The sequence below is a fragment of the Macaca mulatta genome, chromosome 11, assembly GCF_049350105.2.
Source record: "Macaca mulatta isolate MMU2019108-1 chromosome 11, T2T-MMU8v2.0, whole genome shotgun sequence".
NCBI classification, from domain to species: domain Eukaryota; kingdom Metazoa; phylum Chordata; class Mammalia; order Primates; family Cercopithecidae; genus Macaca; species Macaca mulatta.
This window is the reverse complement of record NC_133416.1, coordinates 134,542,080-134,686,258: the sequence shown is the minus strand read 5'-3', so window position 1 is coordinate 134,686,258 and position 144,179 is coordinate 134,542,080. Positions and strand designations below refer to the sequence as shown.

Here is a 144,179-nt window from a genome sequence, read left to right as displayed (position 1 = left end):
CTTCCTGGCCCCTGTAGACTTGCCCATCCCTGTGCTCACCCTATTAGCAGTCCCTGCCCCATACAACAGGCATCTGCTTACTTTGCCCCTAACCAAAATATGAGCTTTTGAGGGCACTGATGTGAGCCCCATTCTTGTTCTTCTTGGCAGGGTGTATGTTGCACAACTCTGGTCAATAAAGATTTTTAGAATGAATACATGGATGAATGAGTGAGCAAGAATTAGAATAAAATATGCTTTCTTTACTCATTAATATTCCTTCCTGGCCTCTGTAGAAATTTCAGCAGAGGACTCCATCATCTATGGACCAAGGGTCCTGAATGTATTATCTCATCCAGAGGGAAAGCAGGGATATCCCCAATGTTCCCTGAGCACTGGCATTGAGACAGCAACATGGTGGCCACAAGGTCATGCCAAGGTCAATGCTGAGCCTGTCTTGTTCTTACTGCTCTTTTATGTTTGGATGAACTCAGTAAAAGTCTCTTTTGAATGCATTTGCTTTGGATGAGTTTTTGGACGATCATTTGGCCATAGAACACATTTTAAACAGTGGCTGTGTGACTCATTTAGCTTGGTCAAGCTGGTGTGTCCTCAGTCTCAACTCTTCAAAGTTTCCAGTAGAACTGGATTATTTGGACTGAAGTTTTATTTCACAATATTTACTGATGAGTATTAAACAGGAACATAAAATTAAAGTTGTGTGAAAGATTAAAGCTCTTTGGTGCTGAGAGACATCTGTTTATTGCTTTCTTTGTAAATGGGCTTTAGCACAATAGGAAAAATGTGAAAGAAATTTAAATTAACGTAAAAAGACCCAGTGCCAAACGATTCTGCCATGCCCTTGAGAGAATGATCAATCTTGGCCATCTATAGTTAGAATAGCTGTGCTTAGAGAACAGAACGTGCCATGGAATTCCCAGGATAGCCACTGATGAACGTGCTTGAATTTCTACCCTGCAATTACTCATTATCATATTCACCATCTTTCTTGCGCTCATGCATTCCACATGTGTTAATGAGCACCTCCCACGTGCCAGGCTCTGTGCAAGGTACTGAGCACACCTCAGCAAATAGAGGATACCTGGAGTCTCCCTGACCTCGGACAAGGGCAGTAACCCAGGCCTGGCAGATTGGAGCCGATGGCCAAATGCAACTCTAAGTATGCTGAGTCTTCTTTACATAATTTTATCTTTTCTATTGTCTTTTTATTTTATTTTCCTTTATTTTGTCTTCATTCTCTTTTCTTTGGTAAATTGTGGTACCAACATTTAAACTTTACAAGGTACCAGAGTAAAACCTAAATTTTGGGGCTTTCTTGAAGAATGGGAAGATCTGGCCACGGGGATCTCATGGCCACAGAATACATTAGTAGGAGCTGAGGAGGGGCTTCAGCCCTTGCGCTGGCCTCCCACACTGTCTTCCTCCTCGAATTCCCACCTGTCACCACCTGACCCCTGAGTCTGAGCTCCCAGGCTGAGAGAGGGCTCCAGGATTATGAGGAAGTGATTAATTTTTGATCTTGAAAACTTCCAGCTGTGTAACCTAGGCATCGTTCTCCAACCCCTCAAAGCCTTAGCTTCTGATTTACAACGTGGAAAAGTTGTAGCACTATCTCATGGATGTGACCTGGGGAATCCATGAGGTAAAGTAAGTGTGCTTAGCATAGGCTGTGCCCATCATCACTGCCAATTAAACGGTGGGTGTGAAAAGCAGTAATCGGAAGAGGATCCTGGTGTTCCTGAACTCAGCTCAAGGATCGGCTCTAAATAGGGTCTTTAGGAGTTTCGCTAAACTAATGGCCAGGTGGCCTATTTTTTCTTGTCAGTGAGTACAGCTGACAACACACACACACACAAAAACACACACTCAACAAATAATCCACCAAAACCCAACACTATCATCAGCTGTAATTCCATTTTTAAAAAGCACAATATTAAGTTAATTTAGGGGAAGCAGTGGGTAGCTCTGAGGGGAGATACTAGCGACGGCTGACCCTGAGCATCAGAAATGGTTGTGTATGGTGCGTCCACTCACCTGTGTGTGAGGGATATCGATCATGAAGTGCCTGGGACAAATGGAGAGGGAGACTTGGGAAGGAGACCCTCATTAAAATCGGGGAATCCTAGTGGGGGAAGGTAAAACCTATCAGCATTGAAGGCAAAAATTGGAAGTAGTCACGACCTTCTTTGGAAACCTCTCTAATCTCCGACAAAGCCCAGCCCAACCCTCTTCCCATCCAGTGTTGCGGCAAATCACCGTTTCTGTAGCTGAGCTCTAAACACAGAGGAGCGCTGGCATTGAGGGCCTAGTGGTAGCAAAAAAATAAAACTAAAAAATCTCTACCATTGGAGGAGCCTTCACTGACTTCACGCTCACTGACGGGTGTTGGTTGAGTAGAACGGTGGCAGAATTGTTTGCCTATGTAAAGTATTTATCCCACCCTTCTTTCTCTTCTTCCTGAGATACATGCTCAAATTTATGTAATTTCAAACTATTTAGGAAACTTGGAGCTAATAATAGAAAAATAACGTAAACAATACTTATTTGGTGGGTTTCTAGAAATTAGGATTAAAATAATAATATCACAAAAGCTTTCCAAAGCTGGACCAGACTGCCCTGGGAGCTAATGAGCTCTCTGCCAGTGAAAGCAGATTCAGGAAGAGTGAGGCTCCCTGTCCATGTCTCATCCAGGGTTGTCCCATTTGTCACTGTTGTTTGCTTGTTTGATTTTTAATCTAACAGAAACTGGCATAAGATAAAATAAACACAAAATGGAATTGACTCTTAGAATTCACAGAAAAGCAAAGTAAACTATGGCTCAGAGAATTAGCAGGAGCCAACAAGGCCTGTGGAGTTTAGCAATACAACCATAAACTTCACCAGGATAATATGGCTAAGACATGGCTACTGGTGCTGGCACCACTGAACACTCATGTTGACCCCATCTAACCAAGAACCACACATAGACCACCTTTCTATACAATAACTGGCAGGAGACAGGAGGCAGGAGGCACACATGTGACTTTCCGAGTGGGAGGACCATCTAGACACATTTAGTTAGCTTCATACTGCAGCAGTCGACTTACTAGATGCAAGACAGTCCCTGGAAAAATGACAGCAAAACAAATATCCATCGAAGTCAGGAATGTTGTCTATTGCTGACTTGCTGAAGAGAGTGGGTCATGAAACAAGACAATTTTGTAAGTGCCTTTCTTCTTTCTTTTTTTTTAAAATTAATTTATTTTTTATTATACTTTAAGTTCTAGGGTGCATGTGCACAACGTGCGGGTTTGTTACATATGTATACATGTGCCATGTTGGTGTGCTGCACCTATTAACTCGTCATCTACATTGGGTATATCTCCCAATGCTATCCCTCCCTCCTCTCCCCACCCCACGGCAGGCCCCGGTTGTGTGATGTTCCCCTTCCTGTGTCCAAGCGTTCTCATTGTTCAATTCCCACCTATGAGTGAGAACATGCGGTGTTTGGTTTTCTGTTCTTGGGAGAGCTTGCTGAGAATGATAGTTTCCAGCTGCATCCATGTCCCTACAAAGGACACGAATTCATCCTTTTTTATGGCTGCATAGTATTCCATAGTATATATGTGCCACATTTGCTTAATCCAGTCTATCACTGATGGACATTTGGGTTGGTTCCAAGTCTTTGCTATTGTGAATAGTGCCGCAATAAACATACATGTGCATGTGTCTTTATAGCAGCATGATTTATAATCCTTTGGGTATATACCCAGTAATGGGATGGCTGGGTCATATGGTATTTCTAGTTCTAGATCCTTGAGGAAGTGCCACACTGTCTTCCACAATGGTTGAACTAGTTTACAGTCCCACCAACAGTGTAAAAGTGTTCCTATAACTCCACATCCTCTCCAGCACCTGTTGTTTCCTTTCAAAATGTTGTGGGCTACCAAGTTGTTGCAACCCAAGGGAAAATATTTTATTGTACAAATATTCATGAATTTTAAGGAGGAAGTTTTATTATGCAATGGCAAAATCATCATTGCTCTGGCTTTATTTTCATTGACTAGATTTACCTGGTTTTCACCTATTACCTTAGTCCAGGATCTGCGATATTCTTGTTTCAGGTCATTTGTTTACAAGGGACAGGAAATATCTCCAAGTAGTTCAAGCTAAAAGGAATGATTTATTCCAAGAAAGAGATGGAAGGTAGAACCAAGGTGTGGATGTACCTAAGAATCAATGGAGAGCACTTTCTGCCTTCTTTTTCTTCCTTGCTATACAGGCAGACTTTATCTAGGTGACAAACAGAAGAATGTACTTTTGAATTCTCAAGTTCACATCACAAATATGACCAGAGTAGACCTAAGTGTGAGATAGGTCTGTGAGATAGACTGCTGTGGATAGGCTATACCAACCATAATGTATTTTTCCAGCCTTCAGAAAAGGCAATGTCATTGTGAGGAAGGACCTGGCTGCCATTCAGGTACCATATCTAGTACTGAGCCCTTCCTAGGATGTGCTATTTCAGTCTTATCGATGTCACAGATGGTGTCTATTTGCAGATACTAATGGCAACAAATGCATTGTCACAATAATTGAAGAGTCATTCTCTTGTCTCCTGCGAAATTTCTAATAAATTCATTAAAGTCACATAAATGTTGTCTTGTGATGCATAACTGAGCTGACGAGAAGAACAGGGCTTTGTTTCACAACTTGTTGCTCAAATTGTTGTGGTGTTTGGGGTTTTTCCCATTGGAAAGGAAAGAACATCCTGTCTCAAACAATGAGTAAGTTTTGGTGAAGAAATGGAAAATCTAGTGGGGCTACAAATCTCAATTATTCAATTTAAATTATTATTTAAAGCACTGCTTTAGGGATTCCATTGAGGTTAAAACACTTTACAATGCAGCCCGGAAGCACCGCACTTTTGTTTCATTGAATGTTGAACAGGATTGCAGGGTTTGATAAAACTTTTTAGTGACTGTTGTTAATCCAAGCCACAGCATCAGCTTAGTTCTGCTGCGATAGGTAACTGGGATGCTCTACTCACCAAACCCTATGTTCTGGCCTGGGACTGCATCTGCCAAGAGGAACCAGAGCCTGGAGCCAGGAAGGGGCCCAAGGAGCCCTGCTCTGGGGCTGGAGATCAGCAAGACGTGACTCTGACGGCCAGGACACCCTTTGCAGGCTCATGTCCTCTGCCACCTGGTCGCATTTCCCCGCCAGAAAGCCAGCATTCACAGGACATAATTCAAGGTCTGAACTTAAGCATATCTAAAGCAGCAAACTGCATCATTGAGGAAAAGACTGGTATAATGCTTATATACAATGTGGGGAGAAAATATTACAGCTAATATATTTTTTGTTAGTTTCAGAAAATGCAAGAGTGAAAAACAAACTTTCAGCTCTGGGATGATAGAAATCCTCAGATTGGACGGCGTGAAATGGTCAGAAAATGACATCAGCTCAACCTCATGAGGCCTGATCAATAGACTCAACATAATGGCGTTTCTGAAAACAGTGACTTCTGAGGCCTGGGTAAGACCCCAGCTCTGCCCTCATGCCTCACCTACTGCAGATGTTTTAACTTCCTCAAACTTCAGTTCTATATTTGTAGCAGGAATGTCACAGTAGTTCCTAATTACAGAGTTTCCGGAAGACTCTATGGATTGAGCTCTACCATGAAAGTGCAGAGATTTAGACGACTGGCGTAACTGATGTGTGAGACATTATTTTCACTGTAAAATTACTGCATCTTTACTAGTAAGACTCCCAATGTCTCTAAATCTCACCAAGAAGCCTTTAGCCAGGGGTCCCTTCTGACGGCAGCCTACGTGAAGAGGCCACACCAAGCCCGGCACGGGGCGGAAGTACCCCCAGGCCATGATTCTCATCAATTCCCAGTGGTTTACATGCTGCTGTGCAGTGAGGGCTGCCCCTGTTCTGTCCAGTTTAACCCTAAAATGAAATTAAACACCTTCATTACATTACACACAAACACACATATGCAGACACACAAACACACATACCCACACACACACTTATGCACACACATACACAGACACACACACCTATGGACACACAGACATACATTCACGTAACCACACAGACACACACATGCACACATATACTCACACAGACCTGCAAACACACTTATGCACACACAGACACAGATATGCACACGCACAGACACCAGACATAGACACACATACACAAACACACATATACACACACATATGCACACAGATACCCACACAGACATGCAAACACTCTTACACACACACATATGCACACACATACACAGACACACACACACATACACACACAGACACACACAAATACACACACACATATGCAAACACACAGACATATATACACACAATACATACACACAGACACACACAAATACACACACAAACACACATGCACACATATACACAGACACACACACACAAACACACAGATTCACAAACACACATATGCACACACAGGCAGACACACAGACACACATACCCACACACACACTTATGCACACACATACACACACACATATATACACATGCACACACACACAGACACACACATTCACGCATATACTCACACAGACCTGCAAATTATGCACACATATACACAGACACGTACAAACACACATATACACACAGACACACACATACACACAGACACACAGACATAAACACACATACACAAACACACATATATACTCATACATATGCACACACATACCCACACAGACATGCAAACACACACACACAAACACACATATGCACACACATACACAGACACAAACACAAACATACACACAAAGACACACACAAATACACACACACAAATATGCAAACACAGATATATATACACACAATACATACACAGACACACACAAATACGCACACAAATACACATGCACACACATACACAGATACACACAAACACACATACACACGCATATGCACACATACACACACACAAACACACAGATTCACAAACACACATATGCACACACAGGCAGACACACAGACACATACACAAACACTTCTTTACCCCAAGTATTTCATGATTTGGGGAACTTTATCAATCGTTTAGACGGTAACATCTTCGGCTGAGATCCCCCAGAAATAGATGCTGAAACCAGACCTTGAGCATCCAGAGTCCATTTGGGACACAATTTCATGAAACTCCATTAGAGGAAAGGGAACATAAGATGTAGAAGGGAAGGAAAATGACACAAAGTATATTTATGAGCCATTTACTGCTGTGAGCAACTGGGACCCAATCCTGCTGAACGCTTCCACGAGAAGGTGCAGGGTACATCTCTGAACTGTTGCTCCAGGGGTGAGGAAGCAAGGCACAAGTCCTCCCGTTCCTGTTTGTCACTGGCGGAGGGCTGTCCCAAGTGGCGTCGACTGTGCAGTACTGCTCACTCATCTGGGGCCCAGCACATACTTGCTGCCAAGTGAAGCCCTCAAGCTGATCTGGGCCAGTCCTGCCAGCTTCTCCTAAGGGACTTGCCTTGCTGAAGGAATGGCCTTTCCATCTGGCCATGACCCATTTCCTTTATTATTCCTCAGTTCTCTGGAGCAACTGATATTTTTTCTTCTTCTCGTTCAAGCTTTGGAGGCTTAGCATCTGCAGGAAAACTTCCCAAGAGGGGAAATACTGTATGGGTCTTGAAGCATGCATAGGAGTTCACCAGACAGGAAGTAAAACTCTAGCTTGACCCTCCAATCCTCTCAAAGTTAACCTTATAGATATAGACTTTACATCATCACTTCCCAGAAAAGTGCCAAGTTTCAAAGAAGGTCCCTTATTCAAGCTTTGTGGGTTTTTTTTTCCATTTTTTCTTTTTTTTATGGAGTCTTGCTCTGTTGCCCAGGCGGGAGTGCAGTGGTGTGATCTCTGTTCACTGCAACCTCTGTCTCCCCAGTTCAAGTGATTCTCCTGCCTCAGCCTCCTGAGTAGCTGGGATTACAGGCACCTGCCACCATGCCCAGCTAATTTTTTTGTGTTTTTAGTAGAGACGTGTTTCACCATGTTGACCGGTGGCTCATGCCTGTTATCCGTTATCCCAGCACTGTGGGAGGCCGAGGCGGGTGGATGACAAGGTCAAGAGATTGAGACCTTCATTCGAGTTTACCCTTCTTTGGAGAATGGTCTGTGGTCTAGGGGCCTTCCTTCCCATCTGAAATATACAGTAGTCTCTGGAGCACCAATCTGTGCACTTTCACAAGGATCCCTTCATGCCAAGTTGAAACTCCCACACGAGCTGAGCTGCCTACATCAACAGTGCGCTATCACTTCTCTTGGAGTTAATTCAAGTCTTAACACATTATTGCTCGCATTAGACCTTTTTCATTGTAATATTTAGCTGAGGACAAGTTTCACTGATTCTGGTGGGGGGAAACGAGGAGAGTGAATCAAATGGCTGCATCTGCAACATGGTCTCCAAGCTGTAATTAGCAGTTTCAGCACAATATTTGGAGGGAGGCGTGCTCTGGGGAGATAAAGGGACACTCAGAGACACCCACTTGCCCCAACTCCGCAACTTTCTCTTCTGTGAAGAGAAAGGGTGAGTATTAGATGGACTGGATTTACTTCCAACCTCTGGAGCACAGTAAATTTTCAACACATCCAGGTTGAAGGATGCGTTCAAGCAACTTATCTTACAAGGTGTTAAAATGTTCCATGACCGTTTCTACTGACAAATGATACAGAAGCTGCTTGCTTTTAAATTTTGCTTTTAGACTCAAATATAGATTCAGTCCTTTTTGAAGTAATGCAAAGGACAATATTGAACCTTTAATATATGTTAAGTACTTTGCCTAGAACTTTAGATATTTTATTTTGCTGAAACTATTCAATAGCCCTCTGAAGGTAAGCATATTATGGATGATAAACCTGGGTCTTAGACAGGTGAATTAAATCTCTAAGATCACAGAGCAGGTAAGAGGTCAGGTTTTATACTTAAATCCTACAAATCTAGAGGCTGAAATCTTAACCACTAGACTGTGCTAAGGCTGGATATGAATTAAAATAAATTCCTAATGCTACTTCCTCTCCCTACACCCTACGCCCACAAAGAATCAAAGCAGGTTAGAGCTAATCTGATTTGTGATTTTCCAGATTGCAAATAATCCTATTCTTGAAGACATCAGTTTTAATTAATAGGTGCTCTTTTAAGAATTTATCAATCTTTCAAGATACTTCTTTTGGTTTCTGAAATGTGATAATAAATCTAGATAAGAATTGGGAGCATAATTCAATTAGAAATTTCATTCACAGGAAAGAACCAATTATGATGATATTACAACAGCCTTCCTTGGTAGCTGAAGAGGAGAGAAACTCAGTTCTATGGGTTATATTCCTTGAAGCATTGTATTTGAGACTCTTACATATTTGTATCTAGTAGCATTTTAGAGTGAACGTCAGATTTTTTTGCCCTTTATTACCTTAACACAATAAAACAAATGATCCACAAAGAATAAACTATTTTATCTGACATGCAAAGTTTTAAATATGCAAACAGTCCAATACCTAATAGAGAAAGTAATAAATGAAGTTTGGTGTACTTTATAGATTTTTATATGCTTTTGATTTTTACAATGCTTTTGAAGAAAATTTGGTTAGAAACATTGTTTACTATCTAACCAATTACATTCTGGAACCTGCTTTTTTTTTTTTTTAGTGAATCCCAATTCAGAAACATTAACATCATCACAAATGTCACAGTGTCATTATAAAGACTACACACTGTACATTGTTTTGAAGTATAATAGACTGAATTTAGAAGTGATGGAAATTGTTTTTTAAAGGTTTATGGAGTTTTCGTGTTTCTTCAGGGATTGAAGTTTTAATTAAATGGAATTTGTATTGTTCACTTAGGGAGTATCTATCTTTCACCCAGGACTTTTCTGAATTAGTTAAGAAAATGTGAAATACAGGGATAGACAAATCCCCAGATCCCAGGGGCTTAACCCAAAAGGTTAAGGTAGCATCTCATTAGCTGTGGGTTAGAAAGGGAGACGCAACCATCACTCTGCTCCACATAGTCGCTCAGAGACCCAAGTTCCTTCCATCACATGGTTCCACCATCCTGTATGCTGGCGGACCTCAGCTAGGACTTACACATCTGGCCAGTGCATGGGTAAGAGTACAGATGGAGCACAGATTGATCACATGGGAGGATATTATGGCCCAAATCTGGGAGTAATAGACTTGAACCCCCCGACCCAACTTCATTCATCAAACTCCAGTCACAAGGCCCACAGTACTGCATTGGAGGATGGAAAATGCAGTCTCACTGAATACCCAGAACAAAAGAGAATCAGATTTTATGACATATATCAATGTGAGCCACTCATTCACTATATATATTGATAGTACCCCATATTTAAACCCAACGCTGCAACATGGAATAGAAAAACAAATAATCTACATCTCCCAGGCTTCCTCCAATAAGAATATTGTGTTAGAGGTCCTCAAGTCTACTCTTAGGTTTAGTGATTTTCTAGGAGGCATCACAGGACTCAGCATATAAGTTTTACCACTAGCTATGATTTATTATGGATACAAGCAAAGTCAGCAGGAGGAAAAGACCCATGTAGTGAAGTTCAGAGAAAACCAGGCTAAAATTTCGAAGAGTCTTCTCTCCTTGTAGTAAATTCCTCCAGCCTCAAATCCAGCCTTTTAATTCTTCCAGCCTCAAATTGTGACTACAAGACACTCAAGACACTCTTCATTCCTCCAGCCTCAAATCATGACTACACACTTGAAAAATTATCTACCCTCGTTCCATTGGAAATTCAATGCCCAGGGCTTGTACTGGAAGCCAGTTACATAGGAACCCTCTGCCCAGCAGGCAGCAAAATTCCAGACTCCTAGAAGGAAAGCAAGAATTCAGCAAGTGAAGCAGAACATTTTCCCTGACCGTTTCATGGATGGGAACTGGAGTGTGGGAACTGGAGTGTGGGAACTGGAGTGCGGGAACTGGAGTGTGGGCCCCGGAGCTAGCTGGCCACTTTGGTGACGGCAGGGGCACACTTCACTTACTCAAACCCATTGTTTCAACCCCTTATCGGAGGAAGCACGCAGGTGAGTGGGTGCAAGAGGTGGGGTGAGTGTTTTTGGGCACCGGTAGGATCAAAACTTCATGCAGGGCCTGCAGCAGGATCTAGGGGGATACCCGCCACCCTCAAAGCCCCGGAGGGCCTGTGTTATAGTGCTCTTTTTGGCCTTGGTGTACATGGATGGTTTAAGTGTTAAACAGCTCAGTGGACCCTCTGCCTTTTCACATGAAGTGGTTGCTCTCCATCAGCAAGGCCAGAGGGTCACTGTGACAGCCTTTAGCATCCACACCCATGGCACCCAAGCTCTTATTCAGTGTCCAGGAAAAATCAGGTTGCATGAACGAACTGAAGGGTAGTGAACAGGGAGGATTTTATTGCTGATGAAAGTGGCTCTCAGGAAGGAGAGCTGGAAAGGGGATGGAGTGGGAAGGTGTTCTTCCCCCAGACTCTGTTCAGAAGCAACGCCATCAAGCAATCCCTCTGAAGTCAAGCTGCTTCTCTCCATCATCATATGGTAGTCTCCAACATCCGGCTGCATCTCCTCTTCTCTTCCGCTGTCTGCAGATGGAGCCCGGGGTTTTTATGGAACAGGATAGGGAGTGGGGCAGGCCATAGGTGGCTTTGGAAAAGGCACCATTCAAGCAAGAAAACAGGAATCATCTTCTGACTGTGGCCCACAGTTCCAAGCTTGAGGATGGGACCCTTGCCAGAGACCTGCCCTTTTCTTCCCAGAATTTCCCTGCCTAGTGTCTCTATCACAAGGACTACGTTGTTTAGGCAAGATAAGCCCCTTTGTACTAGTTTTGAGAATGTGAGTATCTACCCAAAATCCAGGTTACCAGATGCCAGACAATGGGGAAGCATCTCGAGCAGCTGTTTCTAAGGATAGTGTAAGTACCCAACGGGTTCACCTTGCCTGCCGCCTAGACAGAGCTGATTTATCAAAACAGGGGAATTCCAATAGAGAAAGAGTAATTCACACAGAGCTGGCTGTGTGGGAGACTGGAGTTTTATTATTACTCAAATCAGTCTCCCTGAGCATTCATGGATCAGAGTTTTTAAGGAAAATTTTGTGGGTGGGAGGAAGTCAGTGAGTTGAGAATGCCGATTGGTTTGGTCAGAGATGAAATCATAGGGAGTTGAAGCTGTCCTCTTATGCTGAGTCAGTTCCTGGGTCAGGGTCACAATACCAGATGATCCAGTTTATTGACCTGAGTGGTGCCAGCTGATCCTTCACGTGCAGGGTCTGCAAAATATCTCAAGCACTGGTCTTAGGTTTTACAATAGTGATGTTATCCCCAGGAGCAATTCGGGTAGGGTCAGAATCTTGTAGCCTCTAGCTGTGTGACTCCTAAACCGTAACTTCTCATCTTTTGGCGAATTTGTTAGCCCTAAAAAGGCAGTCTAGGCCCCAGGTAAGAAGGGGGTTTGTTTTGGGAAAGGGCTATTATTGTCTTTGGTTTATACTATAAACTAAAAGTTCCTCCCAGAGTTAGTTCAGCCTGTGCCTAGGAATGAACAAGGACAGCTTGGAGGCTAGAAGCAAGATGGACTTGGTTAGGTCTGATTTCTTTCACTGTCTCAGTTATAATTTTGCAATGGCAGTTTCAATAGCAGTCTTCGGCCTGCTGTGCCTACTTTTTCTTCACAGATTAGCATATAATTTTGAGTGGCAAGTGTGAGAGTTTTTAATATGGAAGCTGAATATATGAGAAAATTGATGGCCATCATCACCTGGGTCAGTCTTTTTTTTTTTTTTTTTTTTTCTGATGAGAGTGGTAGAAACATGGCAAACCTTCTGAGACTAACTGGGGAAGCTTCCCAGGTATGGACGAGTCTATGAAGGTCTCTTCCCTGGAGGATACAGAATCCTTCTCAGAATTGTGCTTGAAAGCTACAGATACTGAGTGAATCTTGTGAATGAATGAGTTTTGTTTCCTGCACAGAGAATTATATTAAATATTACAGCCCCATTGCTTTGGAATAAAACAAAAAAGCATCAAATCACAAACAAGGAATCTCAAGGAATTGCAAATATAAATTACACACCTATAAATATAAACATTTATTTTGCCACTTCTATTTTAACATTGTGGGATTTTATTTCAAAAAACTTTGATACTTGGCTTCTTTTGAAAAATCAGACTGGTTGGCAACTTTAAGGAAAAAAGCAGAGTTTGACAATAAATATGAGAGAATTTATGAGGCATTTTCATTAATCACTGATTATTCATTAACTAAGATAATGAATTGATTATCGAATGCCTGCCATTCCCAGACCGTGGTCTAGGGGCAGTGGTTAAAGTAAAGATAGCAAGAGGAGCGGATGCTTCACTTTCTGATCAGTGTGTTTGGCCACTGGAGATTTCATCAGATAAAATAAGAAAAAGCTACACAGGAGCTTATTCTAGAGCAGGAATACATGGAATTACAAGTATTCTATATATGGAATTACAAGTATATATATACATATGCTCTTTAATCCTCACAAAAACCCACAAAGGTGGACACTAGTGTTAGCTCTTTCTTTTAGCAGAGGAAAATGAAGCATAGAGTTTAGGAAGCTTACCCCAAATTACACAGTGCAGACAGAATGGATGCGTGATTCCAACTCAAGCAGTCCAGTTCTGAAGCCAGAGTCTGCATTATGCATCTCTCTGCCCCTCCGCACGTTTGCCCACAGGCGCTCAAACCCAGGGATTTGTCAGAAGCTCAGTGGGTGGCGGGAGCTTAAAATACCACAGAGGCCTGGTCCTGAGGTTCTAATTCGGTAAGTCTGCTGCGCAGCTGGTGACTGGTGGCACGCACCACCACACCCAGCTAAGTTTTGTATTTTTAGTAGAGACAGGGTTTCTCCATGTTGGCCAGGATGGTCTCAATCTCCTGACCTCGTGATTCATCCGCCTTGGTCTCCCAAAATGCTGGGATTACAGGTGTGAGCCACCGCGCCCGGCCTGGCCCCTCTTTTTAACTCCAAAGCAGTAACATTTCTGCATATCCACCCCCAAAGTATTTTCTGAACATTCTTCCTGATGGCACATATTGGGGAATCCCCTGAGCTAACTTTGTGCCACCAAAAGGAATATTCTTGCTTTGTCTTTAGGTGAGAAACCCTATACTCTATGACACTTTGTGTATCTTTGAAATAAGCCATGAACAGACTTACACATAGAGCAGGTCAGGGGCACAATAGCTCCGAGGGCAGATTCCTCTTGGTCACATTTTGCCACCTAATGCAGACATGAGTTTCACCTCATTTCTGCTAGTGAACAATGCACGGAACACGTCTCGACTAGGGATTTTGGAGCTGCATATCCAGGTGTGTTTCCGCACGGCTGACTGGTTGGAAGAAGAGGAACGCACCTACAACATCTCGGGAAGCATGACCCACCCAAGGCTGGATAGGTAACATCCAACACTGAATGGTCTTTTTGGTGGATGTTTGTCTTTAAAACCACAGGATGGACCCCTGTGGGATTCCTCTTTGACAGTGCGCTTGCTCCTGCCCTTTGGGAAGTTTCTGGGGTTCAGAAGTCTCTACCTTGTGAGTCAACAGGTTATGCAGAGCTCCTGCATCATTGTGGGGGCCTCCTGCTATTCAAAAAGACGTGCTCTGAAGTGAGGAAGGCCTTTAATGCAAACGGAAATGAGCCTTCCCAAGAGTTTCCAGTTCACACAGATACTTAATTCTTGGAGAAATTTGGTCTCTAAAGATGAGCGTATTTGATGTAAATGATTTTAAGATTTAAGATTTTCTTTTCTTTCCTTCTTTTTTTTTTCTTTCTTCCTTTTTTTTTTTTTTTTTTTTTCTTTTTTTTTTGAGATGGAGTCTTGCTCTGTCTCCCAGGCTGGAGTGCAGTGGCACGATCTCGGCTCACTGCAACTTCTGAGTTCAAGCGATTCTCCTGCCTCAGCCTCCCCAGGAGCTGGGAATACAGAAGCAAACCACCACAACTGGCTAATTTTTAAATTATTAATAGAGATAGGGTTTTACCATGTTGGCCAGGCTGCTCTCCAACTGACCTCAGGTGATGCACCCACCTCGGCCTCCCAAAGTGCTGGGATTACAAGCATGAGCCATCACGCCTGGCCAAAATTTTCAGACTCACTGGGGTCATGAAGTTTGACATTTAGCACTGTCACCCAGCAGAATAACTGAATCCCAATCTTGTATATTTATACTGAACTGTTCACAATTTGAAAACCATTTCGTATGCATTATCTCATTTGCTAGAACATTAAGGACACCCTCCTCTTTCTAACAATGACCCCTAATTGTAAAACAGCACCATCATAGTTTTTTGATTATTATTTATACTACTCTCCCTATTCCATTATCTGATTGGAACTTGGGGAGATAATCAGGAAGGGTATAATTACTTCCATTTGAAAATAAGGTAAGCGAGGCTCCAAGAGGCTGGAGCTTGCTCAGGTCATAGAGGACAGCAAGGACTGAAGATGTTTCCTGTCCCTTCGTCAGTGGAACCGCTGTACGACCTTCCTGAACATTCCCAACCTCTACATCGTGTGGACATGACCAAGGATTGATTTTATTTTCTGTTCCTTCCCTCTCACCAGCTGACAAAACACTTCCCTGTGGTGGATATTGCAGGGGGAAGAGGCAGGAAGAACATAATACATTCTTCTGAAAAAAAGACCACAGGATTTAGGGTTTTAAGTTCAAATCCTCACTCCTTCATATACAATGTCAGGTGAGACATTTAATTTCTCTGAGCGTTAGTTTCCTCTCTTGTGCTAACCAGTTGTGATGATCATGCACAAGGCATTGTTGGTGGGGCCCTGAATGCAATTAGAGATAAACGCCACAATTTAAAACACAAGCTGCAACTTCAAAAACACTGAAATAGAAATTACAAAGTATATGGAATGGGCATCTATAAAGCATGAACCTCACAAATGGCCAAAGGACACATTTTTAAAAGTTCAAACTCCCTAGTAATTGATTTAAATGAAAGCAGTAACTAGACATTGCCCAGGTGTGGTGGTGCATCCCTGCAATTCCAGCAGTTTGGGAAGCTTAAGTAGGTGGATTGCTTAAGCCCAGGGGTTCGAGACCAGCCTAGGGGAAGATGACAAAATCCCATCTCTACAAAAAATACCAAAAAATTAGCCAGGCATGGAGGCATACGCCTGTAGTCCCACCTACTCGGGTGACTGAGGTGGGAGGATCACTTGAGCCCAGGAGTTCAAGGCTGCAGTGAGCCGTGATTGTGCCACTGCACTCCAGCCTGGATGACATAACAAGACCCTGTCTTAACAGACAAACAAACAAAAAACTAGATATGAACTTACGCTAACTAGGTTGCCAATAACTTTGCAAAATGTAAAAGTGCATTTCAAATCTTCCTGTTGGAAATGCAAATTTCAGGGAGTTTGGAAACTTTGTGTACTTACAATAGCGCTTGGCTTTTAACCAAATAATTTTGTTTTCTTAGAATTATGTTTAAAAAATAAAGATATGTGTATATTTGTGTGGAGAGGCTATGTGCAGTGCTTCCTTATAACTGCAATGATAAAAATTTCGAAACATCATAAACACCAGAATAGAGGATTAATCAAATATCTGATGGTTACATAATCAAGGAAAGTTACTCTAATAATCATATCTGCATCTTCCAGCTGAGTCACCGATTTTACAAAACTTTACCAGAAGTTCCATAAAACAAGTTGACTTCTATATCCTTGGCCAGATCTCAGCCACATATCTAAACATATCTGTAAGGCAGGCTGGGAAATAAAGTCTATTCCCTTAACACATCTTCCTTCTCACAAATAGCTTTAATTTCCCGTTCAAAGACAGAACAGGAGAATAAGAATGTGTCAATAGCTAGGCACTGGGTTAAGCTTTTGGGGAGTTATGTTTAAATCAATCATTTTGTTAATCAAGTTATGTTTTACAGAAACCCAGAAAGCTTTTGTGGATAAGAATATTTGCCCATATGTCTCTTAATTCAAAGACTAACAAAGTGAATTTTGAAATCCACAGATGCATTTCCCATAGTCCAGTATTTTTAAGAGGATTTTAAACCATGCATCTAACACACACACACACACACACACACTTAAAATAACACAAGCACATTTTGGATCACTTGCTCATCTTTGTGCAGACTCTTCTAATGCCCCGATATCTATATTTCCCTCCTCTGGAGTATGTGGCCAGATCACACTTCCCTGACACTCACTGAAGTCTCATAACTAGTTCTCCCCAGTGGAATGTAAGCAGAGATGATGAGTGACATCTCTTGGCTGGAGGAGTTAGGTCAGACCTGCTGTCTTCACACTCTCTCTGCCCCATCCATTGTCTGATCACAGAAGGATAAGGCCTGAGAACATGACTAGACCCACAAAATGAAAAGAGGAAAAAAAAGAGCCTGGAGCCCTGAATGACTCTATGGAGCAGCAGCCCCCACTGCTCTGCTCTGGACAGTGAAGTGCTGACACCTTTATGGTGTTATGCTCCTGAGATAATACAAACCCCTGAGCCCAAGCACTGACATGTGATTTCAGTACCCAAATTGGCATTTTTGTTTAGGATTCAACTGGTGTCAATGTTATTTTGAAGCAGAGGTTGCACTTGCGAAGTATGTCTAGATGCAATGAGTAGACCCTCTAGATAACAAAATGGTAAAACAAATTTTGAATTAGTAGCCAATAATTAAAAATTAAGAAATGTTACATAAAGTGTAAATGTCCAGTATCTTCTTGTGGTTGGCAGAATGTTATTCTTTCTGATCTTTGCCCTTCATGTCTCACCTTTGAAGATGTCTCCTTAAATGGCAAGAATGACTTTGCGGGTATAATTAGGATTGCTAATTAGGTGATCATGGAACAGGGAGATAACCCTGGCTTATCCAGGTGGGCCCAGTGTAATCACAAAAGCCCTTAAAAGCAGAGCTTTCTCTTGGCTGAGAGAGGATGAGGAAATCAGAGACATTTGAAGCATGAGAAGGATTAAATGTATCTTTGCTGGCTTGAAGATGCAGAGGTCACATGGAAAACATGAGTTTTGCCAACATTAATTTTGCCAACATCCTGAATAAGCTGGGAAGAAGATTCTTCCTCAGGGCCTCCAGTAAGGAACCATGCCAATACCTTGATTTCTGCCTTGCAAGACCCTAGAGGGAGAACCCAGCCTGGCAAGGTTGTTGACCTGGTGAAAACTGTGAGATAATGAAATGAGCATTTTAACCAATGACATATATGGCAATTTCTCAGGCAGGAATGGAAAACTGAAACAATTCTGAAAGCAAGGGCACAATGGGGTCCAGGTGCCTACCTGGAAAGTGTTGAGTGGAGGCAAGTGTAGGTACTGACTTAAAGTGAGTCAGAGTTGCCAGGTTATCCCTTCCCCTGGCCAGCCTCATCATGTCTGCTACCTGCCTGCTCTTTGAGCTTGGAACCTCTGCCCCAATATGCCAAGGAGTAACTATCCATTCAGTGTTTCTAAACTAGCCATCTGAAAAATGATCGCAGGTCCCTCTTTCTTCTCAACTTATAAAAGAGGTCAAAGCATTTCTAGAGTTTGTGAAATTCTTCTTTATTCTCCTCTTTTCCATTCCCATATTCCTTCACATTGCCTCTTTCAAATGCCTGAGATGACTAAATATATGTATTTTCAATTTTCTGAAAGAAGTTTTGCTTTGATAAGGACACAGTTTCCTTTATGTAATTTTGCTCTGTGTGTTCATAAAGAACCAAAATTCGGGGATCTGTGACTAACGAGTGGGTCGTCATGCTGGGATTATAAATATCTTCCACCTGGATCCCATATGAAACCTCCACCAACAGTCTCTTGGTGAATAATATGCAATCCATTTTTAATTGTCTTTAGAAAGAGGTTTCTTTGGTGTATCAGTTTAGAACAATCTTGCTTCTCAAAGCCCACTGATCCAAATAATTCACAAACTAAAATACTTTTTGAAATAATGAGATTTTTAAAGGAGGAGAAATAGTTGCAAAGTACCCATGGGACAGTGTGATCTGGCTCACAGACAGTGCATTTTATTTTACAAGTAGGATCTCTTGGGGCAGAACATGTCACTGTTAGCTTATATCCTTTGTGTTACTTAGGTTGAAGTTCAATTAAAACCTAAATATCACTCCTGATACCCATTCCTTTCTTTTTTCTTTCTTCCCTTCCATCTTTCCTTCCTTTCTTTCTTTAGCAATTTTATTCCAATAACTCCTCATGTTTCAGAGATTAAGATAAATACCTATAAGGTCCTGGATTCTTGAAATTAATCAAGTAACTATCTTTCTTTAGCAAGTAACAAAGAACAAAACACAAAATAAAGCAATTGCATCTAGCTTAAACAAAATGAAACGCTTTTAACTCATACACTGACACATTGGTTGAAGTTTGGCCTTCAGGCATAGCTGTATCCAGGGGCTCATCAGATGGTGTTACTCTTGCTCTGTGTCCCAGGTTTCCCTCTGCTCTGTCAGTTCCATTGTCATTCAGGGTTTTCTTTCATAGTGGCAACGTGGGCTTCTGCAAATCCAGGCTGATCTCTTTCTAGGTCTACATCCGGTCAAACAAAAAACTTCTTTTCAGTAGCATCCATCAAATTCTGGGTTCACTTTCATTGCATCATGGATCAGGACTGCCAGACTCAGTCCTCCTTGGGTCTTTAGTTGATAGTGTCTGTCCATAGTCTAGGAATTATCATTAGTTGCAGATCATCTGGGATGATGTGATATTAATTCATAGTTATATTTCACCCATGGGCCATTTAGCAGGAGGGTATAGGAAGGTAATAAAAAATGGAAACCGAACTTCAGAGTTAGATTCTGACAAGTGGATGGCCAAGGTCAGCTTTCCCAGATGTGTAACCGATAACATTTGAGTTTTACGGTAAGTGGTTGGTGAAATGAGACACTTGGTCAGCCTCCCCACTCAGGATTTTGTAAGAGCTAGCAGGACCTCACCTGGCACAGTCAGAATGTTATTTCTGATTCTAAATGGAATGGAAAAGTCAAATAGCTGCTCAGCAAATACCTTCCAACTTGCTCTCTCCTGAGATAGGTATGCTGTGTTCACTGCAAGAAACTGGAAATGCTTTCGGGTTTGTATGCCAGAGGGCTCATTAGTCCCAAGCCACCAATGCCACCCTCTATGGGATTTCTGTAGTCACATGTTAATCCATGAAGTAATGATGGGGGCTGCTGAGAACCCCCACGGAGATTCTGTGCTCTCGTTTGCTATTCTTGAGTTACACAGTTTGCCCTAAATCCTGAGTGGCATCTCATCTGAAACACCAACTGGAGCGAGGGCTCTTTCCCTAAACATACTTAGGAAGCCATGATTTAAAGGAGGAGGAATGGATATTAGGTATTCAAAACATCACGATATCAAATGAATTGTACTAGCAACATTACAGATGTTATAATGAAAGCATGAATTTCCTTTAGGATTGGGTACACAGAATTTTGTACCCAAAAGTAACTTTGGCAGAGAATGTCACAGAGGCCTCCCAGAGGAGGCCAGGTTGAGATGCATCTCCATGGACACATCTCCGGGGTTGAGATGTAACTCAGAGTGACCAAGTCTATGCGGGATGAAGACTGTGAGAAAGACCTCTGTCCAGGTGAGTTTGCATGAGTTGCATGTAACAGCAGCTCAGTGATTCCTTTATAACCAAGACATGTATTATTTCAGAAGAAATGTAGAGGGAGAGAATCTCCGGGAGCTGTTCAATGGATCAATGATGCCACTGAATAAATGCATGGTCTTTGCATCTTTTCATCCCACTTTGCTTCTGTCAGTCTGATCTTTAGATTAGTCTCCTCATGGTCTCAAGAAGGCTGCTGCAGCTCCAGGCAATGCTTTCTTACCCAACCAGGTCCAAAACAGGAAGGAGGAGGATGAGGAGGAATGTTCTTTTAGGGCGCTTCTTTTTATCTGGGGCAAAATGTTTCAGAATCATTCTTGCAGGTGTCTGCTTAGATTTCCTTGGCTAGGAGTGTGTCACATGCCCATTTTCAACTACAGAAGGGGCTGGAAGAGTGAGTATCTGGCATTTAGAGCCTCATTACAAGGAGGGCTGTGCTTATGAGGAAGTTATGGGGATAGCTTCTGCCACAGCAATTTAGGGAAGAGAGAAAAAAGAACGTGGCCAGGCGTGGTGGCTCACGCCTGTAATCCCAGCACGTTGGGAGGTTGAGGTGGGAAGATCACAAGGTCAAGAGATCAAGACCATCTTGACCAACATGGTGAAATCCTGTATCTACTAAAAACACAAAAATTAACTGGGTGTGGTGGCAGGTGCCTATAGTCCCAGCTACTCGGGAGGCTGAGGCAGGAGAATTGCTTGAACCTGGGAGGCAGAGGTTGCAGTGAGCCAAGATTGTGCCACTGTACTCCAGCCTGGTGACGGAGCAAGACTCTGTTTAAAAAAAAAAAAAAAAAAAAAGGACATGTCCAGGTAAATCTGTTGTTTTTACCTCTTTGGCATTTTTTTTTTTTTCTTTCTGGCTTTGTTTTAAACCAACATAATGCAATTAGGAAAGTCCAGTCAAAGTAGAAGTTATTTTTATTAACTCAAATAATTTAAACAAATATTTATCGAGCACTAGTGATGCACTATTGTAGGAAGAGGTGGGAGTTTGGGAAAAGCTTGGAGTTGAGGAAAGAACCTAGCTTATTTGTTGAATGTTGAGGAGTCTGGTTTGGATGGAACATTTGATACTGGTCTGGGAGAATCAAGAGATACGGCTGGGAAGGCATGTTGGGGACATATTATGAAGGGTCCTTCTGGTTTCCAGGCTGTGGGGCTCATATTTAATTTTTTGTTGCACAGGGAGTGACGACATGACATGACTGAGACATGTCCCCTGGTCCTGTGTGCTGAATTTGCTTATGGTGGTTGTCTAGGAGACACAGCTTTCCTTGAATGTGCATGTGTATGCGTGTGCCTGTCTCTGAATAATGCATATGTGTGTCTATGTGTGCATATATGTGTTGTATGTGTGTGTTTCTGAGTCAGGGAACAGTGGCCTTTAAATTCAGATTAATCCTAAACATGTCTGAGTCCAATGTCCTATCATGATTCATGTACTCTCCTGTTAGCCAGCTGAGCTGCCCATTAATTGCTTTTTGTCTGAATATATATTTACATGTTTAGGTGCTAAGGTTCTGTTCAAATCCTAATGCTCATGTTTTTCAAATGCTTCTCTCTGTGTGTGTGTGTGTGTGTGTGTGTGTTTCTGTGTGTGTGTGCCCACAATGTAGGAAAATTAGATCTTATTAATATTTAAAATTTATCATGTTTTTTCAATGTTCCCAAACTAATCTCAGTTTAACAGTCCCAATTAGCCTTTTACTGAAAACCAGTAATCTTTCTTATTTTCCTGTCTATATTATTTTACAGAATCCCGGATTATAAAATATCACAACCAAATAAATGCAAGGGAGGAATGAAAGTAATCCACATGTCCCCACTTTATGAAATCATACGTGAGTCTAGATACATTTGTATTTTTCAGAAGTGTCCTCATTTTGTGGAATTTTATTATTTTATAAAGGTTTTAAATTAAACACAAGTCTAAATATAATTTTATATCATTCTCAGTATCTTTAGGTGTGTAAATTTATATTAAAGAAAATACTATCTTTCTTGTCTCACGTTTTGGTGTGGTCAACTCATTCATTCTAGCATTTTTGTGCCTGTTTCCTACACATGAAACCAGGTGTCAGGCCGGGTCTCCTGCAACCTGAAATCTGAAAAAAGCTGATTTGAAACATTCTCTTGGTAGAAAGCCCTCCTAAATTGTCTGCAAATTCCTGAGGCTCATGTTCTAGTGGTTGCTGCTGCTCCTGGGTTCTTGCTCTGAAGTTTCCTGTCTCTGGTTTGGGCCACATAAATCAAGGCACGAAGCTCAGCCTTTCTCTTAATTTTCCCAAATGAATGATCACAGAAAGAATACGTGAGTACAGCAGTTCCCACTGGAGACAGGAGGTGTTTGGAAGAGAAAGGAGGATTGTACCCCGGGCCAGCTCAGCCGTTGCCTGAGGTAGGCCTGTCCTTGACGCTATTTAAATAGTCTTTCTGCCATTTAAGGGGGCTTCCTCAGGCCCCTGACCTCCACTGTCTGTTAATATTCCTCTCTCTATAGCAAGCTGCGGGCCTCTAGCAGCAGCTGTACACTGCACCAAGGTGGGTGGATTGGGACAGTGGGACTGGCATCTTGGCCGTGCTGGGCAGACCGAGCTGGGTGTCTTGGCCTGATGCTGTCATTCAGGACAATAGGGTGTCTCCCAGATGCACTGAAAGGGGCCATGTGTGTTGGCTGCAGCCTGCTCCTCCACTGCCCTAATCTGCTCAGCCTTCTCATCTACCAGCTTTTCTCAGGAGCATGTGAAAACCATTGGCTTCATTTACTCAAGAAGCGCAGCTGAGCAGTGTGTTTGGCTGTTTGTCCCGCTGCTAACATCAGCACTCTCAGGCTGTCTCCAAATTTCCTGTTCAGGTTTTTTTTGCTGCAAGGAAAGTTTTCTACCTTAGAGGAGCATGATAGAAATTTCTGTTTCAGATAATAGAATTTTCTGGGTTTGGGGTTAGTTTTGTCGCACTGCTTATTTTTCTTCTCTTCTCTTCCTTCCTTCTTCTTTCTTTGGAGTTGTGTTTCTTTAATTCTTCTTTGTATTCCCCAGTCATTTGTGGGAATTTCAATAGTCTACAAAATAGCAATGATTTTACTTTAGGTCTAATGGCTCATGAGTGCAACTGATGAGTTGGCATCTCTCTGGTAAGAGCCATTACAATCTCATTGAAGTTTGCGTGTCTGTGTCTGCATGTTCATGTATGTTGAAGTTTGCGTGTCTGTGTCTGCATGTTCATGTATGTTGAAGTTTGTGTGTCTGTGTCTGCATGTTCATGTATGTTTATGTGTGTGTGTGCATGTGTTGCTTCTGCTTTGCTCAGGGCTTGCCCCTCATTGTTTCTGAGAAACTTTTGAAGGTTTTTAAGTGCACTTATGTCCATGCTGCTTCTTGATCATGCCAGCTGTGCCCAACCCAGAGCAGGATCCCAATATACTTTCAGCAACACCACCACGGACTGATGGATGCACTTAAAAAACAACACACACGCAAACACAATTCTGGATCTCCAAGCCCTGGCCAGGGTCTCACTAACCATCAGAAAAATGAAATTAACACCACAATGAGGTGTTGTCTTACCCCAGTCAGAAAAACTACTATTAAAAGACAAACAATAGCCCATGTTGACAAGGATATAGAGAAAAGGGAATGCTCCTACACTGCCGGTGGGAATGTAAATTAGTACAACCACTCTAGAAAACAGTGTGGAGATTTTTTGAAGAATGAAAAATAAACATACCATTTGTTCCTGTAATCCCACTACTGGGTGTCCACCCAAAGGAAAAGAAATCATTATATCAAAAAGATACCTGCTCATAACAACAGATATGAAATCAGCCTAAGTGACTATCAATGGAGGACTGGATAAAGAAAATGTGATGTATATACACAATGGAATACTATTCAGCCACAAAAAGGAGTAAAATCATGTCTTCTGCAGCAATACACATGGAACTGGAGGCCATTATTTTAAGTGAGAAAACTCAGAAACAATGAGAAAAATACTGTATGCTCTTATAATTAGGAGGCAAATAATGTTTTCATGTGGCTATAGAGTGTGGAATGGTAGACAACAGAGAGCCTGAAGAATGAGGAGTGGGAAGGACTGGATAAGGAATTACTTAACGGAACAATGGACCTTATTTGGGTGATGGATACACTAAAAGCCCATATTTCACCACTATACAATGTGTCCATGGAACAAAATTATACTTGGACCCCACAAATGTATACAAGTGAAAAAAAAAAAAAAGAAAACAAAAAGAACCCCCACAAAACCCACCTCAGTATAGACACCTCCTTTGAGGCAAACAATTTGACTTACTACTTTTAAATCCGTTGTGGAAAACATCAGACCAGACCGTTTGTAGAAATACCCCTTTTAACGATTTCTCTGCAATTTCTAGACATAAGGCAGGGGAGGTTTCCACTACTTTGTTTATCTTTATACCTCATAATTTTTAGCAAAAAGATATTTAAGTGTTTTGCCACATCCAAATGTCCTACCCAGAATAATTTTCTCTATCCTGGAATGCTTGTGCATGGCTTTTTCGTCAATTCTTTTGAGATCCAGCATTATTAATTTAGGTTCGTGCTCTCAATTTTATATCTTGATATGAAACACTAATATCTTATTACTTGAGATAGTTTTGAAATTGATTTTGTTGTCTAGAGTCCAGGCTACAAAACCATCAACAAATTTTAGGATTCCATTTTGTGATTCGCATTCTCATCTTTGAGGCATCTGTGTGGTGGTAAAGCTTCACTTGCATGAACCAAGAAGGGACAGAGATTATGAGAGCAAGAAGACTTTAATGGCATCACCTGACCCATGCAGGGCGGCCATGGAGAGCTGTTCCTGTTGTGCCCTGGTCAACACTAAGAAGCGAAGCGTCTTCATATTATCGTGTATGTAAATGGCACTTTCTTATCTGAGCAGTGCACAATCTGTACAACTGTATATGGTAACCTTTCCAACACTTCTATTTCAGGCCTTTTGTCATCATGCCCTCATTGTTTCCTCAATTGGAAAACCCTTATGCATCAAATAAACAAGCAAATACTGAGAGCTTACCTCGTAAGAGCCCCTGTGTTGGAATCTAGCAACACAGCCATTAACGCAGCATTGCTTCTGGCTTTAACGTTTCCCAGTCTTCTGGGAGAGGCAGATTCGTCAACAGAAATTTTCCATTAAATATGGGCAACTGAGTGACACATTCGGAGCTTAGACTACGGTACCAAGAAGTGATAGATAACGGATTCCTCAGCTGGCCAGGAGACAGGCCCCATGCACATTTCAAAGGCATTTTCTGGTAACCAGTGAGAGGACTCAGTCTCGTTGAAAGTAAGTAGTAAGTCATAATGGGACAATGCAGGACTGGGAAGGAGGGTTTATTTAGATAGAGTTGGCCTCCAAGTTTCACCCCACCCTAAGCAGAAAGTGTAGGGTATCCATCCCCAAAGCCTCAGCTGGTGAGAGGAGCTGTGCCAGGAATTGCAGGGCTGTACACGTGTCTCTTGCAATGAGGCAGGCACAGAGGACAGGGTCCGACTTACACTGAGAAAGCCAGTGCAGCCTGTGGTGGCTGAGCAGAGGGCTGTATCTGGGAGAGGAGGGGAGAGAATGCGCCCCTCTGTTGTGAGCTAAAGTTGTGCTACTCCTGGGACCCATCATAGATCCCACCTTAGGGGTGGGAATACTGGCCTGGGGACATTTTTGAATGAAATCTTGCCTTAGGGGTACAATGCCTGGGCAAGAGGGGCTCCCTACTTTTCTGGAAACAGAGCTAAGGAGGTTTAGATGAAGTCAGCAGAGGGAAGGCCTTGGCTGATTCAAAAGAATTTGAGTGAGAGGTCTAGAAAGAAAGTCCTGAGACTCTACAGAAGTGTCCCGTAAATAAACATTTGGCTTTGAAGAGCTCCCTGGCCCAGGGGATACGCAGCCATCTCACTGCTACAGCAATGAAGTAAGCATTGGCTTACTGTCTCACCTCGCTTAACAAGCTGGGTCTGGAGGACTGTCCTTAGCAGAGAAAGAAAACAGGTGAAGTGTGTTTGAAGATGTAAAGGCTGACATGGAAAAGACAAGGCCACATGACACAGTAGCTCATAATGGGCTTTGCATGAATGGTGCTGTGACAGATTGCATGTGGGACAAGGCCTTCCATCACGACATCTTACAGGAATGGTTGCCCGGGATGCCACCACCCAGGAGGAGAAGAAGACAAGGGAACTCCCTGGGGAGAGGGGACTAGTGAGGGGGCTGATGTGTCTGAAACACGTTGCTCAGCCACAGGACAGGGAGCCTCTGTGTCAGAGAGGCCTGAAGGACAGCAATGACTTAGGGTCTTTTATAGTGCCAGGGTTTCTTTGATCTACTGTTGGCAGTTACTGAGTGCAGTTTTGTGGGACATGCAGGGCAGGACGTCTCCGAACAGCCAAACAGATGCCCACTTGGACTATATTTAAAGCAATTGGATGTGGGAGGATTTGAGTCTGGTGCTGCTGGTCTTCAGGCTCACGGTCTTAGCCTCCTGTGAGCAACATGGGGATCCACATGTGGGGGCCGTCCTTGTTCATTTGAATGGTATGTTATGAGGTCCAGGCTGTAATCTTCCACAGGGTTCACGGGAGTGGTGTTTGATGATTGCGGGACTGGGAGTGTTTTAGATAATAACTTGACTCTTATGTTTATCAATTAAAATGAGCATAAAGCCTGGCATTCACTGTGAGTGCATTCTTTAGGATAAGGCCTGGCAGTGAATAAACCCAAATGTATTTTTGGGACCAAATGGCTTATTGGAAAGCAGAGGGCAGAGCGGGCCCAGGAGTTAGGTGGTGTGAGGTTGAAAGGGTCCCTGTTAAACTTGGTTATTAAGCAGAGAATAAGTGATCATCTCATCTAGGAAAGGGTTATGCCTTCTAAACCTCCCCTCTGGGAGTCACCCTGCTTCCTCACTTCCAGACGTACCTGATGCCATTTTTTCCTGAGCCTTAGGAGGTGGCATGGGCTAAATTTCTTCTTGGATTGCCTCAATTTTGACATATGATTTAGCCTCCAAAATGTATCTCTCTCCATATCTTCTTCTAATCCTTCTGTTCTTACACATTTGGATCCAAAAGAAAAATACAGTTTATGCACTTTTCCCTCCTTTTAGGGGCATTTTTGGAGGAAGTGAAAAAATCCTGAGTCACTAATTCTTCACATTTTCATCTGAATAATTTTATTATGAAAGTGACATTAAAATAGTGTGCACCATGTAAATGTCTAAATAACAATTAATTCAGTTCGCAGGTATTATCAGACTCTCTTTTCATCATGTCAACATCTCTACATTTTGCTGCTGTCTAATCAGAAAAAGTCAATGTTGTGGGTCTCTGTGACAATAAACATTTTCATGCTCTTTCTCTCTCTTTAATCTACAAAACCACAATTTTAGTGAAAGCCGTGGTTTATACGGAGACAGAAAAAAACCGGGGGTTGGTCGGGGGCTGTGGGAGAAAGAACAAACAAAATAAACTCCAAGTGCTTATTAATTTCCGCCTATACTTTCTAGGCATGTGTTCCCTGTACTCTTTGGTCTGCTGAAGGAATAAGCAAATCCACCACAGACAAGGCACTCTGGAGGCTAAATGACAGAGCAAAGAGCCACCACACGTGCTGTGTATTTTTCTATCTAAAGTCAAGTTTGCTGGGTGAGTTTCTGTGACAAATAATCATAATTAATCCCAAGGTAATGGGAGGTGAAGACAGCTGAGCTTCTGGGTCAGGTGGGGACTTGGAAAACTGTCTAGCTAAAGGATTGTAAATGCACCAATCAGCACTCTGTGTCTAGCTAAAGGATTCTAAAAGCACCAATCAGCACTCTGTAAAATCGCACCAATCAGAACTCTGTGTCTAGCTAAAGAATTGTAAACACACCAATCAGCACTCTGTAAAATGGACCATTCAGCACTCTGTAAAATGGACCAATCAGCAGGATGTGGGCAGGGCCAAATAAGGGAATAAAAACTGGCCACCCGTGCCAGCAGCGGCAACCCAGGTCCCTTCTGACACTGTGAAAACTTTGTTCTTTCCCTCTTCACAATAAATCTTGCTGCTGCTCACTCTTTGGGTCCACACTACCTTTAAGAGCTGTAATACTCACTCCAGAGGTCTGTGGCTTCACTCCTGAATTCAGCGAGATGACGAACCCACCAGAAGGAAGAAACTCTGAACACATCTGAACATCTGAAGGAACAAATTCTGGACACACCATCTTTAAGAGCTGTAACGCTCACCTTGAGAGTCAGCAGCTTCATTCTTGAAGTCAGCAAGACCAAGAACCCACCGGAAGGAATAAATTCCGGACACATTAACTTGCTAACAGCACACAATGATTAATTACTCCATGTTAAGTAACAAATATTTGCATTGTCTATAGAGAGTATAATATAGTCACATAACAGGTAGCTATGAAAGGTAACAGATGTGTTTAATTATTTACCTGTAGTAATAATATCACTATATATATGCACATGAAAACCTCTTATTGTACATCATAAATAAGTAAATGAAAAAATAACTGTATGACTTGTTCAGAGAAGAAACTTCATCTTCCCTTGACAACTCAAATAATTATTTATCTTTGCATCTTTCCTTTTATTATTTATTGTTGTATTTGTTGTCACTTAATTTGTCAAAAATTATACCTGCAAATGTGAAAAAATACTACTGCAAGATAGTTGATTTTGTAAGATTTACAAATTTGACACAAAATTATTTTAATGTAAAGTTTATAGGCTTTTCATTGACAAGATTAAAAGTAAAACATTATAGAAGAGTTATTTCCCACTTCTTCCTTCCCCTTCCCTCCCCTCTCTTTCTCTGCTTTTCTCTCTTTGCATGCACTTTGGGATTTAGTTTCTTTTCTGGAGAAAGTAAAAGCATAGATATAGAAAAGACCCAAGGAACAACAATCGTTATTCTATATAGTTAATTGACCCGTGTGTGTTATAAACCAGCCACCATCTTTAACTTCTGATTTAGTATTTTGATTTCCCAAAGTCACACATTGTTTCACATTGGAGTGAAACTTTATTCTTTGCCTACAACCATTATCTGAAATTTATTTTTCTAAGAGTCACCTTTCTCCTCCCCTGGAAAGTCAAAACTTTCACTAATTCTTGCAGTGATTGCTATCTACTTCCCTAAAGGAAAAAAAAAAAAACTTCTGGGGAATGCTGGTTTGTAAAGAGAAGCTAATGAAATCTCAGAAAAAGAAGGCTACTTGCCACCAGTCTGAGGTGTGGGTAAATGTGAGACAAACCATCCTCCAGAATGCGGTGAGGACCACAATGAGCTGTGTGTCTGGGATGGCAAACATGAGGGTTTTTATACACCCTCATCCCAGGGTTGGTAAAACATAGACCAATCCTGCACATTGGGCTGAAATATGTACATTTCCTATGAAAGCATAGAGTATTTCAGAGATAGGTTTTAGCCCTGCTCGCATTTGTGCTCTAGGGAAGTAGCAGTAAATGTTTCAGAAGTTGAAATGATGTTCCACATATTGCAATGGTGAGGCCCCTGTCTGGCCTACAGCAATCTTACAATTTCAGAACTTTTTGTGGATAACTGAGTTAGTGTTTAGCTCACCTCAGGCTGTAGGTTTGTTCTGAAGTTGCAATTCCTGGATTATTCTACTGTGAGAAATAAATCTAGTGAATTTGACATCTGGATGGAATCTGCCTGCCACACCTGTTTAAATTTCCAAATCTTTTTCAGTTAGAAACCTATACCTGGGAAAGAGCCCTCCCTTCCTAGAATTTGTTTTCCATTTATAAAGTTGCTCTGAAATGCCATTAGATCTTTAGTGCCATCTCAAACATGAGCGAAACAATGCGTGTCCATCTGGCATCCATGTGGACACTCCCACTTTTGCCTCCTTCGCCAGAACTCGAGGTCAACGGCCTTCAGATTGTGGGACTCTTGGACGGCTCTGATTTTCCAGCCCTTGTCTCCTCCATCCTATTATCTTAACCTGGTGAGTCCATTTGGATTTTATTTTTTTCTCCAAAGTCACTGACCTAGTGGTATAGGAAATCGAAAGAGTTCTAACAAAATAGTCATCGACACAGGATGGTGGAACACAGGTTTTCTTTTTAAAATTTCTTTCTAAATTTGCTCTTTTTGTTATGGAAAAGAGAAAACGCTTGTGAGATGATGATTACAAGGAGATAGGAAGAGATTTGTTAAAGGATACGAAATGACAGAGATTTAGGAAGAATAAGTTCTAGTGTTCTATTCCACTATAGGATGACTACAGTTAACGATATTTTATATAGTTTCAAATAGGTAGAAGGAGGATGTTGAATGTTCCCAACACAAAGAAATGATAAATGATGGATATGCTAATTACCCTGATCTGATCACTATATGTATCAAAACATCCCTGATCATATGTACCCACAAATATGAATAATTATTTGTCAATTAAAAATACATTAAAATTTAAAAAGAAAACCTGGGTTCTAGCAATGTTGAAATGGAATAATTCCATAGTACGATAAAAATGTATACTTTTAAATGCAAAAACTTGATCACACCGTGTTTTAATGGAAAGTCTGCCAAAAGCAGCCCTCTTTCTTGTAATCTTAACCCAGAGAGACCCCGGGCTAACTTTCAGGTGTGTGCCAGAGACCCACCTCAGGTGCACTGACTATTTCTCTGTGACCAACGTGGACGGCAGTGACCATTACCGGAGTTATTGGTAACTCTGGCCAGCATGTCCCCTTGTTAAATGGCCCAAAAGTACAAGCTCTTTAAAGTTTCCCTTTTGATTTTATGGTGTTTCTCCCATCTACTGTGTGAAGTTACTTCCTACTCTTTTTTTCCCCGTCTCAGGTGCCATACATTCTCTCTTGTTTCCTGTAAACACCTTTTGCCTGGGAGACCATATAACTTTTAGACTGTAGGCTTCCTGAAGGAAGAGACCTTGTCCATCTTGCTGACCTAGCACCTTGTTAGTACAGCATCAGGGCATTAGTTGTTGAATAAATAACCAAACTTACTGCAATTGCGTTGTAAAATAAGTATCAGTTGGTTCAAGAATTTGAAGAGATTTCCTTTGTTGAAAGTGCAGGGGTTGAAGGGATAAATTCAGTGGACCTACATAGGACTTAAGAAGCTTTAAAATTACCTCTTCAATGTTGCTATTATCTGGAGGGATGCACTACTGTGCCTCATCAACACTAGTACTTTGTCTCACAGATCTGTCTTCCTACTTCTCTTGGGAAATTCCTCATTTTCTTCCTCCGTCTATGCAATTCTCTATAGGACTTTATGTCAATATTCAGAAGATCCCCGAACAGCCATTTTTTTAATGTTTCATTTTGTAGTCAGGCTTTGGAGAAACCCTTAAAGAAATATAATCACCGGGTTCATGATTTTTTGTCTTTTGTTTGTTTGTTTGTTTTACAGAACTTGATGTTAGTAACCATTCTCATATTTTAAAAAGTATTATATTGTGTTAGTGGAAACTAGTTACATCTATTAAAATTTCCCCATATAGTAGAACCCACTTTTTTCTTTCTTGTAACTGAATGAAAAATGTTGAAATTGACAAAAACACAAGAACCTGAGTTGAGACTTCATTGCTCACTTTTTCACAATGTCCATTTTCAACACAAATATTTTTTGTTAAGAACAAGGCCCTAGAGACAATGGGAAAGTTTCAGTCTTGAAAATTGGCATTAAATTCAGTCCGTGTTACTGGGACACATTTAGCTGAAAGTCTGAGCTGAAATAAAAGAGATGTTATTTCATTCCATTCAATAGGTTTGGGTTTTGTAATAAAAGACACAGCCCTGGGAAATTTTCCTTATTTGTCCTTTTGGTTTAGAGTCATTTAACACTGACTCAGCAGTCTTTCCGGGATAATAAGCCAAGTTCCCAATTACTCACTTTAAAAAACTATCCAGACAGCTTCGTTTTGTGTCAAGATCAACTGGTAATTTATTTTAAGCTGTTTATATCTCTCTGGGGAAGCTCCTTTATGCATCTCCATTAAATTCATTCTCAAAGAATGTTTGCTTTTTATGAAATAACCCCCGTTTTCGGGTATATCCTGTGTTTCTTAGACTCTTTGCTCTACCTGGAGTTCAGTCATTCAACTTTCTACCTGCATGGCAAAGTTTAACGTGTCAAGTGCAAACTTTTTTAAAAAAATGAAACATCTCCAGATTTTTTGTTCTAGTTTGCAGTGTATTTTTTTATTTTTTTCTCCTTTCTTTTATAATTCAAGTACCATTTCATGAAAATTGGACTTAATAATGGCTGCTCATTGATATATTTACCTTTAGCATGTTTCAGCTACTCTTTTGCTATTGGAATTGCTTAATACAATAAAATATTTTGTAGACCAGTGAAAAACAAGGCTTGAGAGATTTTGTTTATGCTAAAACAAATTTGATAGGCTATTCAAAAAGTTTCTTCTAAAACCCTATCAAATTAGAGGGATATCACAATAGCACATAGATGTTTTTAGATGATAACAATTTGTTAGTATTCTTCACTCTGATTCTGATTTCTTCCCAGGCATCTGTAGGCTCTTGGTCTGCTTTAAGCTGGAGATTGCAGCAGACGAATGGCAGGAGTGCTGCATGTAAGGAAGATGTTGAGGCTCCTTAGTCAGCAAGCAAAGAGGAAGCTTCAAGCCAGCTTAGTTTGAGTTCCCTCAAAAGCAGAGCCTGAGACAATTACTCGGGGTTATACAGTTTAATTGGGAGCTGACCCCAGAGGATAGAATCAGGAGGGAGGTCAGGAAGGGGGAAGCCAGGAGAGATGTGCACCGTTCACCATGGTGAGCAACTGTTGGCCTCAGTCACGACGCAGAGCTTCGGAGGAACTGTGTGGAGCACTCCCTGGACATTCTCCCCTTAAGGATAGAAGTCTGGGAGATTGGTCCGTGGAATTGTGTTTCCTCTTCATTGAGAGTTACCTCAAAAGTGTTGACTGCTTGTCATAGGCAGAATGGTCCCATCTCCTCCTCAAAGATGTCCGCATCCTAATCTCTGGGACCTGTGGCACATTAACTTACATGGTAAAAGGGATCTGTCTATGTGACTAAAGTTAAGAACGTGGCTCACATCTGTAATCTCAGCACTTTGAGAGGCCAAGGAGGGTGGACCATTTGAGGTAAGGAGTTTGAGACCACTCTGGCCAACACGGTGAAACCCTGTCTCTACTAAAAAAAAAAAAAAAAAAAAAAAAGTTCCAAATATTAGCCAGGCATGGGGGTGGGCACCTGTAATCCAAGCTACTCTGGAGGTTGAGGCCGGAGAATCACTTGAACCCTGGGAGGTGGAGGTTGCAGTGAGCCGAGATTGTGCCACCGCACGTCAGCCTGGGTGACAGCAAGACTCTGTCTCCAAAAACAAACAAACAAATAAACAAAAACAAACAAAACACTTCAAATTGAGAGATTATCCCGGATTTTGTGGGAGGGACTTATCTAATCCTATAAATCCCTAAAACTGGAGAAACTTATCACAATGTAGACAAAGCCGTGACTATGGATGCAAGATACAGGCAGAGGCAGCACTGTTCCCTTAGAAGAGAAAAGAGGGCAATCAGCCAGGGAATGCATGTACCTCTGGAAGCTGAGAAAGGAAAGGAAAACGCGTCCGCCCTGGAGCCTCCAGGAAAGAGCACAACCCTGACGACTCTTTGATTTCAGCTCCATGAGATCCACAGTGGGCTTCCACTCTACAGAACTGCTTCCTTCTCTCTCCTGAGGTGATGCTAACTTCAGGGGACAGTGAAAATCCTGCAGATCCATCTCTCAGGGCAGTTGATTGGGAAGACAGGTGCCCTCTCTTTCCACGGGTAAGCCCGAACCACCTTCACCACTCAACAGCAGATTGGACAGAATTCTGCCTCTCTTGAAGGTATTTTCACATCCCTTGGAAGAAGTTAAAAACTCCACCTGGGGTGGCATATATGGCCTTCCTCATCATTGAGCACATCCCCAAATACGCTACACACCATGCAATGCTCAATTAATAACCTCTTGTGTTGTAAAGAAAGGACTGATGTCTGCATATCCCTATTTATTGCAAACCCTCACCAGAAATTTATGGTACCCAAAATTCCCAGAGCTTTCAATTTACCGAGCCAAATATCTGAAGTAAATTTTAATTTTTGACAAGAAAAGTTATTCTAGGTCACACACCACCAACAATCATAAAATGTAAGGTAACATCTTTTTGCTGAAATAAGCAATGGGAATTCTCCTGTTGCTCAAACTCATATTGTTGTTTCTGTAAACATTGCTTTTCTGTTCCCTAAAATACCATTAAAGAGTTTCTGGCAATGTCTGCCTCTGGAGAACACCTGCTTTTAGAGGAAAGTGTGTGTGTGTGTATGTGTGTGTGTATGTGTGTGTGGTCAACAAACTGCCATTTTACAAAATCAAATACCTGTCACATTTGAAGGAGAGAGTAATTATGAATTATGGATGATTTGCAAGAAGAGATACAAAATTGGCTCCTGGGCCTGCTTCCAAAGTTGGAGTGAATTTATAACTAAATATTGATCGATGATTTATGATGTCTCAAATTTGTCAGCACAGCCTATGAGTGAGGATTTGTTAGGTGAAATAAAGTAAGCTGTAATGAAATAGATTGTGTCTTTATGAAACATTAAAATGCATGATATGGTATTTGTAAGGCAAAATTTGAAATCTCCGCTTTATGAATACTGTATTTCAAATTGTGAATGTAAACATGCCAAACCCCAAAGTTAAAAGGGCTACTAAACATGATTAGCACCAGACTCAAGATGGTGAGTATCTTAAAGCGAGAGGGAGACTAAGGTATCCCAGAGGCTTCAACTGTATTTGCAAGATTTTATTCCTGAAGTCACTCTGCCATACAAGGGTGTTGCTACATTATTCTTGCATTTATAATAAAATATAATAAGAAGCCAAGTTTATGGTTCAACAAAGCAATATTGAGGTTAAGAACCCTAGTTCTTCAATGTGAAATGCTAAACTAACATTGTAAAGTTGGTGACTACAAATATTGAGGCCACAAGAAGAGTGAGGTTCTAAGAGGCTAAGCAGTACGTGAGGATTTCTTTGGAGAAAGATGTTGAAATGTTGTAACCCCCGTTCCTCCCTGAGCTAACAAGACGGGCACTTTACTTTTACCTTACGCTTGGAGTGAGATGGGTTTTTCCTTAATTTGCATTCTTCAAAGTAAAAATCTGAGACAATAATTCAAATACAATTTCTTTATGCAGAAAGTGTGTCCCAGATATATTGGTGGAGACCAGTGAGACAGAAAAGAAAGAGAAGTCAATAAAGGGTGCTTTATTTATTTTTCTTTTTAAATTTGAGATAAAATCCACATATCGTGAAATTCACTATTTAAGGCATACAATACACTTTTTAAAGTATATTCATAGGTTTGTGTAACCATCAACACTATTTAATTCCAGAACATTTCATCACCTTCAAAAGAAACCCTGTACCCAATAACAGCCTCTCTTCCTCCTCACCACCACTCCTGGTACCCACTAATCTGCCTTCCATATCTATGAATGTGCATATTCTGAAAATTTCATATAAACTGAGTCACTTTTGTGACCAGCATCTTTTGCTTACCATAAGCTTTTCAAGTTTCACCAATGTTATTCATTTTTATGGTTGAATCAGGTTCTATTGTATGGACATACAACCATTTTGTTTTCTGTAAGTTGATGGATACTTGGATTGTTTCCAATATTTGGACAATAGGAGTAATGCTACCATGGACATTTGTGTAAAAGTATTTTTTAGACATATATTTTCAATTATCTTGGGTAAATACCTAAGAGTGGATTTCTAAGTCACATGGTAACTCCATGTTTAACTTGTTGTTGAGAATCTTCCATTTTTTCTAACATGGCTGTAGCATTTTGTATTTCCGTCACCAGTTTTTCCACATTCTCACCAATACTTGTTAATTGCCATCTTTTTAATTTATAACCATCCTAACGAATGGGAAATGGTATCTTGTTGTGGTTTTGATTTACGATTCTCTAATGACTAATGTTGTTGATCATCTTTCCATGTGCTCATTGACTATTCAAATAGCTTCTTTAGAGAAATGTCTATTCAAAGGATTTGCCTATTTTGTAACTCAGTCATTTTCTTTGTTTTCTTCAGTTTTCAGAATCATTTATATATTCTGAATACTAGACTCTTATGAACTAAAAATCATTTGCAAATATTTCTCCAATTCTATGAGTTGTCTCGTTACTTTCTGGATAGTGTCCTTTGATGTACCATTTAAAAATTTTTTGGAGGTCTAATTTCTCCTTTTTTTCCTTTTTTGCTTGTACTTTTGATAGCATAGCTAAGAAACTATCAACTAATCCAACACCGGGGAGATTTATGACTATATTGCCTTGTAGAAATTTTATGTCTTGGCCAGGTGTGGTGGCTCACGCCTGTATTCCCAGCACTTTGGGAAGCGGAGGTGGATGGATCACCTGAGGTCATGAGTTCGAGACCAGCCTGACCAACACGGAGAAACCCTGTCTCTACTAGAAATACAAAATTAGCCGGGTGTGGTGGTACATTCCTGTAATCTCAGCTACTCAGGAGGCTGAGGCAGGAGAATCACTTGAACCCGAGAGGTAGAGGTTGAGGTGAGCCAAGATTGTGCCATTGCACTTCAGCCTGGGCAACAAGAGTGGAACTCCGCCATCTCAAAAAAAAAGAAAAGAAAATTTATGTCTTACATTTATGTATTTCATCCATTTTGAGTTAATTTTTGCATGGGTTGTTATGTAAGGTCCAATTTCATTCTTTTGCATTTGGATATCTATTTATGCAACACCACATTTTGAAAAATAAAATTATTTTCTCCACTGACTGGTCTTGATAAAGGGATAAATTCCTCAAGAAAACATTACAATCCTGAGATGTATTCACTCACAATATAGCTGTAAAATATATAAAGCAAAAATTATGAACACAGAAAACAAAAATGGAGAAATTCATAAATGAACTTAGAAGCTTCAACACCTCACTAAATAATAAACAAGTAATTACTATATTAGACAGGAAACCAGCAAGTATAAAGAAATCCAGAAAAACATAACCCAACCTGATCTGAGATTTATAGAACATATCCCTTATCAGCAGAATATACATTATTTTTAGGCACACATAGGACATTTATTAATGTAGACTATATTCTAGGATATAAAACAAACCTTAAAAAACTAAAATAATTTAGATGATATAAGGTATAATTTCTTATTATTAAATAAGCCAATTAAAATCAGTAATAATTTTTGGAAAATCATCAAGCATTTGAAAATTATACAACACACTTCTAAATAACCCATGGATTATAAAAGAAGTCTAATGACATATCCAAAAATATTTTTACTTAAATTAAAATTAAAAGACAACATATCAAAATTCATAGGAAAGAGATAACACCTTGATAGGAGAGAAGTTTATATCACTAAATGTACATATTACAAAAGAAACATTGTTCAAATTAATAATCTCACTTTTCCGCAGAAGAAACCAGAAAAATAAGAACAACTTAAACACATATCTAGGAGAAAAAAGACAATAATAAAGATAGGGACACAAATTAATGAAATTCAAAACAGAACAAAAGAACCAAGTGAACTAGGCAGTTTCCTTAATTGCAGAGCGCTCGAACTGTTAGCTTATTAGATATTTTATATTTATTTTATTTGTAATTTATAGATTATCTAAGGCATTTTATTTGACTTTTTCTTAATTTAAATCAATTTAGTTTCCTAAAGTTAAGGCGTATTTAGTGCATATATGAGGGCATATGTGGGTGTATAGATGTTTATTGAGTCTATTCAACATTGCTGCAGACAATACCAGTGGCTTTATGTTATCTGCTCGTCAGGTCTCTTCCAATAACACATCAGATCAGCTTAGGTATAAAATGTAATTTAGCGCCTCGTGTATTGGAAAGTTCCAGGCAGGCTGGCTCAAACATGGCTTCATCCAGTTTTTTAGCAGTTATGAAGCAAACTAGCAACACTCCAAGGTGAACCACTTTGAAAACGTCATCTTCACAACAAGCAATCTTACAAAAAAGGAAAGTAAAATTCTTTCTCCCAGGATTCAGATCAATAATTGCCATAAACTGAGTTCACTGTGTAAGAGTCCACATGACGACCCTGAACCGCTCCCTGATTCCAGAAAGTGGAGTCATCCAGTGGGCCGGTCTGAGTCACATGTTCATCACACTGTAGGACAGAAGACCAGAGACCTTTGAGTCTAACAATCTGTATGTAAATTCCAGCTCTGTCACTTACTAGCTGTATGATTTTCATTAACACACTACATTTACCCATGCCTCTATTTTCTCACCTCTTAAATGAGGTAAACAATGGAAATCACCACATAAGCTTGTTGTGTTAAATGAATTAATATTTTAAAAGAATTTAGAACCATCCCTGGAAGAAGTAAGAGCTAGGTGGTTTTCACTAATTAAGGGACCCACACATTTCACAGCTGCACCAGAATCACATGGAGTTGGTAGAAGCAGCACCTAAAAGGAAAAGGTGCAGAAAATAATAATTATGCCAACTCTCCTGTTTTATTACTTAAGCATCATGGAAGTTGAATGATGTAAGTGCTTCATTTTAGCAGTTGAAGAATGTGAGTTTCAGCAAGTTTAAGCTATTTGCCCAAAACTACAAATTTAACAAGCAGCAGAGCTTGAACCCAAGTAATAAATAAACCAAAATCTGTGTTTCATCTACACTAAACATCCCTAATGACACCTGTGCCCCACAAGGCTTTCAGCATAATGGGATGAAGACAAAAGCCCTAATTAAAGCAACAGCTTGAAAAGTGACTCAAATGTCAACAGAAATGACTCCCGTCCTCTATAGATACAAGTAAATCGTGCACTACCTGTGAGCACAGATGGATCTTTCCTGTTCACATGGTCCAGGTACAGCACAAATCCACTAAGTCTCTGCAGAAGTTTCACCTTGGAGAAAATCAACCTTCCCTGAAGATAGAGATAAATGAACAGAGTCCCAAGGAGTGAGTCTTCATTTCGTATGTGGTCCAACATTCCTCTCCAGTCCTTTATAAAAACATGGTGGAGGGGAGAATGAGGGTTAATTTTAATAGTTAACATGACCGGATTAAGGAATATAGAGAGAACTGGTCAAGTATCACTGCTGAGTGTGTCTGTGAGGGTGTTTCCAGAGGAGACTGGTGTGTGAGTCAGCGAATCACGTCGGGAAGACCGACCCTCAATGTGGGAGAGCATCATTCAAACAGCTGTGGACCAGGATAAAACAAAAATAGAGAGAAAAGGGTTTCCTCTTGTTCTGTCCTGGAGCTGGGACACTCTTCTCCTCCTGAACTTTGGACATTAGAATTCCAGTCTCCCTGGCCTTGAGACTCCAAGACTAACACAAACAGTCCCCAGGGTTCTGAGGCCTTTGGACTCAGACTGAGATTTACACCATCAGCTTCCCTGGTTCTGAGTCTTTAGAACTTGGACTGAGCCACGCTACTGTCATCCCATGGTCTCCAGCGTACAAGTGTCCTGCCATGGGACTTCTCAGCCTCCATAATCATGTAAGTCAATTTCCTTAATATGTCTCCTCATATATCTTTCTATATCTGTCTATATATCTACCCTATTGGTTCTGTTTCTTCTTACTAACACAGATGGGCACAAAATAGACTAGAAGATTCTTAAAATATCCTCATCTCTATTTTCTGCATTTCCACACAGAGCGTTCTTTTATTATGGAACTATCATGCAAAGTAAAATAATCAGTCAAGGGTCAAAATGCTCTCAATTTATGTAAAGTGTATTTAGAAGTATGCCTTTATCATACTGCTCAAAATGGACTTTCTGTAACCAACTGGTAAAATTCTCTTAGAATGAAATTTGAAATTAGCCACTTCATATTCTAATTTTGAAAAATCTGAAAGAGGATTCCATGCAAAGTATGAAACGTAGAAATATTTGAAAATTGTAATCAAAAAGAGGCGTAGAGGCGGGCAGATCATGAGGTCAGGAGTCTGAGACCAGCCTGGCCATCATGGTGAAACCCCATCTCTACTAAAAATACAAAAATTAGCTGCCCGTGGTGGCAGGTGCCTATAGTCTCAGCTACTCAGGAAGCTGAGGCAGGAGAATCCTTTGAACCCGGGAGGCGGAGGTTGCGGTGAGCCGAGATCACACCACTGCACTCCAGCCTGGGCTACAGGGCGAGACTCCATCTTAAAAAAGAGGGGAAAAAAAGAGTATTATTACTCACGGCTTAATTATCTCTAATTTGGGTTTGTATGGTCCCAGTTGTGCGTGCGCATATATATATATATATGTATATATATACTTTCAAGTTGATAATAGTTGGTTAAGATTTATTATTATTTAGGATAAAGCAGAACCTGAACCCTAAGTCCATACATAAACCAAAACCTGTGTTCCATCTACCACTAAACATCCCTAATGATGCCTGTGGCCCACGAGGTTTTCAGCGTAATGGGATTAAGACAAAAGCCCTAATTAAAGCAGCAGCTTTAAACATGACTCAAATGTCAACAAAAACACCTCCCTTCCTCTATAGCTACCCGTAAATTGTGCACTGCGTGTGAGCACAGGTGGAACTCTCCCATTCACACGGTATGAAGTCAGAACCCGTTCTTCAGACAATTAGTGGTGTTCTGTGTCTTCAACCTTGTATTTGTCAATTTAGTTATTTACCTGGCCCAATAGCCAGACATTGATTACTGAGCTAGCGATGTTTGCTGAGTTCATTTCATGAAAGACCAATGGAAACGCCTTCTTGAATAAAAACAAAAAGGTACCAACTTCTCAATTTTAATGACCAAACTTTATCAGAAATCCTGTCTATATGCTGTCTTATCTGCTTCCCAGAATGCCACGTTTTAACCCGCATCAACAGCTGCCAGGGAAGGTTTAGAGAAGTTCCATGCAGTCAACATGAGGTGTTTTGTCCTGTTCGGCTCACTGTGTGTATGTTCAGAACCAACAGCATGAGCTTCTGCCAATCCTGTCATGCTAGAAATCTTCCTCATTCACCTAAAAAAATTACAAAAGGTAACTCAACTCATGGCAGACATAAAGTCTAACCAGGAGACCTGGCTTCCAAGGTGAGGCAGGGTCTGTGAGTATTTTTCTCAGCTTCTCTATAGCCTGTAGAAAGGAAATGCATTTTTTTTTTTCTCAACTGTCACATTGAAGAAAAGTTGGGCTATTCCACAGCTGGATTGGGACCAAATGCATGTAGATGAAGATATAGTCCTTAACTATAAATAAAACAAGTGCTTCATGATAGGGAAAGTTGAAGCCTTCTGATACGGTTTGGGCTTGTGTCCCTGCCCAAATCTTGTGTTGAACTGTAACCCCAGTGATGGAGGAGGGGTCTGGTGGGAGGTGATGGCATCCTGGGGGTAGATATCCGCCTTTGTTGCTGTTCTTTTCTCACAAGATCTGGTTGTTTAAATGTGTGTAGCACTTTCCCCCACCCTCTCTCTCTCTTCCTCCTGCTCCAGCCATGTAAGATGTGCCTGCTTCCCCTTCACCTTCTGCCATGATTGAAAGTTTCCTGAGGTTTCCCCAGCCATGCTTTCTGTACAGCCTGTGGAATAATGAGCCAACTAAGCCTCTTTCCTTTATAAATTACCCAGTCTCACGTAGTTATTTATAGCAGTGCAAAAACAGGCTAATATATCATCTGTGTGTTATTTCTCCAATTGCAAGGGGTAGGCAAAAGCACCACCTGCTTGTGCAGCAGGGATTGTGGGGAAGAATGAGAGGAGGGAAGATGCTTTATGACCAGCAATATTACTTGAATCTGAGATTTTTACTTGCTACTCAGGAGTTTAAAGCCCTCTTCAACACTGACGGATTATCTCACCGTCTCCTACCGTTAAATCCCCTGCCAGCTAGAATGAAATACGGGTTCTCACAGGAAATGTGCCTTTGTTGGCTTTTAACACTCTATTATCTATCGCTGTCACTGCCCTGTCAGGAATCTCCATTGGTAAATCCGACTTGCCATTCTGATGTCACCAGGAACTGTCTGCGTATTTCAGCCCCTTGACTACCAGCCTCCATAGCTCTCACGAAGGGATAACGATGTTTGTTTCACCTGGTGTGTAAGTGATGGTTGTTTGTACTTATACCTGGAAACGTGAGGCATTCAGGAAGAAATGGTCATAAGAGGGCATTTTCTGTTTTGTCATTTACCCATCCCTAGGATGTTTTTATTATCGAAATGTTTCAAGATGATGCATCTCCACATCCTATGACAGAGAGTGAGAAGCGGGGCATGGAGAAGAGACTATGTTCTTTAAAAAAAAAATAGCTATGGCCCATAAGAGGCACACATTATTTTTCTATATCCTACTTGCCAGAACTTAACCATGGGACTATATTTAGCTGCAAGAGAGGCAGGAAAATGCAGTGTTTATTCTGCATAGCGAGCTCAGATCGAGGATTTTGTTAGTGGAAAAGAGAGAGAATGAAGTTGTGTGTGCTGGGGTGGCAGTTGCAACTAGTGACTGTCACAGTTACAGACCACGGCATAGGTGATTCCTCAATAAATATATGCTGAATGAGATTAATAATAATAATTATTATTATTATTAACATTAATATCTGACTCTGGTAGATAGTCTCTGATCATAAACAAATAGAAAACATTTTTCAAACCACCCGTTATGATTGCTCACATCTGCTATACATGCAAAAGTGAATTTCATTGCTTAAGAAGTTACTTTGTACATACTGAGAAAGCCAGTTTCTGAAATATCTCTTTCAAATACAGCCAAAGGTTTCCAGAGATTAAAGATAGTTTTCCAGATCATAGTTAATAGAATTCAGAAAATCTAACCGTGAGCTTATATGATAGAAATTTCAAAACCGTTTCCAATTGCCCTATTATTTTCATACACTACCAGCATGGGTACCACCATGCCACTCAAGAAAGGATGGAATTTGGAGAACCAGGTGAATAACATTGAACCTCATGATTAGGGATGCTTTTATCAACAGTAAAATTGCTAGAAAGCACAAAGCTGAACACAGGAGATGATGCATAATGGAACAATTGGACCAAATGTGTGCTTTCTTAATGTATGTTTAGATATAAACTCTGTGTCAACTCTCCCATCTTAAAAAAGAACAGGCTGGGTGTGGTGGCTCATGCCTGTAATCTTAGCACTTTGGAAGGCCGAGGCAGGCGGATCACCTGTGGTCAGGAGGTCGAGACCAGCCTGACCAACATGGAGAAACCCTGTCTCTACTAATAATACCAAATTAGCTGAGTGTGGTGGCACATGCCTGTAGTCCCAGCTACTCGAGAGGCTGAGGCAGGAGAATTGCTTGAATCAAGGAGGCAGAGGTTGAGGTGAGCCAAGATCACACCATTGTACTCCAGCCTGGGCAACAAGAGTGAAACTTCGTCTCAAAAAAAAAAAAAAAAAAAAAGAACAAAAATATAAAACCTATGTTAGCCAATATTTATATTCTCCTAGAGAGTCATCCTTTTCTCCTTTGAATATAAATACCAGTTTTAATTTGCGTGCCAAATTAAAATTTATTTTGATACATTTAAGAAATATCATTAAAATTTTTAAAAGATAAATGTAAAGAGGATTTTAACATCATTAAAATGCAGAAATAACTTACTACATAGGAATTACTTCTCTGATAAGCAGATGACTATATTTAAAGTATAAAAATACAAAGTAGCTACTTTGCTTAATCTCATTTACTTTGTAGTTTATCAGATTAATATTTTGATAGTCTGCTTGTTGCTTAAAAGCAAAGCAAACTAATTTGTGTAATTGTTGCCTTGGGGTTGGATTGACAAGTTTTTCCTGTTAGTTATCTAGAAATGTGGCTTTCATATATGAACAACTGTGAATAACATTGATAATCTTGTTAGCATTAAAAATTGGCAGAGAATAAGAAATATTTCATTAACTTCTCAAAATATGCATCACTTGGGAAGTAACAGTGATAACATCAGTGCTATTAACTCTAGAAGTGCCATCATAGTATTCTAAAGTTGAGTTAAAACTTCGTAATACAGTGCTCCTGTTTATCCTGCTGATGGCCCTGACAGGCACTCTCAAGCAATCCTACCAGTGTCTGAGGTAAAATGTGCTCTCAGAATCCCTCTCATTCCCCTCCCCAAGGATACTACAACAAGGAGATAAGACTATGCAGAGGAGCTCACCCTGATACGTGCTTCTGGTCTCAGACAGTCCTGCACAGATGGCTTGCTCTGTCTTAGACAACTCAGTGTGAAAGCTATAAAATCTGGCCAGGCATAGTGCAGAGTTCACTAAGGCCTAGGAGGTCGAGGCTGCAGTGAGCCATGACCATGCCACTGCATTCCAGCCTGGCTGACAGACCCCATCTCTAAGAGATAAAAGAAAAATTTAAAAATTTAAAATTTCCCAAATAGGAGACTCAGGACATGTCAAGATGGAACAGTTCCTTTGGTATAATTTATCTAAAAAGTGCAATAGTAATATATTTTTATTTTAAAATGCCAACAAAAATTATTTGGTGCATTTAATCCCATCATAAACCTACTGCTGCCAGCTTAGTGTCCTTTCTTCGAGTTGGGGTATAGCGGCTGACAAGGGGCAGCTGTCTGCTGCTCTGTAGCTAGTCCTCCTGTGGGAGGGGTCAGCCGTGGCCAAGTAAATACATAAAAAGAATGGTACCAAAGAATATAAACACACACACAAACACACATGCACACACGTACACCAACATATGTGCACACACATTTTTTTAAACTTGCTAACTTTCTATGACGGTTGTAAACTTTTGGTATCTTATTACCTTCAGATACTTTCAGAAGTAAGGGTGAAGAGAACCTGAGTATCTTTCCAAGTGAAGGCTGATTTTAGAAAGTTGTGTGTAAATTTTTCAAGTGCTGGGCTTTCAGCTGGATAAAATTTTTCTTGCTGTTTTCTAATTTATATCCATGGATGAGGAAACGAAGTCTATGGGATGATAGGAGCTCAGGACACATTGGAGAGGGTTCTAGTGATTCTCATTCCAACAACTTCTGTAGTTGATGATGTTGATCAAACAATATAAACATACAAAAAGATGAAAGAGTTTTATAACATATTGTATGAGAGATGTTCAACAGCAACCCAATGCTGTGGAAAAGAAACATAAATATGCAGTTAGAGAAATGTATTTTGAGTAGGGAGTGCAAGTGTGCTATGCTATTCATTGACTGCATCGATCATCTAGGCACCTTATTTAATTTCCATCAGTCATTCTCACCAGCCTTAATTTCCTCAGAGGAAGAGGCTGTCTTGTTCATTTTGTGTCAATCACATCTAAGATAGTGTCTAGTAGGTGGATATGCTACATTAGTAAGGATGGGCTAGGTTATGCCCTTGTAACAAACAGCTCCACAATCTCAGCACCATAAAATATAAACAACATCACAAGAGATTATTTCATGTTTCTGCCATACATCCAACCTGGGATTTTTGCTATTTGGAGGGGAGGCATCCTTACTATAGATACCCACATTGACCAAAGGCTCAATCTCAACTTGAGGTGAAGTGTGTACAGAGTTAGGGAAGAGTAAGGTGGAGAGTCAAGCCCCAGAATTGGTTTATATGTGAGTTAATTCTCACATTTCATTGGCCAGAGACAGTTTCATGGCCATGAGTAAATATAAAGTGTTTTCAGGCAGCCAGCATTTGCCTCCACAAATACATGTGATATCAGCAGCTGCCCTGTTCCAGGAACCATTCTGGGTTCTGGGGAGGAAAGAGTGGGACATGAGCCTTACAAAAGAGAAATTTACAGTAATTTCAGTAGTTAATAGTAATTATTGGGAAAGTACAGTGGCTCATGCCTATAATCCCAGTGCTTTGGGAGACCAAGGAAGGAGGATCACTTGAGCCTAGGAGTTCAACACCAGTCTGGGCAACACAGTGAAACCTCTGCTCTACAAAAAAAATACAAAAATTAAGGATATGGTTTGGCTGTGTCTCCACCCAAATCTCATCTTGATTCCCATAATCGGCACATGTTGTAGGAGGGACCTGGTGGGAGACAATTGAATTATGGGGGTTGGTTTTTTTCCTTGTTGTTCTCATGATAGTGAATAAGTCTCATGAGATCTGATGGTTTTATAAAGAGCAGTTCCCCTACACACTCTCTCTTACTTGCCATCATGTAAGATGTGCCTTCGCTCCTCCTTCACCTTCCACCGTGATAGTGAGGCCTCCCCTGCCATGTGGAACCGTGACTCCATTTGACCTCTTTTTCTTTATAAATTACCCAGTCTTCAGTATGCCTTTATTAGCAATATGAGAATGGACTAATACAATTATCCAGGTGTGGTGGGTGCATCTGCAGTTCCAGTTATTTGGGAGGCTGAGTCAGGAGAATCACTTGAGCCCAGAATTTTGAGGCTGCAGTGAGCTATGTTTGCAACACTGCACTCAAGCCTGGGTGACAGAGCGAGACCCTATCTCTTGAAAAACATAAAAAATAAAACAGTATTTCTGGAGACAAATTACAGTTACTGCAAAACATTCACCATCCCACAAATATTTGTGGGGGTCCACTCTACAAATTAGTCATTGGGAATATAGTTGTGTACAAGGGGCAAGATCTCTGCTGATAAGGAGATGATCTTCTGTGCATGGGTAATGGAAAAAATAAGATGGCTTCAGAGAGTTAAAAAAAAAAAAAAACCAGGAAGACAATAATTGGAGTACTTTACTCCAATTATTTCCATCACTTTACTCCAATTATGAATCATTTTTTACTTCATAACTTCACTTTTAACTTCATAAAGTAAAGTTATGGTGTTGCTTTAATTGAGTCTTCCAAGAAGGCCTCTCTGAAGAATGGACATGTAACAGAAACCAGGAGGATGTGAAAGCCACATGTGCTAACCTAAAGGAAAACTAATTCCAGAAACAGGGAACAGGAAAGGCAAAGGCACTGCCTGGAATGTCTGAGAAAGGTGAAGAAACCCAGTTTTTGGAAGGTGAAAGAGATGAAAATGGATGGAGTAGATTGGAGAGGCTGACTATAGTTGATGGTGTTACATGCATTGAGAAACTCATGGATAGGTTTTTATGCAAGAGAGTGAGGTAATGTAGTTTAAAAAGTCACCGTAAATCCTGTGTGGATAATAGATTGCCAGGACAGGAGTAGACTTGTGGTGAACTTAAGAAGCTACTGCAACAGTCCAAGTATAAGAATAGGTGAGCAAGGAGTAGGGTGGTGGAAATTAGGTGGAGAGAGGAGGGCATTTTAGTGGCTGGAATAATAAAATTTGTTCCAGCATTGGATATAAGGGTAAGGAAACTGCAAGACTGAAGGATGACACACGACATACTAGTAAGTGGCAGAATAAAACTAAAGGGAATTTTCAGATGTGCTGTGGATGCACAGAGGAAGGATTGTGGAGGAATTCCATGCTGCAAAATTCTAAGGACTCCCAGACCTCAGGACTGAAGTTGGAAGAATGGCCAGTAGAACGACTGACAAGCCCATCACAACACAAATGATGCCCCCATTTTGGCCTCAGCAGGTACTAGTCAGAGAAGAGGACAAGGTAGAAAAATCCATGGAGAAAGGATAGAAAGACCTTTGCACCCTTGGCCACATTGTCAGCTCCTCAGAGGTCCCCTGGCAGGCTGCCCTGTCCTCTCCTCTTTGGGCCCCTAGGTCTTCTCGTTCTGCTTAGGATGGCAGCTTGTTTGCAGGCACAAGCTGAGAATCTGCATTAAGATCCTAGGAGAGATTGTGCGATGAGACTTTAGGAAGTAATGAAGCTCACAGGAGAGATATTAGAGCAGAAAAGTAGAACAAGTTCCTAATAAACACCAACGGCCACTAGAGAGGAGACTCAAATTACGTAAGTGAGACAGGTGGAATGACAGGAGTAGCGACTGTGGCATCAGCAGACCAGATCCTTTGGCTGGCTGGAGCAGCTGCACACACAGCTCCAATTGGGAACATGAGCCTGGAGTTAATACATGTTTCTTCTTCTTAGGAGAAGACTGAAATATACCTTTTTTTTTTTTTTTTTTTTTGAGACGGGTCTCGCTCTGTCACCCAGGCTGGAGTGCAATGGCACGATCTCAGCTCACTGCAACCTCTGCCTCTCAGGTTCAAGCCATTCTCCTGCCTCAGTCTCCTGAGTAGCTGGGACTACAGGCGCGTGCCACCACGCTTGGCTAATGTTTTGTATTTTTAGTAGAGACGGGGTTTCACCGTGTTAGCCAGGATGGTCTCAATCTCCTGACCTTGTGCTCCGCCTGCCTCGGCCTCCCAAAGGGCTGGGATTACAGGTGTGAGCCACCATGCCCAGCCTGAAATATACATTTTTAAATGTTAAATGCAGGGGTTTTAAAAAAAATTTCTATTTTTATTTTTTAAACTTTTATTTTAGATTCAGATGGTATATATGCAGGTTTGTTACCTGGGTATATTGTGTGATGTTGAGGTCTAGGGTACAAATTTCACCACTTAGGTAGTGAGCATAGTATCCAATAGTAAGTTTTTCAACCTCTTCCTGTCTCCCTCCCTCACCCCAATGTCTTTTGTTGCATTTTTATGTATGTATGTACCTAATGCTTAGCTCCCACTTATCACTGAGAACATGTGGTATTTGGTTTTCTATTCTTGTGTTAATTTGCTTAGGATCATAGCTTCCAGCTACATCCATGTTGCCACAGGGGACATTATTTCTTTCTTTTTTATGGCTGTGTAGTATCCCATGATGTATATCTACATTTTCTTTATCTAATCCACCAATGATTGGCACATAGATTGATTCCATGTCTTTGCTATTGTGAATAGTGCTGTGATGAATGTACAAATGCATGTGTCTTTTTGATAAAATTATTTATATCAATTTGGGTATATACCCAGTAATGGAATTGCTGAGTTGAATGGTAGTTCAGTTTTTACTTCTTTGAGAAATATCCAAATTGCTTTTCACAGTGGCTGAAGTTATTTACATTCCCACCAACAGTGTATAAGCATTCCCTTTCTTTTCTCTGGAGCCTTATCAGCATCTGTTGTTTTTGACTTTTTAATAATCACCATTTTGATTGGTGTGAGATGGTATCTCATTGTGGTTTTGATTTGCATTTCTCTGATGATTAGTGATGTGGAACATTTTTTCACGTTTGTTATTTACTTGTATATCTTCTTTTGAGAAGTGTCTGTTTGTGTTCTTTGCCCATTTCTAAATGGGGTTATTTGGTTTTGGTTGTTGATTTTTTAAGTGCCCTCCAAATTCTGGGTATTAGACTTTTGTTGGATGTATAGTTTCAAATATCTTCTCTCAGTCTGCAAGTTCTCTGTTTGCTCCCTTGATGGTTTCTTTTGCTGTGCAGGAGGTCTTTAGTTTAATTAGGTTCCAGCTGTCAATTTCTGTTTTTGTTGCTATTGCTTTTGAAGAAGTTAGTCATAAATTCTTTCCGAAGGCCAATGCCCAGAATGTTGTTTCATATGTTTTCTTCTAGGATTCTTATAGCTTCAAGACTTACATCTAAATATTTAATCCATCTTGAGTTAATTTTTGTATATGATGAAGGGTAGGGGTCCAGATTCATTGTTCTGCATATGGCTAGCCAGCTATCCCAGAACTATTTATTGAATAGGGAGTCTTTTCCCCATTGATTATTTTTGTTGACTTTATCAAAGATCAGATGGCTGCAGGTGCACAGGTTTGTTTCTGGGCTCTCTATTCTGTTCTACTGGTCTATGTGTCTATTTTTGTATGAGTACCATGGTGTTTTGATTACTGTAACCTTATAGTATGGTCAGGTAATGTGATGCCTTCAGTTTTGTTCTTTTCTCTTAGAATTGCTTTGACTCTTCAGGCTCTTGTTTGGTTCCATATGGACTTTAGAATACTTTTGTTTAGTTCTGTGAAAAATGATGTTGGTAGTTTGATATTAATAGCATTGAATCTGTACATTGCTTTAAGCAGTATGGGAATTTTAAGGATACTAATTCTTCCCATCCCTGAGCATGGAGGTTTTTCCATTCGTTTGTGTCATCTATAATTTATTTTAGCAGTGTTTGTACTGCTAAAGATTTTTTGCCTTCTTGGTTAGATGTGTTCCTTGGGTTTCTTTCTTTCTCTCTTTTTTTTTTTTTTTGGTGGCTATTGTAAATGAAATTGTGTTGTTGATTTGGCTCTCAGCTTGAGCATTATTGGTGTGTAGAAGTGCTACCAGCTTTTGTACATTGATTTTTGTATACTAAAACTTTACTGAAGTTGTTTATCAGATCCAGGAGGCTTTTGGCAGGATCTCTAGAGTTTCTTTTTTTTTTTTTTTTTTTTTTTTGAGACTGAGTCTCGCTCTGTCGCCCAGGCTGGAGTGCTGTGGCCGGATCTCAGCTCACTGCAAGCTCCGCCTCCCGGGTTCCCGCCATTCTCCTGCCTCAGCCTCCCGAGTAGCTGGGACTACAGGCGCCCACCACCTCGCCCGGCTAGTTTTTTGTATTTTTTAGTAGAGACGGAGTTTCACCGTGTTCGCCAGGATGGTCTCAATCTACTGACCTCGTGATCCGCCCGTCTCGGCCTCCCAAAGTGCTGGGATTACAGGCTTGAGCCACCGCGCCCGGCCAGGATCTCTAGAGCTTCTAAGTGTAGAGTCATATTGTCTACCAAAAGAGATAGTGTTACTTCTTCTTTTCCTGTTTGGATCCATTTTGTTTCTTTTTCTTGCTTGTTGCTTTGGCTAGCACTTCCAGTACTATGTTGAATTGGAATGGTGAGTGTCAGCATCCTTATCTTGTTCCAGTTCTAAAGGGGAATGCTTCCAGTTTTTGTCCATTCAGTATAGTGTTGGTTGTGGGTTTGTCATAGATGACTTTTAATATTTTGAGGTGAATTTTTTCAATGCCTAGTTTCTCAAGAGTTTTTATTACGAGAGGATATTGGGTTATATCAAAAGCTTTTTCTGAATCTATTGAGATGATCATATGGTTTTTGTTTTTAACTCTGTTTATGTGGTGAATCACATTTATTAATTTGCATATATTGAATCAACCTTACCTCCCAGGAATGGAGCTTACTTGATCATGGTGAATTAACTTTTTGATGTGCTGTTGGATTCAGTTTGCAAGTATTTTATTGAGGATTTTTGCATCTGGATTCATCAGGGATATTGACCTGAAGTTTTTTGTTTTTTTTTCTCATTATGTCTTTACTACATTTTAGTATCAAGATGATGCTGACTTCACAGAAAGTTCGGGAGGAGTCCCTCCTCCTCTTTTCTGGAATAATTTCAGAAGATTGGTAGCAGCTCGTTTTCTGTATGTCCAGTAGAATTTGGCTGTGAATCCATCTGTTGTGGGGCTTTCTTTTGGTTGGTAGGGCTTTTTAAAAAAATTACTGCTTCAATATTGAAACTCGATATTGGTCTGTTCAGGGTTTCAATTTTTCCTGATTCAATCTTGGGAGTTTGCATGTTTCCAGGAATTTACCCATTTCCTCTAGATTTTCTATTTTGTGTGCATGGAGATGTTCATAATAGTCTCTGAGGCTCTTTTGTATTTCTGTGGGATTGGTTGTAATTTCACCTTTTTCATTTCTGATTGTGCTTACTTGGATCTTCTCTCCATTTTTCTTTGTCAATTTAGTTAGTGGTCTATCAATCTTGTTTATCCTTTTAAAGAATCAAATTTTGGCTTCCTTGACTCTTTGTAAGGATTTTGGGGTCTCCATTTCATTCAGTTCAACTGATTTTAGTTATTTTGTATTGGTTAAGAACTGGTGAGATCAGTGCTCTTTATGGAGTAGAAAACTTCTATACCTGGAAACTAACCTTCCAGGGTCACTCTTTTTCCCCTCTGCAAAAGGAAATTGGTCCACCTCATTTTAGCACACACACTATTGATATCTGGGAATCCACAGAGTAGTCTCTTTTCTGCAGAAAATGTCATTGTCACCAGGGGATTCTATGGGCTGGCCAATTTGCAATCGCTGTCCTGCTATAGTTATTAACTGTAGCCCTTTCATTTTCAAAGACATCCCAGTTTGAATGATACACTCTGTGGTCATTTTAATTTTAAAGTTCTTTCAGAGTCCACCTTTCTCAATGGATTTAACCTATCACTTGATTAACAGGCTATTCAGACACAGGTAGTCTGATGAATAAGGCTGGGGTGGCTGCCCTTGACTCATGGCCCAGGCTTTGAGCTTGAGCAGGGTTGGGTGTGCAAAAGGAAGAGGCATTAGGGCCAGAATGCCTGAAAGCCCTGGACAGTGGGAGTTTGCTTCTGCAGTGCTCAGAGGGGCTGAACTGCAGGCTTCAGGCTGGACAGGCCACTGGGCTTTAGGTCCAGGAAAGCTATACAAGGGCCAAAACTCACCAAGAGGGTAATGTTTTTAAAAAGAGAACAAAGATCCAGCTTTTCCTTAAAACCTAGCCTGGCCTTCTATTCTCTTGGCAAGGTCATTAGCAGTTTCAGGTATCCAGTGTGTGGTTTCTCCTAAGCGCTTAGCCAAGGGTGCCTTAGCTGAGCTGGAGACAGGGGGAAGGAGGGAAGGAGGGAAGGTGAGGAGAGAGAGAGAGAGAACACACGTGCATGCCCATGGAAGTGCAGGCATGCAAGTGCCGTGAGCTCTTTCCATTACTGGGGGGTAAGAGCAGCCAATCAAAGCCACAAGCCAGAAATGGAAGCATTAAGCCTTTAATTACTTACTGCCAGGGTATAAGCAAAACTCTAAAACCCAAGAAAATGCCTACTCCCTCTGTGTCACTTTCCCCCATGGAACTCCAGAGTAGAGTGCGGGAAGGCTACATATCGCTGTTGAGGGAGCCCCCAACGAAAGGCTCCTGAAGTGTTATGGGCCCTGGGGTCTGGGGTGGAGGAGGAGCTTAGAATAGGAATGGGAAACTGCCAGGCACTGAGTCGGAACGGAAGCATCTCAGCGTTTCCCTCTCTCTCTGACCCTCATAAGGAGGACCAGGCAGAGGCCTCTGAAGAAGACCTGGGACCGGTGCTCAGATCAAGACCTACACATGGAATCACTCAGGCTGGGAATGGAACCATGAAAAGGCATGGCGAGCCAGGGAGGTTTGAGGACTTGAATGCAGCTCCCCGCAGAGTCTGCAATGCACTAGCTGTGTCCTAAAGCTGGTTTGAGGAGAGCAGCTTCCCCCACCCCAGTGAGGCCTAGCAGGGAAAGGTTTTATAATTGTCTTGTAATTGTCTGTGGTCAAGTCTTAACCTACTGTCCCAAGTTGTTGTTGTAAGGTGAGGAATCACAACACCCCTGTTAAAACTCTCAAATGGTAATCTGGTTATCTACAGCAGCAAGTCTCAACCTGAGGCCATTTGCTCCCCAGGGAACATTTGGCAATACTTGGCAACATTTTTTATTGTCCAAGCTTAGGAGAAAGCATGACTGTCATCTAGTTAGTAGGGGTCTTCCTGCTACAAAGAATTATCCAACCCCAAATAGCAATAGTGCCAAGGTTGAGAAACCCCACCTATAAGGTATGGCCTTATTGAAATGATAGGCAGGCATCTCCAGGTGGAAGGAATTGACAGATTAGCTACTTCAGAATCCTGAATACAGAGATGGAGGCACAAGGAGTGGGGTGACCTGCCTAATGCCCTGTAGACACTTGGCGGTGAGCAGGGTTCAGACTGAAAGACAGGAACAGGGAAGTATTGCAGGCAGTAGTTGAGACTCTTCTCCAACAATAGAAGAACAGTGTGGCTAGACACAGCTGAGAGGAAGCACGCTCGGTGAACTATATTCATGCTGGGGTCAGTGCTACCTCTGCAGATGTGCTAGCTTAGGCGGTCAGCTGCGTGAAATCTGAGAAAGGAGTGATGACGGTGTTGGGGTTTTGTAGATATTTTTTCATGCTTCTTCCTTGAAAATATAAGCTGCACAAAGACATCCCACCCGCATGAGGGCAGGGGAGGTGTCCATTCCTGCTGTCCTCAGAAGTATAGGCAAAGCAACTCATTCTGTTCTCATCTTGCCATCACTTTTGCTAACACTAACTTAGGTTCTTCAGTATCTCGGAAAGAGGAGAAGATGTGATAAATTTACTAGGCAATGCGAGATCACATCCTCTTTTCTAATTGTTCAGTGCAAACTATGGATCTAAGTTTCCATTAATTTTTGCATTAGCTACTATCTGCCACCATCTTGCACTGTTTAGAAATTTTGAAATTTCATTTTGGTTTTCAAAAAAAAAAGAATTTTGATTATAATGATAGCTCAGGGCCTGGCAGAAAAAAATTGCACAACACCACAATGTGAAATCATAATCGGTCCTTACTCATAATTTTCCACAAGTGATCTATTTAGATATACATTTAAAAAAAGGAAGTACATTGATTATTTTGCTCATTTGGTTTTTGGTAGATAGTGCTTACATTTTTCATTAAAACTTTCCATGATGAGGGCAGAGAAGGAAATGGACATAGAAGGAAAAAAAAAAAAAACAAGCAGGATAAATACTTGTACATTAGCAGTTTTGTTTAAAAGCTGTCCGTAAGGATTAAAAAAAATAAAAGCAGCCGGGGAAAACCTAAAAAATATAAATTGCAGCCACCTGCTTGCCTATTTCCAAAGGAAATGATTTTGTGAAGTGTAAATCAATTTCTTTGAATAAGCATTGTTGCAGTCTTTGCTGCTCAAGCTTCAACTAGCTTTTCTTACCACTAACCTTGTCCAGCCGTGTTCTGTGTGAACAGCAGGAGGTCACCTGCAAGTGGTCAGGTTTCAGGGTCAAAACATGTGCAGCTGAGACCATTTAAAGTAACAACACCATTGTCCAGATTTAGAGAAACCTGGAGAATCCACTGTGTTAATGGATTATTGATCTCAGTCCGGGGCACATTTATAAGTCGTTGTTTTGGCCTGTGACTAATTACAGAATGGTGTGTAATGCTGAATTAGAGAGGAACAGAGCTACCGTGAGTCCTAAGCTTTAAAGTTGTATCTACAGGGTTGTGGTTGAGCTCACATCAAAGGCATCGGTCTGTAAAGTATACATTTATCACATCAACTCAGGAGTAGGACCAATCAGCAGGAAAGCAGAGAAACCGCATCTGATTATTTTGTATTTTTGATATATTTTGGAAATGCTATTTGTAAAGAACATTATTTCCCTGGATGGTAGAAATTTCATCACTTTCCATTTTTAATCTCATCTATATTTTCTACTTTTTTGTTTAAAAATATCTATGTATTAAAATATTTTCAAAGAAATAAAAATGTTTTGCAAAAGAATAGTGCTCACTAATTTGCAGAGGAGAAGTTGAAGTTCCGCCAGCAAGTAACATAATTGCTCACCTCTGAAACCTCTGGCTTATTGGAACGGAAGCTGATGGAAAAGCCTGCTCTTCACTGCTGTAATTAGTTTGTGTCTGTTTCTATCCATCCTTATTGGCTCATGCCTCACATGACATCATATTTTTTATTCTCCTCAAAGTTGCAAGTGCATGAATCATTGCTGAGCAGCTTCACATAAGCAGCAGCAAAGTCTGAATGACTTTGATTATTATTTCCTGATGTCTCTCATCAGAGATTCAGCTATTAATGTAACCAGAATAAGCTCATCTAGGCTTGATTGCACATGAGCAAATTCCACATCATGTCTGAGTCATCCATGATAAATGAATGCAGTTTTTGCAAAGTTAGTACCACTACAATACATGGGTTTTGCATATCATTGTTAAGGATATATTTGACTTAATTGTGAAATTTTTAATGTGGCTGCACTTCAGTGAACCACCCTGATCTATTTAAATGACTATGAAAAATGATTTGTCACTAAATGATTGATTTATTCTAGAAAACCCAACAGAGATGGTAGTAAAAGTACATTTGCTTTTGCTTTTTATGTTTTCAATGTAAAAGAAAATTTCCTCCTTCTACCTAAAAGTGCCTTCCAGGTTGTTGATTTGCTCAGGGCATCTTGAAAGAATTCTATTTGTCCACACTTTGAAATTAAAGTTTATTTAAAAACATTCTTATCATTTCACTCCTAAAAATCTCCCTTTGGCAGCTAACAGAGCAATGTGGCATTATGGTAACCATGTTTCATACAAATAGCCGATTTTTAGGTTAGATGTGACCAGCAGGTGAATCTCTGGGAAATCTCAAGTTTAGATTAAGAAAGTAGCTAATTTTCAGCTGCATTGCTTTTCTTCTGAAGGGAAAAAGGATAACCACAGTAATTTTAAAAACAATTCAGTGGTGCTCATTAATAGGACCTTTTCATAGTCAAAACTCCCCAACAAGCACTGTCTTCATTATCGCCCACCCAGCAGGAAACGAAACTGTGCCCAAAGCTGTTATCCTCCTTTGGCCACTCTCACTGTCTCCAAGTTTCCCAAACCTGATGTTATCGGGCCAGTCGTGTTCCCAGCCCAGAGGATCTAACAAGACTGGTCTGATCGTTACTGCAGTGCTATTCCCAGTGACTGTGGGGCCACATCTGACTTATTTCTGGACAATGGGGCATAAGTCAGAACTGGTGAGCTCTGGAGGAAAATCCTTCACTTATTATTATTATTTTTTTAATGCACAAGTTATCTTTTTCTCTGTCTCACATTCTGTACTGCTTTGTATGCTGTGTGTGATGATGTGATGCCTGGAGCTGAGGCAACCCATTTGGGACTGTGAGGCATTGAGCATGAAGGAGGAAATGACAAGTTGAGCATGTTAGAGTGAAACAGTGGAAGGAGCCCACATTTCTAATAACATCTTTTAGTTATTACTAAGCCAACCATGAGGTAGCCACTACTGGACATTTCAGTAAGTGAAGAACAAATGTCTTTTTATTTTAAATCACTCTGACTCAGGTTTTCTGTTGTTTATCGTCAAACACAGCAAAGAAGATATACCTTCTCTGTCATAGATGATATTCTACCAATTGCATTTCTCTTTCATCTGAATCCCCAGACAAATGGGTGGCTGCTCCAGGAACTCATGAACCCAACTCAACCTGACGCTCAACCTTCACCTCTCATTTTCTTCTTCCCCTGCTGTGGAAACTATGGGTCCATGGAACACAGTGTGACAACTACTGATGTATAATAAAATGTAACAGGAGCATTGTGGTAAATTCTTCATACTGATGATTGCAGCCTGGGGCCTTACGAGGCTTCACATTTGAATAAAATCGATCCCATAAAACCATTTTTACTATAATGACATTGTCGTCCAGGCATAAAAAGTATCAGAGCAGAAGTTCAACCTGTGTCTGGTTCTCTCAATGTTACCAGCAATGCTTAATAGGATGGTGTGGCATTTTAAAATTCCACACTATTAATAGTTTGTGGTTAGTTTAGTATACATAGTGTTAAATTACATTAAAAGGTAGGTGACCCAAATTAATAAGCTAGTTCCCTTATTATCTCACTTAATCTTTATAAGAAAACTATATTTTTAGGTATTTTAGTTGCCATTTAATGCTAATGCACATGACTTATTTTTAATAATTATGTTTCCCAGATCTGGATATAAAAACTTGTGCCACGGTAATGAATCCCCACCTACCAGTATCCCCTTATTAAATTCGAAATGTACTTGCTATGAGCTAAGATTGACTTTGTGTGAGATACATATTTAATGTACAATAAATACTGACTAGGACCACAACATTAAGTTAAAATGATGGAATGAGATAAAGAACAGAGATAGGTAACCTTCGAAAGAAGGCATATATTCAATGGTTTTCGTGGTCTTACAAAACCCTGTTGGCTATCTAGTCCAGATAACCTTTTCCTTAATATAACTTATAAAAATGTCTTTTATCTTTTTCTTTCATATATACATATGCATGAATGTATTAATGGTGTATATATACATAAGTATAATTAGAAAATACATATGCTTGCATATTTTATGTAATATATGTATAATTAGAAAAAAGGGCACATTTTTCATTATCCTTTTATAATATTTATCAACATATTCTAGAGTATAGATGCATCTCCTTAGATGTTGCATAAAATCAGGGATTATTTACATTTTTTTATTTATTTCTAAAGCTTTTTTAATGTAATCCACTAAAGAGTAATATTAAAGTAAAATATACTCACATGTGTTCTGGTGCTAATTAACTAATGAAACCTATTTTTTTATGTGTAATGGGCACAAGGGGGCACAGTGTGGAATAAGGAAGCTGGTCCCTGCCTCTCTGTGTGCACAGGCTAGGGGAGAGAGAGAGTCCCATAACCATATGGAAAACTGCAGCACCTACAAGTCTATGCAGAAGAGGAACATGAAATGGTGGAATTGACACAATCCAGGATGTTGGGATGGCTTCTGAGGACCTCACATTTGACTTGGAGCCTATGCCGAAGGGGAATATGAAATGGTGGAACTGACACAATCCAGGATGTTGGGATGGCTTCTGAGGACCTCACATTTGACTTGGAGCCTGAAGGATAAGGAAGTGTTAACCAGGTGAAAGCAGGAGGCCAAGGTGCAGAGCAGAAGGAGCAGCCTATGCCAACGTCCTGAGTAAGGAGAGAGCATAGTGAGTATGAAAGACAAGGTTAAGGCCAGCGACGCACAAGGGTGAGTGTGAATGGGAACTTGGGGACCTTAACCAGAGAGAAAAGAGGGAATTGGGCTGTACGGATTTTTGTCAGCTATATCAAAGAGCTTTGTCTTTTTCATAAGTCAGTGGGAAGCCATGGAACCATTGCCTGTTTTGTTCAATGCTGGCTTTTGAAAAAATCTCTCTAGAATTCGCCTGTACATTTTCTGAACTTAATTTACCAAACCCTTGCTAAAGCTGCCAAATACAAGGTTCTGGGTAGGTATGGGAGAGCGAGGTTTAGATCCTGTTTTCAAGAGCTTCCAGAATGCCCTCAGCAACAGATTCATAGACCAGTGACAATAAGGCTACAGGACAGTTGAACACACATTGCCATAGATGCCTTTTCAAATGATCAATACATTAGAAAAGGCCACTGATCACGGAAAGTAAAATCTAGATATAAATCTGAACGTTGTCTTGATGGATAGCAACTAGAATTCATAACACTCATTGGGACAGGATTACAGGAATTGTCCATTAAGTGACTTCATCATTTCATCATTATAACAATCCTAGAAGGATGAAACAGTGTTGATACCCATTTCATAGCTGTCAGGAAAGAGGGCCGAGAGAAGAAGAATGATCTGTCTAGATTCACTAAGCCTGTCACAGGCAGAACAAGCATTCAGTCAAACCCAGGCCACTGCTGCCCCACACTGTCCACCCATGCCCGGTGGAGGTGGTCAAGTGAAACCCCATGATATAATTGGAGTATGGAAGCTGTCATGCAAAAAACAAAACAAAACAAAACAAAAACTGTTAAAGTCCTAAATCCAGTACCCCAGAATGTGACTTTATTTGGAAATAGTCCTTTCACATATAATTGGTTCTGATGTAGTCACACTAGAGTAGGAGGAGGCCCTAATCCAATATGCCTGGTGTCCTTCATAAGAAGACAGTCGTGGGAAGACCCAGGGAGAAGGTCTGGTGAAGATGAAAGCGGAGATTGGAGTGACGCATCTCCAAGTCAAGGAATGTCAAGGGTCTCCAGCACTCACCAGAGGCTAGAACAGGCCTAGAGAAGGTTCCCAGCACAGCATCAGCAGGCACTAACACTGTTGACACCCTGATTTCAGACTTTTGGCCTCAAGAGCTGTGAGAAAATAAAGATCTGTTCTTTTAAACCACTTTATTTGTGGCATGTTGTTAAGGCAGCCCTTGGAGTCTAATGGAAGATGAAAGGGTATGGACCAGGAAGACCAGAGTGAGGCCTTCAGAGGCTCACTGGGGCTCATTTTTGGAGAGCTTTGATTGATTCTCAGGGTCCGAGGAGCAGGCAAGATCTGGAATCAGAGGAGGCAAGTGACAAGCTGTGTTCACTCCGGCAGGCACCACAGAGGAAGCTGGTTCTGTGTGGTGTTTCACGTGCTGCACAGAATTTATGCATCTTGTGTCAGGTGTATTCCTTTCTTACACATATTTTTATGCCATTTGAAATGCTATCCGTTTCTTAATTTTAAATTTGAATTGTCTATTGCTAATAGAAATACAATCGATTTTCAAAATATTGTATCCAGCAACATTTTAAAACTCACTAACGAGTTCCAAGAGATCTTTCGTGAAATAAAGACACATTTTCAAGTCTTTTACTTCTGTTTTCTTGCCTTATTTCTCTGAGTAGAATCTCCTGGACAATGTTGAATAAACTATTAGTCAGAGCTGGCATCATTGACTTCTCACCACCTTAAGGGTCTTTTATCTCTGAGTAAAAACTACTGCTAAGTAAAACTCTGCCTTTTACCTCAAAGGATGATGTTAGCTGGAGTATTTCTGTAAATACTCTTTACCCACTTGGGAAATTATTTATTTCCCATTATAAGTTTACTATTTCTTGTCTGTTTGTTTGTTTGTTTGTTTAACAGAAATAGATGTTGGATTTTGCCAAATGCAATTCCTACTTCTTAAAAAAATAGTTATACTTATTTCTCTTTTTCAGTCTGTTAATAAATTTATCACTGATTGATATTCAGAAGTTATTTAAAAAACCTTGTATTACTGGAGTAAACCATACTAGGCCATGATATATTATATATTGCTTATATATATTATTGAATTACATTTTGTTCAGAACTTTTGCATCTATATTAAGGTATGAATCTACAGCTGTCATTCTTATTTTATCTATGGCAGATTTTGGTGTAAAAATAATGCTGCCCTCAGAGAATTTATTGGCCAGTAAATGTCCTTTCCTCTTCAGTTTTCTAGAAGACATTGAGTAGAATTGCTATTATTTATTTATGTATTTATTTATTCTTAACATATGGTAGAATTCACCAGTGGAGTCATCTGGCTGCTTTATGGGAAGGATTATCTTAAATTTATTTAATAAACTCAGATATTAATTTTATATATTTATTTCTTATTATTATTATCTGAGACAAAGTCTCACTCTGTCGCCCAGGCTGGAGTGCAGTGGCACGATCTCGGCTCACTGCAACCTTCACCTCCTGAGTTCAAGTGATTCTCCTGCCTCAGCCTCCCAAGTAGCTGGGATTACAGGAAGCACCACCACGCCTTGGTAATTTTTGTATTTTTAGTAGAGATGGGGTTTCACCATGTTGGCCAGGCTGGTCTTGAACTCCTGACTTCAGGTGATCCACCCTCCTCGGCCTCCCAGAGTTCTGGGATTACAGGCGTGAGCCACCATGCCTGGCTTTATACATTTATTTTTGAGTGTGCTTTGGTAGTTTGTCTTTCAAAGAATTTACATATTACAACTAAGTGGGTGCATTTATAGGCTTAGAGTTCATCATGTTTTGTTGTTACTATTTTACCATCTGTAGAATCTGCAGCGAGGTGACCTCTCTAGTCCTGCACATTACCAATTTCTGTCTTCTCAGTCTCTCTCTCTTTTGCTCGCTCACTCACATGCTCGCTCTTTGCTTCTTGGTAAATCTGACTAAGGGCTTTCAATTTTTCTGAAAGAACTAGTTTTTTTTTTTCATTAATTTTCTCTATTGCTTTTATCTTCAATTTTATTAGTCTTCACTCTGGTCTTTTTTCTTTCTTTTCTTCCGCTTATTTTGGGTTTTATTTGCCCTTCTTTCTTATTTTCCTTTCTCTGTTTGGGATTGTTTCCAAAGGCGAAAGTTTAGGTCATTAATTTGCGACTGCCACTGCTTTTTTTCTAACACAGACTTTTTTATGTCCAGTAAACTTTGCCCAGGTACTGCAATAGCTCATGGCTATAATCCCAGCATTTTGGGAGACTGAGGCAGGAGAATGGCTGGAGGCCAGGAGTTGGAGATCAGCCTAGGCAACATATCAAGACCCTGTTCCTACAGAAATAAAAATTCTAAAAAGAACTGAGCATGATGGCACATGCTTGTGGTCCCAGCTAATCTGGAGGCTGAAGTGGGAGGATCACTTGAGCCCAGGAATTTAGGGCTGCAGTGAGCCATGATCATGCCACTGCATTCACGGATTCCATAGGATGTTGGAAAATAGACCAACATCCTATCTCAAAAAACAAACAAACAAACAAAAAAACACAAAATGAAACAAAATAAAAACAATTAAGTATTATTTTAGCAGTGTCACACAAATTTTCATGAAAAAGCTTTTCTCAAGTATCATTTTAGGCATGTCACACAAACATTGACTTGTTGCATTTCATTTCCATTGAATTCCATTTAATTCAAAATGCTTTCCAGTTTCTGGTTTAAGTTTCTTAAAATTGTGCTGTTCGATTTCCAAATATCTGGAAGTTTTTCATAGGTCTTTCTGTTACTGATTTCTAATTCATGTCCGTGTTGGTCACACAATAAAATTTATATTATTCAAATCCTTTTCAATTTCTTGAAGCTTTATTATGGGCCAGAACATGTTGTATATTAGGAATGTTTCGTGAGTGCTGGAGAAGATGTATGCCGATGCTCTTGGGTAGAGGGTCCTATAAAGGTCATTTGAGTCCAATTTCACTGAGTTGTTGAAGTTTTCTATACTTTTTAAAATTTTCTGTCTACTTGTATCAACAACTGAGAGAGTGTCATTAAACTGACTCTCTCTCTCTCCCTTCTGATTCTAATTCACAGAGAGATGATACCAAAGTGACCAGTGCGTTTAAAACTCTTTGTGCAGCAGGAATGACACCCGAAGATTTCTCATGATGGAGCCCAGACTAGATGGACCCAAATCTCCAGACTCCCAGCTCCTCTGTAAACCCCATCCTGATTCTCTGAGTCTCTGAATCTTTTGTCCTCATTTTCTTTCCAACTGTCCATAATGCAGAATTTAAATAAAAGGTTAAATGTAATCTTTATAACTTATTATTATATTATTGAACAGTTTCAGGTTTCTTGTTCTTATATACAAAAAACTAATAAGTAGAACATTGTACACTTCTCTGAGCATAAAAAGTATACAAAATAAAAATTATATAAAATTAATTCGATTTTTACTTATGAGGTCTATAATTATTCCCTTCATGGCTAATTATCCTCAGTAGGAAACAAATGGCTTCCTACCTTCTTACTAAGTTGCAAAACTCTCATTTATTAAGAATCACTTCTATTAGTAATTACGAAATTGAATATGCCAGCTCTTACCAGATTTATGTAGATTGTAATAAGTCTATCTCTTTTCAGAAGCAGGAACAAAGTAGGGATTCATCAAATGAACTAAATCTAATCTAATCTAATTTTCCTTATTGAGATTGGTTCTTAGGACCCTTCTTCCATATTCTGGAAACTGAGACACACTTGTAAATATTAAGTGGTTATAAAAAGACGGCCTGTGACAGGCCTGCAATCCCAGCACTTTGGGAAGCCAAGGAGGGCAGATCACCTGAGGTCAGGAGTTTGAGACCAGCCTGGCCAACATGGTGAAACCTGTCTCTTCTAAACATACAAAAATTGGCTGGGCGTGGTGGTGGGTGTCTGCAATCCCAGCTACTCAGAGGCTGAGGCAGGAGAACCACTTGAACCCAGGAGGTTGCAGTGAGCCGAGATCATGCCACTGTACTCCAGTCTGATGACAGATTGAGACTCTGTCCCCCGTTCCCCTAAAAAAAAGAGATGGTTGTGAGTAGTGGGCCTTTGCATTAGCTCCTGTCCTCACTTTGAAGTGCCCACCTACTCTCTTGGTGCCCAGCTGAATCTTTCATTTGTAGCATCCTGTATCCTACATATCATTGCTTAGTGTCAGGCTCACCTTCCTTCTGTAGAAAGACTCACAGGTGAAGTCTCCTTAATGTAATGAAGCCACTTCTGCACTTAACAGATGGTGGACTTGAGTTCGGTATATGTGTCTCCTTCCCGCGAGTGTGACATCTTTCACCAGATGTCAGCCTCTGCACCAGAACTTCACTTAGCAGCCGAGTTTGGAAGAAAACACAGTGCCTTCTCCGAACCATCAAAGAATGAGTCTGCCCAATAGCTAAAAAGAGCTACAAGTCACTGATAGCTTATATCTATCTGCTCTTTCTTAAGGGATATTTATATTCAATCCTCCGATTAGAAACAAAAAACAAAAAACAGGTGCTTAACAAATAAGTGAAAAGAGCCAAGGATGTTCCTGAAAAGAGATGAAGAGATGTTGGTATTGATTTAGCCTATAGGCACCGTAAGTATACCTGAGGAAGGCTCACTGCAAACCACTGGCTTCTCCCTTTTCTAAATTCTGGGACATGTTCACAGTTTTTGGAGCCTTATGTTGGATCAGGGAAAGTCTCAGCACTCCACAAGTTATCCTTTCACCCAAATGCTTCTTAAGAACATGTTTTTAGAATGTCCCACATCCTGGATTTAAACTCAAACTCTGATATTCACTACCTCTGTAGCCACTTGAGATGTCACCTCCCTTGGACTCAGTTTCCCCTAGAATAAGGATTCTAGTGGTAACTTCCTCCTAGGACTATGATGAGGTTGGATTAAGTGAAAAAAAAAAAAAAAGGAAAACCCTTAGCCTAGGTCTTAACAGAAACACTCCTGGTAATTATCCTCTCCAATTGTTCTGTCCAAATTAAACTCTATAGACAAAGCCTGTTGTTTGGATATTATTTTTAAATCATCATAATCTTTTGAAATATGACATACATAACTAAGTAAATGTATAAATATATATGAGGCAGTGTCTGTGCAATGACTGATATGGATAGGTGCCATTCGTGGTGACAAGAATCTGGGATAAATTCCCCATGACTGGTGCATGGGGTAGTTTGGAAAACAGGGGCAGTGGGGGTTCCCTGAGGGCCTAAATGGCCAGAGTGGGCTGGGCCAAGGAAGTGGGGATTGAGCAGGAGCTGGGTGTCAGGTAGGATGTCATGGGGACTGCTGTGAGCACAGGTGTGGGCTCGAGCGATTCAAAAATTGCAGGATTTCACTTTTAGGTCCCAGGATTTTCTCCAAAAGTGAGAAAATATGGCTACGTCTTGTCCATCTTTGGATGCAGTGAAAACTAGAGAGAGAAATGAATAGGCAGTGCACAGAGGATTTTTAGGACAGTGAAAGTAGTCTGCATGATACCACACTGGTGGATACACGTCATTATACATTTGTCCAAACCCACAGAATGGACACCACCAGGAGTGAACCCTCATGCCAGTTATGGAAATTGGGTCATAATGACTTGTTAGTATAAGCTTATCCATTGTAACAAGTAGACTACTCTGGTTAGGGATGCTGAGACTGAGGAAGGCTGTACCTGTGTGGGGGGAGGAGGGGTATGGGAAATCTCTGTACCTTCCACTCAATTTTGCTGTGAATAGTTGGCCATGCACGGTGGCTCATGCCTGTGGTCCCAGAACTTTGAGAGGCCATGGGGAGGGGGATTGCTTGAGTCCAGGACTTTGAGACCAGGCTGGGCAACATGGTGAGACCACATCTCTACAAAATACTTTTTAAAATTACCCAGGTAAGGGCTGGGAGTGGTGGCTCACGCCTGTAATCCCAACACTTTGGGAGGCTGAGGCAGGTGGATCATGAAGTCAGGAGATCAAGACCATCCTGGCCAACATGGCAAAACCTCATCTCTACTGCAAAAAATAAATAAATAAATAAATAAATAGCTGGGCATGGTGGCACATACCTGTAATCCCAGCTACTCGAGAGGCTGAGGCAGGAGAATTGCTTGAACCAGGGAGTTGGAGGTTGCAGTGAGCCAAGATCATGCCATTGCACTCCAGCCTGGTGACAGCGAGACTTTGTCTCATAAAAAAAAAAAATAAGAAAAAAAGAAAAAAATTACCCAGCTATGGTGGCACATGCCTGTAGTCCCAGCTACTTGGGAGACTGTGGTAGGAGAATTGCTTGATCCCAAGAGGTCGAGGCTGCAGTGAGAATAATTGTGCCACTGGACTCCAGTCTGGGTGACAGAGGGATACCTTATCTCAAAAAAAAAAAGTTTTATTAAAATAAAAATAAAGTAATTAAATACATGTATAAATACATAATTGGGAAGCAAAAATAAATAAAGTTTATTTTTAAAAAATGACTGTAGGCGAGTAGCAATTTGTGAATTTAAGTTGTCTTCATGGCCTGGAAGCCAAATGGGTTTGTAACTCCTTGGCAAGGGACTGGCATAGAGTGTGTCTGTGTGTGAGAGAGACTGGGAAGATGCGAGATGAGTAAAATGACTTCAGGCTTGGGGATGAAGTCAATTCCCTAATGAAATGACCAGGCAGTGGAAACAGTTCATTTTCCGGTCTCACGTTGTCCGTGTTTGTCTGTTTAATTTCCTCCACCTCTGTGTCCTCTATTGTGTTCTGTCAAAGCAGGAGCCTGCACCATACTCTCGTGAACTTTCTCCTAATAAAAGGAATCCCTTATCTTTGACAGGATATCATGGCAAATTATTATTATTATTATTTTTATTATTATTTGAGATGGAGTTTCACTCTTGTTGCCCAGGCTGGAGTGCAATGGCGTGATCTCAGCTCACTGCAACCTCAGCCTCTCGGGTTGAAGCTATTCTCCTGCCTCAGCCTCCCAAGTAGCTGGGATTACAGGTGCATGCCAACACACATGGCTAATTTTGTGTTTTTAGTAGAGATGGGGTTTCTCCATGTTGGTCAAGCTGGTCTCAAACTCCTGACCTCAGGTGATCTGTCCGCATGGCAAACTTTTAACTAACCAAGTGAGGAGGGAAATAATCATTGTGAGACTACTGACTATTGTTACACTCTATTAAATTTAGCAACACAGTCATTCCCATAAACGATTTAATACAAAAGGTCATGAAACATGTGGATGTTTAGATCTCAGGCTCCTCATCCCATAAGCTTTTTGCAGCTTCATTGCCTTGGCTGCTGTACAGGTTCCATTTAAATGCCCTGATAGAGGATTATGGCACCTGACAGATAGCCAATGTGTTTCCTGAAGTTAGTGCACATTAAATGTCTTGTCACTCTGCAAAAAAAATGATAGTTGTGCAGGCTTCACTTTGGCAGAGGTAACAGAGGCTTGCCCTAGGATCAGATGTATGTCTGTTTTCAGTTGCATTAGCTATAGCTGCTTTGAATCTTCTGTTTAGTCATTCATTAAAATTAGCACCTGTTTTCTGTCAGATGCCACAAGATTGTCAATAGATGCCACATTTATAGAATATACACAGGGCATGCTTTAGACTAAAAATATATTCGCTGCTTGTGTGAAATTCATATTTAAGTGTCTACGCGAATCTGGCAGCCCTAGCCCTCAATCGGTATGTAGTCTGGCGGAAACACCACCACATTCACAGACAGTCACAATGCAGTGCAGTCAGGGCCGTGAGGGAGAGACAGCAGTGAGTACTTGAGACACTGCAGCAGTGGCAGCCAAGCCAGGATGCTGGAGGCCAGAGAAGTCTGTCTTCAGGAGTTAACATACAAAATGAGGCACAAAAGACAGTAAGAAATAGGCCAAGCAAAGGAGCTGAAGGTGGGTCTTGAGAAAGAGAGGGCAGAAGGTATATCAGACATTCCCAGTGGGCCACCCTATCTATAGCTTTTGAAAAGTCCATGTGAATCTTCCACTCTACCATGAACTTATAACTTCTCATACGTGTACTTCTGTGCCTTACGTCTCCCCCTCCTACCCACAACTGTGAAAAAGTCAACTGTCTGACTGTTGGGTGGATGGGACGTCTGAAGAATAACAGTAATCTGTCCCCAGGAGCAGCCCTTCATGAATGACTCTTAGTGGGTGGAGTATAAGTACCCCAGGTCCTTCACACCTCAGATGGGAAAATTCTGAGACAAGTCTGCTGCAATTTTTCCTGACACTTCCTCACTCGAAGATCTGGTGATCCCTGTGGTTGCTGGCCAGAGAGAGCACCCTCTGGCATCTCTTTCTCTTATTCTACCAGGTTCCCATTTCTTGTCCAGTCTTTCCTGAACTTCTCAAATAAACACTCTTCACTTGAACCTGTGCCTCAGGGTTTGTTTCTGGAAGAACCAAAGCTAAGAGGTGAACACTGAGATAGGTAGCAGACACTGTCTGTGTAAGAACAACAACATACCCGCTTACAGCTAGCTGGGATATGGGATGTGGACAATGAGTGCCCAGAGGTCAGGCTGGGTTTCAGATACAGTAGGATATTTGGAATTACTCTTAAAATGGTGGGAAAATGTTATATGGGAATAATCAGAGGAGCAATATGATTAGATTAGTGTCTTACACATGGCTTTCTGCCAGGGGTTTGGAGGAGATGAAAGAAGGTAAAATGGAAGTACCGGAAAGCAAGTAGGAGCTGCTTGCAGCAGCCATGCAAGGGTGCAGAGGAAGTGCTGGGGTGCAGAAGTAGGCCGACAACACACCAGCAGCACCATGCAGACTAGGAGGATATGGGGACGATGGAGAGAAACGATGGAAACGCTGGTTCCTGCTTGCATGCTTGAGGAGACAGCATCCCTGAAGCTAAACTAGAGGCCATGCAGGTCTCCATTTGATGGGAAAATGTTAGAATTAACTGCTTATTCTTCACTGCCACAAGCAGGAATAGCATTCAGACAAAAAGTTTTCTCAGCAAGGCAATTTTACTTTTGGCAGAAAGGGTGCTACCCATCTTCACTCCTACCATGACAGCACCCCGAACAAAGGGAGACAGGACTATTTATCCCTTATGCATGCAGCCCCTACTGCTGTGTCTTATCTCCATTGGCTGGAGTTGGACCTCACAGTCTATGCTACATCTGATTGGCTGACAATCTAAAACTTTCCTAAATAGGTAAAGACAGAGAGGAACAAAGAAAAAGAGGAAGTTGCTCACAAGAAGGCTTATAGGAGTAATAACATTTCCAAATAAGGAAGGGACATAAGCTATGGGCTGGAACATGCCCGGGCACTTTCAGACATGCCTGATCAAACTAGAACAAATACTGAGGTTAAAGTACAAAGATACGTAATACGCTCATTCAATTAGACTTAATGGTTACCTAAGGCTCAACAAAGAGTTATTACTATAAAATAAAGAGGCTTGAAGAAAGTTAGTTTCTAAGAGAAGATATTAATTCCAACACTTATGATTTAAAGAAGGAAACTTCGAAGAGGAACTTTTTACTTTCCAGAGAAAACGGCCAGTCCTTCCTGCCCTCAAACATCTGGATGCATGTGGCTAACACTTTCAGTTCTATGACCTACAGATTCCAAATTTACTTCTCCAAACAGCCAGAGATTCTTAGAGATTACAAATTATTTGGTGCTAAATTCTACAAATTCTTCATGGCTGAACTCTCATCATCCATCCTTTTTTATGTCTAGAATATCAACATGGGTCACCTCCATTTAAACAAACTTTTCTCACCCTAGTTATAATATTCAGTCTCTTGATTTTTACAAGCACACAACACACAGATGTGTACACATGTCTATGCATGTACACACACACACACACACACACAGTCCTACTAAGCATTTCATAAGTTTAACTGCTCTTACTGAACATCTTGGACTTCTGAAAGGTAATTCAACATGTACCCATACAACCTTCAGATCTTCAAATACTTCCTCTACTCACTACCATACCTACATTTCTCTCTCCATGGAGATATGTGTGTGCACATACACATGTATGCAATTTTTTATGAACCGGTGAGAGTAAGTTGCAGACAACACTCCCCTTTACCCTGTAAAAATGCCAGTGTATATTCTTAAGTACAAGTATACGCACTTCCTAACCACAATGCAATTATCAAAATCAGGAATCCGGACATTGATCAAATACTGTTATCAAATTATCAAGTGCTTTTTGCACTAATGTAATGGTGTTATGGTGGAGAAGTGTTTGTCATATACCTCACCTCACTTCTCCACCTGATCAATGGGGAGCCAGCTAGTGGGGGAGGGGTGGTTGACTCTCAGGGTCTCAGATTCCACCTGCATGTCCTTTGCAGCCTGCATCTTGTGCTCTATCACAGGCTATTACCCTCAAGAATGCATCTTTGCCCCATGAATTATCTTCCATTCCTTCCATAGGACAAAGAAGGGACTCTGTAACCCAAAAGATAGAAGTATTTATTTATCTATTTATTTATTGAGACAGGGCCTTACTCTGTCACCCAGGCTGGAGTGCAGTAGTATAATCACAACTCACTGCAGCCTTGAACTTGAACTTCTGGGTTCAACCAATCCTCCCACCTCAGCCTGCAGAGTAGCTGGGGCTATTGGCATGAACCACCTTGCCTAGCTAACTTTGCTACATATATTTTTTAAGAGATGAGGTCTTGTTACGTTGCCCAGGCTGGTCTCAAATTCCTGGCCTCAAGTGATTCTCCTAACTGGACCTCCCAAAATATTGGGATTACAGGTATGAACTACTGCCCTTGACCGATAGAAACACTTAAATAAGTCTTGGGGTGCCACTTTGACCAAGAAATCTGTGATGATAGGTGTGATGTCCACTGACCTGAAACAATGAGTTTTTACTTGTCCAATGAAATATACTCACTCAAATTCATATATCTTTCTCTTTATGTTTTTTTTCTATATTCTAAAGTGTTCAGATTAAAATATTAAAAATATGGCCAGGTGCAGTGGGTCATGCCTGTAATCCCAGCACCTTGGGAGGCTGACGCGGGCAGAACACTAGAGCCTAGGAATTCAAGACCAGTCTGGGCAACATGGTGAAACCACATCTCTATTAAAAATACAAAAAAATTAGCTGGGCATGGTGGTGCACACCTATAGTCACAGCTATTCGGGAGCCTGAGGCACATGAATCACTTGAACTCTGGAGACAGAGGGTGCAGCCAGCCAATATTGCACCACTGCACTCCAGCTTGGGTGATGAGCAAGATTGTGTTTCAAAATTTTATATATATATATAATATATTTATATTTCAAAATATATATGATGATATATTAAAAATACTAATTCTCTTCATATGTTCCTCACAATAATTAAGCTCCACGAATGCAAGCACCGCACTTGCTTTATTCTTAGTGTCTGTTAGCTAATCAATGTTTGTTAGGTATTTGTCAATTGACAAAATCATTGAATAACGAATGCAAAACCAAGTACCTAAAGAGTTTCTTTAGCTTTATGCCTAGGCAGAGGACAAAAGAGAAAAGAATGAGGCTGTTGCTGAACATTATTTGGTGCTTCTCATGTTAATAAACCCAGCAGATGGGAGATGACAAGTGTTGGAAATTGTTCCTGGCCATGGTGTGTGTAACAGGGGGCCCTGCCTATGATCCTTTGAACAATTAAGAGTTTACTTGTAGTTTACTAAGCAGAGGATATATTGGGTTTTATAGCATAGGTGGAGAGGAAAAAGAAGAGAATTGGCCCTTAAAGTGGGTTTCTTCATCTGCTTATAATTCATGTCTTGGCAGCAGATGCTCCCCTGTCCTGACGTTTGTAGAAAAGACGAACACCAAGACGAAGTGGCAAGAGTTTCTTTTATCCTTCCCCCGTGCCCACTGCTTAATCAATATTAAAGTCCTACTGCCACGAGTGATGAATGGCTCAGCAGCCTCACAGCTCAGTGGCTCCTAGTGTCAGGTGAGCTGGCAGCTGCCACCGCCGTCCCACCTGTGACCCACATGTGTCTTTCCAAGATGGCCAAAAACAAACTTTCTCTTCAAATGTTGCTTTTTAGCCAATGTTGATCAACAAAGTTAATCAGTCATTAACCTCTGGGTATTCAGTTACATTTTTAGGCTTTATTAGACGGAGGTGCCCCAAAACTAAATTCCCTTTTTTGAAAGATACAAGTTGCTTTATAGCCAGTGATGGACACCAGGGTGGCTGTTGCACAGGGAGGAAGAGAAAGGACCATGAGATGAAGGTGCATGAGCTGGGGTCATACAACACAGAGCCTCTTCAACCATTCTTGAGAGACAGAGACAGAGAGAGAGAGAGAGAGAGAGAGAGAGAGAGAGAGAGAGATTTAAATTCTAAGTGTAATGAGATGGAATTGAAAACTCTGAAGACACAGAGTGTCATGATAGAACTTAATCTTTAAAAGGATCTTTCTGGCCTAGGGCTGAAAGAGCATCATAGAGACATACTATGAAACTGTGATAAACATCAGGAAAGGGTAGATCATGTGTGTGATGTGGTTTGGATCTGTGTCCCTGCCCAAATCTCATGTTAAGTTGTAATCCCCAGTGTTGGAGGAGGGGCCTGGTGGGAGGTGATTGGGTCATGAGGGTGGATTTCCTTCTTGCTGTTCTTATGATAGTGAGTGAGTTCTCAGGAAATCTGGTTATTTAAAAGTATGTATCCCCCTTCACTCTCTTCCTCCTTCTCTGACCATGTAAGATGTGCCTGCTTCCCTTCACCTTCCACCATGATTGTAAGTTTCTCGAGGCCTCCCAAGCCTTTCTTTCTGTACAGCCTGTAGAGCTGTGAGTCAATTAAACCTCTTTTATTTGTAAATTACCCAGTCTCAGTAGTTCTTTATAGCAATATGAGAATGGACTAATTCAGTGAGGAATAGGAAGCTGGCAGTGGAAATAGAGACATGTGGACTAATTTGCAATCTATCTTTGATGATTTTAGTATCTTATTATATGTAAGGGAAGATTTAAAGCCTATTTCAAGTTTATAAATTTAGATACAATTAATAACTTATTGCTTTGATATCACGTGACATTACTGGGCTTTGGAATGTGACGGAGGCCATCTGGGGACCTGTCTGCTAGGTAACCCATTGGTTTTGGTGGCATACAGCTGCAGAATGAAACCTGAACATCTGCTACCCTTAACAACCTCCATGCTACCATCTCAGGCCCTGCAAAGTCTGTTCCTGGAGAGGTTGCTGGAAGGAGCCCCAGCACGTCTCCTCCTGAAGGTGTCAGCCACTCACACACTAATGGTCATACCAAAGGTGTTTTCTTATGATGTTCCTCAGCCATGGACCACTGGGGTGCCAGAGTAGAACTGGGCATCCCTGCAGAGGCAGTTATAAGCACTGGCCCCTTCCCACTCTAACCACAGTCACATCTGGTGTCCCTGGCAGCCAGTCCATCTCAGTTGATGGCATCTCTGTCCTTCCAGGTCAAAGTCTCTAACTCACTTTTGCCCCATTTCTTTCTCTCATACTGTATCTAATCTGCCAGGAAATCTTCTCGCCACCTCCTTCAAATGTACACAGATTCTGACCACTTCTCACTGCCGCCCTGCTACTCCCAGTTCTCATCCACCATGGCCTTTCCCCTGGATTCTGCAGTGTACCCATGATGGTCTCCCTGCTTCTACCCTTGACTCCTCGATTAGTCAGGGTCCTCCAGAGAAGCAGAACAGACAGGCCTGGATGCATCAGAGGAGATTTATCATGGGGATTAGCTCACAGAATTATGGAGGCTGAGAAGTCCCATGATCTGTGAGCTGAGGAGTGAAGAAAGCAGATGCTGTGATTTAGTCTGGGTCTGAAGGTCTGAGAACCAGGAGAGCTCTGTTGTATTCCAGAGTCCAGAAGTCTGAAGGCCCAAAAACCAGGAACTCTGACGTCCCAGTGCAGGAGAAGATGGATGTCCCAGCTGAAAAAGAGAGATGGAGAACTCACCCTTCCTCTGCTATTTTGAATTTATTTAGGCTTTCCAAAGATTAGATGATGTTCACCTATATTGGTGAGGGTAAATCCTCTTCACTGAGCCTAGCAACTCAAATGCTAATGTCTTCCAGAAACATCCTCCAGACACACCCAGAAATAATGTTTACCAGCTATCTGGGTACCCCTGAGCCCAGTCAAGTTGACAGATAGAATTAACACCACATCCTCCATGACCCCATGCACACTCAAGGGTGTGGCAGCTGCCGGGGGGCCCCTCCTGGAACATGAGGCAGTGCCATCCCATTACACTCAGAGCAAAACTCAGTGTCATCTTACAGTCAGTCCTCTGTACCCCAGGTTTTGCATCTCAGATTCAAAAACACAGTATTTGCTGGATGCAAAGACTGCAGATTTGGAAAGCGGACATGGGCATGCCTGGAAGTCAGCATCTGCTGGAGTTCCTGATGGATCCTGAGAGACTGAGAGACTGTATCTCTTTTAATATATTTCAAAGCTACACGTGATCTCCTCCCAGGCCTTTTTGAGCATTTCTCCTCCTACGCTCTTCTTAACTGTGTTCTCCCCACACTGACTTCCTGGCCTGGTCTTTCTGGGAACACACTGGGCCTGCTCCCCACTCAGGGCCTGGGCCGTGCCCGTTCCCTTTGCCAGGCACTTGGTCAAGCTCAACAACTTCAAGTCATTGCTCATAAGTCACATCTGGCTGGGTGCCACGGCTCATGCCTGAAATTCCAAATCTTTGGGAGGCTGAGGTGGGTGGATCACCTGAGGTCAGGTGTTCGAGACCAGCCTGGCCAACATAGTGAAACCCTGTCTCTACTAAAAATACAAAAATTAGCCAGGCATGGTGGTAGGCACCTGTAATTCCAGCTACTCAAGAGGCTGAGGCAGGAGAATCGCTTGACCCCGGGAGGCGGAGGTTGAGTGAGCTGAGATCGCACTACTGCACTCCACTCTGGGTAACAAGAGTGAAACTCCATCAAAAAAAAAAGTCACATGTACCCTGGTTTACCCTCACTGCATGGTTTAAAATTGAAGCCACAGCCCTGCCCAGCCTGCACGCACTCTCGATCGCCTTATTCTGCTCTTTCCTTTGCTCCACAGTACGCATCTCTTTATAACAAGGCACCTGAGTCACTTCTCCTTTGTTTCTGTTCTCCCTTTCACCAGTCCTCAGAATAGAAATCCTACAAGTAGAGGAATCTTTGTGTGTTTGGTCCCTGCCCTCTCGGAACTAACATTGCTGGAGAGGGAGAGATCACACACACACACATCTGTCACATGTGTATCACTTACAAGATGAGGAGAAAGGATGGGCCGTTTTCCTGGGGTTTAAGGCATACTATTTTCAGTAGGATGGTTAGAGAAGATGTCACTGGGAGGGGACATTTGAGCAGAGGCCTGCAGTCAAAGGGGAGGCTCTTTCAGATGTGAGGGAAGAACATTTCTGGTAGAGGCAACGGCAGGTGTGAGATGGGAATTTGTGCTGCCACAGTTATCGCCAGTGCCCTGCCCCACAGCTGCTGAGCCCACTTTCAAATCCATCCAGAGCTGTGGAGTTTCGAATCCATCCAGAGTCATGGAGGGCAGTTTCTTTGCACTTGGAAGCTTCCTGGATCCTTTTACATCTTTGCCTGGAAGCTTTCTCCAGCCTTGCAGAAGATGCTCAGCCTGGTGCGAGGTAGCTTGGAAATGCTGCCAAAAGCAACTCTCAGCCAAAGGGAGGGAGGAGTCCTGGACAGACAGCCCAGTGTCCCTGTCCCACAGAGGGTCTTTTCTGAGGCACACCATGCATCGTTCCTTAGAAGGTTCCCAGTGGAATGTGGGCCCCAGCGACATAGGAACAAACACGCTTTGACACATGCCTGTTGACTTTCTCTTTCCCCCATCTCACCTCTCCCATTCTCTCACTTGTGATTCTTAGGTCCACTCTCACCTCAACTAACCCCTGACAGTGTCTGCTTTGGGGAGAATTCCAACTAGGACATACGCTAAGTATGAAGTAGCAACAAGTGACTGCTCACCACAGATTGGAAAACAAAATAGAGTTGCCTAATCTCTTCTTTTCTGCTTGTCTTGGCTGGTGGTGAGGAAGCTGCATTTGGGTAGACAGGACGCAGAGACCAGACCCCTGGGGACAGGACAGGAACCAAGGGAGTCCCAGCAGGAGGAGTTGAGGAGCAGTGTCCAGCCAGTGGGTGTCTATGTTGTCCCTGCATGGCATCAGAGCCTTGATGTTCAGACTGAGGTTCAGACTTGGGAGGAGAGAACGAGGGGCTCAGAGGAAGCTTAGACCTGGGGAAACTGAAAGGGCAAGCAAAGAGCCCCTGTTCAAAGATGGTCAGAGGATCAGAGGACGGGGCTTGGCTACAGGAAACAAGGCTGACATTCATCACAGGAACCACGGGGCAAAGTCAGAGAGTCCCTCATCAACCTATTGATCTGATGCAAATGCATCCAACTCATCTAAAGCATGGGGCTAACAGTGTACTTTGCAAATTCTGGATACATATTTGCTAGGTGAATAGGTAACTGTAGAGCAGCCAGGAGAAGTCGCATTCAATGCTTTGCAGTGGTTGAAAGTGCAATTTATCATCTCATTGCTCCACTCTTATTATCTTTTTTTCCCCCAGAACTAGCAACAGCCAAGGCTCTGGTAATGCAAATTGGTATTAACTTTTTATTTCCTCAATATATCAGAAATTTAAGTAACTGCCATTCTTGTGTATTTATACAGGGTCTTAAGTGCATGTATTATTCATCTGGAGAAGAGTTCTGTCTGTGTTTATGTGTCTACAGGTCCACATTCCTAAATAGAATTCTATGGAAGACAACTTAAGATCCATGCCTGCCCACACAGAGCTAATCAACACAGCATTTAGGAATTTCACTGTATTCCGCTAGAGTGTCAGCCTTTTTTTTTTTTTTTTTTTTTGAGACAGAGTTTTGCTCTTGTTGCCCAGGCTGGAGTGCAATGGCGCAATCTCAGCTCACCGCAACATCCGCCCCCCGGGTTCAAACCATTCTCCTGCCTCAGCCTCCCAAGTAGCTGGGATTACAGGCATGTGCCATCATGCCCGGCTAATTTTGTATTTTTAGTAGAGACGGGGTTTCTCCATGGTGGTCAGGCTGGTCTCGAACTCCCGACCTCAGGTGATCCACCCGCCTTGGCCTCCCAAAGTGCTGGGGAGATTCAGCTTTTTAAACATCCTCATTGGCTGATGTTTGGCTCTATGTGGAAGAGGGTGCACGCGTTTCTACGGATGGGGGTGGAGGCTGAGTGTTACTCTGAACTTCTCAGGCAGATATGCCTTTGTTCTCGGAGCAGAAAATGCCCATGGAAATTAAGAAGCATGGTCATCTCACGTGCTTCCCTCTCTCCCTCTCCCGCTACTCGCCAATTGAACATAGGATGAGGAAGGCGTGAATGTCTTAGAAAAACCTTGTTTGGTTAAAAAGATCTTGACATCTGAAGGGGCATATCAACTTCAACTTTCATCTCCTGAGATGGTGCCAAAAAAAAGATGGAACACAAGTATTAAAACGAAGAACTTCAGATGGTTGCTTTTAACTGAAGTTGTCAGGAAATATAGCACTATCCAGACCATATTTCTCATTACCATATTTGCGACTGTTCCTAAAATTTCCACCAACACAGTCCCCCTTATGTTCCCAAAAAGCTCCCATTAAAATGGAAACTGACATCTGAATTTGGTCAATCTACTAACAGTTATTGAACATATTATTTCAAGTCAGTTTTTCCATTATGGAGCTTTTATCTTTGGAATGGCAGAGAGGGGTATTGAGGAAGTGACACACTGAATGGATATGTTTTGAGGTGGAAAGTGTTAAAAAAAAAAAAAAAAAAAAAAAAAAAAAAAAAAAAAAAAAAAAGAAAGAAAGAAATCCAAAGTATCTAAATTCGTTTCTTTTGAAGTTTTCATTATTTTGACTTTCTAGTAAAGTTTTCCTTTGGTTAATATTAAAATGTACATGTTCATACACTGCATTTTAGAAATAAAGGGAGGCGGACTGGTACTGGAGGGACCTTGCCTGAGATTTCTTCTGTTTAAAGCGATGAATCCTAACATATGATTGAAACTCGGGGTGTCTGCCATTGTGGTGGCAGAATCTACCACTTCTGTTTCCACATTAGACTAAATATTGCACAGAACACAGTGGCAAATAAGAGTGCTATCTTGCAAACTTGTAGCTAAGATTGGAATTTTGGCTTTCCCTATGGAAGAGCTCTGTGTGTGACTCTGTCTTTATATTTGAAAATGAGGGAAAAAAATCTCTTTCATTTGATGATGAATTTTGTTTCTTAAGAGGGCCTTCAGCAAAATTCAACATCTACGAGATGTCCTTCGTGGAGCAACAGCTGGAATACACTTCATAGCAGCTGTTGAGATAAATAATTCACTGTTAATAGGTTCCAGGGGCATTCCTGAAACTGCCCACCGAGTTGGATAATGGTGCAAAGCAAAGAGATAATATTATGATTATTTATTCCCATTCAACCTTGCTGGTTTTAATAAAAAAGAGACTCAGGCTCTATTTCCTAATCTTTTGTTTGTTGTTGTTGTTATTGTTTTGTTTTATTTCTTTTTTTTTGAGACGGAGTCTCACTCTGTCATTCTGGCTAGAGTTCAGTGGCATGATCTCGGCTCAGTGCAACCTCTGCCTCCCAGGGCCAAGCGATTCTCATACCTCAGCCTCCCGAGTAACTGGGATTACAGGCAACCATCACCACACCCAGCTAATTTTTTATTTTTAATAGAGACAGGTTTTCACCATGTTGGCCAGGCTGGTCTCGAACTCCTGACCTCATGTGATCTGCCTGGGATTACAGGTGTGAGCCACCTCACCTGGCTCTATTTCCTAATCTATAAGTCAATCATGAACAGATGTACAGAGGAACATTGTATCTTTGCAGCCTTAATTCTTTGGTAGAAGATAGTACCATTTTGGTTTCACAAGGAATTTCTCCTTCTGTACTCAAGTTCATTTCATTTAAAAAAACTTGGCATCTATACTGTCGAAATCACCCAGTCTGAGGCTCAGTCATGCCATTTAAGATCTACAGCCAATTATGGAGTGGGGCAGAGAGAAAGTAGGAAGAACACACATGAGATGCAGGTTTTTAACTGACCCACAGCCACAGAAAAATGTATTTGTTAATATTTTGAAAGACAGTTATGCTTGCATGCACCTATCAGAAATAAAAATTTTTTACTGGAAGCATTTAAAGTATAACACAATTGTTTGTACATTTTTTTTCCCATTTTTCAATAAACTGAGATGGCTGAGCATGTGGGCCTGGACTGGGTCTCTCCCCGCCTCTGAGAGATGATGCCAAACCCGATCTCTGGCTGTCTCTCCCCTCCTTCTTCCACCCCATCCCACATTGGGCTGCATAATTCTACAGGGACCTCCACTGACATTATCTCACAACAGACTTATTGCAAGACCACTCATTTATTATGGGTAACTCCTTGCTGCCTGTCACTTCGCTTAGGTTTCAACGTCAGTCAATGCAGGCACCATACCTGCTTTCCCGAGTGTCTCCCGCTATGTAGCAAGTGTCTAACGATCACCACATATTTGCAAGTAAATTTGTGAGGTCAAACGTAATTACATTTGCCTGGCATGGTGGCTCACACCTGTAATCCCAGCCCTTTGGGAGGCCGAGCCAGAAGGATCACTTGAGGTCAGGAGTTCAAGGCCAGCCTGGCCAACATGGTGAAACCCCATCTCTACTAAAAACACAAAAATTAGCCAGGCATGGTGGGCGCCTGTAATCCCATCGACCTGGGAGGATGAGGCAGGAGAATCGCTTGAATGCAGGAGGCGGAGGTTGCAGTGAGCTGAGATTGTGCCACTGCACTCCTGCCTAGATGACAGAGTGAGATCCTGTCTCAAACCAAACAAACAACAAATAAAATTATCCAGGTGTGGTGGTGGGTGCCTGTAGTCCCAGCTCTTCAGGAGGCTGAGGTGAGTGGATCACTTGTGCTAGGGAGAGGGAGGTTGCAGTGAGCCTAGATCACACAGCTGCACTCCAGCCTGGGCACCAGAGGGAGACTCCGTCTCAAAAAACAAAACAAACAAAACACAAAAGATAATGGGAAGCTTTGACATGGTTGTAGCTTAGAATATGTGCAAATAAAATGCAAAAATGTGTACCAACTCACTGAGGCATTTTGTTGAGGTGATTTATCATTTTCCTCATTGCCAGCAGGTGACACAAGAATAGTTTAAAACAACAGCGGCTTTTAATTGCTTACAGAACTTTCTGAATTAAAAGTCTAGTGTTGTGACTGCTTAAAAAATCTGATCCCCATGGCTGACAGATGCTTTAAGGTATTGACCCCATCCCTCCAGGCTCGCTGCTTCCTCCACTTTCTCCTCCTCCAGGCAGCCTTCCCTGACCACTGCAGACCATGATGGTCCTTCCTTTTTCTCACTTCCACGTGCTGACCCCACAGTTGGGGAAAGTACTGGCTTATCCCAAAGCTAAGGAGCTCCAGGGCCTCTACAGAAAATAGAAAAATTTCTTAACGTTACCCTAGTAAGTGGTGACAAATGTAGTGGCTAAAAACAATATAAATTTATTATATTACAGTTCTTTCTTTTTTTTTTTTTCTTGATATGGAGTCTCACTCCGTTACCCAGACTGGAGTGCAATGGGATGATTTCGCTTCACTGCAACCTCCGCCTCCCAGGTTTAAGCAATTCTCTCACCTCAGCCTCCTGAGTAGCTGGGATTACAGACACCTGCCATCATGCCTGGCTAATTTTTGTATTTTTGTAGAGACGGGTTTTCACCATGTTGGCCAAGCTGGTCTTGAACTCCTGACCTCAAGTGATCTGCCTGCCTTGGCCTCTCAAAGTGCTGGAATTACAGGTGTGAGCCACCATGCCTGGCCAATATTACAGTTCTGAAAGTCAAAATGGTAACATGGTAGCCTAGTAAGCTCAAAACGTTACTCGTTTTGGCTGTTTTGTGTGTTACAAAGTATTGCCGATATCTTTTTTTTTTTTTATCCTCAGATTGTCACTTATTTATCCAGAGGGATGGCCTTTGGTCAGGTCCCTGTATCTTTTTTTGACTAAATTGCATTAATAGTTGACGGTGTCCTTGCTTTCAATTATAACAAGATACATAGGTCCATTTTGTGCCTTTTCCGACCAATATTTGGAATCAGCCATTTCCTTTTGGGGCTCTGGTTCTCTTTACTGGTTAATAGCATTTAAAGATCACAGTCTAGGTCCTGGGAGTAGCCATCTTTTCCTTACTGCAGCAATGTGTTGATTACTATCAATTAATAGTAAGTCTTAAAATTGGGTACTGTTTCTTCCAACTATATTTTTGATTTTCAACATTGTTTTGGTCTTCTAATTTATTTTCTTTTCCATATATATTATAGAATTAGCATATCTATAACTATAAAAATCCTGGTGAGATTTTAACTAGTATTGCATTAAATTTAAAGATCCATTTGGGGAAAAGTAACATCTTTACTATGTTGACATGAATTCGTTCTCATTTTATGTAGGTATTCACTGATTCTGTTATCAGCATTTGTCATTTCCAACATACCAAACTTTACATGTCTTGTTAAATCTATATCAATGTATTTCACTTTAGGGGAGCTATTCTACATAGCATTGGGGTGTGTGTGTGTGTGTGTTTTAATTTGGGTTTCTAATTGTACACTGGTAAGATATAGAAATATGGTAGATTTTGGAGTGTTAACCTTGTATTCTGAGACCATGCTAAATTCACGCATAAATTCTAGAAGGTTTTTGGAGATTACTTAGGATTTTCAGGCTACTCGTTCACCTCAGAAGGCTGCTCCACCGTGACATTGCTTGTCCTGACCTCTGAGCCAGACTTGCTAGGCATTGCCTTTCTGGAAGATGGTCAGCTGTCATGGCAGAGAGAGACAAACGAGCAAGATGAAGGATGCAAGCCTCTTACATCTTACACCTGGAAGTGACCCACATGATTTCTGCTCACATTTAATTGGCCAAAACAAGACACATGGCCACTTCTCAGTCAATAATTTTGTGAAGTGCTCTCTTAGGTGTATGCCTGGAGGGAGACAGAAAACAACATATTTTCCAAGCACCCTACTGTGGTGCAACAGAAGATGTTCAAATCTGTTAGGATTCCTTTCTGTAACATGGGCCAATCCTGGGAAATTAAAGGCCTTTGTGCTCTGGTTTTCTGGGAGGTACAGAGAATATGTTAATATTGCATCTTTAATTGACTGAAATGGTAGAAGTGTGTGTTTTAAGGTAGTGGTTGTCAAACTTGAAGAGCTTTGTAAAAACAACAACAACAACAACAACAACAACAAAAAACAAGAATTCCCCAGGTGACTACTGCTAGATCTCCAGACTTCTAAATCTGGGATAGGACTCAGGAATCCTTGTTTTGGAAAGCTCCTTAAGTGTTTTCATTATTAGAGCTGGGAACCACTCCACGAAGGATAGAAAGAGACCTGGGCCCCGGGTGGTAATAAAGTGAGCTGACCTGCTTGCCAGACCCCGGTGACTTCCTCTTCAGGAGGAGCCCTGTCTCTTCCTGTAGGTGACTCCCAGGCTGTCTCAGGGTCTCTGCCTGTTCCTTCACTAACAGCAGCATTGGCGTAAACACAGAAGAGGTGGATGTGTGCCGGATTCCAATGCCAGGAAACATTTTCTGCTGGATGTCTGTATCTCAGTATTTCCCTCAGACACAAGCACATTCAAGTAAAAAGCAAAGAAAGCCTCTTCAAAATTACGGTATGTTAAGGCAGAAAGAGACTAAAAGGTAGATTCATAACTATCTACCTTCTGTTTTTGCGGCTACCTGGATATTGAACATCCCCTGAAGCAACAGGACTGCATGAGCTTGGTGTGGCTCAGCCCATCTCCTGATGAAGATCCAGAAAAGAAAGACACTCAGAAAGCCAGGAAAGTGGAAGATTTTTTTTCCAACCAGCCAGGCACCTGACAGTAATCAAAATCTGTAAAGAACAGGATGTGGCGCCTCCTCTGCTTGTTCAGCATGAACATTTTGTGGTGGGTACTGCAAATAAAGATGACTCAGACGCAGTCTCCACCCCGGGTCACTCATAGTCCAGTGCAGTAGACCAAAGCTGTGAATGCTAAAGGGCAGACCATTGGCCCATCCAGGGAGAGCGGTAGAAGAGGGAGCATTTATTTGAATAGCTGGGATGCTACCAATCTGACAAAGGGGGAAGGTATCTTGAGAATAAGAAGCAATGTTTTCAAAACCCAGAGGCAGAATGGATAGAATGGGGTGAGCACAGTGAGGTGCAGAGTGTGTGATCAACATACTCATCAGGTCTCAGATGAAAGTGAGCAAGACCTACCTCCACTGTGATTAAGCCTATAAAGAAAGACATACATGAACACACAAATAAGGCAATGTCTTCTCTTATGCAGCTGAAAGGTACAAGAGGGGACCAGGTTATCAAAAATGTCTTCAGGTAATGGGATTTTCATATCTGGATTTATTTTATTCTGTAATGTTCAGGTAGACGCTTCCCAAATAAAACAAGATAAACACCTGCATCTCCAAGCTATTCATCTATCAGCAGAGAAAACCAACAGAAGAAACGGCAACTTCCCTCAGTATTCTCAGCAAAGCCCCAGGAAGAGATCTCAGTGGCCTTCAAGCCTGCCCTTTAAATACTCTCTAAGAGGTGTGACCTGATTGGTCAGGCCTGGGTTAGGTGACTGCCCTGCATCCGGAGGTTGAAGTCAGCCCCATATGAAGGAGATGCATGGAGCTGCAGGGATGGTGGTGAGAAGGGAGAAGGCGAATCTAAAAAAAAAAAAAAAAGAAAAATCAAGTGCTAATTTCAAAAGGGGGATTAATTGTGGTAAGAGAGAAAACAGAAACAAAACAAAAACAAGCAAGTCACAGTTGTCTACTGCAAGCAGGCAGTCACTAAGTAATTTTTTGCTATCTTGTGTTTATATGCAATGAAATTTTTCCCAATGTGAGGCAGAGGCAGATAGAAATCTGCAGAAATGTATGTTCTAGAGGGAAAAAGTAGGAGGAATGCAGGGCAGGTAAATAGTGCTGCACAGTGCGTGTGTGTTTGTATTCTTTTTGTTTCATTTTACTCTGCTTTGTTTTCTCTGTGATGAAAATAAAACATTGAAGCATTCACAGAAACAATGATGCCTTCTTGAAGGAGAACACTAGCTTGGCTCAGAAACCTGTTTTATTGCCCACCCATTGTTTACAACATTGTAAGGGTAGAAGAGGTGCAGAAAATATAAGGGTGCTCTTAAAATAACATTTGAAAGATTTTGTAATGTTTATAAATGGTATATAAATTTTCAACTCCACATATTAAGAGGAAAAAAAAGTGATAAATACTGGATGTCTTGGCCTGTTGGCTTGTTTATCTGTTTGTGGAAAGGCTGATGTAACCACCGGACTGTTCTTCCTGCCTGCTGCACAAACAAAATCAATTCACAGAGAGCGTGGCATTGCAGCAAAGAAAATGTAATTGACATGAGGCCAGCCACGCCACATGGGAGAGAGTTATTACTTAAATCAATCTCATCAAAGGCTGGTAGACTGAGGGTTTTTCAAAGCTGGTTTTGAGGCAGGAAAATAGGGTCTGGAGGCAGGGAACATAAGGCTGATTCACACTTCAGCTATAACAGGAAATATCCTCTCCATAGGGCGTATGCTGTAAATGACTTTGTAACTTTACTTCATCCTCCCCATTTACATAGGGCGTACCCAAAGCAACCAATGGAACAAAGAATTGGACAAAACGCACAAACAAAGCAAGGAAGGAACGAAGGGTTTTATTGAAAGTGAAAGTACAGTCCACAGTGTGGGAGTGAGCCTGATCAGAGGGGCTCAAAGGCCCTGTTATAGAATTTTTGGGAGTTTAAATACCCCCGAGAACCTGGACACCCTCCATCATTAACATATTTTGGTGACCCAGGAAGGAGGAAGAGGTAAGCCCCAAATTTGGGATTTATTTTTCTCCTTTCTCCTTTTCTTTTCTACTCCATAAAGGGGAATCTCTTTCTCCCTCCTTTCCTTTCCAACCTGGAGCCCTTGGTGGGCAGCATCTAAACATGGAAGTGACTTCAGGTTTCCGGCCATGGTCAGTGAAACTAAGGGGTTTCCATGTGGAGAAGCCTGACCGCCACCACCCGGTTCACTTAAGGAATGTGGATCTCTTTCATTGTTTTCCTCTTTCTTTTTCAGTCTTTCAATGGCTGTTTCCTAGTAGCTCCTTGGAAATTGAGGGCAATTGACTGGGGTCACTCCCTGGTATTGCCTGAAGGCCTAAGAATGAATAGGAATAATCGGCCTGCCCCGAAGGGGAAGGATCTGTTTTATATGTTTTCGGTGTGTGGTCCCTGATCCCTATATGTGGCACAGCTCAGAGCAAACTCGCACATGTTTCAGGTGACTGAAACCTTCTTTTCCTATGCTAAATTCTTCCCTTCCCCTATTCAACTGGCTAAGGGTGAAGGAAACCCACCCAGCCTCCAGTTCCTATCATTAAAGTTCATGGAACAAGAAGCATGGAAAAGCATGGCCTTATCAAATTATAAGGATGCTCAAAGTTGGGGATTACACCCAGGTACCAAAGGAAAGCTCACAGGAGGCTCTGGAGGGAACACATGCAAAGTGGCACCAGTGCCTACCTAAGGCCAGACACATCTGGAGCTCTAAGATTAGACCCCACAAGTGGATGCTCCGGGGGATCCTTTGGACCTCAAACTCTCCAAAGAGGATGTTCCTGGCAGAGGTTCTGAGGTCTAGTAATAAGCCCTCCTTGGAATTTTCTCTCACAGTTGCAATGCTGTTTGGCCCCAAAATTGCTTAGAATCTGAAGTTTACTGTCTAATTGGAAAGTGGGATGGAATTGCATATATTCAGGCTTTTGTGCTGCTGTTCTAAGCAGGGAGCCTGGTTCTAAGCAGTGACACTCTCCTTTGGTACTGTTTGGCCCCAGTGCTCCTTGGAGTCTGGGGAGGTTTAGCCTTTAAAAATCAAACTGTCTTGGAGACTGATGTACCCAAACTTTTGGTTGACAGCCTTCCTTGGATTATCTACTGGGGCAAAGTAAAACCGGCAAGCTTGTATTGTTATCTCATGGCCAAGGTTCCAAGCTATTGGCTCTTCGTTTATGTGTGTCTAGATGTGGTTATTTGTATATGTATTTATTGTTATATATTGTGTCTTCCAAATTGGTTATAAGTAAAAGAATGCTCATAAATTAAATAAAATAAGTCTGAGCAATTTTCAAGTTCACGTAAGTATAACTTTACTAAACAAGTTGGCTTTACAATTATTGGTGGAATAAAAAGAGAAATGCCCTCAGAATTGTCAGCATGCATTTTGTCTGAATTTTATGTTTGTCTTTGCTAGATATTTTAAAACGTTAGTTCAGGCTGGGAGCTGCTAGGGGCGAGTGTGCCTCCCATTCTATTCAAAGTCTCACTGAGATAAATGCATATACGATTGCTTCCTTTGGAAAGGCTAATCAGAAAGTCAAAGGAATGCAACCATTTGTCTCCCACCCATGCTCTGAAAGCCCCAAGCCCCCTCCTCTCTTTGAGTTGTCCCCCCTTTCCGGACCAAACCAAGGTTCATTTGGCAAATGTTGATTGATGTCTCCCTTGTTAAAAGTAAAAAATTGAGTACAGTAAAGAGGATAGTTATTTTAAGCAAACGTTTTGTGTAAATTAAAATCTTAAAAGCTATTTTTAATGCTCATTTGATCTATGGGTCATTTCCAATTAAAAACGGGTTGTAATATGGAGAAACGTGTTTCTAAAATTGTGGAATTATTCTTCCCTATAAATGCCCATATCTAATAGTTCAGAGTTTGCTTTTTAGGGTTTCCCTAAAGTTTTAAGTTACTAAAAATAAAATTCTACTTAGCACGTAATTCTGTATACAAAATGTGCCAGAAAGGCTTATGTTATTAGTGGAAAAAAGAATAATTTTGTCTAATTCAGAAGTTGTATAAAAGTTAGTTCAAATTACAGATTTGAAAACATTATTTATGAATCAATGTAGTAAGGAATCATTAAGTAGGGGAGAAAGGAGTGGAAAAAGTTTAAATAATAAAATATTCCTCAAAACCTGATAAAGAATTGGAAACATTTCGCTAATGAACATTTTCATAGTTAAAACTCTTAGTGTTGATTAAGGTAAGAAGTATTGTAAAAATGCATCGGCAGTTTCGCAATTCTTTTTTCACTACGGTTAAGCATGAGGCTGAATTTAGCGTAAAACCAATTTCCACACACATGCTTGCATTGCTTCCCTCTGTGTTTACCATTTTCCGTGAACAGTGCCGGAGTACTTGTTGGTCATGTACCTAAAGTGGATTTCTTGATTGCACAGAATGTCTAATGATACTGGTGAACTTAAGGATATTGAATTGTATATCAGGAATAGTCATTATGTGGGTTTTTGGGGGCCCTAGGTAACACTGCACTTTCCAGGGTAAGTTGAGTATGAAAATTTAGGGGTTTTTGTTTTGTTTTGTTTATTTGTTTTTGCTTCTAGTTTTCATTGGTTTCCTGTTTAGTCTCCTTTGGCTTTGTGTGTCTCTCCATATAAACCCATGCTAGGAGAAGGCTTTTATTTGGTTCTGTGAATAGTTATTTTGTCTCCTATGCATTTCTAGCAAGTCATCATTCGTTCCATTTATCTGGAATTCCTAAAGCTACCTTTGTTGGGCTATAGGAATTAATGGAGCACACCAGCTTTTTATCTTTAAACAAACTTTGGCCTGTAGGCTTCCTGATACTTCAAGTGTGTAGAGTGTATTCTCACAAATAGAATTTGAGTCATATTTCTCTCTCTCTGCCTAATTTCTTCAAAATTTGTAAAGTGTTTGTGAATATTCTTGATTCATGGCAATGTGTTTGTTTGCAAACAGTCAGGCAGGGTCACCAGAGCTGCTCAGGGAGAGAGAACCCAGAAACCCGGCATGCAGACAGAAGGGTAAGAATTTCTTACATCAGTCTCTGGCCTCTTTCTCTCTGTGCAAACTGGTTAATCTCCTCTGTGAAAATTTAAATTAATTGTGTCACATGAGTCCGTGTTAAGAGAGTCCACCAGCAGACTTTGCGTGAGCAACAAGGCTATTTATTTCACTTGGGTGCAAGTCCGTTGAGTCTGAAAAGAGAGTCAGCAAAGGGAGATAGGAGAGGGGCAGTTTTATAGGACCGGGGTAAGCTGTGGAAAGTTACAGTTAGAGGTGGTTATCTATTATCAGCAGAGGAGGGGGTCACAAGGTGCATGATGGGGATATCATAAGACTCTTTGTCCAGGAGAAGAATGTCACGAGGTCGATCGATCAGTTGGGGCAGGGCAGGAACAAGCCATAATGGAATGTCATAAGGTTGGTCAATCAGTTAAGACAGCAGCTGGCTGTTTCCTCTTTTTTGCAGTTTTGGGCTGCCCCAGACTTCTTGGCTCCTGCAGGCCGTCTGGACGTATATGTGCAGGTCACAGGGGTTACAAGGGCTGAGCTTCGGCTCAGAGGCCTGACGTTCCTGTCTTTTTACTTATAAAATATGAAGTTATAAGAAAAGATAAAGAAAATATAAGTTTTACTGGGGATTATTGGGGTAGGGGCGATGTTTCTCGGGACTGCTTCAAGCGTGACCAGTGACTGCACAGACACCTTAAAGAAAATTTGATAGTGAGTTAAAAGGATTAGGAATTTAGGCTGTGGGGAGATCCTGGGGCAGAGGATGGTACTGTGGGGTTGTTAAAAGTAGCATTTATCATATAGAATGATTGGTGACGGTCTGAATGAGGTTTTGTATGATTGAGAAACCAAACAGAAGACACAAGGCCTGAATAAGAGAAGGAAAAAAACAGATATTAAAGGACTAAGAATTGGGAGGACCCAGAACATCCAATTAGAGAGTGCCAAAAGGGGTTCAGCATAATTATTTGCTTGGTGGGTGACTTTTGGGCCTCTATCCTTGAGTTTTTTGTTTTTTTTTTTTATGTTGTCATATACCAGGCCAGATTGGTTTAGCTAAAAACAACACTCTTCATTTAAAAATATAGAGTCCTCCTTTTTCAGCAGTAAGTCGAGGCCTATTCCTGTCTTCTTCTATTAATAATGAGAAAAACAAAACAAAATAGTAGTAAAGTGTTGGTGTCATGAGGGGAACAGGAAGCTGTTTGGTCCTATTTGCAAATTGATTTTGTGGGGTGAGGAAAACTAGTGTACATGTGCCTGTCCAATTGATAGGTAGACACGTGTAGGTGGAGGAGCCACAGAGGAAGGGGAGACTTTTGTAAGGCAAAACTGGAAATGTAAAGTGAAAAGATGGCCAGGAGCAGCAAAAGAGGTGTCTTGCACCCAGACTCTTAGGGATTTAGTAAGGGCAGCAGCCATTAGAAGCTGTAACGGGGATTGATGGGGCAACTGGGTGGGGGGTGGGGCATTGATTTTTATGGTGTATGAGAAAGCGCATAGCGTCTACAAGCAACCTTTCATTGCTATTCATGGGGTTGGGTATAAGTAAACAAGAAAGGGGGCTGGGAGGAGAGTCTGAGGACCAAGGGGAAGGTAGCCAAGGATGGAGTGAAATGCAGGGCAAACATCTTAAAGGAAATGAGAGGTTCTTAGTGGCATACTAGTGGCTTGTTACCCATATGGAAGAGGTTATGAAAGGTTGATAGAATGGAATGAGCCTGTGAGGCTGGAAGGAGGAATTTTCAGTGGGAGAGTAAGTAGGAGTGACTGATGAGAAGGCAAAAAACTGGCCATGAGGGACAGAAGTAGGAATACTGGCTGCTTCTTTAGCTGTCTTATCAGCATAATTGTTGCCTTGAGCAATGGGGTCTGAGGCCCTTTGATGGCCTTTGCAGTGAAGGACTCCAGTTTCCTTTGGAAGTAAAGCAGGCTTGAGAAGGGTTTTTATTAAAGAGGCATTAATGATGGAGGACCCTTGTGTAGTAAAGAAACCTCTTTCAGCCCATATAACAGCATGGTGGTGCAGGATATGCAAGGCATATTCAAAGTCAGTATAATTATTGACACGCAGTCCTTTTGCAAGAGTGAGGGCTCGAGTTAAGGCAATGAGTTCGGCTTGCTGAGAGGTAGTGGAGGGGGGCAGAGCAGTAGCCTCAATGATAGTTGTGGAAGATACTATAGCATAGCCTGCCTTTGCTGTTGTGTGGCGATTAGGCCTGGTGGAACTGCCATCAATAAACCAAGTGTGATCAGGGTGAGGAACAGGAAAGAAGGAAATATGGGGAAATGGAGTGAATGTCAGGTGGATCAGAGACATACAGTCATGGGGGTCAGGTGTGGTATCAGGAATAATGCAGGGGCCAGCCTGAAACAGTAAGGTCAAGTTGTTTGGACACAAAGGCTACAGGGCGTGGTCCTGCCTCTTGTGTAAGAATTCTGACCACCCAGCCCTGTACTTCAGCTGTGTGTAATGAAAAAGGGTTGGGATGAGTTAGGGAAGGCTAGTGTGGGAGTAGCTTCTAGTGCTGTTTTTAAGGAATGAGAAGAGGAGTGGGGAAAGGATTTAGGATCTATGGGGTCAGCTAGGTTTTCTTTTGTGGGTTTATATAATGGTTTAGTCAGGATGGCAAAACCAGGTATCCAAAGGCAAAAGTACCTAAACATGCCTAGAAAGGAAAGGAGTTGTTGCTTTGTAGAAGGGGTTGGGGTTTGGGAGATTAGCCGGACACAATCAACAGGGAGAGCATGTGTGTTTTTATGAAGAATTATGCCAAGATAGGTAACGGATGAGGAAGAAATTTGGGCTTTGGAGGGGGCTACATGATATCCCTTTTAGAATAGATGTTGGAGGAGCAGGAGGGTGTCCTGTTGGGAAGATATGTAGGAGGGGCTATAAAGTAGAAGGTCATGAAAATATTGAATAAGATGAGAAGCAGATGCATGGAAAGAAAGTAAATCATGAGAAAGGGCTTGACTGAAGTAATGAGGGCTGTCCCTGAAGCCTTGCGGCAGTACAGCCCAGGTAAGTTGCTGAGACTGATGAGTGTCAGCATCAGTCCAAGTGAAAGTGAAGAGAGGCTGGGATGAAGGATGCAAAGGAATAGTAAAGGAAGCATGTTTGAGATCCAGAACAGAATAATGGGTTGTGGAGGGAGGTATTGAGAATAGGACAGTATACGGGTTTGGCACCACAGAGTGGATAGGCAGGACAATTTGGTTGATAAGGCACAGGTCCTGGACCAGCCTGTAAGACTTGTCTGGTTTTGGACAGGTAGGATAGGAGAGTTGTAAGGAGAGTTTGTAGGCTTTAAGAGGCCATGTTGTAACAGGCGGGTAATAACAGGCTTTAACCTTTTTAAAGCCTGCTGTGAGATGGAATACTGGCACTGAGTGGGGTAAGGGTGATTAGGTTTTAGTGGGATGATAAGGGGTGCATGATCAGTTGCCAAGGAGGGAGTAGAGGTTTCCCATACTTGTGGATTAAGGTAGGGAGACACAAAGGGAGGATGTGAAGGAGGCTTTGAACTGGGGAAAAGGGTGGCAGTGAGGTTTGGCTGTAGCCCAGGAATAGTCAGGGAAGCAGATAATTTAATTAAAATGTCTCGACCTAATAAGGGAGCTGGGCAGGTGGGGATAACTAAAAAGGAGTGCATAAAAGAACGTTGTCCAAGTTGGCACCAAAGTTGGGGAGTTTTAAGAAGTTTTGAAACTTCGTCGTAAATACCACAGCAGTTACGGGGACAAGGGAAACAGGCCCTTCAAAAGAAGGTAATGTGGAGTGGGTAGCCTCCATAGAAGTTAAACACGGGTGCTGTCCTCCATGAGGCGGTGCTGTCTTCAGAGAATTTTCCTATTTCTGTCACCTGGGCTCATCCCTGCGTGCCCTGATCTGCCTGTCCATGTACAGCTGCAGCACATGCTTGATGCCTGTCTAACCAGAGCGTTCTCAGCCATTACACTGACTCAGTGTCATTGTGGGTGGAATGAGATGACAGACATCCTGCAGGTCACAAAAGCACCGTTGGGTAAAATAAAAGCAGCTTCTGCTCTTCCTCCTCCAGTAGCTCATGTTTGACTCCCAAATCCTTCTCAAATTGAGAAATATGTGGGTGTTTTATTTCATTTTCAAGGTTTTTCTCAGGATTTGAAATCTCCTACCTAATAGTTACTGAAGTTTAAGAAAAGCAAAATACAAAACTGCCCCCAAATCTCTGTGCTGCTGTTAATGATCTCCCCTTAGGGTATGGTGCTCAGAAAACCAATGACTAATGATCAGACCAGTTTCTATCCTATCTTCAGGAACCATCTACATAGTTACCATGTTGTGAGAAGCACCAAAACCCCATCTGTAATTCTGCTATGGGCTGCCTGGCGCTGATTCTTAATTTTGCAACCCCTCAGCTCGGCACAAGAGATAGCATCCTATAGTTCACCTGCTGCCACTTGCGTAGGGAATAAAAATAGCAACAGGTCTTCCAGACTCCAGTGTCCAACCCCACACATTTTTAACACCCCTTGCAGGGAATCCATCTCTCTCTCTCTCTCTCTCTCTCCTCTCTTTCTCTCCCTCCATCAGTTCAAACTTTTGCACATGTGTTGGCATCTTTCATGCTTCTGTTAAACCAGAGTATAGTTTTTCTTGTCCAGAGGTTTAGAAGCAAAACAATTTGAGCTGCTAGAAGATAAGGTGATGACTTCCTGTTAGAGTTTATCCATTCTGAGGTTCATTTTTACACTTCTGTGAAAGTGCTTTGATTGATCGCCAGAGCAAAGACACAGCAGTTCCTAATTTGAATGTTTCAGAACCAATTGAGAGCCCTGGTTCAGCCACTGGGATACAGGCCAAGCTGTCAGAACTTGTTTTGCTTTGTTACAGGAGAAGGCTAACGTAGGTGGGTGTGGAGGCTGCAAGGCAGGGATTACACTTCCTGAAACTGCAGCCTTCCGGGAGGGGGTGTGAAAGCAATCACAATAGTGAACACGAAAAGTTTAATGGTGTTATTTGATTGAGACTTCGAAAGGTGAGACTGAAACACAGCACGACTAGTTCATAGGTTGCCTTTTTTTTTCATTATTTCTTTTTTCTTTCAACAGGTTTTCTTTTCTGTAGCAAAGTGACTGAAGTAAAGTGGATGTTAGGAGATGTGAAAATATGAGAAGAGCTGGAAATAAAGAAATAAAGAGGATCAGTTGTTCAAACATTATAAGCAGGATTTTCCATAAAAGAAAAGAAAGAGGATAGATGAATTGATTTGTATTTTTATTGATTATTATAGTACCATAGGTATCCATGGGCTTCTTTGATGGCTAAGAATATAAAACTAGGCCAAATATCATGGTTTCTTCCATTTAAAGCCAGAAAAACACCTTTGGCAGAAACAAAATTAGAAGGTGGAAAGTTGCTGTTGGATTGAGATATAATTACCTTGGATGTCCAACAACTTGTGGCAATATCATCTAGTAAATCTAAGTCAACACCAATCTGTTGACTTAGAAGTCCCCCTTCTAGGCATACCCCCAAGATAAATTTGTTCTCCAAAAAAAAAAAAACAAAAACAAAAACAGTGATTTCTTCATAAGAGCCACATCTGGAAACAACAAAAGTGTCCACAAATAAGAAAACAAATTAACACATCACAGTGTTCATACCATTGAATATTGCAATATAGCAAAAACTGAATATAGCAGTAGAAATGAAGTATTTCTACAAAGAGCAATATGCATAAATCTCCCAAACATTTGAAAAAGAGCAGGAGAAGCCAAACACAAAATAATCTATAGTGAATTATTCCCTCCATATGAATTCCAAAAATACCTAAAACTATTGGAGATTAATTATCCTCGCCCCTTCTCTGAAGGGAGAAGTAGCAGTTGGGAATTCATGGGGAAGGCATGGGGAAACATTCTGATATTCTGTTCATATTCTATAATCTGAATAATTAAGTATTTTGGAAGGGGTTACATAGATGCATAGCATTATGCAAATCTTCATCTAGGTATAGTCTCAAGATTTGGGCATGTTAATATATGAATGTTACACTTCAGTTAAAACAGTTCAGTTTCTTTTAATTCCCCTCAAATAACAATATTAGTGATAATAGCAATTACTGAAACTTTATTATGATAAGAATTTTGCATTAATTTCATCACTTTCTTCCTAGAATGAAGCCTATTTTATAGAAATTTTTAATTCCCAATTCACAGATTATAAAAACTAAGGTTTAGAGAGGCTGACCAAGGTTCCACAGCAGGTTAAGTAGCAAAGCCAGGACTGGAACCTAGTTTGCAGTGGAGCTGATCTTAAGGGAAGCAACTGGAAGCAAAGTAGATGCAACTGGTTGGTGTTACTCTACCTTCCTCCAGAAATGATGCAAATGTGCTTTCAGGAAGGCAGCATGTTTTATGTGTTTGTGTGTGTTTGTGTGTGTGTGTGTGTGTGTGCGCGCGCGCCTGCCTGTGTGTAAGCCTTCTATTGCCAACACTTTCTGCCTTGACTGTAGTCAAAAAAATGAAAACACATGTTCAATTTGACAAAGACTATTTTGTGATACATCTCCTTTTTCTTGGAGCTGAGGACACAGGTGAGCCATGTGACCAATACATTCCCAACAAGTTTTCCATGCAGAGATGAGTGATGGCTAGAAGCAGGAGACATACACACTGACCATGACCTTGACTGACTACCAGACCTCAATCTAAGCAGGATAAGTCTTGATCACCCAAGGGCTTGACAAATGTATCTTTTTAACCACATCTTCTCCATAGGTTAGGTAAATAGGGATTATGTGGAGATGAATTATAGCAAGATGATTTTCAAATACTCAGATAAACATAAGTTTCGATAAATGTATGTTTCACTCCAAAAGTTAGTTATATATTGGATTCTTAGGACATGTTTAAAGTAAATTATTAAATTGCCTTTATTGGTTTTCATCCCCGTGGTAGTATTTCAACTTCCAGAAAGATATGGAAGTCCTTGGGAAAGTTTGTGATTTTTACACTAAACCAAGAGCACTTTTGGCACTTCATGAATAGGGATAGGGGATTTTGAATACACTAAAGTGAATGATCAGTCCCAGACAGTAGAGTCATGTCAGCCCAAATATCTATCATGCCTCCTCAGAGGATCTCTGCGACAGAGGCAATGAGGTACTCTGTTCTAGTTGGAAATGCCTTACTCCTGCAGGTGAAACCACTTAACAATCTTCTTATAACAGTGCAATTACATCCATCTATCTATACATGGATCATATATGTATATATATTTCACTATATGCGTGTTTCCAATCTTCCTCCTACCCCAACTCAACATTCCTGCATGCCTTGCCAAGTTTCCAATGTTTTCTCACATTCCTGAGTGTTCCTGCCTCAACAGATGTTCTTCTTTGTACTTTCTCAGAAGAGAATCAGGGGAGAGAAGCTAAAATGGTAATGACAAGAGGCATATTTGCAGAAGATAATTTTTCAAAAAGTTGGGAGCAGAACTGGAACAGCTGTGGAAGAAGGGTCAAAGTTAATCCCCTCTTCCAAAGAGCAAGCATATCAAGTTGTTGTCAGGAACCATGAGTATTAGCAGGTGCATGAAGAGAACTGATACCAAGCTATGCATGTAGCCAATCCAACCAACTTTTTTCATACCTTTTGTTAGGGTAGAGTCCTTAACATGCTGATCAGAGAGGGTACCCATCCTATTCAGGGAGACATGGTACAAAGAAGCTTCTTGAAGCACATAGTCATCAATCAGGCTTACACATATTTGCAGGAGAACACAGGTGCTATCTTACATGTTTAGCTCTAGTTTATGAATGAGTAAAGCAACAAGTGATTTATGTGTCCTGTCAAATAAGAACCCCCCAAAAATGCATAATCTTCTGGTATCTCATATAATTCTAGGCATATATTTTATGTATGATACTGCTGATAGTCCCTCTTTTGATTTTTTTATCTCTTTATAGCATTGGTTACCATAGAGACAAACATAACACTGCCCTGGGCAATGCTTATGGAAATGTATCAGTAAAAGTGAACATCAGTTTATTAGGTAATGACTTTTCCTGTTTACACAATTAACTCTCAGAAGGTAGCCTGTTTATGAAACATACATAAATAAGCCACATGGGTGAAGTCGCTGTTCATGTGCTCAAGCATTCAGACGGCTAGACAATTAAAAGTAAATGACCTGTGCTATTATTCAATATTGACTCTTCTAACAATTCAGTATCTAGGTTGACGTATTTCTAGATCCCAATTACTCAGCAGCTAAATGTTTGAATTGTTTCATACTTAGCTTTCAATAACTGTGAAATATTTTCAGCCTCTCGTGTTTGAAACAGGCTATGAATTTTTGTTTGTGTTGCTATGGTGATCTATAGTGTCACCATTTTAATAACCACATCAAATGCAGGCATTAAGTAGCAATGTAATACCTCTACATAATTTAACACCAACTATAACAACCTGTGATATAATTGAAAATATTTCATAAGGAAATTTAAAGTAAATAGAAATAAATTACCCCAAGACTGAAACATAAATATTTGAGGAATGAGCATGAACACTGATGATAGAAAAATCCCTTTCTAATAATTGGTGCAAATCCATGGTTAGTTGTAACCAGACCAGTTTTTGTTTTCTATCTTGCAAATAGAGAAAATTAAACACATACAAATTATTAGGGCAGGAGGCATCAGGACCTTTTTCTACAGACTTCAGTGATGCATTTATAGTCATTAACTCTTGGATCATGGGTCATTAGTCTTTGGCAATACTGAAGACTGAAGTTGTATGGTAGATTCCTTAATGAGCTGATGAGAGGGAGACTCTTGTCATCCAAAGGAGATCTAGTGGCTTAAACTAGAAATGAGGTCATTTCATATTTCCTTCACCATGTATGTTTTCCTCCTGCTTGATGAAGAGACTTGCCTGTCTCTTCACAGCCAATTCCCAAGTGAAGATGAGTTGGCAACTGGTCAGATGTGGGGCCCTGAAACATGGACCACAGAGTGGGTGAGCCAAGGTAGGAGATACAGAAGGTGAAGCAAGATGCTGAGAAGGAAAAGAATAAAATTATCTCCTGAAAAACAAACATACAAATCCCTTTCTCATTCCCAAGGGAACCATTAATTTGATTCAAGAGTCCTCTTTTCCTTGTACTTCAGAAAAGCTGACCTAATTGCCAGCTCCAAGATGCATAAACCCAGCATCCTGTTGATGACAATGTTTGGTCCAAGGGTAAACACATGTCCTGAGTTGCCTCAATCAGACTAAAGGAAGGGACCTCATAGTTTTTGATTAGGGAAATGATTATTTTCTCTCTCCTTTTGACTCTCTGTGATCAAGTGAGCACATAGGTCAAATGAAAATTCTAGTGCAGGGCTCCCCAATCCCGGTCTATAGCCTATCAGGAACTGGGCCACACACAGCAAGAGGTAAGCAGCAAGTGAGCCACTGAAGCTTCATCTGTATTTACAGCCACTCCCCATCATTTGCATTACCTTCTGAGCTTCACCTCCTGTCAGAGCAGTGGCAGCATGAACCCAAATGTTAACTGCATATGCGAGGGGTCTAGGTTGCATGCTCCTTATGAGAATTTAATGCATGATGATCTGTCATGGTACCCCATCCCTCCCAAATGGGACTATCTAGGTGCAGGAAAACAAGCTCAGGGCTCCTACTGATTCTATATTATAGTGAGTGGTATACTTATTTCATTATATGTTACAACATAATAATAATAGAAATAAAAATATGCAATAAATATAATTTACTTGAATCATCCTGAACCCATCCCCCCAACCTGCCCCAGTCTGTGGAAAAATTATCTTCCATGAAACCAGTCCCTGGTGCCAAAAAGGTTGGGGACTGCTGTTCTAGTGGACACCTGAACAGAGAGAGAAAAAGAGCCCTATGTATTAAGGATTTGGTTGAACAGCTGAAGTGACTGAAGTTGGAGGATTTCCTTCTTTGGGCTTTGCAATGTGAGCTACTGATTTTCGTGTTATTTTAAATAGGTGCGAGGCATCCTTCTCAAGATCTGTAGCTGGAAGCAGCATCTTGTCTGCTACAAGGCTACAGCAGTCAAGTAAAATATCCATGTTCCCTTGATTCAAGGAGCTTTCAGCTCTAGGGAAAACATGACATCTTCATGGTCTGGCCTTGAGCCTGAGGAGCACTGAGAAGTCACTCTAGGGAAGATGCTGTTCTAGAAGAGAAGCAGGACCCTAAAACACCTCAGTGCACTCCATAAAATGGTTGGGGCAAGTCAGATGTGTGGCGCTGACTTGGAGGCCCTCTCTGGAGTGCGGAGTTGACTTGGAGGCCCTCTCTGGAGGACAACAAATGTGTTTCCTACATTATGACCCCTAAAAGAAAGACACATAGTGGCGATGTCAGGCAGTGTCCTTTTCGTGGTTTCCAGTAAACAGTTGGAATAATTTGTGAAATCTTAAGGCTAGTATTAACAAAGAACATTATTGCCACCCACAGGCCTGAAAGATAAACAAGACAAAGTGCTTCCTACAACCTGGAGACCGAGAAGGCTGCCAGGCAGGAGCTGTGATTGCAGCTGAAAGATGCAGCCAGTCTTTAGCAACTCCACATGGAGGAAGCCAGGAAAATAAATACTCAAATCAATCACAATTTCTTTTTCTGCTATTTCTTGTCCATGCTCTGAATTTTTCAAAATCGACTAGAAGCTAGAGAGCAAGGGAGACCTTTGGTGAATCTACTCTGAATATGGGGCACAGAGCAACGGGGAGAGAGGTGATCAGGAGACACCCAGTTTAGGTGCCTGCCTCTTCCTCATTAACAACTTCTGTTTCACTCAGCGTTCCTTTGTGCCCAGCTGAAAAACTGCATTCTCCATTCTCTTACATTTGCTGTGACTATGATGTGGAACTGGAACTAACAAAAAGGAAGAACAACAGAGGAGGTGCAAGAAGCAAGAGAGGGAAAGCACCGTGGTGGAACAGTGGCTGATAGTTTTCTGGTAGAATGGTATAAAAACATTTAATAATGAGCATGTTCCATATCCAGTGATTTTACTTATTTTTTAATTTTGATAGTTAAGTATTTAAGTGTTCCTTTTGTGCCAGGGAATGTATTATGGACCAAAGAGTAATGAAATAAAGATGCTATTTCACTTCCTGCACTCATGGAATATGTTAATGTGGAGAAAGGGAAGACAAACGATATCCATATATCTATATTTATATATCCTTCTGATAAAGATGATGCCAGTAAAGCAAAGCAGAATGATGCCAGTAAAGCAAAGTAAAGCAAAGCGGAATGAAATGCATGAAAATTGCCAATCTGTAAGTGACAGATCTAAATAGTCAGAAAGAGCCTCTTTTGAGGACAAATTGTTGGCAGGTAGCTGGAGAAGAGCAGAAATAACAGCTTTCCTGGGGCTACAGTTCCTTCTTGGAATGCTATCCACACATACAAACTTTTTTCCCCCTTCTTTATGTGGATCAAATACATATACAAAAAAAAAAATGCAATACATCTTCAGGCTTGAGGAATAAAAGTTCTCTTAGAGAAGTTTAGGTCCACATTCACAACATCCACAGAAATAAAATCCACATTGTTTAGTGCAAAGGGTTGGCTACTGGGAAAAGACTTGGCTGCCATATCAGGAGAGCCTGTGGAATTTATCAAAGAGCGTTGTTGCTTATCCTGTGGTTTCCTGTATTCACCAAAGCAATGTATCACCAGACGACAGAAGTAAAACTCTTCTTCTTTTTTCTCTGTGGTTCACTTAATGGAGATAAAGCTTCCCAGTAGAGCAGCCAGTGAGGTGTACTCTTTCCTAATAACCTGATGAAAGACACGTGAAAAGATGGAATATAATTGGACCAATCCCTCATCCTGGAGCAAAGTCTAGCTGATTTCAGCAGGATTCACATATTATGGACAAGAAAAATAGGTACCTGAATTATAAGCAACGGAGATTCTGGTAGTGTTATCTAGCATTATTACAACAATGGCTGCCTTATAGAATACATCACCACTGCAAGCCAGTTTATTGCTACATTAATTCACAAAACAGGGGCAATATTAAATACATGTAATATTAAATACAAATATTATTAAATACATACTTATTAGACATTTTTCAGGATTAAAAAAGGTACAAAGGTGTGTTTATCATAGTGCCTGGCATAGCAAGTTTTCTAATTGTGATATTGTTGTTGTTAACATAACTTATTTAACCTACACGCATTGTTAAGCATGTTTTTTTCCTGCTAAATGTAGGGTCTTGACAATTTTTTCATCAGAAGAGGTGAATTTTCAGAATATCAAAGTTGTTCAGGCCTTTGTAAATCAGTCTGCTTAAGGATTACTTACATATCATAGTCAATATTTGGGTATCTGAATCCAAATTGTGCTACTGATGTTTTATATACAGTTTAATACAAAACTTTAGACAAGTGAAATTTAACCAACTTTATATGAGAAAAGAACAATTCATAAATAAGGCAGCACTCCAAACCAGAAGACGTTTAGACAGCTCCGCTCAGCAGTCGTAAGCAGCAAATTTGTACAGGCTGAACAAGTAAGCAAAGGAGAAAAGTTACCCGGTTGGCCTCACCTAAGGGGCTGCCTTATTTGAGCATCATGTAATGAGACATTTGCCTTATTTGGGCATAGTCTCGCTAGCTGGAAGCCTGTGATTTGCTGAAATCTGGCTATCTGCTACAAAAAATTTACTCCTAATTTAGGTTTGGGTTTATGTACTAAATCAGGCTGTGATTTATTATGCAGGAACTCAAAACACAGAAACCACCTCAGGTTGTCTTCCTGCTTACTTAACAGTGCTGACAGGTATGAAAGAAAATAGAATCTCAAGACCCCGAACTCACCACGCCAAAGAAAAGTGAAGCTGGGAAACTAAGTCATGCAATACTGCCTTCCTTTTGTTTCCAAACAGCTGTAATTTCACAATCCTGTGTCCTAGATTCATCCAGAAGCCAGGTTCCCATAAAAAAAGAAGGTCACATATCTCCCCAGATGGCCTCCCTCACACATTGCTCCCAAGGAAATTCCTTGCCAGTTGCTGAATCTTCCAGGATACATAGCTCCTCCAGAAGTTAGCCCTAAAACAGTTCTGCTGAATCTCACTCTGACAATGTCAGTTACCAGCTTATCTTCATAGGACAAGGAGAATATTAAAAATCCACCATGGGCCTATCCTAAGAAGAACTCATTATTGACTTTCCTCTACTCCCTCTTTTCACATGTAAAATGCAGATTTACTAGGGTAAATGGAGCTTCACAAGAACGTAAGCATCTACCACTGCCTACCCTCACTTTTTTTCCTCTCCTACTTGCTGTTTCCCCTTTAAATACTGAGGTTCCCAAAACCCTCTTCCGAAAAAGCACAGGTCACAGATGCTCCTGTGATCCTGTATTTGTTCCTAGACGTGACCTTGACCTTGGCTAAATAAGCCTCTATGGATTGAGTTCTGCCTCAGTGATGTTTTGAACACAGGGTTTGTCCAACACTAACTGAGAAGTTGGTGACTGAGGATACAGAAGACAGGACTAGCAATTCCCTTGAATAGGCAGGAGATGATAGCCTGCCCCATGCACAAATGACTGGTGAACAGGAGGGCTTACATAGGAACATGACCCTTTACCTATGGTAATGGGAGGAAAGCAGAGTTCACCACACAGAGCAGCAGGATTGACCTTAGCCACCTCTGCTGTCTCATAAAGTAAGCAAGGCCGTAGAGTAAAATTCACACAACTGAAGTCAGTGCATCCCCAGGTGTCTTCCTCCCCTAATGTGGGGTGTTGCTCCTGTTGGTTTTTCTCTGCGTGAGTCCTGACCTGGGTAACTTCAAGTCTTCTTGTTGTTTTTTTTTTTTTCATTTTTCCCCCTTGAGACAGGGTCTTCCTCTGTTGCCCAGGCTGGCATGCAGTGATGCAATCTTGGCTCACTGTAGCCTCCACTTCTTAATCAATCCTCCCACCTCAGCCTCCCCAGTAATTGGTACTACTGGCCTGCACCACCATGCCCAGCTATTTTTTGTGTACAAAATATACAATATATATATACACATACACACACATATATACTTTTTATTTTGGTAGGGAGTCTTGCTATGCTGCCCACATTGGTCTTGAATTCTTGAGCTCAAGCAATTCACCTGCCTCAGCCTCCCAAAGTGCTGGGATTACAGGCATGAGCCACCGTCCCAGCTACCCAAGTCATCTTGAAAGACCCCCTACTTGGGGGACTTGACCACCATGGTTTGGCCTTTGGCTTGAGGTTCAGGGAGCTATTAGGGACACCTCAGAAGGAACAGATCCTGCCCTCTGGGACTCGCAGGCTCTGGAGCTCCCTCTGCTTCAGGCCCAGGTGCTGGGACAGGCGTGCTCCTAGGCAGGGAGAGGGTGGTAGCCGAAGCCCGTTTCTCCTAGCCACGCCTGGAGGCGTGGTTTCTGGGTCTGAATCAAGGTGCCCGCGCCTCGTCGTCTTCCCGCCAACTCCCAGCTTTCAAGAAGGGGAGGCTTCCAGGAGCGCACCCAACTCCCACCAGGGGCCAGGTCTCCCTCGGGACGCCCTGCGACTCTAGGCGGCGGGTTTCTGGGATCCACGCTGGACATGGCCCGCAGCTAGACTCCCTCCCGGGCTGAATCCACGGTGTCGTGCTGCGGGTCTACACGGCCGCCAGCGTCCTCCCCGCCATGTCTCCACACCACGCCTGATTGGCAACCCGCGGGGCGACTACTTCGTCCGCATGTCTCCTGGAGGTACTGGGCACATCCTCCGGGTCCTGAGGCTGCGACCTGGGGCTCCGGGTCCTGGGGTGCTGGGGACCGCCCAGCAGCCCAGTCCTCTTCATCATCGTCCTGCGCTCGCCGGCAGCGCCGCCGACAGCTGCAGAGGGCAAGGCCGGCGACTATCCCGCGCGCAGGCGCACACGGCGGCCAAGAGGGCGGGGGCGGGGCCTCATGCCGCGGTAGTTCGGGCCAGGCTGGTGGGTTCCCTTGCGCAGGCGCAGACGGCGAGGCTCACGTTCTCGCGAGAGGGTGGTGGTGGCCCCGGGTGCGTGAGAGACGCCTGCGCACAGGCGCCGACGGCGGGGGTAGGGTTGGGCGAGCGGTAGGGGCGACCTGGACGCAGGTCCGTGGTGCAGGTGCGTGGCCATAGGAGCATCTGGACCGTCCCTGAGGGGTTACAGCCGTCCCTGAGGGGTTACAGTTGATAATCTCATTATTCCTACAGTCTCTAAAAGTGTTTTTGTGTTTTTCTTTGTTTTGCTACAGATGTGGAAATGCATCTTGTTCTACTACATCACATTCCAGGGAACAAAGAATTCCTTTACAAAGCCGGGTGTCGTCATTTTCTTAGAAGAACCACTGCAACGGTAATCAAAGTTGACTCTGCTGGAAAGGCAGGGGAGACGGAAATGATAACATAAGCAGCCGGCTGTGTCATTTCTAACATTTGCATCTTTTTTTCCCAGTAATTCGTGCCCACGGCTGAGTTTAGAGTCACCTGCTTGTTTACCTACTCGCGCACACACACACATACATAAAATATAGTAAACCCTACTGATAAATCAGAATTCCCATCACAGATTGCCTTTCATTTCTAATTAATGGAGACTTCTAAAGAGGGAAAGCTGTGAGGAAGCATTCCCTAAATAGCAAGTGCGTACGAAATGTTTTTATTGCATGTAACTTATATGAAGGTGCCAACAGTAAGGCTTCATCAAGTTTTAGTTTATTTGTGGAAAACTGATTTCCAATTTAAGCCATTTATTAATTCCGTGTTTCAGAGAAACTTGACCGAGCACTTGCCATGCTTCCGGCACCGTTCAAGGCAACAGGGTTATGGTCTTGAATAAGAGAGACAGAGTTCTCATCTCTAGACAGACTGGCAGTAAGCCCGAAAATAGATCAATACACAATATAATTTCAGATAGTGACTTTTTGCTACAAAGCCAAAAGTAAATCAAGGTGAGCAGATAGCGTATTTTTAGAGGAGGTGCTACTTGAGATAGACACGTAAGGCTTACGTCTTACTCATGCAACCTGCCTTTCGAATGGAGGTGGAGTGCTGTACTTTGCATTGTTCTCATCCCAGGACTGTCAGACATTACAGAACAAAGGAGAGAATTGGCAATACTTGCACTGTCTCTTAAAGCTTCAGTCCAGAAATGATATTCACCACCGTTGCACATATTTCACTGGTCAAAACAAGCTGCAAAGCTAAACTGACCTTCAAACGAGGGAGAGCATGTAGAATCCCACCATGTGCCCCAAATAAGAGAAAGCTAGAATATGTATGAGCAGTCCTAATGATTATAACACATGAAAACATCTCCCCAAAATAACTGCCTGGAGAGGACAGTATACTCTTCTCATTTCCCTTAAATTGAAAGGCAAACTGGTTATAAATACAGAATATTTCAGGATGGTGCAGCCACAGTGAAAAATGTAACTCGAAGGAGAGGGGTTGGGGTAGTGGTAGTGGTGGTGGTTCTGCACATTGAGTATTTATTTTCAGACTGCCACGACCTTTCTACGCCATGCTACTATAATTTGCATGTATAGTTATTCATGATCCTGTATGCTATGGAGGGCAACAAGATAGCATCCTAAGCAGTGGTTTACAGAGCAAGCAACTGTGAATTCCAGATGCAAAGTCTGGCATGAAGCTGGGGTTGGGAAATATAATCAAAGCTCCCACAGTGATAAATGAGGTACATAATTTTATGTCTGTCACTGGGTAGCTTTGAAATATTAACCATCAAAAACCTCTCTGAACTGTAAAGTTTTGCAAGCAGATATCTCTTCTGCGTAATGAAGGTGGAAAGAAAACAGTTACATCTGGAACAAAAGCATTGCTCATGAAGTGGAAGTGTAATTTTGTCTTGTGACAGTAATGCAATATTGTCAAAAACTCAGATCTACATAAGGAAAAAAAGATCATCAGAAAAAGATAAAACTATTGTTGTTTCTTGTAATTGGACTAAAAGGTAACTGTTAAAGTAATGATATTAACAATACATTGGGTGATTATAGTTTTTAGATAAGTAAAGTCAGTAACAGCAATGTCATAAGGGATGGGAAGGAAGAATCAGTCATATTATATTGGAAGATTTCTGTACTACATGTGAAATAGCATAATGATATTTGAAGGTGGACTTCGATTATTTATGAATGTATATTGCAAACTCTAGGGCAAGCACACACAAAAATTAAAAAGAACTATAATTCACATACTAAGACCAAATAAAATATGGAATCAAATAAAATGCCCAATTAACACCAGAAAAGGGGAGGGGAGGGGCCAAGATGGCCGACTGGAAGGAGATGCATTCGGAGGCTCCAAAAAAACCCACAAAAAACCATAATAAGTGTGTGAATCCTTCACTGGCAACCAAGGTATCCAGATTCTCTTATCAAAATTGACTAGAAGGGTGGCGTGACTCACGGAGAGAAGGAAGACCAGTGTGGCATGGCAGCCCACCTGAGAGCCACTGCGACCCCCTACCCCCAGCCAAGGGAGGCAGTGAGTGAGCATGCCACCCAGCCTAGGAAACTGTGCTTTTCCCACGTAAGTGTGCAACCCACAGATTGGAAGATCCCACTCGCGAACCCACCCCACCAGGGCCTAGCCTGCCAACCCTGGAACATGCAGATTCTTACAGCCTCTCAGCTGGAATCTGCTTAAGCCTGAGGAACTCAACTCCTAAGGGGAGGGGTGACCAACACCTGCTTCAGCTGCCTGCTCCCTAAGCCTTTTAGCTCCTTGGGGGAGGGGCAGCAGCCAGCACTGGGACTTGCAACTGCCTAACAAGCTAAGCTCCATGGGCAGGGGAAGGGCAGACCCATTTCCATAGCTCCAGGCTGCGTTTTTCTCCTGCTGGAGCCAAGGAGGCTGGATAGCTTGGTCCCAAGACTTATCCCCACAACTCAATGCACCAGCTGTGCCAGTCTGTGGCCAGATTGGCTCTTCAGGTCTAACCCTGACCCATCCTTCTTCAGTGGGTGGGGCTTCCCTGCAGGGCCTCCAATAACTCCAGCCAGAGGATCTCCCTGGGCCTAAGCCCCTAGGGGGAGGGGTGGCCACAGTCTCTGCAGATCACAGACTTAGCCTCTCCTCCTGGTAGTTCTGAGGAATCTGGTCAGCCCAGACAAGTGGGCTCTTCCAGCGAAACACACCCTCTCCACCAAGGAACAAAGTGCTTCGTTAAATGGGTCCTGCTCCCTGTGTCACCCAACTGGGTGAGACCCTCCAACAGGGGTTGTTAGACACCCTATACAGGAGCAATCCTACAGGCATCAGGTTGGTGCCCCTTAAGGTCAGAGGTCCCAGAAGAAGGAACAGGAACACATTTTGGCTGCTCTCCAGCCTCCTTGAGTGGCATCTCCAGGCACAGGACTGAATCAGATGAATAAGACCTGAAGTGAACCCCCAGCAAATTGTAGCCGCCCTACAGGAGAGGGACCTGACTATTGAAAGAAAAGCAAACAAGTAGAAAGTGACAACAACAGCATCAACAACAACAAAAACAACAAAAAGGCCCCCACAAAACCCCATCCAAGGGTCAGCAGCCTCAAAAACCAAAACTAGACAAACTCATGAAGATGAGAAAGAATCAATGAAAAAATGCTGAAAACCCAAAAGGCCAGAGTGTCTCCTCTTCTCCAAATGAACCCAGCATCTCTCCATAAAGGACACAGAACTGGACGGATGATCAGATGGATGAATTGACAGAAGTAGGATTCAGAAGATGGGTAATAAAAAACTATGATGAGCTTTCCTTTTATGAGCTAAAGGAGCATGTTCTAACCCAAAGCAAAGAAGCTAAGGACCTTGATAAAATGTTAGAAGAATTGCTAATGAAAATAACAAGTTTAGAAAGGAATGTAAATGACCTGATGAAGCTGAAAAACACAGCACGAGAACTTTGGGAAGCATACACAAGTATCAACAGCTGAAATGGCCAATTGGAAAAAAGAATATCAGAGTTTGAAGACCACCTTACTGACATAAGACATGCAGACAAGAATAGAGAAAAAAAGAATGAAAAGGAATGAACAAAGTGTCCAGGAAATATGGGACTTCATAACAAGACTGAACCTACAGTTCAGTTGACTGGAGTACCTGAAGGAGACAGGGAGAATGGAAACAATCTGGAAAACATACTTCAGGATATTATCCAGGAGAATTTCCCCAACCTAGCAAGACAGGCCAACATGCAAATTCAGGAAATACAGAGAGCACCATTAAGACACTCCATGAGAAGCTCAACTCCAGGACACATAATCACCAGATTTTTCAAGGTCAAAATGAAGGAAAAATTGTTAAAGGCAGCCAGAGAGAAAGGCCAGGTCACCCACAAAAGAAAGCCTATCAGACTATCAATGGACCTCTCTGCAGAAACTCTACAAGTCAGAAGAGATTGGGGGCCAATAGTCTACATTCTTAAAGAAAAGAGTTTTCAACCCAGAATTTCATATCCAGACAAACTCAGCTTCCTAAATGAAAGAGAAATAAAGTCATTTCCAGACAAGAAAATCCTGAAGCATTTTGTTACAATCAGGCCTGCCCTGCAAGAACTCCTGAAAGAAACACTAAACATGGAAAGGAAAAATCGATACCAACCACTGCAAAAACACACAAAAATATAAAGACCAATGACACTGAAGAAACTACATCAACTAGTGTGCAAAATAACCAGCTACCATCATGATGACAGGATCAAATTCACACATAACAATACTAATCTTAAATGTAAATAGGCTAAATGCCCCAATTAAAAGACAGACTGGCAAATTGGATAAGGAGTCAAGACCCATTGGTGTCCTGCATTCAGGAGACCCATCTTACATGCAAAGACACACAAAGGTTCAAAATAAAGGGATGGAAGGAAAATTTGACAAGCAAACGGAAACCAAGAAAAGCAGGGGTTGTGATCCTAGTCTCTGACAAAACAGACTTTAAACCAATAAAGATCAAAAAAGACAAGGGCATTATATAATAGTAAAGGGAACAATTCAGTAATAAGAGCTAACTATTCTGAATATATATGCACCCAATTCCAGAGCACTGAGATTCATAAAACAAATTCTTAGAGACCTACAAAGAGACTTAGACTCCCACACAATAACAGTGGGAGACTGTAACACCCCACTGTCAGTATTAGACAGATCAATGAGGCAGAAAAGTAACAAGGATATTCAGGACTTGAACTCAGCTCTGGATCAAGTGGACCTAGTAGATGTCTACAGAACTCTCTACCCTAAATCAACAGAATATACATTCTTCTCAGTGCCACATGGCACTTACTCTAAAATTGATCACAGAATTCGAAGTAAAACACTCCTCAGCAAATGCAAAAGATCTGAAATCATAACAAACAGTCTCTCAGATCACAGTACAATCAAATTAGAATTCAAGATTAAGAAACACTCAAAATCCACAATTTCATGGAAATTGAACAGCCTGCTCCTGAATGACTCCTGGGTAAACAATGAAATGAAGGCAAAAATCAACAAGTTGTTTGCAACCAATGAGAACAAAGAGACAATGTACCAGAATCTCTGGGACACAGCTAAAGCAATGTTAAGAGGGAAATGTATAGCACTAAATGCCCACTTAAGAAAGCTAGAAACTTCTCAAATTAACACCCTAACACCACAATTAAAAGAGCTAGATAGGCAAGAACAAACTAATCCAAAAGCTAGCAGAAGACAAGAAATAACTAAGATCAGAGAAGAATTGAAGAAAATAGAGACATGAAAAACCCTCCAAAAATTAACGAATCCAGGATCTGGGTTTTTGGAAAAGTTACATAATAGATAGACCACTAGCTAGATTAATAAATAAGAAGAGAGAGAAGAATCAAATAGACACAATAAAAAATGATAAAGGGGATATCACCACTGACCTCACAGAAATACAAACTACTATCAGAGAATAATATAAACACCTCTATGCAAATAAACTAGAAAATCTAGAGGCAATGGATAAATTCCTGGACACAAACATCCTACCGAGACTAAACCAGGAAGAAACTGAATCCCTGAATAGGCCAATAACAAGGTCTGAGATTGAGGCAGTAATTAATAGCCTACCAACCAGAAAAATTTCAGGACCAGACGGATTCACAGCTGAATTCTTCCAGAAATACAAAAAGGAGCTGGTACCATTTCTTCTGAAACTATTCCAAACAGTTGAAAAGGAGGGACTTCTCCCAACTCATTTTATGAAGCAAGGATCGTCCTGATACCAAAACCTGGCAGAGACACGACAACAACAACAAAAAAACTTCAGGCCAATATCCCTGATGAACATCCATGTGAAAGTCCTCAATAAAATACTGGCAAACCAAATCCAGCAGCACATCAAAAAACTTATCCACCATGATCAAGTCAGCTTCATCCCTGGGATACAAGGTTGGTTCAACATAGATCAATAAATGTCACATAAATCAATAAATGTAATCCATCATATAAACAGAACCAATGACAAAAATCACAAGATTATCCCAGTAGATGCAGAAAAGGCCTTTGATAAAATTCAACATCCCTTCATGCTTAATACTTTCAATAAACTGGGTATTGATGGAACATATCTCCAAATAATAAGATCTATTTATGACAAACCCACAGCAAATATCAAATTGAATGAGCAAAAGCTGGAAGCATTCTTTTTGAAAACCAGCATAAGACGAGGATGCCCTCTCTTACCACTCCTATTCAACATAGTATTGGAAGTTATGGCCAGGGCAATCAGGTAAGAGACAGAAATAAAGGGTATTCAAACAGAAAGAGAGGAAGTCTAGTTGTCTTTTTTGCAGATGACATGATTTTATATTTTAAAAAAATCATCATCCCAGCCCAAAAACTTCTTGAACTGATAAGCAACTTCAGCAAAGTCTCAGGATATAAAATCAATGTGCAAAAATCACAAGCATTCCTTTACACCAATAATAGGCAAGCAGAGAGCCAAATCATGAATGAACTGTCATTCACAATTGCCAAAAAGAGTGGAAAACACCTAGCAATACAACTAACAGGGGATGTGAAAGACCTCTTCAAAGAGAACTACAAACCACTGCTCAAAGAAATAAGAGAAGACACAAACAAATGGAAAAACATTCCATCCTCAAGGATGGGAAGAATCAATATTGTGAAAATGGCCATATTGGCTAGAATAATTTATAGATTCAAAATTATTCTCATCAAACTACCATTGACATTCTTCAGAGAATTAGAAAAAAACTATTTTAAATTTCACATGGAATCAAAGAAGACCTCGTACAGCCAAGATAATATGAAGCAAAAAGAACAAAGTTGAGGCATCATGCTACTTGACTTCAAACTATACTACAAGGCTACAGTAACCAAAACAACATGGTACTGGTACCAGAACAGACACATAGACCAATGGAGCACAACAGAGACCTCAGAAATAACACCACACATCTACAACCATCTTATCTTCAACAAACCTGACAAAAACAAGCAATGAGGGAAAGGATCTCCTATTCAGTAAATGGTGGTGGGAAAACGGGATAGCCATATGCAGAAAACAGAAACTGGAACCCTTCCTTACACCTTATACAAACATTTACTCAAGATGGATTAGAGACTTAGATGTTAAACCCCAAACCATAAAAACCTTAGAAGAAAACCTAGGCAATACCATTCAGGACACAGGCATGGGCAAAGGCATCATGACAAAAATGCCAAAAGCATTTGCAACAAAAGTCAAAATTGACAAATGGAATCTAATTAAACTAAAGAGCTTCTTCACAGCAAAAGAAATGATCATCAGAGTGAGCAAGCAACTTAAAGATTGGGAGAAAATTTTTGCAATCTAACCATCTGACCAAAATCTAGTAGCCAGAATTTACAAGGAACTTAAACATATTTACAGGAAAAAAAAAAAAAAAAAAACCAGCCCCATCAAAAAGTGGGCAAAGGATATGAACAGACACTTCTCAAAAGAAGACATTATGGAGCCAAAAAAACATATAAAAAAAAGCTCAACATCACTGATTTTCAGAGAAATTCAAATCAAAACCACAATGAGATACCATCTCACGCCAATCAGAATGGCGATTATTAAAAAGTCAGGAAACAATAGATGCTGGAGAGGATGTGGAGAAATAGGAACGCTTTTACACTGTTGGTGGGAATGTAAATTAGTTCAACCATTGTGGAAGACAGTACGGTGATTCCTCAAGGATCTAGAAGCAGAAATATCATTCGACCCAGCAATCCCATTAGGGGGTATATACCCAATGGAATATAAATCATTCTGCTATAAAGACACATGCACATTTACTGCAGCACTATTTACAACAGCAAAGACATGGAACCAATCCAAATGCCCATCAATGATAGACTGGATAAAGAAAATGTGGTAAATATACACCATGAAATAATATACAGTCATAAAAAGGAATGAGATCATGTCCTTTGCAGGGGCATGGATGAAGCTGGAAGCCATTATCCTCAGCAAACTAACACAGGAACAGAAAACCAAACACCGCATGTTCTTATTCATAAGTGAAAGTTGAACATTGAGAACACATGGACACAGAGAGGGGAATAACACACACCAGGGCCTGTGAGGGGAGGGAACCTAGAGGACAGGTCAATAGGTGCAGCAAACCACCATGGCTCACGTATACCTATGTAACAAACCTGCACGATCTGCACATGTATCCCATTTTTTTAGAAGAAACAAAGAAAAAGAGCATTAATAAGCATATAGAATTAAAAAACAAAAATAAAACCAGAAAAGGCAGAAGAAAATGGAAAAGAAAAAAGGAACAAAGGAATGGTAAACAGTTACAAACATGAAATATATATATATATATTCATATATATATAAATATATATATAAATATATATATATTCATATATATATAAATATATATATAAATATATATATAAATATATATATAAATATATATATAAATATATATATATATTCATATATATATAAATATATATATATAAATATATATATATTCATATATATATAAATATATATATAAATATATATATATATTTATATATATAAATATATATATATAAATATATATATATATTCATATATATATGAATATATATATAAATATATATATGAATATATGAGTGTGAATGGTCAAAATATACTAATTAAAAACAGAGACTGTTATAAACAGTCTACAAACAAACAATATTTGGCTATATATTATCTATAAGAAATCTACTTTAAATATAGAGAATCAGAAAAGTAAAGAGGTGGAGAAAGGCATACCGTGATAACAATAATCAAAAGAAAGCTGCAGTATCTATATTAATTTCAGGAAAAGCAGACTTCCAGGAGAAGCAGACTTCAGAGCAAGAAATATTATCATTGCTAAAGAGAAACATTACATACTGGTAAAAGCATGAGAAGTGAATGTATGCAAATCAGAAAATATTAGGAGTGCAGGCAATCACAGGATGAAATGCAGAACGTGCCAAAAAATTGAACCATATTACAAATATATGAAACAGCCTCTCTGAAGCTTCAGGGATGGGGGTTACTGACCTAAATTACTTTGGAAGTTAGTGGAGTCTGTAAAACTCAACAAAAGGTACTGCACAGAAACATTGTACTTTATTTGATAGAACTGTTTTTCACATGGGTTTGTGTTAACAATTGTAAAACCACTCTAATACGTATTCTGGAAAGAAATATGTAAATGGACTGCATACAGTGGGGTTCAGGTTTTTCACATTAAGAACTTACAGCTGAACAGGGAAGGAGGCTGTAATGATCTATATGATAATAGTTTAGAGCTGAGAGCATCAGTATGAAATAATATTTACTTTAACATAGATATGTCTGTGTAAGGTAGCATATGGATATATTTATAGATGCATGCATGTGGGTTAGTATATGCATATATATTTCCTTGCTCTGTCAGCTCAGAGGAAATAGAAACAACACCCCAATATGAATGAGCACACTACAGCCCCAGTGTTGGTTTCTAACATCATATAAATAATGGAAACTAGTATCTTTGGAGAAATGTCTGACTTTATGACCAGGGTAGGAATTACGTATGATGATCCTGGAGCATCTCATAGTACAAGTAAGTAATGAAGAGCTTTAAAAAAATAATTGTGATGTCAACATGATGCAGAGCCAGCTGAGGGCTCCAAAGGGCCAAGCCTGGGACAATATGAGCAAAGAAATAAATAAAATAGTATTATAACCCAAATATGAAATTAACATCCAGGAGCGAACACCAATACATAACTGGGAAAGAATGGACAAATCTGTGCAGAGGCATTCCATGTCATTTATATAGACAGCCAGTCTTCAAGAAGTGAGCATAACTTACTGCTCCTTAAGCTTTGGGCTGTGTGTACTAACCTCCTTCCAAAGAGGAAAAGTATGGAAATCAGAAGGAAAGTAATTGTACAGTGGAGAATCACAATGAGCACTACTTTAACCAAAGGATCAAGTTTAATAACATCAGTAGTAATAAGTCACATTGATGATATGTATCCTTGATATGATATGACAAGAATGGCACTTTACTGTGTGGTCTTTCTCCTCCAAACACGTAATTGCTGTCTAATCACAAGAAAAACATCAGAAGTATTTCAATGGAGGGACATTCCACAGACTACCCGACCATTTAAGGAATACCAGAATTTATTTTTTGTTGGTTAACTTTTAAGTTCAGGGGTACATTGTGCAGGTTTGTTACATAGGTAAACATGTGTCCTAGGAGTTTGTTCTACAGATTATTTTATCACCCAGGTATTAAGCCTAGTACCCATTAGTTATTTTTCCTTATCCTCCCCGTCCTCCCACCTTCCACCCTCTGATAGGCCCCAGTGTGTGTTGTTTCACTCTATATGTCCATGTGTTCTTATCATTTAGCTCCCACTTATAAGTGGGAGCATGCAGGATTTGGTGTTCTGTTCCTGTGTTATTCTGCTAAGGGTAATGGTCTCCAGCTCCATCCATGTCCCTGCAAAGGACATGATCTTGTTCTTGTTTATGGATGCATAGTATTCCACGGTGTATATGTACCACATTTTCTTTATCCAGCCTGTCATCGATGGGCATTTAGGTTGATTCCATGTCTTTGCTATTGTGAATAGTGCTGGATATGAACATAAAAATGCAGGTGTCTTTACAATATAATGATTTTGAACTAGAGAAAAGTATTTTAAAATTCATGATGAACTGTAAAAGAGCCCAAATAGCCAGTGCAATCCTAAGCAAAAAGAACAAAGTTGGAGGCATCATGCTAACCAACTTCAAACTATATTACAGGGCTACAGTAACCAAAACAGCATGATACTGGTATCAGAATTTCTTAAAAGTGTAGAGCTTATTAATTAAAAAAGAGAAGAGAAGTCTGAGAAATTGTTATAGGCAAGAGAAGGAGACATAAGTAATGTGATATTCTGGATAGAATAATGGAACATGAAAAGGATATTAGGGAAAATCTGAGGAAATCTGAAAAGAGAATGGACTTTATTTAATGACAATGTACTTGTATTTTGTCATTCATTGTGGTAAGTATATCAGGATAATGGAAGATGTAGTAGAGTAAGAGTGTATGGGAAAACTGTACCATCCAAACAACTTTCTGTAAATCTGAAACAGTTTGAAATTAAAAGGTTTATATAAAGAACAATAAACTTTAAACTATCAAAAAAAGAAAAGAAAAATTAGAATCATAATTAGAAAATAGGTTCAGGAAATGAAAGCCACTTGCTGTGTCTGACTCTATTTTCTCACAAAGCTTTTTGTTTGTTCATTTGTTTTTCTTAACTTACCATGTTTAAAGTAATTACAGTGATATAACGTGAAGGTCAGGAGTTTCTGTGCTGCAGCCTGAATGTGCTGTAGAAGCAAGAAAATTGCAAGGTATCAGACCCTTTTCAGGCAGAAATTTGTTTCTATCTAGGTGTTAAAATGAGTTTTGATAATAGTGGAAAGCTTGATGCTGTGTAACAAAGACCAGATGTGCCCTACATATACCCAGGTACTCCCCTACACTTCCCGGGGTCCTCTGATGGTAAGTTGGGGCCATCTGGCTATTCCTCACCTGTGGACTCAGCATGATTGATTTGCAGCAATCTTGGCTGAGGCAGGTAAGGACGGGCGTGCCTCCTGTGGATCACTATTTCACTCGCTGCAATGAAGCTGGACTTACAGGAGAAATCAATTTCAACTGCCTTAAGGCAATAAGGTCTCAGGAGTTCCCTGTTGCAGCAACTGGCACTAATTACTTTAATGAAGAATGCCTCATACTGACTTTTCCCAAGTCATTGAGCACATTCTATCCAATACAGGTATGAAAAGTGTGCAGGGAGCGGGAGCCAAAAATAGGATTTCTGAGCCAGAGCCTGTGACTGAGGTGAGAAAAGTAAAGGTCCCAGTCTTAAAATAGCCTGCACATTTCAGAATGACATTACTCCCAGCCCCAAGGAGGAACACAGCTCCCTCTACAAGGAGTGATGAATTATGACCATGTGGAGATGCATATTTCATAAGTCCTTCTACATTTATGAATGGTGGCTGAACTGTAAATATAGCTGGAGCCAGAGTCTGACATTTCACACATATTAAATTAAAAACAATGACTCCTTCTTTAGCCTTTTACTTCTAAGTAAAATAAAATATCATGTAATCCCAGCACTTTGGGAGGCCGAGGCCGGTCGCTCACCTGAGGTCAGGAGTTTGAGACCAGCCTGACCCACATGGTGAAACCCCATCTCTAGTAAAAATACAAAATTAACTGGGCGTGATGGTGCATGCCTATAATCCCAGCTGCTCAGGAAGCTGAGGCAGGAGAATAGCTTGAACCCGGGAGGTGGAGGCTGCAGTGAACCGAGATCATGCCAATGCACGGCAGCCTGGGCAACAAGAGCGAAACTCCGTCTCAAAAAAATATAATAAAATATCAGGGATTTCAAAACAGTTGTTTTCTTATTCTTTCAGGTAAGGCATATATTTAGTTGCTACTATGTGACAGGGACTGCATAAAACACTGACAATTCAGGTTTAATAAGAGACATTCTTATTCCTCAAGGAGTTCATATTTTAAGAGACTGAGTAATACATAAGTAATTTAGATGTACGATGTCCAGTGCTACAATAGAGGTCTGCATAGGGTGCTAGGAAACAGAAGAGGTAGACTTAGCACAGAAAAGAGGTTCAGAAAAAGTTTTCAGAAGAGATAATGACACTGGCAAAAAGAATGGAAGAGGAATTCCAGGTTGAAGATGTGTGAGCAAGAACAAACATTTGAAAAATTTTACTATGTAGGGACATGATTATCACATAAGTCACTTATGTAAGTATTACTATATGTGATAGACTAACTTTTCTTCTATGTGTTAAGTGTTTAATTACATTTCGTTTGGTATCATGAGACTACAAAGTACAAGGGTAGGAACAGCATGAGATCATATTTAGTGGTACTGATCACAGGTAAAATTACACTTCAGTGATGAGGAAATATATGTGAAGTTAAACTTAGAAAACAATATGCATTTGATTAAAGGGCTTCTAAGAACACACTCTTGTGAAATGTATATTGGGAAACAGGCTGTTATTTAAGTAGGATGTATTATACCTGGAATTCTAATCACATACCTCTTATCAAAGAGTATACTTCCATTATTAGACTGGGATGTCAAATATTTTAAAGCTCAGAAACATTTTAAGAAATACCATGGCTCATGTGGTTAAAAACTAAACTTGTATTAAAATTACTTTTTAGATTAAAAAAAAAAAAGATGTAGAATTGGAACCTTTGATAATACCTTTGACATATAAAGCATCTAAACAAATGAACAAGTAACAAGAATGGATAATGGACCCAAGAAGAAACATAAACAAGCACTACAGAAATGAAAGATGTTCAAGCTTACCAAATATCAAATATGTGTGAATTTTAATGACAAAATCACTATATGTTAGTTACATTAATACATATGTAGAAATACAATCATAGTCAAAAGTGTGAAATATATCAAGAGACCAACATACACAGATGCTGCTAGTGAGCCATAAGTTAGTTCAAATGTTTTCTAAGACATTTTTACAACACATATCAAAAACTTTGGAAAATAGATGATCTTTAACAGAAGTCTCAGTTATTGACATTGCCTCCAAGGAATTAATCACATATTGTTTTTAAGAACTTCAGTTCAAATATCTTCACATCTGCATTGTTTATAATAGTGTAAAATTGGGGATAACCTAAAGATCTAACAATAAATGGTATTTTAGTCACATGCTGCAAATTAGAAGCCCAAAAGATAATTATAGCCTACAGACACTGTTTGTTTATACAATTCAGTGATTTAAATTAATTTTGACTGGTTGCAAATACTTATATTTGCAAATGCCCATCCCTCTACATTTTGTGTGTGTGGTAAGAGGCACCCAATTTTATTTAGTGAAGACTTCTCCCCTATTCTCAGTCCATGTGATTCAGATGGTCTCCGTGTCCAGACTCAGGGATGGATCATGGAACCCAGATATGACTAGTCAGATGGTTCCCACAGTTATGGATATTATCACTGGATGGGCTCAGATTGGTCTAAGCAGAGTAAATCTTAAGTATTTTTTTTTCTGGAGCCACAAGAAAGAGATGATATCTTTTCTGTAAAATGTTTTAAGTGGATGGTATGTCCTGAATCTATAAGGCCACATCACATGGACTCACCCAGCCTAGCAGAAGATGGAATGAAGAGAGGGAGGAAAACTGAGTCACAAAGCCACAGGTTCTAGGCAAGCCTGCGGTCAGCCAGTTCAGACCCTGGTCTTTTCAGTGATGTGAGTCAACAAGCAACAACCTCTAGTATCTGTTTTTCCTTTTTCAGTTAAAACATGTGGAATTGGAATTTATGTTACTTGTATCTGTAGAATGTTCGAAGTGAGAGAGAAAGAAAAAAAACAAACAAAATGAAACAGAAACGTCCACCAGGGAACAAAATCCCCCTTTCTCTCACCTTCATTACTTCTTTACAAAGCCACACTGAAGCCTGCCCTCCCTGGCAATTGGCACCAATGACTGTATTTTCAATTTCTTTTTAAATCTATTGACTTACCTGATAATACGAAGATGGAGAAGACTCTAAGGGGAAGTCATTGCTGTAGTATTGCGGAAAAAGATCAGTGCATTTGCAATTTCTGAACCCTGAGAGATAATGATTCCAGCAGCCTGCAGAGATTTCTGAAATGCATAAATACAAACCGCAGCAAACCTTGGCCCACCCAGCAGGGAAGGGCCGAGTCTTCAGCGCAGAGTTAACTGGAAATGAGCAGAGAGAAACAGATTCTAGTGCCATGTCTTTATTAAATAGAAGGGTGATTTAGCTGGGCGCGGTGACTCACGCCTGTAAGCCCAACAATTTGGGAGGCTGAAGTGGGCAGATCACTTGAGGTTAGGAGTTCTGGACCAGCCTGGCTGACATGGCAAAACCCCATCTGTACTAAAAATACAAAAATTATCTGGATGTGGTCCAGGCACCTGTAATCCCAGCTACTCTGGAGGCTGAGGCCAGGAATCGCTTAAACACAAGAGGCAGAGGTTGCAGTGAGATGAGATTGCACCACTGCACTCTGGCCTGGGTGACAGAGTGAGACTCCATTTCAAATAATAATAATAATAATAATAATAATAATAATAATAAGTGATTTAGTAACATTGTAATAACAGTTCACAAAAGGGCATTGGGAATACAGAGAAACTTTAATAATTGCCACAAAACACAGACAACTGGAGATAAAATGAGTGCATACGATGATCTATTGGGGATTTGCATTGTTTCTCTTCTCTCTCTCTCTCTCTCTCTCTCTCCCCCTCCCTCTCTCTCTCACTCTCTTTCTCTTCCTCCCTCTCTCTCTCACTCTCTCTCTCTTTCCCTTCCATTCAATAGAGACAACCATCTTAAGTAACACCGGGCTCTTACTGAGAAAAAAAAATCTGCTTGTTTTCTCTATCATAAAACATCTAGTTAGTAAAGTCCAAGCAATTTTATCTGGTCCCCTTCAGATAGAAAAGAATATGCTACTTACCTGCCCATAACTTCATCCTCTCTCTATCCTCTGCCTCTGCAGCAGGGCAGCTCTGTTCTGAGACTTTGGTGGTCAACAGCAGCCCGACATCCTATGCTAATTAGGTACAGCCCCAAGACTGGCCATCCTTGGTTGGCTATGGAAACACTGACTCCATTAGCCTAGAGACTGAACTTTTCCCCAGAAAATAATAAAAACTGTATTTGTCTTTACATATTTTATTTGTTCCTGTACATTGATCATTGATCCACCTCTGAGCTGAGGAAAGGGAAGCTGCTTTTTTATTTTTCTTTGAAACTGTGTCTCACTCTGTCCCCAGGCTGGAGTGCAGTGGTGCAATCTCGGCTCACTGCAACCTCTGCCTCCCAGGTTCAAGTGATTCTCTTGCCTCAGCCTCCCGAGTAGCTGGAACTACAGGCATGCACCACTACGCCCTGCTAATTTTTGTACTTTTAGTAGAGACAGGGTTTCACCATGTTGGCCAGGATGGTCTTGATCTCCTGACCTTGCAATCCTCCCGCCTCGGCCACCCAATGTGCTGGGATTACAGGCGTGAGCCACTGCGCCTGGCCAGGAAGCTGCCTTTAATCACCTGTATTCCTAAATGGCTGAGATTAGATGAGGACACCAATGTTGACTCATCCAGTTCCTTCACTCAACTTTGACTTCCGTGAGGGCAGCATGGAACACTTTAGACAGAAAAAGAGGTAGAAATGAATAGTAAACTTCACTTGTAGGAGAAACTTTTCTTATTTTTCTTCTATGACTCCAATGTTGTTTTTAAAATAAAAAAGATAGATTTCATTTGCATTAAAACAGATCCAGAGAATGCTTAGGCCTGCAGCCAGTGGCTCTTGGTGGGTCTGGTTCTCTGGATGAACACGTAGTAACGAATTTATTATTGCAGGAAATCCACTTCCCACCTTTGTTTCAGAAGCAGAAATATTCTTTATTGTACTGTGTTGGGGTGCTGCAGTGGCTGTTCATTCTAACTTGTGCTTACTTGCAAATAAGTTTGTGTATGTTTTAGGCATCACCAGGCATTTGAAGATTCAACCCCGTCACTGAAAGAGAGATTTTATTTTAACCCTATTGTGAGCCTTTCAGGCCTTAGGTGCACAGAGGATTTACCTGGAGAATGTCATGGGGAAGGAGCTGGCCCCAGCTCTGAGGGCTCCCGTGTTTGTAGGTTCCTCACCAGCCTCCGGGGTTATAGCCTGAATCCTGCCTGGCGTCCTAGAGAGTCATAAACACCTATAATGCCTCTCTAGTGGGCTCTTCTTAGACTCGGGGAAGATCTCATTTCATGATGCTTGAGGAATCTCAGTTTTCCCTGGCTCTGTAATGAAGGCTTGGAAATGTTTCCTATTACATCACAAATCCCCAGTCTTCCTTAGTGGACTTTGATTCCTGAAGTAACTTGCATGTGCCTGAAACTGTGGAATGTCGTCTCATGCGACAATTAGACAGAAAGGCTAGCATTTGCTTACTCTTTGTGCATGTAATTGTGCTGCCAACCTTTCCTTAGAGTTGTATCTTGTTAATATATTGTCGGTTGGATTTTGGCATCATTCTCAGGTTTTGGCAGAATTGAAATAGTTATGAGCTAGCTTTCCCCATTCAAATAAGACTGCAGAAAAAGGAAGGAAAAAATGTGAGTAAATCAAAGAGCTTTTCCTTTTCTCTGATTTTGTTGACTGCAATTCCCATCTCTTGGTTCAGCTGTCTTTCTCATTAGTGGATCCTGATGAAATTATGGAAGAAATTGAAGAGCTCTTGATACTCCTATATAGACCAATGAAACCAAGTCATTCGTAGGTGGTTTCTCAACACAGATTGCCGGATCCTTTAAAATCTGTGGTTCTCTTGCTCAGAGAGGAAACTGAGATCATCCTTCTCATTGTCATCAAGATACAGCAGGCAGAGGGTGCCGCCCACTCATCTGGGTGCTTTGACTGAAGTCCCAGAGGCCCGGCAGCCTCAGCACACTTGCAGACCTGCAAGGTTTCTCAGGGTTATTTCCTGGTAGAACATATTTCTCTTTCCAAGGCATTTCTTTGACTTATTCATAAATTTAACAGGTATCAACTGACTTGTGTCTGTGGCTTGGCCTTGTACAGGAGTTAGAGTCAAAAGTCAAGCCCGTGCTGCCCTCATGGAAGTCAAAGTCCAATGTAGGAGCTGGAAGAGTCAAGGGTGGTACCCTCATACTCCTTTTTTTGGATGGAGATGTTTTGCAAAAACAGCTCCTTTCAACACGTGCCCTGCCCAGAGAGTACCTGCACCATCTCATGTCAGTCCTAGACAGGTAGCCTCTTTGTTACATCTTCTGTCTTCTCCCTCCATAACTCATCACCACTCTGGATGCAAGGGAGGTGAGACAAAGCAGGAGAAGAGAAGCCCCCTCCCTTCTCCCACAGCGTGTCCAGAGGGGTAAGAGAGATTCTGGGTATGCAGGTTGTTAATCCAGGATGGCTTATTTAAACAGTAAACAAGAACATACACAAAACAAACAAAATGAAAACTTCATTGGACTTCTGTTGAAAATCCAGGAGACTATTATGTCTCAGGAGCCCACATTTCTATGGGGTGACCCCTGGCTGGAGCTGTCACCCCCTTAGACAGAGCAGTTGCTCCTCCTGTCACTGCAGCCCACTCTGCTGCTCTGGGTTCTGTCTTGAGCTGGATTGTGTGTGCTCATAATACGTATGTTCAACTTCTCACCTTCGGGACATCAGAATGTAACTGTGTGTGGAGATAGGGTCTTTAGAGCAGTCATAATTTAGTAAAAATGAGGTTGTTATGGCAGGTCCTAATCCAATCTGACTGATGTCTTTATAAGAAGCGGAGATTAGGACCAGACACGGTGGCTCACACCTGTAACCCCAGCAGTTTGGGAGGCTGAGGCCAGTGGATCGATCACCTGAGGTCAGGAGTTTGAGACCAGCCTGGCCAACATGGTGAAACCCCATCTCTACTAAAAATCCAAAAAAAAAAAAAAAAAAAAAAAAAGCTGGGTGTGATGGCAGGTGCCTGTAAACTCCGGAGGCTGAGGCAGGAGAATCACTTGAACCTCGGAGGCGGAGGTTGTAGTGAGCCGAGATCGCACCACTGCACTCCAGCCCAGACAACAGAGTGAGACTCCATCTCAAAAAAAAAAAAAGAAAAGAAAAAGAAAGAAAGAAAGAAAAGAAAAAGAAAAAAAGAAGGAAAAGGAGATTAGGGCACAGACACCGAGTAGGCTATGTGAGGACACAGGGAGAAGACGGCCACCTACAAGCCAAGGAGAGAGGCCTCAGAAGAAAGCCACCCTGCAGACACCTTGACCTCAGATCTTCCAGCCTCCAGAACTGTGAGGAAATGCATTTATGCTGTTTAAGCCACCCAGTCTGTGGGGCTTTGTTACGGCACTTTGAGCAAATTAATGTGAATTTCCATTGCTATGCCTCTTCCTTTTGACCCATGTATCTGATCTTCCTGGTGATTGTAGGCCATTTGAATGTGTGCTCTTTGATTTGAACTCAGTTTTCATTGGTTTAATATACAAAGTTGTGCAATACGCAAGCGTAGTAGGGCCTCCTAAAAAAGGTCCATATGCTAATCCCTGGAGCTGGTGAACATGTTACTTTGTACAAAGGGACTTTGCAGATGTGATTCAGTGCCTTGAATTGGGAGATTACCCAAAATTATCTGTGTGAGTCCCGTGTAATCATGTTTTCTAATAAGGAGAAGGATTGAGGGTCAGAGTCAGAGGAGAGGTGACCACAACAGCAGAGGTTGGAGTGTCAGGATTGCTGGCAGAGGGACCTAAGGAAAGGACTGCAGGTGGCCTCTGGAAACTGGAAAAGACAGCTAGGAGTAGGCTGTCCCCTGGAGCCTCCGACAGGAACACAGAGCCAGAAGTAGATGTTCCTCTGGAGCCTGCAACAGGAACACGGCCCTGCTGATAGCTTCATTTCAGTCACACAGACCAATTTCTAGACTCTGACCTCTAAAAGTATAAGACAGCAAACTGATAATGTTTTAAGCCACCTTGCTTATTTATTTGTGAACATGGGCATCACTGACTCGTCCCATTTGGATGTACACTGCACAAGGCAGGAATCTTGCCTATCTTGATTCACGCTGTGTCTGTGGCACCTAGAATGGTGCCTGGCACACACAATTACAAAAACAAAACAAAACAAACACAAAATGTTCAGTAAAGTCCTGCTAAGCAGATTACTCATCCATATTCCCCAGCCATGGTGTAGAGTTGACACCTCCATCAAGCCATTCTACTCACTGGGAAAACCCCATGACTTGCACCTTTGCCTGAGGTTGGATGCAGAACCCTGTGGGTAGGAAAATAGACTGATGCTGTTGAGTGAATAATAATTAACTGAGTTCCATGTTTATTCATTTACAACACAGTAGGCTCTAAGTTAAGCATCTCTGTTATTTTGTCTCATTTACTTCTCAGGACAGTCCTACAATATAGGGACTTTGATCATCTCCAGTGTACCTAGGAGACAGGCTCACTAGTGAGGAGTGATGCAGCCCAGGAATCACAGTGGTGAGTAATATTCAAAGTGCAAGACGTTGCCTGCATGTGGTCTGTGTGCATCTCCATGACCGTGTTGTATACGGCAGCTGCTGCGGGGTAGAAACCCCCTAGTGGTTTCGGAGTCCCAAGAGCTGAGTTTAATGTTCTACATCACTGCTGTGATACAGAATCTGATTGCATTTTTAATGGTTGGCCCCTCCCTTTCAAGCCCCACCCCTCACCTGCTCCGGTAAGAAAATCCAGCATCACCTCCCTCAGCACTGTAGGGAGTTGAGCCATGCACACCAGGACCTGTGCACTGGAGCCCACCCGGCCCGCCTCCCATTAGCAATCAGAGGCAAGGGTGCCCTCCCTCTATCCCCCACCCTCTGCCCCACTCAAGCCATGGGCTCCATTGGTACCAGGAACAATCCTGCTGTCCCCCAAAAGTCCCATTTTGTGACTAATAAACCGTTACATACATTTTAGGTGCATTTTTGGATCAACAATCTCAACACTGGTCTCAGTATCCTAACCCATGTGGGGAGCAACTGGGGACAGGTAGGTCTGCCCTCCACCAGAAAACCACAAATCAACTACTTAATATCTGAGTTACCTTGCAACGAGTGTCACTAACCCACACCTTACTTTCCTGGATTGTAAAATGGTGAGAATGAAATTCCCTACCATAGAAGCTCCCAGGGAAAAACCCTCTTTGAAGCATTGCATGTAGGGTATATGGGGTATGTATTAGTTATGCTAATAGTGATGGCAGAGAAGAAACTCGTATTTAGAATTTTATTTTTTTACTCCGTAAAGCCATGGGAAACAGATGAGAATGATTTGGGCTCTTGCCAAATTAGGTTGAAAAAGAACTAACTGTCCTGACATGTCATCATGGCTATGGTTATTTAGGTCCAGTCCTCACTGAAGGACTGATGAGTTATGCTGAACCTCCTTGAGGGCAGAAAATCTACATAAATTACTTGGAATTATTCTGCACAAGAGACTTGTTTCTTCTCTTCTATTGATTGATTTAAGCATTTATGTCAAGATGTCTCATGAATATTTTCTTTGTACTTTGGGTTACCCAAAAATATTTTATTTATTTTGTTGCATGAATTTGTCTAGCATTGGCCGCTGAGAGCTCTTTCAGTCTGTACCTTTGCATACCCCCAACAATGATTTTTTTTCTTTTGAGGACTTTCTTACTTTCTCACACAACATGCTCCAGCCTCATTTTGTGTATTCTCTGTCTCAGTTCTAGAATCAGTCATTTTCCCAGGAAACTGGGGTTCTTTTCATGGGAGAATGGTATTAGAAATCAACATCTGGATTCCAGGTGGGCTTGCTTCTAAATAGGTAGACCTTCTTTTTCTGTACTGGAGTTACATCACACACGCATTGCATCAGTTATGTGTGTGTGTGTTTGAGAAAGAGAAAGAGAGAGAGAGATCAGACAGTGCTGGGTATTGCTCTGCTAAAGCAGCTCATGTGAGATGTACAGCAAATGCTTCCTCAACTTGTCAAGCCATTATCAAATAACTCTTACATATTAGTTTTCTATGCTGCCTAAAATCTTATCATAAATTTAGAGGCTTACAATTTATAAGCTCATGGTTCTGGGGGCCAGAAGTCCAGGCACACATGACCAGGTTCTCTGTTGAGTCTCACAAGGCTGACATCTTGATAGGTGTTGACGTGATGAGGCTCTTTTAATCTTTTTTTTTTTTTAATTTTAAGTTTTTTCCGTCATCCCTGTGTCTCTGGTAATGGTACAGGACTTACGTCTATATATTATGTGACAGCTTAGACAGTGCCGAGGATTGTCTTTGCCTTGATGAGAAAGCATCTACCTCCTGGGCTTTCTTGCAGTCATTTCTTGCCCATTTTTCTTATGAAAAATATTTGGCTGCTCCAGTCACTGCACTTGATGAGATTAAAGTCTGTAGCTGTCTCAGGTGCAACTAACTAAAAACACATCATGACATCTTTCTCCAAAGCCATTTTTAGAACAAATTATTGAAGCCTTGGCACCCCTCCATGACATTCCCTTGGAAAGACAGCAGGACTCTGTTCCTGTCCTGGGACATGCCAGGTGAAGGCTGAGGATTGTTGAGGGAAGATAGATGGCTGAAAGCGGGGCCCTTCTCACCGACACACACTCCATATTTCTGTGTCTTATTTCCCTTTTAACTGCCCTTCCTTTGTGAAGCAATAAATACCCCCTGGTCTTACTGGAATGAGAGAAGGATAACCTCATGGGTTTTAGTGCCACAAAATGCATTAGTCGTCATGTCAAAATGAAATCCCTTATAATGAGCAGAGAAAAACAAGAAAGTAAATATTGGTGTGATGTATAGGCAAGGGAGATTTTTGTATCATACAAGCTAAAGAATAAACCATAAAAAATAACTTAGCTACAAAACAGTTTAAAATATCTGTTTATCACATTAGACCAAAATCAAAACTAAAATGTAAATGACATGTTGGGGAAACTATTTTCAAACTTTCTAACAAAGAATGAGTATGTTTAAGGAAATTTATAAATTAATCAAGGTAAAAGCAAATGCATCAAGTAAATAGATAAAGGACATTAATAGGCAAGTCAAAATGGAAAAAGTAAGGCAGTCAACATTTGAGAAAAAATACTCAGCTTCATTAGTTCTGTAATGAATATAAAATAGGAATGAGGAATAGTTACTGTTTTGTTGCTCAAACTGGAAAGTGGCTTTTAATACAACTCTCCTTTCTTCAAGTCGTGTTGAATTGGTCACTTTATGAGTAGTACTGTGTATGAATATCACTTTTCTTAAGGACACATTGGGAACTAGAATTGAAAGGCTTGTGAGTGAATATGCCATCTGACTCAGCAACTTCAGTGTTGGACACTTACTTGAAGCAAATTATCAGAGCTCCACAACAAGGATAGAGGCTACCAGGGAGATAGTGAGTTCCCATTTCAGAAAATGTGCAAGCGTGAGGGATGATTGATGAGGCTATTGATGATACCGGGAGAGGGTTGGGTTAGATGAATCAATAGTAAGGTCATTCCAAGTTTCAAATGTTATGACTCAACCACTCTCTCATCAAAACAAAAGTGTTTGGAAGAACATAAAGATATGGAAAGCTTTACATTATTATTATAATCAAAATAGCAGCAACACACTTGCTATGTGCCAGATGTTGTTTGAAGCACTTCAAAGGTATTTGCTTATGTGAGTTTTACGGCACCATGAGAGGTGGGTATTAACATCCTTATTTTATAGATAAGCAAAGTAAGTTACAGAGAAATAAAGTCACATTCATCAGGCCACGCGGGAAATAAATAGAAAAGCCAAGGTGTCAGTCCAGACAGTTGCTCTGTGCCACACACAATCTTAGGTCTTATGCCAGCCTGCCTCCTATTTGTTAGTTCTGCTGTAATTCAAGGTCTGAATAATTGGTTTTTCTTCAAAATAGGATCTGGAAAGTCACCAGGTCTGTACCACACTTTACAGTGTATAAAACACTTTCACCCAGAGTTATCTTATTTGATGCTTTCAGTAAGACATTGGAGTTGTCCCAGGATAAGAACGTCTCCATACTAGGGGAAAATGAAGTTCCAAGGAGTCATGATTTGTCTTTCTTTAGTTCACAGTGAGGTAGAGGAGATGCTCTCTTGTTAAAACCTTCTGTGTCACCCAATGGCATACAGGGTGATCAGTACATTTGCTTTATTCACGTTGAGGCTGGTGCTTCCAACAAGGGAACCATAGGGCATTCAAAGCCTGGACTTGGACCTACATGAGCTGTTTATCCATGGGGCTTTTAAAATCGTACCTGCAACACTTCTCAGCCACAAAGGTGACATAAATACTTGTGTTTGCTTCTCATCCACATAAACCTGCACTATCCTTCTCAATTTCCGGAAAGTAAGGCTCTGCATGCTTGCTTCAGTTGTCTGTCGTAATGTAACAAACCACCTCTAACCATAGTAATGTGAAAGAACAACCATTTTAGTTCCTCATGATTCTTTGGGTGAGAATTTGCTCAGGGGAGAGGGGATATGGACCATCTTTGAGCCATAATAATGGGAGCCGTGGTTGTAATCATACAAAGGACTGGGATGACTCAGCTGGTTTCATGTCTGGGGTCTCAATTTGCCCTGTCCACTGGGTTCCTCGGTTGGCCACCATGTGGCCTCCCCACCGGGCTAGCTTAGGCTTCCTCCCTGCATGGCAGCCTCAGTGTGAGTTGACTTCTTACCTAGTGGCTGACTTCTCCTCCAGAAGAACCAGAAGCTGTAGGTATCAGAAAAGCTGGCTTGGAGCTGGTACAGTCTCCCTCTTACTGTATTCTACAGTCATGGCACGTTCCAGGCCAGCCAGACTCTAGGAAAGAGAAAGACACTCTGTGTTTATAAGTGGAAGAAATGTCATGAATATCAAAGCCCTGAAAAATAGATTTTTCATTAAAACTTTCATATGTGCAAGTAACAGACATTTGAAAAATTGCAAAATGTAAACAGCTGAAACTATTTTTTTCTCTCTTATGCCATTCCTGTTTGTCCTTCTAAATAGCAACTATATCTACACGCCCACATATATTTAGATTTTTCCTCTTTCACACAAATTGGAACCAATCATATCTGTTCTTCCACACTTTCCTTTTCTTCTATTACCATAGTATTTCAGAATGCACACACATGTAACTACTCATACTGATACAGGTGATCCTTGACCAATGCAGGGATCAGAAGCACCAACTCCCCACATGGCTGTAAATCTGCACGTAATTTTCAACTCTTTCAAAACCTAGCTACCAACAGCCTTCTGTTGACTGACAGCCTTACTGATAACATCAACAGTTGATTAACACATAAATAGACTGGTATATATGTATATTTTATGAATTCATGACATACCTAACTTTTTCTTATTTTGTTTTGCTATTTATTGGTGACATGGTTTGTGAGGTTTCCAGATTGCTGAAAATCTCCAAATCATTTTGTAATATATTTATTTAAAAAAACTCACTTGTAAGTGGACCTGCACAGGGCATAGCCGTGTGTTGTCTTAAGGTCACCTTTGTCTATGTAAATATAATTTTATAACATACAAATACACATACATATATAAACGTATGTACCCATAAATACACACATGTATAAATATATTTGCTTATGTAAACACATTGTTAGGACACACACAAAAAGGAAACAATTGTTTGGGCAAGGAACTAAGGGGCCAAATGACAGGAATGGTAGAACAACGTTCATTGTACATCCTTTTCAACATGTTAACTTTGAGCCTTGTCATATATTAATACATATATTTTCATATTTATCAGCATTTTAAGTATAAAATATAGCTCAGAAACATTTTCTGGTAAGCTTTGGGAAGTGGCTTTTTAACTGCTGAATAATATGTCATTTAATGGGTACACCGTCATTGACCAAACTGTCTCCTCACATCCTTAACAGCAACATTAAAATTTTTTTATTACTGAATGTGTCTTATGGACCAACTCCTAAGTCACTAAATATAATTTAGAGGAAGAAATCTATTTGTATACATTATTGATATAAGTATGTATTTGTTTGTGTATGAATAATGTAGCTCCTGGCCACCTTTTAACATCAAATCAATGTTTATGGACCTGTCAGGTGATACAGCGTAATGGCAATGACAGAAGAGCCAGATCATTTTTTAATATAATCCCAGGTCTCTTTGAAAATTGAAAACACTTTTTCAATTAAAGAGTTGTCAGCAGGTCTTGTGGCTTGGCTGGAATGAAAGTACTCAGTTGTAAATTTATTTTAAACTCCTGCCAAAAGCATATGAACTGAGATAATTAAATAGGCTAACAGGAAACTGTAATCCCAAACAAGGCAGTGGGATGCAGGCACAAGACCACCTGATGTGCCTAAGGCTCCCCTCTCTATTTAGGCACAGACAGGTGGAAGAGAATTAGAATTGAGCGCCCAGGAAAGAACCCTTGGGAAGGGTTTTATCTTGTTTTGTTTCTTCTGTTGTCCAATAAGTAGGTATCTGCTGTTTATGGCTTCTTTTCCTTTCCTTTTCAGATCACACCACCATAATGTTCTACTAAGAATGTCTTTCCTCCTCTAAGCAGTGCCTGTAAATAGTGGGTGATTCTTCGCCACCTCCCTGCTTCGGGAGTGAGCTTGTGACAGACCTGGCCAGTCAGCAAATTCTCTCCTGCTGATAAGACCGATTAGGTCAGAGATGGGCATGTGCCCTAAGTTTACCCAGTGAGGCTCAGCAGGAGCCTTCTGTTGGGATTGTTGGGAAGAATGTGGCACCTCTCTATTGGGGTGATGGAGCTGTGTCAGTGAAGATACGCAGCTCCTAAACATCACCGATGGAGAGGGTTTGCTTGAGAATGAAGCCCATACAAGGAAAGACACATTGAGAGAGGAGACAAGCTTGCTGATAGTCTAATCAAAGAACCAAGGGATGCGCTAACCCTAGTCTTCCCAGTGACAACAGATTCATTCTGATTAATTCATTAATCAACTGTGAGCTGATTAATAGTTGATTAATTACCACGTTTTGCTGAAGGCATTCGAGTGGTGTTCCTGCTATTTTTAACCAGAGTCCTGTTGGATACAGTATACACAACTGTGAGCCCTCATCTCCTCTGTCTACCTCTAGGTACAGAACAGAGGGAAAGGAGGCAATGGGGCTGAGCCCCATCCCTGTGTGTACTGTTTTTGCCTTACTGCAGATAGCACTGCCTCGTTCTGGTCTGTGGCTTTTGTCTCTGGAGACGGAATCCTTGGCCCCCAACAGTATCTATATCCTAATCCTTGGGACCTGTCTCCTGGCACAGGAGACTTTGCAGGTGTGCTGAAGGTAAGGATTTCGAGATGGGGAAATTATTATGGATTATCCAAGCAAGTGCTAAATATAATCAAAATAGGGAGACAGGAGGATGAGAAACAAGACACATATATGACAGTGGATGCAGAGGTGAAAGGAAGGGAGAGGGAGAAAGAAGAAGAGAGGGAGATATTTGACTCTGTTGGCCTTGAAGATGGAGGAAGTTACTCTGAGCCAAGGAGTGAAGATAGCCTCTAGAAGCCGGAAGAGGCAAGAAAAGGATTTCTCTCCGGGAGCCCTGGCAGGGATGCTGCCCTGCTGACACCTTCATTTTGAGAATTATGACCTCCAGCATGATAGAGCAATAAATGTGTTTTAAACCACTGTGGTTGTGGTCATTTGTATAGCAGTGATAAACTAATATCATCTCCTAATCATTCTTTCTGGGCCATCTGTGTCTCCCTTTAAATTACTCTCCTCTCTGCCGCAAAATCCTTTCTAAGACAGAGCTCAGGTCATGTCACACCCAGCTCAATGTTCCCCCAATGCATATGGAATAAGATTGGCCTACTGGCCTGGCGTTTCACGATCTTTACCATCAGTTCCAACTCAGCTTCCCCCTCTTGCCTTCCTTCAGTCTCTCCTGTATACTGTGTCTCTGAAAGCTGCAGCATCTCAGTATTTCCTGAGCAACCCTCGTCATTGTTTCCATGATTGTTTCCTCCAGTCTGTGCATCTATTCTCTCTCCTTGCATCTCTAAATCTGTGTTGTCTTTCAGGGTCTGACTTTCATGGCACTGCGTGCATGAATCTTTTCCCAATATTCCTCTCTAGTGAAAAAAAATTTTTCAATAATTTTGTGTCTCTCTTGCCATTCTTTTTGACTTTTATCTTCTGTTGCTGTAATTTATATATGTCAGCTTTCTTTCCTGTTACATAGGAGCCGGGTCTTTTGTATTATTTCTCAGAATGCCTAGCAAATACTATGTGTTAAGTATGTGTTTCTGGAATCTGCTTGTTCATCAGAGTTTCGTAAGGCATTGAAATATAGGTCAGATGCCCCCATGAGCCAGGAAGGTGACACAGAACAATGAATGAAGTGAACTTGTGAGCTTGTGGGAGACAATACTGAGTGGTGACTACTGGTCAACTGGAAAGCCAGGGTCCCTTCCAAGAGGAGCAGCTGCTTCTGTGCTCTATTCGAGACACACGACACTGTTGGTACCATTTTTAACGGTTCAGTGAAAGTCTAGCATCCAGAATTCTAAGCAAAACGTTCTTGTGGCTAGAGCAGCCTAGCCTGTGGAATGCTTTGAGTGACTTATTCCCCTGTGGAGATCCATGAATGCGTGGATTCATGAATGAATGGGAGCTTGGCTGGCCTTTTAAAACCACATCTCTCAGTTTGGACAGCACAGCTCTTCCAGGTGGCACCTTGAGATTTGTATTTGCAGGCAACTTGGGATGACTCATCTTGAAATGACCTCAGTTGTCATTTATCACAGCCAGAAGTTTAAATAGATACCTAATTGCACTGATGGTGATTATGATTCCTGGATAAAATATTTGGATGTCCTTACAAGCAAAAAACAAAATAAAAAACAAACTTTTTTTTTTTTTTTTTTTTTTGCTGTTCTTTATTTGGGACACAATTTTGGAAAAAGCGTGGAAGGTTCCTGTAGATGAGAGGGGCAATGTGGGTGGGTGAATTTGTAGGCTCAAAACCCATTCTTCTGTCATCAGAATATTATCAGAACTTGACCATCATCCAAGTAGAGAAACTACCAGGAGAAGATCAGAGGGATCAGCTCACAATTATCCAGCACCTATAAAATTCAAGACACTCTGTTTTCATATATTTGCTCTTATTTAATGGGTGTGCAAAGGAGCCCATTATTTTCAGTTTGAAATTGTGCTCATGTAAACCTTCAGTTCTGATTTTAACAGTATGATCTTTGTAGAAGAAAGGAGTCTAATGATGTCGAGCCAAGCTATGGGTCAATTGTGTGTGTGTGTGTGTGTGTGTGTGTGTGTCCAGGCATTCATGCATTGGCAGAAAGAAAGAAGTAGAAAATAGAAGTCTACAATAATAAACATTGTTTTCTCCATTGGTGAAACTATATCCACTTTTAATCTCACTCTGTTTAACTAAACAATGTTAATATTTTAAAATTTTATTTGGGAGCAATTCTGTGAACCAAAATCTAGATAAAAATGCAGAATGTCCCAAATCAAAAGAACTAGAATGTTCTGTAGAAGTGGAAACTGGTTTGAGTTAGTGAGACGTTGCTTTTTTCTTTTAACTAAAATGGTTGGAAGGGAAAATGGTGCAATAGATGAAGGTGTAGTCTTCCAAATGAGACACTCCTGGTTTTGCTTTTGACCTTGAACAAGGAGTTGGTATATTTTAGCTTCCATTTCTTTATCTATAAAATGGGATAATAATACTAATACATAATGTATAGGGTGATTCTGAAGATTAAGTGACATAAAGTGTTTAAAGTAGGTGCTCAAAATGTAGGTATTAAGACATATTACAATATTACTATAATGCATTGTGGAACAAAGTGAAAACAAGACATATTTTGGAAAAACATTGCTTTGTTTCTTTCCATATGCAAAAATACCATAAATCACTCACTGATTTATTTTGGGTTAAAGTAACTTTGATTTGGACATGTGAATGATGTAATCTATGCAGAGAAATGGAGCAAAAGCTCAAGAAAGCATCTGGATTGTTTTTTCTTGGTTTCTTTTTATTTTCTTTGTTTCCTAATCTTTGCCTCACCTGTTCTTAGAGTGAGAGCTGAGTTGTCAAAAGAAAGACAACAAAATTTCTAGAAGTCTAAATGTCTCCAGGCATTGTTCTGTAATAACAGTCATTGCTAAAAGTGGAGGTCTCCTGCAGTAGCAGTGTGGGCGGGTGTCATCAGAGAAGCCTTGCTAGGATTTCACACACAAAGCCACCCTGCTGCCAGGCAAAACCCCAGGCTGAGAGCAAGAGCAGAAGCCAGGTCTCCGCAGTATTGTTTTGTTTTGGTTGTTGGTCTTTTAAATTTTTTTCTTTTTTACCTGTCTAATTGGGAAAATAGTTTGGATTAATAAAAATATTCAAAAAGAAATGATGTACAAAAATCCTAATTGTACACTTTTGCCCAGATTCACTTATTGTTAATATTTTGCTCAATTTGATTCCTACGTGTCCTTCCTCTCCTCTTCCTTCCCTCCCTTTCCCCCAGTTTCCCTGTAATGATACAGGTTCATTTGTTTTAGCCTGCTTGAAATGTTGTTTTTCCCTTCATCATTCCTATAGATTTAATTTTACTTTGGAGTACATATAACATTAATTTTTGAGTACGTATGATGTTCTTTCTACCTCATTCTCTCCACTTCTCCTGGGTAATCAGCTCGTTTTCTGGTTTATTCTTTCTTGAGATGGTTAATTTTATGTGTCAACTTGACTGCGCTAAGGGATCCCCAGATAGCTGGTAAACATTATGCTGGGTACATGTGTGAAGATATTTCCAGAAAAAATTTGCATTTGAATCAGCAGACTAAGAAAAGTTGCCCTCATCAATGGGGGTGATATTATATAATCCACTGAGGGCCTAGATAGAACAAAACGATGGAGGAAGCATGAATTCAGTCTTTCTGAGTTGGAAGATCTTTGTTCTATTCTTGGACATTGGAACTCCTAGTATTAGTCCTTCGGACTCAGACAGAGTCTCTCACCAGCAGATGCGTGTTGTACCTGCACCCTGACCTCCTTCTGCCTCCCAGCCCTTTGGCCTCAGATTGAAAGTTACACTATCATCTCCCCTAGTTCCCAGGCCTTCAGCCCCACTCAGGCTTAACTACACCTCTGGCTTCCCTGGTTCTCCAGCTTTCAGATGCATATTATGGGACTTAACCTCCAAAACTGCATGAGCCAATTCCCATAATAAATCTCCTCTTAAATATCCAGATATAGGCTGGGCGTGGTGGCTCACGCCTGTAATCCCAGCACTTTGGGAGGCCGAGGCGGTCAGATCACCTGAGGTCTGGTGTTCGGGACCAGCCTGACCAACATGGAGAAACCCCATCTCTACTAAAATACAAAATCAGCCAGGTGTGGTGGTGCATACCTGTAATCCCAGCTACTCGATAGGCTGAGGCAGGAGAATCACTTGAACCCGGGAGGTGGAGGTGGAGGTGAGCCGAGATCGTGCCATTGCACTCCAGCTTGGGCAGCAAGAGTGTAACTCTGTCTCAAAAATAAAATAAAATAAATATATATATATCCAGATGTATCCCGTTGATTGTGCTTCTCTGGAGAGCCCTAATACATTTCTGTAATTATTTCTGTAAATATATGCAGATATATGCACATTCTCCTATTTTTTCTTTTATCTTACATAAAATGTAGCATGCTATATAAGTTCTTTTAAATATATTTTTAAATGTGGTAAAATGCATAACAAAATGTATCATTTTAATTATTTTTAAGTGTACAGTTCTGTGGCAATGACTACATTCACATTGTTTGCAACCATCGCCCCCATCCATTTTCAGAACCTTTTCATCATTCCAGATTGAAACACTGTACTCATTAAACAATAGCACCCCATTCCTCCCTTCTCCCCAGCCCTCGACAAACACCATTCTGTCTTCTGTCTCCAGGAATTTGCTTATTCTAGGTACCTCATATGCGCATAATCATACAATATGTGTCCTTTTGTGTCTGGCTTATGTCAATTAGCATAATGTCCTTAAGCTACCGCCATGTTGTAGCGTTTGTCATAATACTGTTTCCTTTTAAAGCTGAATAATTTATAACGTCTTTTGCACTTACCTTTTAAATTGTTTGAAAGTTAACATCTCCTGGAGAGCATTCTATATCAGTTCATTAAAAAAATAAAAAGTCTGCATGTTTTTTAACAGCTGCAGAATACCCAACCGCAGTAGATAGCCCAGTTTATTCAACTGCTCTCCCATACTTGAATATTTAGGCAGTTTCTAATATCTTGCAATTACAAATCATGCTGCAATGCATAATCTGTGCAGATGTATTTTTTGTATGATTAGATGCATGTCTTTAGGATGAATTCCTAGAAGTGGCATTTCTAGGCCAAAACATAAATGCATACATAGTTCTATTAGAAATTGCCAATTACTCTTTCTCTGGAGTTAAGTAATTTGCATTCTTGATAGCAGTGTTGGAGAGTTGTTTTTTCCCCCTGACAACCTTGTCAAAAGAGTCTACGGTCAAAGCTTTTGGCTTTTTTGTCAATCTGATGGGTAGAATATATCTCAGAATAATTTTTATTTTAATTTTTCCTAGTATGTGTGAAGTTAAACACTTTACATACAGTTAAGAGGTATTTTTTCACTTTCTGAGCTGTCCAGTCATCATTTTTGCAAAATTTTCTACAGCATTTTACATTTTTTCTCATTATTTAAAATGTCTTTATGATTTTGGAGTTTGCAGTATATGTCATCAACATTTTTCCTGTTTATTATGTCTTTTTGTGTTCCTTATAATGGATTATTTTTGCCATGAAAGTAAATACACACACACACACACACACACACACATACATATATGTAGTCAAGTTTTTAATTTTTCAGTTACATATGGAACTTGGTCATAGTTGAAAAGATTTTACCTAGACCCAGATGATATAGGAATTCACCCTTTTTTCCTTTCCATTTCAGTCTAATCCATTTGGAGGATTATCTGGTGCATGGTGTAAGGAATTGATATAATTATAACTCTTTGAACAAATAACTATAATTTATTCTAACACCATTTATTTAAAAGTCTCTATTTTGCCGCCATGAATTGAATACAGTGGTAACCACATACTAGATATTTACATGCAGTTGTGGCTATTTTGAGACTCCCTGTCCTGTCCCATTGATCAGGCTGCCCCTGCGCCAGCTCCTCACTGCCCTCTTTGATTTAGTACCTGGCGTGACTGGTTCCCTTCCAGACTTGCATTTCAGTTCTTTCCTGGTTCTTCTGCTTTATTTCTTTTGCTATATAAATTTTAATATCAGCTTGTATAGCTCCAAGAAAATGTTCATTACAATTTTTATTGGGGTCCCATTAAAGTTATACATTAAGTCAGAAAGAATTGAAATATCAATGATGTAAAGATGCCCTACCTAGAACAAGGAAGAACATAGCTATTCTTCAGGAGAGTTTTATACTTTTCTGCTTGTTGGCTTCAAACATTTCTGGTGCATTTATTTTTATTTTTATTTTTTTTTGAGACGGAGTCTTGCTCGGTTGCCCAGGCTGGAGTGCAGTGGCCGGATCTCGGCTCACTGCAAGCTCCGCCTCCCGGGTTTATGCCATTCTCCTGCCTCAGCCTCCCGGGTAGCTGAGACTACAGGCGCCCGCCACCTCGCCTGGCTAGTTTTTTTGTATTTTTTAGTAGAGACGGGGTTTCACCGGGTTAGCCAGGATGGTCTCGATCTCCTGACCTCGTGATCCGCCTGTCTCCGCCTCCCAAAGTGCTGGGATTACAGGCTTGAGCCACCGCGCCCGGCCGCATTTATTCTTAAATGTATTTATTTCTTGTTGCTGTAATAAATGAGATCCATGGATTCATTTTCTCTTCTAACTGGTGAATATTTCTGTCTATAAATGTTATTGATTTTTGTATGTTAATGTTGTACATTGCTCTCTTGCTGAAATCCTTTAGCGTTTATGTTAGTTTTATCATTGATCCTCTAGATGTATGATCAGGTTCTCTGCCTATGGAGTTTTATATCTTCATCTCAGTCTTTATGTACAAATTGTTTCCTTTTGTCTAATTGCCCTAACTAGTTCCTAAAGAACATTGTGAAATAATAGTGAAAATTGTTCACATTCTTGCTTTGTTAATGATCCTAGTGGAGGTCCTTCTAGGGTCCCCTCATTATGTAAACTTTTGGCTTTTAATATTGAAGTGTATGGCGGGGCGCGGTGGCTCACGCCTGTAATCCCAGCACTTCAGTAGGCCAAGGCGGGTGGATCACGAGGTCAGGAGTTCAAGACCAGCCAGGCCAACATTTTTTTTAGTAGAAACCCCGTCTCTACTAAAAATACAAAAATTAGCCGGGTGTGGTGGGCAGGCACCTATAGTCCCAGCTACTCGGGAGGCTGAGGCAGGAGAATCGTTTGAGCCCAGGAGGTGGAGGTTGCACTGCCCTCCAGCCTGAGTGACAGAGTGAGACTCCGTCTCAAAAAAGAAAAGAAAAGAAAAGAAAAAAATTAAAGTCTATACCCACTGTTTTTATTTTCTCAACTTTTTTTGGTCAATGATGTGTGTTTTTCAGCATTTATTAAGAGAACCATTCTCTCTCCTACTCCTCCCACACCCACCCTTCCATCAGCCTGTCTGTCAGTTTCACACCTTCCAGGGGTTGAATAAGAGAGAAAAGAGGGAGGGGACAGTAAAGATCCTAGAAGTATCACTAACTTCCCAAGCTGGCTTTCCTCTCTGGCCTTAGTAGAGGTTGCCTCTTTCTCTTATGGGCACTTTCCCATATTTCTCAGTGGTTCCCTGCTGGACCCCAGTGACAATACCTCTGGTTCAGGAATGATTTGCTTTTACTGCCCCCTAATTCCTCGCTTGCTTCTATTCATCCTGCCAGCCACCCCACATAGATGCTCCCTCACCAAGTCTCCAGGTTGCTTTTACATGCTGCATGAGTAGGGGGACATCCATTCCAGTTTTCCCAAAACCGCCTCAGGCAATTTCTGGTGTCTTGGCATAATTATTAATATTCTCCTGTTCACTTTCAAAAGTCTCCCTATTTGGGCAATAAGAGGCCTGGCTTCCCTAGACGTGGCCACACCAGGAGCACAGGCAGACATGGCCTTCTTAGTTTTGGGGCACGCTGAGCACCCAGGTCTCTCCTCACAGGGCAGCCCCTAGACAGCTCTGCCACCAGACAGGTAACTAGGCCTCCTTAAGACCTGAATATTTCTGGGACAGGGCTCATATCGCAATCCACGGTGTCTTCCTGTTTTGAGCTCTTCAAGTGGTCCACCAGGCAGTAAATAAAGCATGTAGCATCTCCCCTTTCTCCTCACCTTAGGAACTACAGATCTCATCGAAGAGTTGTTTTTTGTTGTTGTTGTTGTTGTTGTTGTTGTTTGTTTTACAATCTCCTCCATTTTTTTACAATAGCCTCTGGATTTTGGCCCCTAGGTTGCGCCCATCTTCACAGCAGGCTGGGACGCATTAGCATTTAAAAGCATACCAGAGCAGATTCAAATTTTTACACATCCAGCTGTTTCAAACATAGCCCACATAAGCTGGTATTTAACCATTTAGAGCCGTCCAGTTTTTTGTGTTTTTTTTAATACTTTAAGTTCTAGGGTACGTGTGCACAACATCTTGTCCAGCTTTGTATACTCTGCAAAACTGCATCCAACATCTGCTAGCCATAGATAAGACAAACTCAGGAGCTCTAAAGCCCCCCAAATGGCTCTTGCCTTTTGGAGGGCTCTGACCCAGAGACTCCCTACTGTGCTGCAGGACGACATCACCTGGACAGATGAGTCTCCCCTAACCCAGGAGTTCCCTTCTCCTCCTTTTTATCTGGGTGATGGGCCACATGCCACAACCTCTGGAGCAGCTGGTGCTGTGAGGGACTTCCTCTGTCTGTCACTGTGCTAGAGTGTTCAGCGGATAACCACGGGCGCGCTCCTGCCACCTGCTGGTAATATCTCCTCTCTTTTGAAACCCATGATTTCCCCATCTGCTCCCTCCTCCTGCCTCTTTTTATGTTTTTAAAAAGGTTAAAGGGCATTAGGAATTATTGAACAAGTTTTCAAATATTCCTTTGAAAATGTGCATTTTGGTCTGTTACTTTATTTTGAAAATCCTGATGTTTGGCCACAACGTCCTGCTCCACGTGTGCTGAGCATCTTCCATAGAGAGTATTGTGACATCACAAGTGCATTTATTAGCTGGAATGAATACTTAATCCGTGGGTGAGATGTTAACCTGGGATCCCATTTAATACTCACAACAAGGAAATCTATGAACATGTACTTAGGTTCTAAAGGTGTTAAAGGAAAAGAAGTAAATCCTGAAAGCAGGCTGAGACCCCTGGGAATTTTTACCATCACTCATTGACAGCTAAAGGTTTGATAGTGATGTGAAAGGAAGAACGGTTTGATTTTTCAAATGTCTGCTGGTAGCTTTTCTGTTTTCTTTGTTGTATCTTGGTAACTTTCATCCCTGATGAGGCATAGTTGTTACAGAGAACATCTTATGTATGCAACAAAACCCTGTGGACCATATACTTTAGAGTTATTCTAAGAGGTTTTCAAGGGCAATTTTGCTATATGCTGTCTTCCACTTGTATTCTGAATTTCAAAAATTTGTGTAAGGTACAAGAGTAGGAAACATGCCAGAAAAGAGAAAAAAGAAAGTAAAATGTTGTACCTGTGCCCAGAGGACTTCTGTGCTGAGAGGGGAGCTGGGCTGTCATTGCAGTTTTGTTCTAATCCCACTGTCTAAAATGACTCATTGTTCTTGGCTCACATGAAGATGTCAGTGTGCTGAGAGGTAAGGAGCGAAGGGGAAGACAGTGATACCAGATGAAAGAATAAGTCAGGTCATGCCCCGAGGCCTGGGAGGTTGTGGCCGGTGTTTGAATTTTGTTCTAATCAAAAGGAGAAGGCTCTGGAGGGTTTTAAGAGGAGGAGAGATGATGCTTGATTTATTTTTCTAAGTGATCCCTCCAGCAGCTCCACAGATAATGTATTGTGGGACTTAAATATCAGTGATCAGATGGATGTATTGAAAACCATGAAGGGCCGGGCGCGGTGGTTCACCCCTGTAATGCCAGCACTATGGGAGGCCGAGGTGGGTGGATCAGAAGGTCAGGAGATCGAGACCATCCTGGCTAACACTGTGAAACCCTGTCTCTACTAAAAACACAAAAAATTAGCCGAGCGTGGTGGCGGGCACCTGTAGTCCCAGCTACTTGGGAGGCTGAGGCAGGAGAATGGCGTGAACCTGGGAGGCGGAGCTTGCAGTGAGCCAAGATCGTGCCACTGCACTCCAACCTGGGCGACAGAGCGAGACTCCGTCTCAAAAAAAAAAAAAAATTCATGGAAGACAGTTGACAGTTGAGAGATGTGGACTCAAGTAAAGTCAAGACAAGTGTTTCTTTCTAAGCTTTGCCTTCCGTTCCCCTTCTAAACCCATGGACAGCTGGGCACTGCTGTGATGAATGTAAATTTTAAGCACTAATGTTCTAATAAGATACGTACACTAATCAGCACTGTAGAATTGAAGATCAGATCTTCAGGTAGAAGTAATTGAAGGCAGCATTCAACCCCCAAGCTATCGTTCTGACTGCCAGGCAAATTACACTATCAGACTGAAAGAAATCTCCAGAAGCCAGTTGCTGGAGTTGTGAATCTCTACACAGTTATTAAACTCACAATGAAACCTCATGAGAAAAAACATATTAATGTGGCTCCAAAAAGTTGCCTGGTTTCTATTTACTTTTCATTGTCCAAATAAAAGACTGTCTCTGAAATGAGTGAAGAAACTGAAATAAATATGTTGGTTTGGCCCTGGCTGCCCATCTACTACACTATCACACACACAAAATGCAACATGAGCATAAAAGGATTCTGGAAACAGCATACACAAAACTCAGCAATGCCAAAGTCTCAGTAACAAACCCCAATCCCCAGAGATGCCTCAGCATGGGAAAAGGCACAGAAAAGAAGGCAATGTTTATTCTTAAGCAAGTGGTGCAAATGAGTCTCAAAAATTCAGACATTTCTCCAAACTTCCTGGAAATTCCTGCTACAAACCGGTCTTTTAGGATATAGCAGGTCTGCAATCTGGGTCAGTTTCCTACTCTCAGAACTTTTCCTTCGGGTGTGTTCTTGTTTCATTTATTCATGCAGCAGCGTAGAGAGAATTTTTCCCCTTTGAACTTAAGCCCCTTGGACTGTGCCTTTCAGAGAGCAAAGCCTGCACCTCCTATTCACAGCAGGCTATTTTAATGTGTCTGGCATTTCACATTACAGTGTCTTGTTAATGTTTTTCTGGATGTGTTCTTCTAGGTGTGGCTGTCACCTGCTAAATAGTTTGAAAGCTATTAGCAGAAAGAATATGCAATTCTAACAGGTGCACAAGCGGTGAGCCTGGGGGTTAAATGTATTAGAGTCAGAATCTCACACTGTTCATGAAGCACATTTGCGCTTTCTCAGGCAATGTACATCGGTGGCTGGCTGGCAGATTGGAAGTTGGATAAGAGTATTTAGAACAAAACATGTGATAGTTAAGCTGTCTCTGAAATTCAACCTGTGAAAATATCCACTGGGGGCCATTAGAATTTCTAAATTGGGAAAATGTGGCAGTGTAATTGCACAGAAGCTTTGAATTAGGTGAATTCTGAGACGATCCCAAAGGTAAAAGTGCTACTACAGTGATGATCAGGAGACTCAAAAAAGTGTTTTCTCCCTGTGCAAAAATCGTGTTATTGGGATCGAGGGGTATATCAAAACATTACAAAATTCATTTAGACATGTTAACATAAATATTTTTAAAAATTCATTTAGACATGTTAACATAGATATTAGTTGTATTTGCTTACTATGTAGATAGGTAAGATTCTTTTTGTAGGTTTGCTAAGACCACTCAGTCATAAAGAATTATCTGATTTTATAAAATTTATAGTTTTCATACAATATTATCTCATATTCTGCTCTAATTTAGTAGCATTTCAATTTCTTCAAAGACCTAAAATGCTAACATTCCCCAACTCAGATTAAGAATATCTTGTTTCAGCCTGGTGTGGTGGCTCATGCTTGCAATCCCAGTACTCTGTGAGATTTAGGTGGGTGGATCGCTTGAGCTCAGGAGTTCAAGACTAGCCTGGGTAACATGGCAATACCTTGTCTCTACAAATAATACAAAAATTAGCTGGGCATGATGGTATGTGCCTGTAGTCTCCGCCACCCGGGAAGCTGAGGTGGGAGGATTGCTTGAGCCTGGAAAATCAAGGCTGCGGTGAGCCATGATCATAGGTACTACACTCCAGCCTGGGTGACCCTGTCTCAAAAAAATTAATTAATTAATTAAAAATCTCCATTTCATTGTGGAATTTCAGTAGAACCTTAAGAGTGAAATGGGCCAGGCGTGGTGGCTTACGCTTGTAATCCCAGCACTTTGGGAGGCCGAGGCAGGCGGATCACCTGAGGTTGGGAGTTTGTGACCAGCCTGACCAACATGGAGAAACCCCATCTCTACTAAAAGTACAAAATTAGCCGGATGTGGTTGTGCATGCCTGTAATTCCAGCTACTCAGGAGGCTGAGGCAGGAGAATCACTTGAACCTGGGAGGCGGAGGTTGCAGTGAGCCAAGATCATGTCATTGCACTCCAGCCTGGACAAAAAGAGCGAAACTCCATCTCAAAAAAAAAAAAAAGAGTGAAATGACTTTCCTCACTCCCATTCCATCATCCTCCTCCACTTTCCCTCCCGTCCACTACAATTTTTTCCACTTTAAATAAGGAAAAAGTCTTTCTAATATTAAACTCCTTTCTCTGCAGAGAACCAGCACTTCAGAGTGATACACCCCAATCTCATTTTCTTGTCAAAATAATTCAGTCATTGCTGCTGATTTTTTTTTTTTTCAATTTCATTGATGACCCAAAGCCTAGGGGAATCACGACCTGGCTCGAGGTCATTTTTATGGGTTGAATTGTCCCCCCCAAAAGACGTGTTGAGATCCTAACGCCTAGTATCTATGACTATCACCTTATTTGGAAATAGGATGTTTACAGATGTCAAGTTAGGATGAGGTCATGAGGATGAGCCTTCATCCAATATGACAGGTGTCCTTATAAGAAAAGGGAAATTGGATACAGAGACAGAGATACACAGAGGGTAGACAATGGAAAGACACTGAGAGAAGATCACCATATGGCGATGACAAAGGCAGGATGACAGTGCTGCAGCCACAAGTGAAGGAACTGGAGCTACCCTAAGGTGGGAGAGGCGAAGAGGAACCCTCCCTAGGGGAGCCCTCCTTAGAGGCTTCGATGGAAGCATGACAACTGCCTACACTTCAATTTTGCACTTCCAGACTCTAGAACTTCTGTAGTTTAAGCCACCCAGTTTGTGACTCTTGGTTATGGCAAGTCGAGGGAACCAACGCAGGCATAAAACCAGTAAGTGGTCGAGAAGTAAATAACACGTGGATTCATATAACCCCAAAGCCTGAGTCTCACCTGCTGAACAACTCTGCCTTTTTGTTGAACATGCTCCCATCAAGACTTCCTACATGCATTCACTGTGATGGTTAGATGTGGGGTCTTCAAAATAAGCCAAACTGTGATGTCTGTACTCCACTGTCTTATAGGCAGGTTCGAAAACGAATAGTAAATCCAGAAAATATTTGTTGAATAGTATAAAAGTTATATCAATGCCTGTATAGAATTTTTTCAAGTATATTTTAAAA

At 41.1% G+C, this 144,179-nt stretch overlaps 2 long non-coding RNA genes across 2 annotated transcripts in view; one reads left to right on the top strand and one right to left on the bottom strand.

Moving 5' to 3' along the window:
* The window catches only part of LOC114671091 (uncharacterized), a 22,772-nt gene extending 9,083 nt beyond the window's left edge, over positions 1–13,689 (bottom strand). Inside the window, exon 1 of the long non-coding RNA XR_003720997.2 lies at positions 13,630–13,689. This is a non-coding gene — a long non-coding RNA (uncharacterized LOC114671091). The remainder of the gene's footprint in view (positions 1–13,629) is intronic.
* Positions 13,690–85,106: 71,417 nt separating this feature from the next.
* On the top strand, positions 85,107–131,091 carry LOC106992498 (uncharacterized). Its single transcript, XR_001438449.3, has 5 exons — positions 85,107–85,269; positions 103,560–103,660; positions 123,818–123,910; positions 124,370–124,441; positions 129,948–131,091. It is a non-coding gene; the product is annotated as an uncharacterized LOC106992498 (long non-coding RNA).
* Positions 131,092–144,179: the final 13,088 nt, after the last annotated feature.